A 144,179-nucleotide genomic window follows, 5' to 3' on the forward strand; every position below is an offset into this window, starting at 1 on the left:
TGTATCTCCCCCAGGCGGTGCCCCCCCGCCCATCCTCTCCCATACCAGCTCCCCCCTCTCCCCAGCAGCAGCAACCCAGTAATTCCCCCCTCCCCCACCCCCCCCCCCCCCCCCCCCCCCCGCTAGATCCCCCGCTAGCGTAATTACTCCCCCCATGTTGCTCCCAGAAGTCAGCAAACTCTGGCTGACCTCGGCTTCCCCCCGTGACCTCGGCTCGCACCGTGCGACGCCCCCTCCTTCCTGCTTCTCTATTCCCGCCATGATTATCATAGCGCGGGAACCAAGCCCGCGCTTCTCCCTTGGCCCCGCCCCCAATGGCCAACGCCCCATCTCCTCCACCTCCCCCCATCACCACCTGTGGGAGAGAGAAAAGTTACCACATCGCAGGATTAGTACATAAAACCCCTCTTTGCCCCCCACATTCGCCCCACCACTTTGTTCGAACGTTCTTTTTAATAACCCGCTCATTCCAGTTTTAAAAGTCCACGCTTCATCTGCCGTCTCAAAGTAGTGGTGCCTCCCTCGATATGTGACCCACAGTCTTGCCGGTTGCAGCATTCCAAATTTTATCTTCTTTTTATGAAGCACTGCCTTGGCCCGATTAAAGCTCGCCCTCCTTCTCGCCACCTCCGCACTCCAGTCTTGATAAACGCGGATCACCGCGTTCTCCCATTTACTGCTCCGAGTTTTCTTCGCCCATCTAAGGACCATTTCTCTATCCTTAAAACGGAGGAATCTCACCACTATGGCTCTGGGAATTTCTCCTGCTCTCGGTCCTCGCGCCATCACTCGGTATGCTCCCTCCACCTCCAACGGACCCGCCGGGGCCTCCGCTCCCATTAACGAGTGCAGCATCGTGCTCACATATGCCCCGACGTCCGCTCCCTCCACACCTTCAGGAAGACCAAGAATCCTCAGGTTGTTCCTCCTTGCGTTGTTTTCCAGTGCCTCCAACCTTTCCACACATCGTTTCTGATGTGCCTCCTGCGTCTCCGTCTTCACCACCAGGCCCTGTATATCGTCCTCATTCTCGGCTGCCTTTGCCTTCACGACCCGAAGCTCCCGCTCCTGGGTCTTTTGTTCCTCCTTTAGCCCTTCGATCGCCTGTAGTATCGGGGCCAACAGCTCTTTCTTCATTTCCTTTTTGATCTCTTCCACACAGCATTTCAAGAACTCTTGTTGTTCAGGGCCCCATGTTAAACTGCCACCTTCCGACGCCATCTTGGTTTTTGCTTGCCTTCCTTGCCGCTGTTCTAAAGGATCCACTGCAATCTGGCCACTCTCTCCTCCTTTTTCCATCCGTATCCAGGGGGGATTCCCTTCTGGTTTACCGCACAGTGTTTTTAGCCGTCAAAATTGCCGTTGGGGCTCCTATCAAGAGCCCAAAAGTCCGTTTCACCGGGAGCTGCCGAAACGTGCGACTCAGCTGGTCATCGCTAAGGGCAATTTTGGACACGAAGGGCAATTTATCATGGCCAATCCACCTAACCTGCACATCTTTGGACTGTGGGAGGAAACCGGAGCACCTGGAGGAAACCCACGCACACACGGGGAGGATGTGCAGACTCCGCACAGACAGTGACCCAAGCTGGAATCGAACCTGGGACCCTGGAGCTATGAAGCAATTGTGCTATCCACAATGCTACCGTCTGCCTGCCTGATTGAGGGTGGCGGCTAGGGCGACGTCCGATGCGTCGCTCTCTACTTGAAAGGGCAGTGTCTCGTCTACTGCCCTTTCGGCTCTGATACAGGCGAAGGCCTGCTGTGCTTCAGCCGTCAGGGGAAAATGGGTGGACTGAATGAGTGGGCGGGCCATGTCCGCATAGTTTGGGACCCACTGGGCGTAGTACGAGAAGAACCCCAGGCAGCATTTGAGGGCCTTGGGGCAGTGGGGGAGGGGAAGCTCCATGAGGGGGCACATGCGGTCGGGATCAGGCCCCAGAACTCCGTTCTGGACCACGTAGCTGAGTATGGCTAAGCGGGTCGTGCTAAACACGCACTTCTCCTTGTTGTAGGTGAGGTTGAGGAGAATGGCGTTGTGGAGGAATTTAGCAAGGTTGGCGTCGTGGTCCTGCTGGTCATGGCCGCAGATGGTGACATTGTCTAGGTACGGGAAGGTGGCTCTCAAACCGTACCGGTCGACCATTCGGTCCATCTCCCTTTGGAAGACCGAGACCCCGTTAGTGACGCCGAAGGGAACCTGAGGAAGTGATATAGATGACCGTCCGCCTCGAAAGCAGTGTATGGACGGTCTGATTTACGAATGGGGAGCTGGTGGTAGGCGGATTTGAGGTCTACCGTTGAGAAGACCCGGTACTGTGCAATCTGATTGACCATATCAGATATGCGTGGGGGGGGGGGGGGGGGTACGCGTCGAGCTGCGTGTACTGATTGATGGTCTGGCTGTAGTCCACGACCATTCTGTGTTTCTCCCCAGTTTTAACGACTACCACTTGGGCTCTCCAGGGGCTGTTGCTGGCCTCGATAATGCCCTCCCGAAGCAGCCGCTGGACCTCGGACCTAATGAAGGTCCTGTCCTGGGTGCTGAACCGTCTGCTCCTGGTGGCGACGGGTTTGAAATCAGGGTTAGATTGGCGAAGAGGGAAGGCGGATCAACCTTTAGGGTCACGAGGCCGCACACAGTGAGGGGTGGTAGGGGCCCGCCGAATTGGAGGGATAGGCTCTGGAGGTTACACTGGAGGTCCAGGCTGAGTAGTAGGGCAGCGCAGAGGTTAGGGAGGACGTAGAGACGGAAGCCGCTGAATTCTATGCCCTGGACCGAGAGAGTGAGTGTGCAGAACCCCCGGATCGCGACGGAATGGGATCCGGAGGCCAGGGAAATTCTTTGGTTGGTGGGGTGTACCGCGAGGGAGCAGCGCCTTACCGTATCTGGGTGTATGAAGTTTTCGGTGCTCCTAGAGTCCAGCAGGCAAGAGGTCACGTGGCCGTTGATTTCCAAACTGGTCGATGCGGTGGCCAGGTTGTGCGGACGAGACTGGTCGATCGTCACTGAGGCGAGTCGTGGTCGGTCGTCGCTGACGTCGGATGATGGGGAGCCTGGGGGGCCCAGTCCCTGGAATGCTGTCGGTGTCCATGTCCCGTGGGGGAGACAAGATGGCGGTGCCTGAAGATCCTGCGGGGGACAAAATGGGCCGCACGATGCGGGGGCTGGACAAGATGGTGGTACCCATGGGCCGCACGTGGACTGAGAGGAAGAAGATGGCGGCACCCACTGGCCGCGTGTGGCCCCGGGAGGTGAAGATGGCGGCACCCACTGGCCGCGTGTGGCCCCAGAAGGTGAAGATGGCGGCGCCCACTGGCCGCGCGTGGCCCCGGGAGGTGAAGATGGCGGCACCCACTGGCCGCGCGTGGCCCCGGGAGGTGAAGATGGCGGCACCCACTGGCCGCGCGTGGCCCCGGGAGGTGAAGATGGCGGCACCCACTGGCCGCGCGTGGCCCCGGGAGGTGAAGATGGCGGCACCCACTGGCCGCGCGTGGCCCCGGGAGGTGAAGATGGCGGCACCCACTGGCCGCGTGTGGCCCCGGGAGGTGAAGATGGCGGCACCCACTGGCCGCGTGTGGCCCCGGGAGGTGAAGATGGCGGCACCCACTGGCCGCTTGTGGCCCCGGGAGGTGAAGATGGCGGCGGCCACTGGCAGCGCGTGGTCCGGGGAGGCGAGGATGGCGGTGCCCATTGTGTGTAGGCTAGGAGGGTGGGGGGCGATAGCGGCGACTGAGCGGGCCTGGCACACCACGGCAAAGTGCCACTTTTTGTCGCAAGCCTTGCAAAGGGCAGCACGGGCCAGGCAGCGTTGGCGAGATTGCTTCTGCTGGCCACAGAAGTAACATCGGAGACCCCCGGGGTGCTCGGGCTGGCGTGTGGCGCAGGCGTACTGGCTGGGTAAGGCCCCCGCTGGGGAGGCCGTCTGTGGGGTCCACAAGGGGTAGGAGGTGTGGGCCGCGCGGCTGGTGGGGCAGGCCTGAATATTACGCGAGGCGACCGTCATGGAGAGTGCTAGCTTCTTTGTTTCAGCTAGGTCGAGCATGGCCCCTTCTAACAGTCTTTGGCGTATGAGGTCCGACCCAATCCCCGTTACGAACGCGTCCCGCATAAGAAGGTTGGAATGTTCGGTGGCCGTAACGGCCTGACAGTCACAGTCCCGGACGAGTGGGATTAGGGCCCGCCAGAAGTCTTCAATGGACTCACCAGGGAGTTGAGAGCGAGCGGCGAGTAGGTGCCTGGCAAAGAGCCTGTTCGTTTTCTGTGCGTAGTTTTCTTTGAGAAGCGCCATGGCGTTGACGTAGTTTGGGGCGTCCTGGATCAGCGAAAACACGTTGTAGCTCAACCTTGAGTACAGGATCTGTATCTTCTGAGCCTCCGGAACAGGGGTGGTCGCTGAGTTGATGTATGCCTCGAAGCAAGCTAGCCAGTGATTAAAGTCCTTTTTGGCGTCGCTTGATTGCGGATCCAGCTGCAGGCGACCTGGCTTGATACGGCAGTCCATCTTTTAGAAAATCTTAGAGCAATAAATTGAGGCATGATCAATTGAACAAAGACTAGAGTTGGATACAACTGAGACTTTATTGCTCTAAGATGTGTGGCCTCCCACAGCAGCTGGCGAAATGGCTGCTGAATGGAGGACACGCATATTTATACTGGGCGGAGCCAGCAGGCAGGGACTACCGGCAAACCTGTAGTACAGGTCCTACCTTACTTCACCTAATACAGGTGCAACAGTGGTTTACCACATTACACATCAGTAAAGTATGAAAAGACAAAACTACAATCCTTAGTAAATAAAAAATATTTCAGAAAATGCTCTGTCCAACATTAGTGCAGGTACATTTAAGATGTCCACTTCCTGTACATGACGCAGACCAAGCTTGCTGCTTCAGAGCTCAATTAACCCCAATTAAGGCACACTAAAGTCAATACAAAAACTATGCCTGCATCAAAAATGTATTTCACAGAATTGCATCGAACCTGCATCACAGAAGTAGGCCTTTGCTGGTGGAGCTCATACTCGACATAAGCCTTCTTTCATTGCACCCACAAGTAGAAAGACACGTACGCACACACACGTACGTACGTACACGCGCACACACACACACCCCCCTACCCTGCCAGACCCTCTTCATAATTTTGAAAACCTTCATCATGTTTGCTCTTAGTCAAAGAAAGACCCCCCGATCTGCTCAATCTTTCCTGGAGGTTGCATCCTCTCAATTCTGGTAACGTTCTTGAAAACCTTCCCAGTATTCTCTTGTGTTGCAATATCATAGAACATACAGTGCAGGAGGCCATTCGGCCCATCGAGTCTGCACCGACCCACTTAAGCCCTCACTTCCACCCTATCCTCCTAACCTAATAACCCCTCCTAACCTTTTTTGGACACTAAGGGGAATTTAGCATGCCCAATCCACCTAACCCGCACGTCTTTGGACTGTGGGAGGAAACCGGAGCACCCGGAGGAAACCCACGCAGACACGGGGAGAACGTGCAGACTCCGCACAGACAGTGACCCAGCAGGGAATCGAACCTGGGACCCTGGCGCTGTGAAGCCACAGTGCTAACCACTATGCTACCGTGCTGCCCACAATTTCTGTAGTATGGAAATCAGAGATGCGTAGACACTAATTGTGCTCTTAAGATTAGATATTAAATTTAACCTTACTTTCCCTGCTATTGTGCTCTATTTTTCTGGAAACGGACCCCTGTATTTTGTCTGCACTCTTTACAACTTAAGCAACTTTTGTTAAGGTTTTTGTCGGTCTGTATTCTCCAATCTCGTGAATCCCTCTACCCAATTTTGTTTCTGACATTCTAAGGAATAAGTGACCTCCTCATCGCCCCCAGCAACACAAACCCCGTCCATTTATTTCTCGTTTATTCATCCACTCTGCAGAGCTATATCCCGCAATTTGGTATCACCTGTAAATTCACCATGCCTTCAGTTCCCAAGTCCAAATTATGGGTATGGTGAATGTCAGTGGCCCCCCTGTGCATGGATCCCCTGTGGGACACCGCTTCACGCACTCTTTGTGACAAAAACGTACCTCCTCCTCCCCTGCTTTCTGTAACCAGATTTCAATCCATTCTGCTACCACAAAGCCTTTGACCTTTATCGAGATTCTCTTGTGCAGCAATTTATCAAAAATCAGAAAAGTCAACATACTGCTATGGTATGCACTGCATCGCTCTCGTCTATTCCTGGTTACCTTTTCAAAGAATGGAATAATGTTGGTTTAACAGGACGTTCCTTTCCAAGCTGTTTTTCCTCGAGATTAAGGTGTGCAGTCTGAAGTAAATCAAATACAAAGCAGTTTATTTTTTTAATTTATTTTTTTTACAAGGTTTGTTGAAGTCTGCAGCGAGTTTCGAAGCGGGTGCACTAAAATCTCAGAGAAAACAAGCAGCCTGCGACAGTCCAGGTTCTCGTTTATTTAGAAACATGGAAACTAGGAGCAGGAAGAGGCCATTTGGCCCTTCGTGCCTGCTCCACCATTCATTATCATCCAACTCAATAGCCTAATCGAGCTTTCCCCCATATCCTTTGATCTCCTTCGCTCAGAGCGCTATATCTAACTGCTTCTTGAAACCATACAATGTTCTGGCCTCAACTACTTCCTGTGGTAACGAATTCCACAGGCCGACCACTCTCTGGGTGAAGAGGTTTCTCCTCATCTCTGTCCAAAATGGTCTACCCCAGTCATTTCCAAACCCGGGTGTCAGGAGGGTTGTGGGGCCATGTGTTGCAGCATTCCCGATCGCGGGGCTTTTAAAAATGGCGGACACCATTGGCTTTCAGAATGACGGTCGTTCTGCACATCCGTGCCCCCTCAGCAGTGCGCAGGCCCGGAGCCCACGGGGGAGAACACCTCCTCTTGACGTCAGCGCACTGGAGGGGGCAGTGGAGTCGCTGGAGTCTATCTGCCTGGACAGTGGCAGAGAGCAGGTCACGTGTTTTGGGTGCGAGAGAGACTCCTCCATTTTGCAGCTGCCAGCAGTGCTGGTGTGAACTCCAGGGCCTCTGGAGAACTCAGCTGAAAACAAGAAGACAGCAGCATAAGGATGATTACTTTAGGTGTGGGTTTATTAATTGTGCCTCTGCAAATCAGGATTCAAAGTTCATGGGCGGGATTCTCCGTTAGCCGACGCCGAAATCGGGAAATGCAATTGGGCCGAGAATAGCTTCCGACGCCAAAATCGCGGCAGGCACCAATTTGACACCAAATCGCGATTCTCCGCTACCTCGAAAATGGCGTCACTGCATTTCACTCCACACGTACAGTAGGCGCCGTTTGTATATCATTAGTGGGCCCAACCTGCTACTCTCCAGGGCCTCCGCGATTCTCCCCCTCTGATGGGCCGAGTCCCTGACTTGTGCTTTTTTTAAATCGTGAAACCGGCATGTCTGTTGCTGAGGGGCAGGGGGTATTGGAAGGTGTCCAACATCGCCATAGGTTGCTGACAGCTGTGCCACAGGACAGGGGTCTTCTGCCAGGGCTGGGGGGGGGGGGGGGGGGGGGGGGGGGGTGGGTAGTGGGGGTTGGGCTGTGGGGTCGGGCATGGAGCACCATTCCCACAACCGGCAAGGCAGCCATGCAGCTGCGCACACCGCTAATAACCCACTTTGAACCTGGTGCCATGAGTCGTATTGGTGTCCCCCCAGGGCACCCCCCTGTGTGCCCTCTGGCCCCAGCCAACCCATCAGCTGTATGGGTGCGCTCCAGCACAACCAGCTCATGTATTTGCTTTGTTTGGCCTCATGTTCTGCACTGTAACCAGTCACTGTTTGTCGATGTACCATTTGTCAATGCTCTCTGTTGATTATTCTCTTTGTCTACTATGTACGTACTGTGTACGTTCCCTCGGCCGCAGAAAAATACTTTTCACTGCACTCCGGTACATGTAACAATAAATCAAATCAAATTAAATGAGTGCCATCTTTTTGGCTGGGATAAATTTGTGTAGGGAGTGTAATGCGTATGTGCGGCTGCAGCTGGTCAGCCTCCAAAGTGTCGATCACAGACCCAGCAAGTCCCGCACCGTTTTTCATTGGAAGCGATTGTGTGCCACCCGGCACTCGTGCTCGCCTCTTAAATGGTAGCAGAATCATTCCAGGTGCGGCGCCCGATTTTCTGTCGTAAAAATCCACGGGTTCGTCATTAGCATTAACACTTAGTCTCAGAATCCCGCCCCATACGTGTTACATGCATGGAAGCACTGGCAAATGAGTTTAAAACCCTCAAAACTTCAGAAGATGTTTGAAGACTAAAGCATGGTGAGTTCAAGGACAAACCTCTTGATGCAGTGAGATCTTAAATCATTGGCTGAAGTCATTATCAGAAATGTAACATTGAATAACAAAGCCAGTGATATTGTGAGGAACAAGCAGGCTCACCTATCACACTAAAGGCAAGTGAAAACGGCGGGTCGCGAAGGTTGGCCGGTGTGGGTCGCGAAGGTTGGCCGGTTGGTAAAAATGGGTTCCGGGCAAAAAAAGTTTGAAAACGGCCTAACCCCGTATCCTCATACTGTGACCCCTGGTTCTGTACACACCCACCATCAGGAACATACTTCCTGCATCTACCCTGTCTAGTGCTGTTAGAATTTTATACATTATATACAATTTTATATATTCAGTGGGAAGCACCATTGTACACAGGGTGTTCACACTTATATGTAGGATCCTCACACCTGTATGTAGGGTGTTAATGACTGTATGTGAGTTGTCGATGCTGTATGTTGGGTTTTAATACCTGTATGCAAGGTGTAATCATCTGTACGCAGAGTGTTAATATTTCCCCTTGGGAATTTATTGACAGCTGTATCCAATTAATTGTCCAGTGGGGGAAAATAATGTACAAGCTTGAATGTTGACCAGCCTATTGCTGTAGAACGGTCACAATACCAGAATATGTTTAATTGTAAAGCTCCAATGGCTATTGGCGTAAGAAGTCTTTACTTCTTCGAAACAGAGCTTCATTCCAACTCAACTCTCTCCCGATTATCACCCATTTCCCTTTTACATGCAGCCCATGATGTTAACTTAATTGCTAACTTAATCACTTGTTGACCATAAACTGATTACTTTTAAAGCTGAAAGTTCATTGTTTTATGCTTCAATTCCATCTGGAATTGATATAAATCTACAGTTCAATGTGCATAATATCACAATCACTGAACACAGTGATTCAGTTGAGGGGAGATCCAAAGTAAATGGTCTCTTATTTGAAATCTAAGCAACAGTAATTACTGATTTATTTAGCAGATTTACCTTTCCGCTGTGACCTCTATCCCCCACCCCTTCCCACTTTGGCTGCAAAGGGGTCCCTCAGTCATGTACACGCAGATGCAGGTGCATCCTCCACAGTCTGAATGCGAGTGAGTCATCATCCGTTAGGATTAATATAATATATTATTGATCAGTCTTCGATAAATATGGCGGCTTACTGTGCTCATTACTCTTCAGCAGACAATCATCATCCAACACAGGAAAACAATGATGATCTGCTCCCAACTGCCCATCGACACTGCTGCCAGCTGGGCGACAACTGAGCAGCTTCCTGCCGAAAGGGGAGGCAATGTTGTGCTTACATTTACCATGAAAACAATGTCACAATAGATAGTGTTGATGTGCAGATGGTGGGGGGGGGAAAAAGGAGCACGCTATATTTCAGTTGTCCTGCAAATACACACATCTCCTCCTGTGACATTCTAATGTGCAAACTTTAAAGCATTCTACAAGATCAAAACCAGGGTGGTCCTGGGATCATAAACTAGAATAAAGCAGTTAGCTGATCACGGCAAGGGGGCATGGCTATTGGCAAGTGGAATAAAGTCATCCATGATTTCTTTTCTCGAATAGCCTGCCAACTACGAAAGAAGACTCAAACATGAATCCACTCAAAGTGAGATGGGCGGGGGAAGGGACACCAGTAAACAGGAGGAAAGGATGGGAGTAGGTGAAGGGGAGAAAAGGTCAGGGCAAAAAGGTGGAAAGGAAAAAGAACAGAGGATTGGATCAAGGAGCGGCCAACATTGAAACTACCCAACACACTCAGCTACTGTTTTCTTGCAGTGCTGTATTTTGCCATTTTCGGATCTGGTTGTCTCTTAGAAGCGTGCGCACACACACACGCACACACTTTTTTTAATCATAGAATTTATAGTGTAGAAAGAGGCCATTCAGACCATCAGGTCTGCACCGGACCTTAGAAAGAGCATCCCACTTAAGCCCATTCCTCCACCCTATCCCCGTAACCCCACCTAACCCTTTGGACACCGAGGGTCAATTTACCTTGGCTAATCCACCCAACCTGCATATCATTGGACTGTGGGAGGAAACCGGAGCTCCCAGAGGAAACCTACGCGACACAGGGAGAAAGTGCAAACTCCACACTTACACTTTGTTTTGTAAATTAATTATTTTAATAACACTTAATCTCAAAAAACAACTTTACAGTCAGCAACCAGGGGTCTGTCCAGCAATTAACTTCACAGCTACAGGACATCAGTTCCCAACAATAAAACAATTAACTTTTAAGTTCAGCACACACTGGTTGCCGTGCGACGAAAGCACCCGTCATATGTTTCATGAATAAAAACTGCGAGATGACAGCTTTCTTATCCCACACTCCGCAATCTCATCTGTTACAGCCTCCCAAGATAAAGGAAGCTCATTGTAGTGGAAGAGTAGCAGCACCACTTAAGTACAGATCGTGGAGGATTATAATTGTAAGTATATTAAAATACTTAGAAACCAAGTAGAATTAAATAAGACATTCATGAAAAATTGAATATAATTCAATACAGCCATACAAATCGGGCTAAAATTTCATCCAGTAATGAATTCCAATAACGTATCAGAGAGGGTTGAATAATGCTATAAACCTCCCCACAACTACTCTCCCTCAACCCTAACCTTCTACATTTTTCTTCGGGCATAGATTCAAGAAGCCCCTGGGTAGGAGGCTCGTAACGACTCAAACGTTTAAGGTTCATGACCCAGCTTACCTGTGGTGTTTTAAAGCTATTTCTCACACTACTTCCAGTTTACCATGAAGAAGCAAACGGGACACTTTCTCACGTCTTCAAGAATCAGACCATCCACACATTGAAGGGTGTTAAGTGCAAAACAGTAATGCAAATTTTCATGGCTGTGCGCAGGAGTTCAATCATTGAAGTAGTAAACAGGATTTAACCGAATTTCCTGAAGAAAATTAGCTAACCTTATTCTAAGTAAACTGTTTAACTACTGAAAATTGTAGAAAACCAATAGTCTAATTGTCGGTCTTATGCTGACAGCATAGGCTTCTGGGAGACGGTATTCCCTGGTTTTCAAATTTTACACGTCAACTTGATGGATGAAGTCATTGTAAATATAAAGTCAGGTGACACAAGGCCAGGTGGCCTTTGCTATCTTTCACCGTTCTGACGTTTCTGCAGCATAGTGATAACACTATCAATATCTTCTTCAGGTACCTGGGGGGGGGGGGGGAAAGAGAGAAGAAAGAATAAAATAGTTGTTGACTAATCTGGCTAAATAAAAATAACACATTTTCAATGCTGTTATAAAGATACGCATCCCCAAGCAAAACCTCACATTGTGATTGTTCCTCACCTGTTGACCCACCTGGCTCAAACCAATGTGGGGGTATTCATTTTTTAAAAAGCTAATCAAAAATATATGGTTTTCCTCCATAGGAGGAGGAGAAATTTCTTCACCCAAAGAGTGGTCAGCCTGTGGAATTCGCTACCACAGAACGTAGTTGAGGTAAAAACATTTTATATTTTCAAGAAGCAGTTTGGTTCAACTCTTGGAGCTAAAGAGATAATAATAATAATAACCTTTCTTGTCACAAGTCAGCTTACATTAACACTGCAATGAAGTTACCGTGAAAAGCCCCCAGTCGCCACATTCCGGCGCCTGTTCGGGTACACCGAGGGAGAATTCAGAATTCTCAGCCGGTACGGGAATTGAACCCGTGCTGCTGGCCTTGTTCTGCATCACAAACCAGCTGTCTAGCCCACTGAGCTAAACCAGCCCCTGTTATCAAGAGCTTTGGAGGGAAGGCAGGATCAGGGTATTGAACTAGATGATCAGGCATGATCGCAATGGATGGCAGAGCTGGCACAAAGGGCCAAATGGCCTCCTCCAGCTCCTGTGTCAATGTATGTTCATACACTCCAGTATTGCTGCCTCAACTCCTCAAGGCTGGCTCCCTTGCAATGTTCTCAGTGCCAACGTCCGGTACGGCAAAGCTGGAACCTTCGCAGAGCTACTCCCTCGCACTTTTTCTCGCAAATCCTCCTGGCAGCTTTGCTCTGAACCTTGCACAGGGGATCTAGAAAGTGGTGTAGCTCACTTGGCTAGAGAGCTGGCTCGTGATGCGGAGCACGGCCAGAAGCGTGGGTTCAATTCCCGTACCAGCTGAGGTTTTTCATGAAAGCCCCGCCTTCTCAATCTTGCCCCTCACCCGAGGTGTGGTAATCCTCAGGTTAAATCGCCTCAAAAAGGGGAAAAGCAACCTATGGTCACCTTGACGATGGTGACATTACTTATTGCAAATATTAAAAACAAGTTACAAATTATATGATGGGAGGACAGTAGGGGAGGATATATTGAATAGTTAGGAGTTTAACCTCAGCATTCTGCTCAGCCTCTTCCCCCACACCCCAGTAAGATTGTTTTCCACCAGTTTGTGTGGATACATTCTTTCAGCAGCTGGTCACAGTCTCATCCTTCCACAATAACCCATCCCCCACATCATCCAATGGCTGGAACTTGTGTTTTTAGTTTTCGGAAAGAGAGACGGTGTCAAGCTTCCCTCAGACAAAGATTCCTTTACCACTGCCAGCAGCAAGTACACAGCCCACTGGAGAAAAAAAATCAGTGAAAGAAACTCTACAACTCGGATACTAAATAAATTCTTCACAAAAACATCTTCCAACTTCCTCTATCCATTGATATCCCATCACGTCTATTGTTTTTAAGCAAATTGGTAGCAGATATAACAGGCAATGTATAACCATATGCAGGAAAGAAAGACTTTTACCAGTGCATGGTCAAAATTAAAGGTGCTGATGTAGTAAGCGGAAATGTCAGCATTCGCGAGAGGCTCGGAGATCTGTGCAACAATCCCACATTCATCTGAGGAGACAGATTAAAAAGCATCAGCATTTGCAGATATACAAACATGGTTATATCAAAGAACTGACATCAGTATGCCACACCGCATTGACAACAATAATTATAATCATTGTATTAGACAAACATTCAGGTGGCACCTCCATTGAACTAAACCCTGGAAATGACCGGTGATCTCAACTTCAGTATTTGTTAAGAAATGATACACGGCACCATCACATGTCAATAAGTGACGGTCAGATAGTCAGACTAGAATCACTACAGTGCAGGAGGCCAATCAGCCCATCGGGTCTGCACCAACCCTCCAAAAGAGCACCCTACCTAGAGGGTAGAGGAAAGGACTGCAAAGATGATTCTGGATAGGAGCGAAAGCAACACGGTAGCTGTTATGGGGGACTTTAACTTTCCAAATATTGACTGGAAACGCTATAATTTGAGTACTTTAGATGGGTCCGTTTTTGTCCAATGTGTGCAGGAGGGTTTCCTGACACAGTATGTAGATAGGCCAACGAGAGGCGAGGCCATATTGGATTTGGTACTGGGTAATGAACCAGGACAGGTGTTAGATTTGGAGGTAGGTGAGCACTTTGGTGATAGTGACCACAATTCGATTACGTTTACTTTAGTGATGGAAAGGGATAGGTATATACCGCAGGGCAAGAGTTATATCTGAGGGAAAGGCAATTATGATGCGATGAGGCAAGACTTAGGATGCATCGGATGGAGAGGAAAACTACAGGGGATGGGCACAATGGAAATGTGGAGCTTGTTCAAGGAACAGCTACTGCGTGTCCTTAATAAGTATGTACCTGTCAGGCAGGGAGGAAGTGGTCAAGCAAGGGAACCGTGGTTTACTAAGGCAGTCGAAACACTTGTCAAGAGGAAGAAGGAGGCTTATGTAAAGATGAGACGTGAAGGTTCAGTTCGGGCATTCGAGAGTTACAAGTTAGCTAGGAAGGACCTAAAGAAAGAGAGAGCTAAGAAGAGCCAGGAGGGGACATGAGAAGTCTTTGGCAGGTAGGATCAAGGATAACTCTAAAGCTTTCTATCGATATGTCAGGAATAAAATAATTACTAGGGTAAGAGTAGGGCCAGTCAAGGACAGTAGTGGGAAGTTGTGCTTGGAGTCCGAGGAGATAGGAGTGGTGCTAAATATTTTTCGTCAGTATTCACACAGGAAAAAGACAATGTTGTCGAGGAGAATACTGAGATTCAGGCTACTAGACTAGAAGGGCTTGAGGTTCATAAGGAGGAGGTGTTAACAATTCTGGAAAAGGTGAAAATAGATAAGTCCCTGGGCCGGATGGGATTTATCCTAGGATTCTCTGGGAAGCTAGGGAGCAGATTGCTGAGCCTTTGGCTTTGATCTTTCAGTCATCTTTGCCAACAGGAATAGTGCCAGAAGACTGGAGGATAGCAAATGTTGTTCCCTTGTTCAAGAAGGGGAGTAGAGACAACCCCGGTAACTATTGACCAGTGAGCCTTACTTCTGTTGTGGACAAAATGTTGGAAAGGTTTATAAGAGATAGGATGTATAATCGTCTGGAAAGGAATAATTTGATTAGACATCGTCAACACGGTTTTGTGAAGGGTAGGTCGTGCCTCACAAACCTTATTGAGTTCTTTGAGAAGGTGACCAAACAGGTGGATGAGGGTAAAGCAGTTGATGTGGTGTATATGGATTTCAGTAAAGCATTTGATAAGGTTCCCCACGGTAGGCTATTGCAGAAAATACGGAAGCATGGGATTCAGGGAGATTTAGCAGTTTGGATCAGAAATTGGCTAGCTGGAAGAAGACAAAGGGTGGTGGTTGATGGGAAGTGTTCAGGCTGGAGTCCAGTTACTAGTGGTGTACCACAAGGATCTGTTTTGGGGCCACTGCTGTTTGTCATTTTTATAAATGACCTGGAGGAGGGCGTAGAAGGATGGGCGAGCAAATTTGCAGATGACACTAAAGTCGGCGGAGTTGTGGAAAGTGCCGAAGGATGTTACAAGTTACAGAGGGACATAGATAAGCTGCAGCGCTGGGCTGAGAGGTGGGAAATGGAGTTTAATGCAGAAAAGTGTGAGGTGATTCATTTTGGAAGGAATAACAGGAAGACAGAGTACTGGGCTAATGGTAAGATTCTTGGCAGTGTGGATGAGCAGAGGGATCTCGGTGTCCATGTACATAGATCCCTGAAAGTTGCCACTCGGATTGAGAGGGTTGTTAAGAAGGCGTACGGTGTGTTAGCTTTTATTGGTAGAGGGATTGAGTTTCGGAACCATGAGGTCATGTTGCAGCTGTACAAAACTCTGGTGCGGCCACATTTGGAGTATTGCGTGCAATTCTGGTCGCCTGATGTGGAAGCATTGGAAAGGGTGCAGAGGACATTTACCAGAATGTTGCCTGGTATGGAGGGAAGATCTTATGAGGAAAGGCTGAGGGACTTGAGGCTGTTTTCGTGAGAGAGAAGGTTAAGAGGTGACTTAATTGAGGCATACAAGATGATCAGAGGATTGGATAGGGTGGACAGTGAGAGCCTGTTTCCTCGGATGATGATGTCTAGCCCGAGGGGACAAAGCTAAGACAGATGTCAGAGGTAGGTTCTTTACTCCGAGCACAGTACGAAGTCTTACAACACCAGGTTAAAGTCCAACAGGTTTGTTTCAATGTCACTAGCTTTCGGAGCGCTTCCTCAGGTGAGGAAGGAGCAGCGCTCCGAAAGCTAGTGACATTGAAACAAACCTGTTGGACTTTAACCTGGTGTTGTAAGACTTCGTACTGTGCTCACCCCAGTCCAACACCGGCATCTCCACATCATCTTTACTCAGAGTAGTAAGGGCGTGGAATGCCCTGCCTGCAACAGTAGTGGACTCGCCAACACTAAGGGCATTGAAATGGCCATTGGATAGACATATGGACGATAAGGGAATAATGCAGATGGGCTTTAGAGTGGTTTCATAAGTCGGCGCAACATCGAGGGCCGAAGGGCCTGTACTGCGCTGTAATGTTCTATATTCCTAGGTCCCCACCCTATCCCCATAACCCCACCTAGCTGTTTTGGGGCACTAAAGAGGCAATTTATCATGGCCAATTCATCTTACCTGCACATCTTTTGGGACTGTAGGAGGAAACCCATGCAGACACGGGGAGAAAACGCAAACTCCACACAGTCACCCAATGCCAGAATTGAACCTGGATCCCTGGCGCTATGAGGCAGCAGTGCTAACCACTGGAGTTACCCTTGATATTTGAATTGAACAAACTACTAAACAGACAATTAAAAGGGTTTTGATTTTACATGTATAGATCTCAACCCCAACAGCAGCACAGGTTAGATTTGGGATTCATTCCCTATTCAAAAAGGTGAAGGATAGCTAATGGGCCAAAATGAAGCCTCAAATAGCTAAACCCAGCCTTCGGTGATCATCGAGATAGAAATTTCACAAAAATAAAAAGGAACATTTACTCACTCAGCTGTCCAGGTGCTTGGCATATAAACCTTTTGTAAGCAAATGCGACTGTAATGCCATTACTAGGCAGCGCTTACTACTATTAGTGCATATAAAAAGGCAAAGAATCACAATCCTCTGAACGTTTGTGAGCAAGGATATCCATTTTGATTTCTCTCCAAATTAAATGGACAAGAACCCATGCAAGCCCTATATGAGAAAAACAGCCACTTGTTGACTGCAACTATTGGTCAATCATTCTCTCAGGGATGCAGTGCTTCAATTGCATCTCCCCACATCACACACTATTTTCCTCTTCAGCATGCAGTGAATACAGAATTTGAATATCAACATTAAAACAAACCAGAATATTAAACAGACAGAAATGAAAACCAGGCTTTGGAGGTTTCCTGGCATTGAACAAATTTGAGACTTGACGACTCATCACCAGATCAGCTCAACCACATCAAGCAGTATTGGGCCTCACTCTCCTCCACCAACTACATCCACCACTCCACCCGAACCGGTAGCCCAGCCCGAGCCCGTAGCCCAGCCCGAGCCCGTAGCCCAGCCCGAGCCCGTAGCCCAGCCCGAGCCCGTAGCCCAGCCCGAGCCCGTAGCCCAGCCCGAGCCCGTAGCCCAGCCCGAGCCCGTAGCCCAGCCCGAGCCCGTAGCCCAGCCCGAGCCCGTAGCCCAGCCCGAGCCCGTAGCCCAGCCCGAGCCCGTAGCCCAGCCCGAGCCCGTAGCCCAGCCCGAGCCCGTAGCCCAGCCCGAGCCCGTAGCCCAGCCCGAGCCCGTAGCCCAGCCCGAGCCCGTAGCCCAGCCCGAGCCCGTAGCCCAGCCGAGCCCGTAGCCCAGCCCGAGCCCGTAGCCCAGCCCGAGCCCGTAGCCCAGCCCGAGCCCGTTAGCCCAGCCCGAGCCCGTAGCCAGCCCGAGCCCGTAGCCCAGCCCGAGCCCGTAGCCCAGCCCGAGCCCGTAGCCCAGCCCGAGCCCGTAGCCCAGCCCCGAGCCCCGTAACCCAGCCCGAGCCCGTAACCAGCCCGAACCCGTACCCAGCCCGAACCCGTAACCCAGCCCGAACCCGTACCCAGCCCGAACCCAGCCCGAACCCGTAACCCAGCCCGAACCCAGCCCGAACCCGTAACCCAGCCCGAACCCGTAACCCAGCCCGAACCGTAACCCAGCCCGAACCCGTAACCCAGCCCAAACCCGTACCCAGCCCGAACCCGTAACCCAGCCCGAACCCGTAACCCAGCCCGAACCGTAGCCCAGCCCGAACCCGTAACCCAGCCCGAACCCGTAGCCAGCCCGAACCCGTAGCCCAGCCCGAGCCCGTAACCCAGCCCGAACCCGTAACCAGCCCGAACCCGTAACCCAGCCCGAACCCGTAACCCAGCCGAACCGTAACCCAGCCCGAACCCGTAACCCAGCCGAGCCCCGTAGCCCAGCCCGAACCCGTAACCCAGCCGAACCCGTGTGTATCTCTGCTTTCTGTCACATCTCCCCTCATTTCCTTGGAATTCATGTTGTACACCATAATGTCCAGCTGCCTTGACCACTGCTTCCCCTAGGCCGCCTTTCCGGCTCGCCTCTCCCCCCGGGTCTCCTTTCCCGTTCCCTGCCCCACGCCCTTGTCTCCTTCCCGGTTTTCCCCACCCACCCAGCCTCCTTCCAGTTTTGCCCCCTCCCCCACCTACTTCCTTCCCCGTTTTTGTCCCTCACCCCAGCCTCTTCCACGTTATCGCTCTCCACAACCCCCCCCCCCCTCCCCCCCAAGCCTCCTTCCGGTTATCGCTCTCCAGCCTCCTTCCCAATTTTCCCCCTACCCCCAGCCTCCTTTCCTGCTCCCTCCCCCCCCCCAGCCTCCTTTCCTGCTCCCTCCCCCCCCCCCAGCCTCCTTTCCTGCTCCCTCCCCCCCCAGCCTCCTTTCCTGCTCCCTCCCCCCCCAGCCTCCTTTCCTGCTCCCTCCCCCCCCCACAAGCCTCCTTTCCTGCTCCCCCCTCCACCAGCCTCCTTTCCAGCTCCCTCTCCACCCTTCTTTCCTGTTCCCTCCCCCCCCCACCAGCCTCCTTACTTGCTCCCTCCCCCCCTACCAGCCTCCTTTCCTGTTCCCTCCCCCCCCACCAGCCTCCTTTGTTGCTCCCTTCCCCCCCACCAGCCTCCTTTCCTGTTTCCTCCCCCCCACCCCCCCGCCAGCCTCCTTTCTGCTCCCCCCCCCCCACCAACCTCCTTTCCTGCTCCCTCTCTCCCCCCCCCCCACCCCCACCAGCCTCCTTCCTGCTCCCTCCCCACCAGCCTCCTTTCCTGCTCCCTCCTCTCCCCAGCCTCCTTTGGCTGCTCCCCCCCCCACCAGCCTCCTTTCTTGCTCCCCCCACCCAGCCTCCTCTCCTGCACCACACCTTCCCCCACCCCTCCACCAGCCTCCTTTCCTCTCCCCCTCCCACCAGCCTCCTTTCCTCCCCCCCCACCCGTCTCCTTTCCTGCTCCCTCACCCCCCCCCCACCAGCCTCCTTTCCCGCTCCCCCCCACCAGCCTCCTTTCCTGCTCCCCCCCACCACCAGCCTCCTTTCTTGCTCCCTCCCCCCACCCCCCACCCCCACCAGCCTCCTTTCCTGCTCCCCCCACAGACTCCTTTCCTGCTCCCTCCCAACCACCCAGCAGCCTCCTTTCCTGCTCCCTCCCAACCACCCAGCAGCCTCCTTTCCTGCTCCCTCCCCACCACCCAGCAGCCTCCTTTCCTGCTCCTCCCCATCACCCAGCAGCCTCCTTTCCTGCTCCCTCCCCATCCACCACCAGCCTCCTTTCCTGCTCCCTCCCCATCTCCCTTTCCTGCTCCCTCCCCATCCCCCCAGCCTCCTTTCGTGCTCCCATCCCCACCACCCAGCAGCCTCCTTTCCTGCTCCCTCCCCCATCCACCACCAGCCTCCTTTCCTGCTCCCTCCCCATCTCCCTTTCCTGCTCCCTCCCCTCCCCCCAGCCTCCTTTCGTGCTCCCCCCCCACACCAGCCTCCTTTCCTGCTCCCTCCCCACCCCCCACCTGCCTCCTTTCCTGCTCCCCCCCACCAGCCTTCTTTCCTGCTCTTCCCCCCCCTCCCCCACCACCAGCCTCCTTCCTGCTCCTCCCCACCCCCCACCTGCCTCCTTTCCTGCTCCCTCCCCATCCCCCACCTGCCTCCTTTCCTGTTCCCGCCCCCACCCCCACCAGCCTCCTTTCCTGCTCCCTCCCCCTCCCCCAATCAGGCTTCCACACCACCACTGAGCCAATACAGACCAAGGAAAGTAACAAATGACAACTTCCATGATCCTCACCAAGGGGCATTATCCCTTTTCAATGTCTTCAACCTTTCTGCAGCCTTTGGCCATCAGAGGACTCCACCAGAGTTGTTCAATACATTCTACACGTGTTGTTAATAGAGAATCTAGAGTTGCCAAGTGAAGTTTTGCTTTAAAAAAGACCAACTATCTTTAGCCGCTGGCCCCCTTAAAGCTCTCCACCTCTTTATTTCACTCTACTCCTTTAATGCCCTTCGGAAAATCTACCCCTTTGGCAAGTCCACTTTTTCCTCCTCTGAAGAATTTGGCTTTGGCTCATTTTCTTTGCTAAGGAAGCAATATGAATGCAAGCAGTAGGGGATACTACAAAACTGGCAATTATACAATATCTTTCAGATTTGCAGGACATGCCATGCGTGTTATAGCCACAGAAACGGTATTACACGGATATACACAGCAAAGGTCACAAACAGTACAGAGATGAATGATAAGTTTAATAGCGTAAGTAAAGAGTACATATTGTCCAAAACTACCGGGAGAACTCTGCGCACTTCCTCAAACAGCAAGGTGGAAGTAGGGGGGGGGGGGGGGGGGGGATGATGGAGAATGCTTCCTTCAACATCACTGAAAGACAACACTTTCAATAATGTCTCAAGTCCTAGAGTAGGGCTTGATCCCACAACATTATGACCCAGAGCTGAGTGCTGCCACTGAAACTAGTTGACTTTGTTGGAGGATTTCCCCCATTTCAAAACTCCACACTGAATTTCTCATATCCATCTCCAAACTGAAGTATGATTTACTAAACTACCAAGAAAACAAAAAATAATTTTGTCCAATTAAAATTTGTCGGGGTGAAAAACAAAGCAGCTGTCATACTGCCGTACACTCTGCACCTAGAAACAGAAAATGACAAGACTAGGTCATTTGGTCCTTCGAGCCTGCTCAGTTACTCAATACGACCATGGCTGATCCTCACCGCCACAGTCCGTTCTCCCCTTCCCCTTACGCCGAGAAATCTATTTCCTTCAATGTTTTGGTCTCCACAGCGTGCTGCGGTTGAGAATTCCATGGGTTCACCACCCTTGAAGTGATGACACTTTTCCTCACCTCAGCCCTAAATGGCTGACCCAGTATCCTGAGACTGTGACCCCTTGTCCTAGATCCCTCCCCTCCCCAGCCATAACGTACCTGCACTCAGTCTGTCCAACCTTGTCAGAATTTTATACTTTTCAATGAGATCCCTCTTATTCTTCTAAAATCCAGTGAATACAGGATTTGACCCAATCTCTCCCCGTACGACAATCCTGCCATCTCACGAATTAGTCTGGTGAATTCTTTGCTGCATTCCCTCTTTGGTAAGTATATCCTTCCTTAGAAGCCCAAACTGCACACAATGGTCCAGGTGTGGTCTCACCAAGGCCTTGCACAGCTGCAGTAAGACATCCTTGCTGTACTGAAAACCTACTGCAGTGAAGGCCAACTGACCATGTGCATTCTTGACTGCTTGCTGGATGCTTTCAGTGATTGGTGTGCAAGGTCCATCACCATTTAAATAACATTCTGCTTCTCTGTCCGAAGTGTATATCATCACACATATCCACGTTATACTGCATCTGCCAGCGCACTGAACTTTCCTGAACCACCTAGAAGCCCCCTAACATCCTCCTCACCACTCACATTCCCACCCAAGTTTCATGCCGTCAGCAAAATTACTACATTTGGTTCTTTCATCCAAATCATTGATATAATTTTGTGAATAGCTGGGGCACAAGCACGCATCCTACAGGATCCAACTAGTAACCGCCAGCCACTCCAAAAAAGACCCATTTATTTCTACTCTTGGTTTCCTGTCTGTGAACCAATTCTAAATCCATGCCAATATCCAAAGCCATGTGCTTTAATTTTGCACACTAACCTCGTTTGCAGGACTTTATCTAAAGCTTTCTGAAAATCCAAATACACCACATCTACCGATTCCCCCTCAACTGTTCTGCAGTTACGTCCTCAAAAAACTCCAGTAGGTTTGTCAACCATGATTTATCTTTCAAAAATCCATGTTGAATTTGTCTAAGTGCTTGTTATAACATACTTGAAACAGACTCCAGCATTTTCCCTGCTACTGATGTTCAGCCAACCAGTCTGTATTACCCAGTTTTCTCTCTCTCTTTTGTTAAATCGTGGGGTACCTTTGCTACCCTCCAATTTGCGGGACTGTTGCAGAACCTACAGAACTTTGGAAGATGACAAATCAATGCATCCACTATTTCCATGGCCACCTTCTTCAGTACTCTGGGATGTAGATTATCAGGCCCTGGGGATTCATCGGCTTTCAGTCCAGGACTTTTTTTCTTAAATAAAAGATTTCCATCAATTCCTCCTTCTCATTAGACTCTTGGTTCCCTAGTATTTCCGGAAAGTTATTTGTGTCTTCCTCCGTGAAGGGAGAATTAAAGTAGCTGTATAATTGCTCTGATATTTTCTTGTTCCCCATTATAAATTCTCCCGTTTTTGGACTATGAGGGACTCACATTTGTCTTCACTAATCCTTTTCTTTTTACATACTTGCAGGTTTACTCTCACACTCTATTCAATCTTTTTGTCCTCCTTTGGTGAATTCTAAACTGCTCCCATTCCGCAGGCTTGCTACTTTATCTTTTTTTAAATTCATTGACGGCATGTGCGCATCACTGGTTAGACCAGAATTTATTTCCCATCCCTAGTTCCCCTTCAGAAGGTAGTGATAAGTTCCCTTCTTGAACCGCTGCAGTCGTTGAAGTGTAGGTGCTGTTAGGGAGGGAGTTCTAAGATGTTGCCCCAGCGACAGTGAAGGAAGGCGATATATTTCCAAGTCAGGGTGGTGAGTGACTTGGATGGGAACCTCCAAGTGATGGTGTTCCCAGGTATCTTCTGCTCGTGTCCTTCTAGATGGTAGTGGTCGTGGGTTTCGAAGGTGCTGTCTAAGGAACCTTGGTGAGTTACCGCAGTGCATCTTGTAGATGGTACACACGGCTGCCACTATTTGTCAGTCGTGGAGGGTTTGAATGTTTGTGGAAGGGGGAGCAATCAAGCAGGTTGCTTTGTCCTGAATGGTGTTGAGTTTCTTGTGTTGTTGGAGCTGCACTCATCCAGCCAAGTGGAGAGTATTCCATTACACTCCTGACTTGTGCCTTGTAGATGGTACGCAGACTTTGGGGGGGGGTGGGGGGGGGGGGGGGATTCAAGAGGTGAGTTACTAGGATTCCTAGCCTTTGATCTGCCTGGCAGCTACAGTATTAATATGGCTAGTCCAATTCAGTTTCTGATCAAACCTCGAGGATGTTGATTGTGGTGGATTCAGCGATGGTAATGTCATTGAATGTTAAGGGGCAGTGGTTAGATCCTCTCTTGCAGGAGATGGTCATTGCCAGGCATTACCAACTTTAGAAGACCCCTCTTTGGATCTCTAACTCTATCACTTAATTTTTTGTTCGCCATGGTTGGGCATTTTTCGTGTTGTGGGTTTTGCAACAGAAAGGAATGTATGATTGTTGCAATGTATATTCTTTCCTTAAATATTAGCCATTGCCTCTCCACCATCATGTCTTTTTAGATCAAACCTCTTCACTTTCCATCCTAACAAAAAATTCTATATTGTTATGGTCACTGTTCCCTAAAGGACCGTGCACAAAAGATTAATCAACCCCTGCTCACTGCACAATACCAAATCTAGGATAGCCTGTTCCATATATTTTTCGTCAATGCACTGGTCTTAAAAAAAAATAAAAAATCTCGTACACATGCCAGGAATTCAACTGGCACAGTATTACTGCTAATTTGGTTTGCCCAGCTTATATACAGATCAAGATGATCCAATATTACTGTTACTTGCATCTCTAATTTCCTGTTTAATGCCATCCCCTACCTTACCATTACTATGGACAACTCCCACTAATGTTTTCCGCCCCTTGTTGTTTCTTAGCTCCACCTAGACTGATTCTACACCTCGATCTTCTGAGCCAATATCCTCTCACTATTGCACTGATTTAATCCACAACGGATAACCCTACCCCACCCCCTTCCCCGTTTTTGCCTGTCCATTCTAAATATCGAGTACCCTTAGATATTCAGGTCCCAGCCTTTGTCACCTTGCAGTCATGTTTCCCTAATAAAAATCATATCGTACTCGCTTATATTCATTTGCACTGTTAATTAATCTGCCTTATTGCGAATGCTCCGTGCATTCAGGTAGTGTCTTAGATTTGCCTTTTTACGCTTGTTTTTGTATTATGGCCCCATTTGCTGCTAGCCCGGATTTCCTCCACTTCCTCTGAACCATTGGAAGCCTTGGAGACATTGATATAGGAACATAAAGCCGGTCAAGTCAAGTGACAATATTGCAAATCCAACCAATTACTTTGCTCCTCTTTTAATTTCAGTGTTGCTTAAGAAAAGACAACATTGCATTTTATAAATATGAATTTAGAGTAGCCAATTCCTTTTCTTTTCCAATTAAGGGGCAATTTAGCGTGGCCAATCCACCTCCCCTGCACATGTGTGTGTTTTGGGGGTAAGACCCACGCAGACACAGGGAGAATGTGCAAACTCCACGTGCACAGTGACCCAGGGCCGGAATTGAACTCAGGTCCTCAGCACAGTGGGCCAGCAGTGCTAACTACTGCGCCACTGTGACGCCCATTAGTTTTTTAATGAAGGTTTGGAATTCAAAGACTCCCACCTACATGCCGCTGAAAACAAAAACAGATCTGCCAAACCTGCCATTTTGCACTCTGCAGCAAGAGGGCAAACGTGTGCTGATTCCAGGAGCTGCAGCTTTGCTGGATTCCTCTACTCTTCGATAATGCCAGTGTAGTGCTTTTTACAAAACCTTCTATTGAGCTACAGGTGCTGTAACGTTCAGCGCAACTAACTTACACATTAAAAGGAAATCCACAAAGAACATGCATCAGGTCCAACAGATGCCAAAAAGGTGCTCATGAGTGCCTGCAAACATTTGGTCACCCATTGCTGTAGTTACCAGTTTTGTCTGCATTCTCCCTCAGCCTATTTTGTAAATATTCTCCTTTGTCTTCTGTATTCACTTCATCTCTAGACTTGATTCCTTAGAATAGCGTAAAATGGTTTATTGCAGTATGTCCAAACACAAGTTTACTAATCCGGTAATGCAATAGTTTTCACATTATTTTATCCAATTATATCTTGAATTGTTTTGCAAAGTTGCCAGTGAAGTGGCTCCTGTATATGTCACTGCATTATAGGCAATAGTTACAACAGTCACAATTTGTTAACTCTACCTCAACAGTGGCTGGTTTGTTCCATGTTAAGCCCATTGTATGGGGTCACAGATTTGGAGTTTTCACAGACTAATACAGTGCATTAGAGGCCCTATGGCCCATGGAGTCTGCACCAACATACGAAAAACACCTGGCCTACCCACCTAATCCCATGTGCCAGCACTTGGTCCATAGCCTTGAATGTTATGACATTCCAAGTGCTCATCCAGGTACTTTTTAAAGGATGGGCGGCCTCTGCCACCCTCCCAGGCAGTGCATTGCAGACTTCACCACCCTCTGGGTGAAAAGGATTTTCCTCACATTCCCCATATACCCCCTGCTCCTCACCTTGAACTCCTAAACCTCCTGCTCCTCACCTTGAACTCCTAAACCTCCTTCTCCTCACCTTGAACTTGGGTCTCCTAGTGACTGACCCTTCAACTAAGGGAACAACAGCTCCCTATCCACCCTGTCCATGCCCCTCATGGTCTTGTACACTTTTGGGCGAGAGATATTTGGCAGGGGTGGTTGGTGATGAGGGATCAGAGGAAGAAATTTATGCAGCAAGTGATAACGACCTGGAACATGCGGCCTACAAGTGAGGTGGTGGAAGCAGAGATGATTAGCGATTTCAAAGTGAATTAAATATGCAGGCCTACAGAGATAGAGTAGGCGGGACTGGCACAGTGGCGGTGGTTAGCATTGCTGCCTCTCAGCGCCGAGGACCCGGGCTCAGTCCCAGCCCCGGGTCACTGCCTGTGTGGAGTTTGTACATTTTCCCCATGTCTGCGTGGGTCTCACCCCCACAACCCAAAGATGTGTAGGGTAGGTGGGTTGGCCACGCTAAATTTCCTAATTGGGACAGAAATAATTGGGTACTCTAAATTTATATTTTTAATTTTTTTTTTTAAAGAGGAAGCAAATGGGACTGACTGAATTGCTCTACGAAGAGCACGTATGGATTCAATGGACCAAATGGCCTTCTTCTGAACCATTAAGACTCCATTATTCCAGTCAGAGCAAGTTTTTTAAAAAACCTGTTTTGCAGGATGTGGGCTTCGCTGGCTAGGCCAGCATTTACTGCCCATCCCTAGATGCCCTCGAGAAGGTTCTGGTGAGCTGCCTTCTTGAACCGCTATTGTCCATCTGGTGCAGGTACACCCACAATACAGTTAGGCAGGGAGTTCCAGGACTTAGCCAAAGTCGTACACTTTCATTAGTTTTAAAATATCACTTTATTTTTGGAAGCAGCCTAAACCAGGTTCCATCATCTGCCCTACATAAATCCACGGTCACTTAAAAGGCTGAGACGTTGCGATGTTCGAGCTGCTTTTCAGTTTGGTCAGTGCTCAACAAAAGTAAAAATTCTGGACAGTTTGCCTAGGCTCTATAGTTTATTTCTTAACTTTTAAATCCAGTTCTAAAACAAATACAGAGCACTTTAAAAGAAAAAGGGTGGCAACTACTGGGGATTGAAACATTCCTATTTATTAATTAATAGGATGTGGGTGGCGCTAGCCAGACCAGCTTTTATTGCCCTCATGAAGACGGTGATGGTGAGCTACCTTCTTGAAAAGTTGCAGTCAGTGTGATGTAGGTACACCCTCAGTGCTGTTAGGGAGGGTGTTATGCAGTGTGCCAGTCTCTGCAGCAATAACAATATTGGGAGGGCATGAGCTCAGCCCCTCGTCCTCACGGTGCATGCCGTGTGCCAAGACAGGGGTTTTGTTGTACCGCATCAAATTGTGTGACCAACACTGGCTTGCCGACATTCCTATGTATGTGTATCATAAAAAGTATCCCAAACATCGCCAGGGTTTGACATGGCTGCAACGTGAAATTGCGATGCAGAGATTATCACCACATAGAATATAAACTGAATCTGCAGAAAAACCTCCAATATTTTAAAGATTATTTAGTCTGTGAACATTCACAGGGGTCACATCGGTGAAAGGATAATTTACCTCTGGAGGCCAACATTAAAGTGAAACGTCTTTCCTCAGTGAAAGTGTCACCAAAGGAAACAAGATGGGCAGATGGTGGCATAACAATACTCTAGAGGCTCAGGCTCCTGCTCTGGGGCCATGGGCTCAAATCCCACCATGGAAGCAAGTGGGATTTTAAAATTCTTCGTTAAGTATGTCGAAGGCCGAGGTAGACAGATTTTTAAAAAATCAGTAAGGGAATCAAGGGGGGGGTGCGGTGATCCTCAGATTAAATCACTGCCAGTCAACTCTTCCCCTCAAAAGGGGAAAGCAGCCTATGGTCATCTGGGACTATGGCGATTAGAGAAATTAAAACCAGGATCATTAGCCCATTACATCTCAGCTTTTCCATTTCCTATCCAGCTGTTGATTAGAGACACATTCATAGTTACCAAATCCCAGGGGCTGTCCGCCTATCCGCACCATCCTCCAGAGCTCACTCGAAGCGCTTGTGAGCAGTAGGTTGCTGGGGAATCTGTTGAGAGGAAACAGATGGGTCAGGTAAAAACATGGAATGGCAAAGAGCACATTTGCCCTTGGGAAGGCCATCCTGGCACATGTGGACACGACCACAACCACACGAATCACCCAAGGGAAAGATCAGCATAAAAACAAAGACGTCATTTCCAAAGCTAAATCAAGCCAAGTATACAATTCTCATGCAGCCTTACAGCGGCATTACTTGGCCCTGGTTTGCTGTCCTCTTGACAATCGTCCATCCCAACCCTCGGCACAAGTGGTGATGCGGAAAGGCCATTCAGCCTCAAATCAATGCTGCTAGCATTGTCAATCCAACCCACTATCCAACAGGACAACCCTTTTGGATGTGTGAATGGAATAAAGCAACCAACAGCAATGAGCAACTTTAAGAAATCAATCACAGAGCAAATTTAAATGAACAAATATTATGGTATCTATAAACTAGCAGGATTTGGGGAGGGGGGGGTGGAGAAGAGGAGCAGAGGTGTACAGGAAATGAAATGAAATTATTCCAAATATAAACAAAACAAGAAAGGAGAGCATAGGAAAAATAATATGATGGCTTAGAAGGCCAGACAAGAAATAGAACTAAAGCAGGAATGTTAAACATGTGGTGCGAAATAAAGCATATGGAGAACTTCTATTAAAATGGAGTTAAACCTCTGAACAGCAAGGCACAGTGTCGGTAATTAAGCATGTGAACTGAAGGCAATAAGTCGTGAGAAACCAATCGTGGTAGGGGATACTGAGACATGACTGCAGAAAAACCAGGACTGGAAATTAAACATTAATTTCAGGGTATAATGTATTCAGGAAAGACAAAGGAGAAAAGGGAGATGAAGTAACTGCACTTGGAGAAAAACAGAAAGACGGTACAAAAATGTATCAGAAATAGAATCCATGTGGTTCGAGCTAAAAGAATAATAGAGGATCAAATCACACAAATTAGGGCGGTCTACACACCACCTAATAGTGGAAAGGAGGAAGTAATATAAAATGTAAAGGGAAATTAGTAATATAAAAGATGAATAATCATGGGAGAATTGCTGGCTTTTAAAGCAGACCAAGGCAGGCCAGCAGCACGGTTCAATTCCCGTACCAGCCTCCCGAACAGGCGGCAGAATGTGGCAACTAGGATCTTTTCACATTAACTTCATTGAAGCCTACTTGTGACAATAAACAATTTTAATTTCTTTTTCAACTGGTCAGGAGATGGGAAGATGGGCAAATGGAATAAGGAAACAAGTTCTGACAATAATCCACAAGGTTACTTTCCACCCCAATGTGCAAGATGCTGAACAATGGGGGGGGGGGGGGGGGGGGGGGGGGAGGGTTCATTATTGGGGATTAGCCTGGGTAGATAATAGAAGTAAACGTAGGCAATAGTGACCATAATCTTATATGTTTTAAGATGGCAATTGAGGACATGCAAAGGGAAATGGGTGATGTCAGTAAAATGTAAATTTTTCAGGGATGTGGTCAACGAAGAAGGGAATGAGAATAATTGGACAACTCTTTCAAAAGAGCCAGCACAAGCGAGATTAGCCCGATGGTCTTCTTCTGTAATATATGATTCAATGAATACAAAGAGAAAAAGTGAGCAACAGAAAACCAGCAGCATCTATGGGTATTTGAATGAGCACAATCGGAGTAATCGTTTGCTGCCATATTTACAAAACAGAATAAAGTTAACCCAAAGTTCAAAGCTCCCTCTATTTGGCTAATCCTTTGCATGGTTTGGAAAAACTGTACAAATAGCACAAGAGGACAAAACACGTGTTCAAAACACTTCAGAAAATCTCCAAAATTCTCTTTGAAAAAATTAAAAAATTGAAATTGAAAAATAAACCAACCTCTTCTGTGTCTGTGTGTCCACGACAATTGAAATGTAACCATCAATCAAGGAAAAGGAAAAGAAACGAATGTAGCCAAGATCCTGATCAGCGGAGCGAGCTTTTAAACTGTAACAGAAGGACAAACAAACCTCGCACAGCCATTCCTTCTGAGCAACAATTAAATTAATTTGAATCTTTTACATTCTATACAATCAAACAGGGATATGGTTTTACAACTATTCTCGCAGCATTGCATTCATTTGGCTATAGAAGGGATGACCCAAGCTCAGCAAAATCAGGACGTAGAAGCAGTTTCGGTAGAGGTGAGAAATAATAAACACAAGAAGTCACTTTAGGGGGGGGGGGCTATACTAGACCTGGTATTGTACAGCGAGATTGATGACCTCATAGTGAAGCCATTCATAGGTAGCAGTGATCATATTATGATTGAATTTAACTTTGTTTGAGGGAGAGAAGAGTGTGTCCAAGACTAAGATTTTAAACTTAGGAAGGGCAGCTGAGAAAGCAAACTGAACTGGCAAATTAGATTAAGGGATAGATTAATAGAAATGGCAGGCAGACATTTAAGGGGTATTTCAGAATAGATAAATTCCAAGGGGACGATCTACCATCCGTGGTTAAAAATGTTAAAGATGCATCAAATTTAAAGAAAAAGTATATCATTGCTCATGGACATTTGACAGGTCAGAATATTGGACAGGATATTTTAAAAAAGCAAGGGATGACTAAATAATTAGTAAGGAGGGAGAATTAGAGTATGAGGGAAAGCTAGTTGGAATATAAAAAGGCAGTCAGAGTTTATATAGGCATTTTAAAAAGAAATACTAACAAAGTGAGCATTGGTCCCATAGAACGCGAGTCAGGGGAATGAATAATGGAAAATAAGGAGCTGGCAAATGAATTGGACAGGTTTATTGTATCAATATTCACTACAAAAAATGTGAGTAACATCCGAGAAATAGCTGCAAATTAGGGAATGAAAGGGAGGGAGGAATTCATTACCAAAAAGTGGCACTAAACGAACTTTTTGATATGTAGGCTGACAGGACCTGATGGACATCATCCTAGGCTCTTAAAAGTGGCTAGTGAGATAGTGGATAGTTCAGGGAGGGTTCCATTAAATTGGAAAATAGCAAATGTAATTCCTTTGATCAAAAAGGGATGGAGACTGGAAGAAGGAAACCAAAGACTAGATGCTTAACATCTATCACAGGAAACATGTTGGAAGCCATTATTAAAGATGTTATACCAGGGCACTTGGATAAATTCATGGCAATCAGGTTTTGTGCAAGGAAAATCATGTTACCAATTTATTGGAGTTCTTTGAAGAAACACATGCTATGGATAAAGGGGGACCAGTGGATGTACTGTACTTAGCTTTCCAGAAGGAATTTCAGGTGCTACATAAAAGGATATTGATGAAAGTAAAAGCTCATGATGTAGCGAGATAGTATAAATGGAAGACTGGATAGCTAAAGAAAGAGTAGGCATAAATGGGTCATTTCTGGTTGGCAGGGTGTAATGAGTAATGTGCCACAGGGAGTAATGCTGAGCCCTCAATTGTATACAATTTATATAAATGGCTTGGATAAAGGGACCAAGGGTTGCTTGATTTGCTGATGATAAAAGATGGTTAGGAAAAATGTGAAATTGTCTATTTTGGTAGCACGAAAAAAAAACCATGCTATCTAAATGGTGAGGGATTGCAGAGATGTAGAGGGATCTGTGTATTCTAGTGCATGAACCGCGAAAGGTTAGTATGCAGGTACAGCATGTAATTATGAAAGTTAACAGAGTGTTATTGTTTATTGTGAGGGGAATAGAATACAAAAGTAGAAAGGTTATGCTTCAGTTATACAGCCATGATGTGGAGATGCCATGTTGGACTATGCTGGTCACAGTAAGAAGTCTTACAACACCAGGTTAAAGTCCAACAGGTTTGTTTCGAATCATTAGCTTTCGGAGAGCAGCTCCTTCATCAGGTGAGTCAGTTATACGGAGCATTGGTAAGACCATATCTGGAGTACTCTATACAGTATTGATCTCCTTATTTAAAGAAGGACATAAATGCATTGGAAGCAGTTCAACGGTGGTTTGCTCACTAATACCTGGAATGGACAGGCTGTTTTATAAGGAAAGGTTGGAGAGGCTAGGCTTGTACCCACTGGAGTTTAGAACAGTAAGAGGTGACTTGATTGAAACATACAAGATTCTGAGGTGTCTTGACATGATGGATCTGGAGGGGATATTTCCTTTCTCTAGAGAATCTAGACTAGGGGTCACTGTTTAAAAATAAGGAGTCGGGCTGGCATAGGGGCCGAGTAGTTAACACTGCTGCCTCACGGCGCCGAGGACCCGGGTTCGATCCCAGCCCCGGTTTGACCCCAGCCCTGGGTCTCGTGCAGTGTCTGCATTGGGTCTCACCCCCACAACTCAAAGATGTGCGGGGTAGGTGGACTGGCCACGCTAAATTGCCTCTTAATTAGAAACATTTTAAATAAAAATGTAAAGGGTCACCCATTTTTATACAGACGAGGAGAATTTTTTTTCTGAGGGTGGAGAGACTTTGGAACCCACTTCCTCAAAAGGCAGGGGGAGCAGAATCTTTGAATATTTTATGGCAGAGATAGATAGATCTTGATAAGCAAGAGGGTGAAAGGTTATTGAGGGTAGATGGGAATGTGGGGTTGAGGTTACAAGCAGATCAGCCATGATCTTGTTGAATAGTGGAGCAGGCTGGAGGGGCCAAGTAGCCTATACCTGCTCCTAATTCATATGTTCGCATGTCAGGCAATTGTCAGGAAGAAAAGGACTATACTGTAACTGAAGACTCACACATGAATTATTCCAGATCACGTGGTGAAATCTTGTGAGTAATGTAAAACGTTAGCAGAAGATTGAGCAAAAGCCATAGAATCTTAGAATTTACAACAGGCAGCTACTTGGTCCATCAAATTTAAGAATCAAGTACAGGGAGCTTTCTGTATTACAGTAGCAATAAATAAGCACCATATATCCAAAGACTTAAGAGATCCATACCTTGCAGAGTAGAACATTACATCCATGAGAATGGTGGCAATAGTGGGAAGAGTATCTGGGTCCAAGCTCATTACACAGAATTGGTTCTTGGGGCTTAACACTGGATGGACTGTGGGGCTGGCAGCTGTAACAAGGAAGAGATTCTGGTTTAAGAGTTCACTGCCAAGAATAAGTCATGAATCCTTTTTGTTTTCATTGGTCTTCATCATTAAAAATGGCTATTTTAGCTCTCTCTTCCAATGAAGCAAGGGTTAATTTTATTATTATTTTTTAAAAAAAAGAGATTTGGACATTTGTTCAGTCAACTCTTTTTTAAAAAAACATTTCATAAACAGGTTATTTTCCCTCCTAATAAGCTTCAGTTTGCAGTGGATTTCAATGGCCATTTAGTTCGAATTGCATTGCAGATGTCCCTGAGGGGGTACACCAAGTTTAGAATCAAGCCTAATTGTATGAAACAAAAGACTTGTTTAGCTGGCCGTGCCTCAAATACAAACAGTCCAGAAATTAAATGAAGCGATCGCTGATACCGACGCCTTCAGTAGAGATGAAACAGCCCACAAATCTACACACTCGATATTTTTACCATCAATTCTATATTTAATATTGGGCAAACATAATTCCAAGGACGAAGAATCAGCGTTAGGACTATCTGTCCAAACCTTTTATCTGATACAGTCTAAACAGAAAGCAAAGGGCTACTTGGTTTTAGAACAAAATCAATTTCTAAAACAGAAAAATGTATCAATCCTTATCTTGTCCATTGCAGTTCAGAGTAAAGGACCAAATTGTCAAACTCACACCAGTTCCGTCCAGCTACACAAGTCAGGTTCCAATCAAATTTCTATCATCCAGACACCGTTACCAAGGAAAGTAGGAATTCTAAGAACATTTCTGCACACATCTCAGAAAACAAGCCTAAAATGGTTTCAGCTTTAGTTTTAATGTCATTACTGAGCGTCACAAAGCACATGGAACAAACAAGATTTCACAAACACAACACAGGGCCGGCATCTCTTCAGCCTCAAGCAGCCCCAGCAGGACAGTTGGGTGATGTTGAGGCAAGTCAAGGGACCTCGAGGGTGCCTCAACATGGAGGTGACCTCCGAGGTATGCATAAAGGCTAAATTAGTGAGAGCCAAAGCTAGTTGGCCCCTCAGAGTGGAAGGAATATCTTCTTGAGGCCATGATGTGGAGATGCCGGCGTTGGACTGGGGTGAGCACAGTAAGAATCTTACAACACCAGGTTAAAGTCCAACAGGTTTGTTTCGATGTCACTAGCTTTCGGAGCGCTGCTCCTTCCTCAGGTGAATGAAGAGGTATGTTCCAGAAACACATAGAGACAAATTCAAAGATGTCAGGCAATGCTTGGAATGCGAGCATTAGCAGGTGATTAAATCTTTACAGATCCAGAGATGGGGTAACCCCAGGTTAAAGAGGTGTGAATTGTCTCAAGCCAGGACAGTTGGTAGGATTTCGCAGGCCAGATGGTGGGGGATGAATGTAATGCGACATGAATCCCAGGTCCCGGTTGAGGCCGCACTCATGTGTGCGGAACTTGGCTATAAGTTTCTGCTCGGCGATTCTACATTGTTGCGCGTCCTGAAGACCGCCTTGGAGAACACTTACCCGGAGATCAGAGGCTGAATGCCCTTGACTGCTGAAGTGTTCCCCGACTGGAAGGGAACATTCCTGCCTGGTGATTGTTGCGCGATGTCCGTTCATTCGTTGTCGCAGCGTCTGCATGGTCTCGCCAATGTACCACGCTTCGGGACATCCTTTCCTGCAGCGTATGAGGTAGACAACGTTGGCCGAGTCGCACGAGTATGTACCGCGTACCTGGTGGGTGGTATTCTCACGTGTCATAGTGGTATCCATGTGGTATCCATCCATCCAGGCCTCAACCAGTTACATTAACCGTGTGAATTAACCAGTAATTCTTATTAAAACCTCTGAAGTCTTTGGCCCTTGGCTGGCCAATAATTACAGTCACCAGGTTTGTGAATTAAGACCATAATACGACCATAAGACATAGGAGCAGAATTAGACCACTTGGCCCATCGAGTCTGCTCCGCCACTCAATAATGGCTGATATTTTCTCATCCCCATTCTCCTGCTTTCTCCCCATAACCCCTAACCCCCTTATTAATCAAGAACCTATCTATCTCGGTCTTAAAGACACTCCGTGAATTGGCCTCCACAGCCTTCTGCGGCAAAGAGTTCCACAGATTCACCACCCTCTGGCTGAAAAAGTTCCTCCTCATCTCTGATTTAAAGGATCGTCCCTTTAATCTGAGATGGTGTCCTCTGGTTCTAGTTTTTCCTACAAGTGGAAACATCCACTCCACGTCCACTCTATCCGGGCCTCGCAGTATCTTGCATGTTTCAATAAGATCCCCTCTCATCCTTCTAAACTCTAACTAGTACAGACGAAGAGTACTCAACCGTTCCTCATACGACAAGCCCTTCATTCCAGGGATCATTCTTGTGAACCTCCTCTGAACCCTTTCCAAGGCCAGCACATCCGTCCTTAGATATAGGGCCCAAAACGGCTCACAATACTCCAAATGGGGTCTGACCAGAGCCTTATACAGCCTCAGAAGTACATCCCTGGTCTTTCTTGACATGAATGCTAACATTGCATTTGCCTTCTTAACTGCCGACTGAACCTGCACATTAACCTTAAGAGAATCGTGAACAAGGACTCCCAAGTCCCTTTGTGCTTCTGCTTTCCGAAGCATTTCCCCATTTAGAAAATAGTCTATGCCTAGATTCCTCCTTCCAAAGTGCATAACCTCACACTTTTCCACATTGTATTTCATTTGCCACTTCATTGCCCGCTCTCCTAGCTTGTCCAAGTCCTTCTGCAGCCCCTTTGCTTCCTCAATATTACCTGTCCCTCTACAGATCTTTGTATCATCTGCAAACTTAGCAACAGTGCCTTCTTCCAGATCATTAATGTATATGAAACACAATTAGTTTATTTGTACCAAGAACTATCATGAAATATGCAGTAACCGCAACTGGATGACAAGCAATACCTACCATCCCCTTTTAACTGCCCCAAACTCTACACACAAACACCGGGGGGGGGGGGGGGGGGGGGAGGTAAAATAAGGATGAAAGTCAAAACGTACGGGTCTTTGCTTCAAATGGTGGTTCTTTGGCATGATTTGCTCACTGCATGCTGGTTGATCAGAGTGTCTGCTTTACAGCTAGTAATGGTCTGACTTGCACAGTCATTTATTCAGGGACCCCACAGGTTAGAAAATACAGTACTTACTGGCACCAGGCTTTCTGGAGACACTTTTATTTCTTATCAAGCTGAGTCTTCAGTTCAAGGTTTCCCTTCATGCCTACATCTTTCTGTAGCGACACTTTATTTCACATTAAACTCTGCTTTCAGCTCGTGGTTTGACTTCAGGCCTCTTCAGTCTCAAGAGAACGACACCCAGACTGGCTGGAGAGAGAGTGTCAGCCCCCACTGTAGCCTTCTGAAGAGGTTTAGTTAGATCTTTTTGGAGAAAGTTAGTTAGATCCCTTCATCCAGGCTGCAGAATGAAAAGTGAACCCAAAGTGGAACCTCGTGACTCTGTAAATATTCCAGTGGTATAATATCCAATCGCCACTTGTTACCAGGCAGGGTACAGTCTTTTGGGGCCATTCATTGGCCACCAGCCAAATCAATCAAACCGAGTCATCACTGACACCGGCCAGTCTGCAATCACTAGTCCAAAACAGAGCAGCCCTCTGGACTCTGCTGTTGGAATTAAAGGCACAGGTCACTGCTTCCTTCTGTTTGAATTAAAGATACAGGCTGCCTTAAAGACACATGTCCATTAACCATCCCTGAACCAAAAATGCAATGGCAAAAATAAAGATTCCTTTGCTCCTCTAACTTATTCGGACTCCTATTATTCAAGCAGTATGTGGTCCCTTAATCTTCCCATACAAACGAACCACTTCAAACGCAACTTATATTGAAATTCAGCTGCCAGTTGCAGGCTAAATCAGATTGTTTAATGAATCTATACAAACATAAGAAATGAGGAGGAGTAAGCCTCCTATTCAGCAAGAGCATGGTCGTTCAGATTGTGGCATTAACTCCACTTTCCTACCAGCCCCTGAAACCCTCAATTCTCTTTTATATCAAAATTTCTCCTAACTCAGCCTTGAATATATTCAATGATCCAGCCTCCACTGCTCTCAATGACCCTCTGAAGGAAGAAATTCCTCCTCATTACTCTTACCCCAGTTTGAAAGGAGAAATATCGGGTGCAAGGGAGAGCACAATGCGGCCGGAGAATCTTGGGAATTCCCTGCAGCGAGCCTCACAACAGCCTCCACGACTCATGAGATTCTCCTGAGTCCCGCAAGACACCGGAGTCGGAACCCCACTCCAAATGGGCGGGACAGAATGATGCTCACAAAAGTAGATCTTAAATCTACTTATGACCTACCTGTGCGGGGTCCACCGGCCGCCCCAAATCCTCCGGCCTCCCCAAGGATGTGGGTGCCGATCTGGTGTTGGTCCACACAAACGTGGACCAGGATGAATGGCACCTGTTGGTGTCTCCTGGTCCTTCAGAGACCTCTGGGGTGGTCAGGGGAAGTACAGGGTGGCCCCCTGACCCTCCCTCTGGAATGTGGGCACCTTGGCGCTGCCCAACTGGCATCTTGGCACTGCCATGGTGCTCAGATAGCACTGCCAAGCCAGCGGGAGCACTGTCTGTGTGCCAGTGCAAGGGTGCCCTCGGGGCACTCTTTCGAAATGGTGGCCCGATCTCGGAGTTCAGCTCCCCAGTGCAAAAAATAATTCCAAGTGTGGGCTGAGCCGATGAGAAACTTCCAGGAGCCCAAAAAAGTGACTAAGTGTCATTGAATAGTGGTGGGGAACTCGCTAGCAGAGCTGGCGAGAAACTCCCTGAAAAAACCACCACACAGGAACGCAAAAATGTTTTGGGAGAATCCCGTCCATCATCTCAGCATCCACCCTGTAAAGCCCCCTCAGAATCTTGTGTTTCAATAAGATCAACTCTCATACTTCCAAACTGAAATGATTGTAGGCCCAACCTGCTCTATATTTCCTCAAGACAAAGCCCTCAGTCCAGGAATCAATTTTCTGAACATTCTGTCACTACATCCAATACAAGTTTTCCCCTCCTAGTAAGGAGACCACAACTGTACATGGTATTCTAAGCAAAGTCTCACCAATGTCCAGACAGTTGCAGCAAGACTTCCCTTCTCTAACCTCTTTGCAATGACGACTGACATTTCATTGGCCTTCCTGATTATTTGCTGTACCTATATATTTTGTGTGCTTTATGTACGAGGACACGCAGATCCTACTGTACCACTGCATTCTGCAGACTCTCGTAATTTAAATAACATTCTCTTTCCTGCATTCTTCCTGGCAAAGTTGGCAACCACACATTTTCCACATTACACTTCATCTGCCAAAGTTTGGCCCACGCACTCAACTTATCTTTACCCCTTTGCATCCTCCTCACAACTTTGTCTCCTACAGTACCTTTGTATCAGCAAATTTGGCTATGATATACTTGGTCCTTTCATTCCAAGTCATTAATATAGATTGTACATAGTTGGAAGCCCAGCATGATCCCCATGGCACCCCACTAGTTACAGTTTACCAAACTGAAAATGACCTATTTATCCCAACTCTATTTCTCGTTTTGTTAGCCAAGCTAATATATTATTCACAACACTCTGATTGTGTAGAAACATTTATGTGGCACCTAAACCAATACGATTTGGAAATCCAAAGAGACTACATCTACTGGTCCCCCTTTATCCACCTTGCTTTCATCCGTCTCATTTTCTTTTAACTACATCAAACTTTGAGATATCTGTTCTAGTCATGTGAAAAATATGACAATTATGAACATTGTAAATCTGGCAATTTTACCTTACCAGTTTTGGGTTTAATAAAGCCGTTTGTGACATTGTTACTATCCACTGGAACCGATTCCCCATTCACCTCCTTGTAGATACTAAATTCTTCAGACAGGGTGTGAATGACCGCTGGTAAATCACTCTCCCGTACCTAGGCACATAAATTAAAGAGAACATTAAATGTTCAAACAGAGGACAATAGTGCAGACTCATTATGTGTGTTGGAGGTTCCAGATAAAATATATTTGCACACAGTCACATCCGAGACCTTACTAAGTGTTGACCCACAGCATAAAACCAGTGTTTCGTGTTTCACAGCAAGTCCTTCTTACTTATGCACACCTTAACAATAATCACTTGGTGCAAAAGTTGGAGGTCAATACACATTGTAGAGCAGTGGACTGGTTCTTTGCTCTGTATCTGTTCCACACTTTTAACTATGAACAGACCCAAATAATGCTTGGTGCCAACATTGGATGTGAAAAGTGAAATTGTGACAAATTCCAGAGCATAAACACAGTGAGCAAAGAAAGTTGTCTTTCCTCCGTGTTGTAATATGCAGTGTAGTGGCGTATAAAATGTGTGTCCTTTTGGAATTATATCAAAGCAAAATTCTCTAGTCAATTTTTTCACTCTGGGCCTGATCGCTAACTTGAATTCTGTTCAATTTCTCTTTGATTTTCTGCAAAGAGAGAATGAATATACTGCACATGTAAAAGTACCCAACTTAAAATCTGTAATACGAGTCACAGTGCAACCAATACTTAGGTTTATAGTACTGTTATTAGCTTGTCCACTGTTAATTTGTGCTACAGCAGATATTTAGATCACTCTTTAAAAAACAAAAAGGACATCATTTTTTTTTTTTTTTTTTTAAACACTTTAGGTTATGACAGAATGCTGGGAACACTGATTAAATGGACAGTAGCTTACATAGTCTCAACACCCAATGCATTCAGATAGGTTTGCAACCTAGTTCATGAGAAAATAATATAATATTTATTGAAATCCACATCGCCCATATCCAGAATATCTAAAGTATGCCCAAGGCTGCACCATCCCTGAATCACTGAGATTCAGGTCATGGTGGCCGATTAGAGAATCGAAATGCATAATCAGAAACCTTGCTACAATTACTGAAAGGACATCATACAAGATCATAAAATAGGTACAGATGAGGGAATCTATTAAACCCATCTAATTTAACCATTCTGAAAAAGGCCTACATCCAGCCATCAGATCACCAAACTGATTTCTGAATGAGTCTTTGCCTACATTACTCTACCAAGAAGTTCCTCCCAAGTTCTGATTATTCTTTGTCAGTAGTTGTCTTCTCTGGTATTTGTCTTAAATGATTCTTCTCCAAGAGTTTTCACCCATACTCCTGGTTTCTAAAGTAGGATTTCAGATTAACCTCATCCATGCTATTTAAGTGTCCTATTGAAGTGCTTTCCAGGCTAAAAAGAGCTCTAGTTTCTTCACAACTTTTTGATGCTAGAAATCACCCTACTGCCATTGGGCACGATCTACTTTGGCCACATCACGCCTAAATGGGAACGCGACCTGGGCATGGTCTACCCTGCCCGTGGCTGCCCGAAAGCAACCTGGGCACGATCTACCCTGTACCCTGGCTACCGCACACCCGAACGGGAACGGGACCTGGGCGCAATCTACCCTGGCCGTGCCCGCCCAAACGAGGGAGCGACCTGGGCAAGATCTACCCTGGCCACGTCGTGCCGAAATGGGAAAACGACCTGGGCACGGTCTACCCTAGCCGTGTCGTGCCCGAATGGGAAAGTGACCTGGCCAATAGATGTCATGAGAGGCCTCCTGGCCCCCAGTACACCCTGCGAGGTCTACCCGGATATCGTGAGGCAGTGCAATCAGGACCCCGCCCACAATGGGCATGACCAAGCGCCTAAGTCGATTTTAAACCCACCTCACCTGGGATCTTAACGGCCTCCCCAGAGAGTCTGCAGTCAGCCGCCGTTGAGTACTGCTGGCCTACACAAACGTGGACCAAATAGAATGGCACCCACGGTGTCACCCGGGCCATCGGAGGCCCCTAGCCCTCCACCTGGAACCCAGGTACCTTGCCCAGGTGGCACTGCAGCCAGTAGGAGTACTGCCAGGGTGCCAGTGGGTGGTTCTGCCAAGGCCAGGGCCCAGGAGAGCAATGCCCATGAAAGGAGGGTGGGGGTGTGGGAAGGCCCTCCAGTGACCCTATAGCAGGGGGGGGGGGGGTCCTCATTTGGTGGAAGGGGGTGGGGGGGTCCTCATTTGGTGGAAGGGGGGGGGGGGGTGTTGTGGAGGATCCACAAGCTCTGAGAGATCAGGTCACCCTTTCAAAATGGTAGCCAGATCTCAAGAGGAGCCATTCTGGCCAGCAAGTTCAACCCCAGTGATGAAAATAATTTCAGCTCCCCAGTGATGAAAATAATTCTAAGTGTGGGCTTGACCGAAAAGAAACTCCCAAGGGTGCAAAAGAGTGCCTACGTGTGGTTAGATAGCAGTGGGAACTCGCCGACAGAGCCGGCGGAAAACTCTCAGCAAAACCCACCACAAATGACACTTTCCGTTAGATCGTGCTCATTGTTTCAAGGAAGATCACTTGGCAACCCTCCAAGTTAAATAACACTGTGGGGTGCACAGTGGCACAGTGGTTAGCACTGCTGCCTCACGGCGCCAAGGTCCCAGGTTTGATCCCGGCTCTGGGCCACTGTCCATGTGGAGTTTGTACATTCTCCCAGTGTTTGCGTGGGTTTCGCCCCCACAACCCAAAAGATGTGCAGGGTAGGTGGATTGGCCACGTTAAATTGCCCCTCAATTGGAAAAAATGAATTGGGCATTCTAAACTGAAGTTAAATAATACTGTAGTGTCTTGTGTACCAGTGGGCTTTAGAGTGGTTTCACAGGTCGGCGCAACATCGAGGGCCGAAGGCCCTGTACTACGCAGTAATGTTCTATCACCATGATGCCAATCAAGAGATGTTGCAAAGCTATTTTATTTCTTGGCACTGTAAATAAATGGAACTTCCCAAAACACACATTTGCGTGAGACTACAATGATATCCAGTACCATTCCTTTACTCTTTTCAATTTATTTATTCAGAGGGTGTGGGTATCTGCTGGCTAGGCCAGCATTTATTGCAAATCTCGATTTGCCCTAGAGAAGACTGCTGGCGAGGTGCCCTCTTGAACTGCTGCAGTCCATGTGGTGTGCGAGAGTTGCAGGGTTTTGACTCAGTGACAATGGCACTGAACATGTTAGATCTATTCAAAATCATTTTCGGGGTGTCGGAAGATCCAGGAATCCAGGAGGAGAAAGAGGCAGACGTTCTGGCCTTTGCTTCCCTGGTAGCCCGGAGACGGATACTTTTAGCTTGGAGGGACTCAAAGCCCCTGAAGTCGGAGACCTGGCGATCGGATATGGCTAGCATTCTCTGTTTGGAGAAAATCAAGTTCGCCATGAGAGGGTCAATGTTAGGGTTCACCCGGAGGTGGCAACCGTTCGTCGACTTCTTCGCGGAAAATTAGCAGGGGGGGTTAATTTAGCTTAGAGTAGGGGGTTAATAAAGGTGGGACCTGAAAGGGAGGGAGACGGCTTTTGCACTATGTTTATAGTTTCATGTACATTGTTTATTGTGTTTTTGTTATAATACCAAAAAATACCTCAATAAAATGTTTTTTGTTTTTTTTTAAAAATCTGTTCAAAATCTATCCCATTTAGCAGTGGTAATGCCTCACAACACGATGGAGGGTGTCCTCAAATATGAAGATAGGACTTTGTCTCCACAATATTACGATCCCAGTTGATGTTATAACTGCACAAGATAATCCCAGAATGGAACCCTGGCTCAAAAGACCTTTACTCCCCCCTTAGCTTAACAAATACACACAGATTTAAGGATTAAAAATGGATTACAAAGTGTATCTTAAGCTACATTGGTCCCCTTAAAACAAAAAAGGCCCTTTGAAGCATAGATGACTGTGGTCAAATATACACACTCCACTCTGAACCCAAGTTAGTGTCTGTGGATTTCTCCTCAGAATCCCCCAGATGGAGAGTTTCCAAACTCCACTCCCAAAAACATACTTTAAAATCTTCTCATAATAATCTCTCCCATACCAGCCTCCCCGAACAGATGCCGGAACGTGGTGACTAGGGGCTTTTCACAGTAACTTCATTTGAAGCCTACTTGTGACAATAGGCGATTTTCATTTCATTTCATTAATGCTTACCCTTAGCGGTTTGCATTCCAAAATCCCATCCATGTTTTCCAAATGACGCTTTTAAACAGTGCCTCCACTCCATTTTTAACAGCGAATCCAGTCCAGGATTCTACAATAACCCCTCTAGGATTTATTTGTCTTAGCTGCAGTGCAAACTGTTTCCGATTGCTTTGACTCACAATTCCGAGACCGTATTAAAATGACATCAAACGTTTCATCTACCTGGATAGATATTCCAACTGGAGAGGGGGCTATACTGGACCTAGTATTAGGGAACGAGCCCAGCCAGGTCAACAAAGTTGCAGTGGGAGAACATGTGACAAACAGTGACCTCAATTCTGTAAGCTTTCGGATACTCATGGAAAAGGACGAGTGTTGTCCTAGGTTTAAGGTGCTAAATTGGGGGAAGGCAACCAGATTAGACAGGATTTGGAGGCTGTTGTTTGGGAGAGGCTGTTTGAGGGCAAATCCACATTTGGCATGTGGGAGCCTTTTAAGGAGCAGTTGATGGGAGTGCAGGGCAGGCATGTGCCAGTAAAAAGGAAAGGCAGGATTCAGGAACCATGGATGACCAGGGAAATTGCGAATCAAGTCAAAAAGCATACGTGAGGTACAGGCAACTAAAAACAGATGAAGCACTTGAAGAATACAAGGAAAGTAGAATAGAGCTCAAGCAGGGAATTGTTAGGAGGGCAAAAAGGGGTCACAAAATGTCCTTGGCAGACAGGATTAAGGCGAATCCCAAGGCATTTCCTACGTATATTAGGAACAAGAGGGCAGCTAGAGAAAGAGTTGGTCCACTCAAGGACAAAGGAGGGAAATGATGAGAACCAAAAGGAAGTGTGCAAGATCCTTAATGAGTATTTTGCATCAGTATTCACAAAGGTGGAACACGTTGATTTGTGGTGTCTCAGAGGGATGTGTAAACACTTTAGAACAGGTCGTTATTACAAGGGAGGAAGTGTTAGGTGTATTAAAAAACATTAGGGCAGACAAATCCCCAGGGCCAGATAACATCTATTCCAGATTATTGAGGGAGACAAGAGATGAAATCGCTGGGCCTCTAAAAGACATGTGTGTGTCCTCTTTGGCCACAGGTGAGATCCCAGAGGATTGGAGGATTGCCAATGTTGTACCGTTATTTAAGACGGATTGCAAAGATAACCCGGGTAATTATAGACCAGTAAGCTTGATGTCAGTGATAGTGAAATTGTTGAAAAGATTCTCAGAAATAAGATCTGTGCACATTTGGAAGCGAATGATCTGATTAGTGACAGACAGCATGGCTTTGTACCAGGGACGTCATGTCTTACTAATTTAATTGGGTTTTTTGAGGAGGTGACAAAAATGATTGATGAGGGATGGGCTGTGGATGTTGTCTACATGGACTTTAGTAAAGTATTTGATAAGGTCCCTCATGGCAGACTGGTGCAAAAGATTAAATCACATGGAGTCAGGGGTGGACTAGCTGGATGGATTCAGAAATGTCTTGGCCATAGAAGACAGAGGGTAGCAGTGGAAGGGTGCTTTTACGAATGGATGTTTGTAACTAGTGGTGTTCCGCAGGGATCAGTACTGGCACCTCTGCTGTTTGTAATATATATATATAAATAACTTTGAAGAAAACGTAGCGGGTCGGATTAGCAAGTTTGCGGATGATACTAAGATTGCAGGAGTTGCGGATAGTGATGAAGATTGTCAGAGAATACAACTGGATATAGATAGGCTGCAAAATTGGGCAGAGAAATGGCAGATGGAATTTAACCCGGACAAATGCGAGATGACACATTTTGGTAGATCCAATTCAGGTGGGAGCTATAAAATAAATGGCAGAACCATCAGGAGCATAGGCACAGAGATCTGGGCGTACAGGTCCACAGATCCTTAAAAGTGGCAGCACAGGTGGAAATGGTGGTAAAGAAAGCATATGGCATGCTTGCCTTCATAGGACGGGGTAGCGAGTATAAAAGCTTGAGAATTATGTTACCAGTTATATAGAATGTTGATTAGGCCACATTTGGAATACTGTTTCCAATTCTGGTCACCACACTACCAGAAGGACGTGGAGGCTTTGGAGAGAGTACAGAAAAGGTTGACCAGGATGTTGCCTGGTATGGAGGGTGTTAGCAATGAGGAGAGATTGAATAAACTGGAATTGTTCTCCCTAGAGAGACTGAGGCTGAGGGGCGACTTGATAGAAGTTTACAGAATTATTAGGGGTATAGATAGGGTGAACAGTTGGGAGGTTTTTTCCCAGGGTGGAAATGAAAATTACAAGAGAACACAAGTTCAAGGTGAGGGGGGGGGGGGGGAAATAGTTTCAGCAGAGATGTGCGGGGAAAGTTTTTTTTTTTTTTACACAAGAGGGTGGTGATGGCCTGGATGCAGTGCCAAATGAGGTGGTTGAGGCAGACACGATAGTGACCTTTAAAACTTATCTGGATAGGCACATGAACAGACGGGGTATAGAAGGATGCAGGCGGTTGGTCTAGATAGGACACGTGATCGGCGCAGTTGGAAGACCAAAGGGCCTGTTCCTGTGCTGTATTGTTCTTTGTTCTTATCTCTGAAGTCTGTTGTCCAACTTCAAATCTAGTTACTGCAGCTGTCTCTAACGCCGAACATTTTGTTTACTCTTCCTTGAATTCTTCTGAACAATACCTTGGTCTCTTAACTTCAGGTGTCCAAAATGATCTTTCTGTCCCAATTGCCTGGTAATCTGGAATGTATTGTGTTCCTTGGGAAACCTTTTTTTTTTAAAAAATAAAATAAGAGAGTACCCAGTTCTTTTTTCCCCCAATTAAGGGGCAATTTAGCGTGGCCAATCCACCTATCCTGCACATCTTTAGGTTATAGGTTGAGACCCACGCAAACACAGGGAGAACGTGCAAACTCCACACAGACCGTGGCCTGGGTCTGGGATCGAACCCGGATCCTCGGTGCCGTAAGACAGGAGTGCCAACCACTCCGCCACCATGGCGCCCTGTTCCTTAGGTTAGGAATCCTGCCTCTTTGCAACTCCTTGTCCGGACTTGTCCAGCTTCGCAGAGAGAGGTTCACGCCTCAGTGTCCAGTCTCCAACTGCCCAGAATTGCAGCTAAAACATAAACTCGGCCTTAGTTGCCGGGTAACACCCACATGCGTATGCATTTTATTAATTCTTCAGGCTGTAGCCGTCTCTTAACTTAGCCAACCCCGAAACATAAAAAGGTATCGAACTATAGGTTTTACCCTTCCAGACACAGAAATATTAAATTAAGTTATTAAAACCCTCCCTTATTTCTAATGTTTACCAATACAAATATAATCTTTTAAAACTACCTTTGTTTTCCTAACAACAAGGACTGTGGAGTGATCACTTCTACCAATCCTGACATGATCTATGGCAGATAGATTAGAGAGGACGAGGTCAAGTAGGTAGGTTGTTGGTTCCCTTACCACCTGCTGTAGATCCAATCTAGAAGCGATGTCCTTTACAGCTCAACCAGATCGGTCAGTCGTGGTGCTACCGAGTCACGTTTGGTGATAAGACATTGGAGTCCACCCAGAGTACATTCGGTGTCCTTTCCACGCTCAGTGCATCTTCCAATTGGCATTCAACATGGGAGTACCAGTTCATCAGCTGAGGTGGGGGATGCCATAGATGGTAAGTAGCAGGAGCTTTCCTTGCCCATGTTTGACCTGATGCCATGAGACTTGAGCCTTTGGAGTCAATGTTGAGACTCCCTGGGCAACTCGCACCCGACTGTAATACTCCTGCGCCTGTGGGACAGGACATACCCAGGGATGGTGATTTGTAAAGAGTATGACTATATCAGGCTATTATGCAACCTCGTCTGTGGGACAGATCTCCCAATATTGGCACACTACCAGATGTTGGGGGGGGGGGGGACGTTGCAGGGTTGACGGAACTGGGCTGGCCGTCATCATTTCCGGTGCCTAGGTCAGTGCCAGGTGATCCGGTCTGGTTTAATTAAGTTTTGCAGTCTTTGTACCAGTTGGGCTTCCTAATCTATTTCAGGAGGGCATTTACATACTGTTGAGAGTCTGGAGTCACATGTAGTTCAGACCAGGTAAGGATGGTAGATTTTCTTTCCCAAATGGACTCCAGTCTACCACATAAACGACATAGATGCATGGTCACTATTACCGAGACTAGTTTCTCAGCTGCAGATTTTATTAATAAAAAGCTGTCAAGGTGAGATTTGAATCTGTTCTATTAGCCTGGGCCTTACCTCTACACTATCAACCCCGCTACAGAATACTGCACAAAAAACAACCGAGAGATAGTGTACTCACCAGTATGAAGTCAGTCTGGTAGGTCGACAACATGAATACCGAAACATTATGTTGGGCTAAGGGAGCAATCACAGATTTTGCTATCTTTGTCACTCCAATTGTCTGAGAACAGGTTGAAGAATGACCATTGGACACGACATTCAGTGCCAGCCATGTTGCTTCTGCCACTTGTAGATAGTCTGTTTGAGGCAATTCTGAAACAAAGAAAGAGGGTGGGGGGGGAAAGAAAAGATATTTAGGCTTCTAACAACGGACCAGTTCGACCTTGCACTGTAATATGGAGGAAAAATTGGTCGTTCCAACCATAAACACTTTTCTTTCCATAGATTTGATACAAGGACCAACCCAAGGTAGGAAAAGAAACACAGGCAACATTTGCAATATCAATCCCAATAAAAGGCCAGAGACCTTTTAAATCTCTTCCAGTGAAATATTGAGGAAAAGCCAATCAGCACCCGGGAAGACTATCGGCATTTTAAGTAACTTTCCAGAGAGATGTTCAAACCTGCATGTGTCGGTCTACACAGGAAAAAGCAGCTGACGTTCTGAAGTCCATTTTGTAAAGGAACAATGCCCATATCCCATGTTGTTTTTTAGAAAAATAAAAGTAAAAAGGTGCCCATCTCCCTAGGAGCTTTATAAATATGCCATGATGTTTCCATTATATGAAAAAAAATCACAAATTTGGCATTGTAATGCCAAAGGTTGATAAACTGGGCACAGCAAAGTACACACGTGGATAGTAAGTTATCTTAATACTGAATATGTAACACAGAGGAACATAGGAAGTGTGTTTAAATCTATGACTTTGAACGCTCCCCCTTCCTCTAAACCAAATCTTACCTTGCAAACCTTTTCTCTGATTTTATGCCCTCTCATCTTGGTGCCCTTCTCCTTCCATCCCTTCACAGTTAGCATGCCTTTGGCTACAGAGGTCCCATGCTCAGGAATTTCCTTTATAAACCACTCCAACATCCTCATTAAAACATACACCTTTAGTCAAACTATTGGTGAAACCCCCCACCCCACTCTTTTTTTCTTGAATGGAGCATCCACTTTTCTCATGTCTCTGCAGTGTGGGAAGCTTTTGTATTAAGTTTGTGCAGGTATGTTCTCTAGTCGATGAAGTGCTAGATAAACACTGCAGACGCTGCAAGTCCAAATCCCACGCTGCAACGTTGTGAAACTAAATCTTAAAAAATGTTTTAATTTGTTGACAATAAATAATACAGACACCCACATCTCAAAGAACTACTGTGTGAATTGGACAAAATGATTGAGGTGGTGGAGGAGTAAAAAAAAAAAAGCAATTGAGAAATGCAATTTAAAAATGGTTTCAAAAAGATGGATGCCAGAACGTTTGGCTGGTTGGTGGGGAGGAGAAGGGAGGGAGAGAAAAAAAACAAGATTAAATAATATGTCAAAAGAAATCAAAAGTCTTTGAGTCATTGTCTGGATCACTGGGTGGATAGCTGAGGGGGGTGCAAGGCATACACATCCCATGACATAATGTTCAAATAGTCAACGCATGAAGATTGGCGTTTTATTTGCTTCAAACATCAAAAGTGGCTCACAAACATAATCAGCAGCAACTTTTACAAAGCCAGTTTTAATAAACTGCGTCTTAATAATTCATTGGCATATGGCATAGATTGCCATCTAGTGTTGCACAGAATGACTGGGTCAGTAATAAAAATTAGATCAAAATCTTTCATTTCAGTTTGGAGTGGAAAGCTATTGCTTTGTATGACAACGATCTTATCATTACTGCAAATTACTCTCCGATCTGAAATACTGTTTTACTTCCATTAACCACCTCGCACAATAAAAACATATCACACATAAAGTATTATTTCTCCTAACATTTTCTTGGCCTTGTCCAATAATTCTGAAATGAAGATCACGCTTAACCTTGTGCAGTCCATATAGTGGATTTATCTGTAACTATAGTTAGTCTGGAAAGTACAAACTAGAAGAGAGTTTAGAATAGGAGATACAGAACATCAAATTCCACATTTATTACTGTAGATCACCGGGTTACATGGTTCCTGCAGCAATACACTTGGATATTTTAGCTACTGCTGCAAAAAGTGCTTGCTGATGTTAGCATGCATTCAATTACCAAATGGTTTGGTGCTATTCAACATTTAATTCCCAAAGTCTCACTACAATCAATTGTCATTTGTGTTGCAGTGGATATGATACTTTGAAGCATATTTCGACAAGCAGGACATACTTCGAGAATGAATCCCCCACAAAAAAAAAAAAGAGCATAAACCTACCGACTACGAGTAGTTGGGGAGTATCACATGATGGAAACGTGACAACGGCTGCGTTTTCAGGAGCTCTGGTTCCACTCGTCTGATCTTTTATTTTATCCGAATGCACATACCTTAATTATCTATGTCTCTGAATGATACTGGCCGGAGTTTTCTGGTGAAGAGCAGAGTTGGACCAGAGAGAATCCTTGTTTGACTGAGGCAGTCAGAGGTGGCTGGGGCAGGGCCTAGCTAGTGAGCGGGACATGCCTCGTCAGTGCTGTATAAATCTGAATGATGACTGCCATTGCAGATGATGTGCGGGATGATGATCTTGGTTCGGTGGTGCAGGTTTTTGCTGCTCACTTTAATGATCCGTGAAGTATCCTTGAAGGTTTGACGGAGCAAATTATACCTGGTCTTCAAGCCTTGGGTCGGGTGGAGGCCACCACCATTGGTCTTATGCTGTCCTGTCCACGACGCTCATCGTGAAGGGTTGGAGGTGGCTGGCCATGTCGAGTCATATTTCCTTCCCCCACCCTGCCAGGGTTTCTGGTCACCTGGGCCTCTGTGCAACGGCGTGGTAGAGGTGAAGGCCACTTCATTCGATGGAACTGTGGTCCGGTCATGGCTTTGGCCTTTTCAAGTGACATAGGTGGTATTATTATCCTGCAGTTCATAAATAATCCTGGACTTTATTTCCTTGTTATTATGCTGTTGAATTCACGTCATCTTCTCTCCTGACAAGGATGCACAATGTTTGAGCAGGAAGGAGAGGGTCGTTTGATATTCGGAGTAAAAACCATATGGATATGTGGTTTGTGCACAGTCTTTATCTTTTTTCAAATGTGCTGTAATCCTTACATCCTTGAGAAGCGAATGCATTTTTGACACCACTATCCCGTTTATGGACAAGATAAGTGGGGTCATAGCAGGGCAGTGGGCCGATGTTCGGTGTGGGGGGGGGGGTTTAAGATTAGTCCCTACTTGGATTGAGGATTGCCCCATTTAGAGCTAATTGTCTCGGGTTTTTATTTTACATTTTGCTTTATGTCATTACTTAGAATTTTGAGAATCCGTTCTTGTCTCCTTGTAGAGGACTTGGTTCCTTCGGATTCCTTTGTGTGGTTGGTGTTTTTTAGGGCTATTGGGGCAGGGGGAAAACGAGTGGTAGCACATGCCTGGGTGTGGTTGGTTTGTCCCCGTTCGATTTGTTGAAATGAGAGGCTGCATGTTGTGTGTTGCCGGAGCCCTTCTTCAGTTTGGGGGCAGGCTTGATGGGGGGGGGGGGGGGGAAATTGGGTGCCTTTCTCCTGGTGGTTTTCGATATTGGTTCCCTGAATGCTCTCCTCATTGTGCTCGTCCCTACTGACACAGGCACTGCCCTGCCTCCTAATATCCATCTTACAAGGGCACTGAGTGCTTGCCTGTATCTAATGTTCTTAACCCAGGTGTTCCTCTCTCGAGTGTGTGGGGGGGGGGGGGGGGGGGGGGGGGGGGGGGGGGGGGCGGGTTCTTCACTTCATCGGAGTGAGCAACTTGCTGTAACAATCCCTGTTTTGGTCAGTGAGTTGGGGCACTGGCCTTGGTGGGGTTAGCGAGTTGCAGGACCGGCTGGGTCCTGATGTGTTCTGGGGGTCATTGACTTCTTTGACCCAGGTGTGTGTCAGGCATGGCCAAGTCCAGTGCTGTGATTAACATTCTGTTGCCCTCTTAATGCTTTGGACATCCCTTCTCAAAAGGCACTTATCAGGGACATCCTGAGAGGCTGAGTTTTTTTATGTGCTTTAATATCCTTGGTTTATTGACTCCTAGGTGCCTGAGGATGTGGGGTTCTGTACTATGGTTGACAACCTGTTGACCCTCCCTTATGATTGGAACATTCTCTTGTCTGAATGAACAACCTTTTCTCTTCTTCATCCTTGGGGGTGGGGGTGTGCCAGAGCAATGTGGACTTATTGTTGTATCTTCATCCTCTTTTACCCCGAGGACTTTTGCGCTTGGTAGCTCTCCTGTGGCAAGTGCAGACTACACGGACCATAATCCGAATATATAGCTGGTCCTCTCTGTATAAATGTGTGCAATGATGATTGTTCTGTACTGTGCTCAAGGCTGGGATCATGCAGCGTTGTGTGGTAGATGTAAAACCTCTTTCTAGAACTGAAGTTCTTGCGTATTCTCCCAATCCATGCTTGGCTCCTGCAGGGATACAGATGAGTCTGACACTAGAGGGTGGGGGTTACAGTATGCCATTGATGCCTCTGGTTATGCTGGAGTTGAGGGAGATATGTTCTGGTAAGCGTCCGAACATGCTGCAAAAGATTTATCCTGAACTCTCGTGGTCGCTGTGGACAATAGCCATGTGGGACAGTGTGCACCATTTTACCATGTTTCCACGGCCATATCCTTTTCTCCCTTGCTCGCTGGTGGTGGGTACAAAGACACAAATGATTTTTACAGTAACTTCATTGCAGTGTTAATGAAAGTCTATTTGTGACACAAATAATGATCATTAGTACTGAGCTGATTACATTGCTGTTCTCCTGCTCCCCTCTGTATCCAGGATGCTATAGATTCAGAAACAGTTCCTGCAGATTGGAGGATAGCTAATGTATCTCCTCTATTTAAAAAGGGAGGCAGAGAGAAAGCAGGGAATTATAGACCAGTAAGCCTAATATCGGTAGTCGGGAAAATACTAGAATCCATTATCAAATAATTTATAGCAGAGCCCCGAGAAAATAGTGGCAGGATTGGACAGAGTCAGCATGGATTTATGAAGGGAAATCATGCTGGACAAATCTACATGAATTCTTCGATAATGTAACTAGGAGAGGTGACAAGGGGAAGCCAGTGGATGTAGTACATTTGGACTTTTAGAAGGCTTTTGACAAAGTCTGGCATAAGAGATTAGTGGATTGGATTTGTTGATTGTCACGTGTACCGAGGTACAGTGAAAAGTATTTTTCTGCGAGCAGCTCAATTGATCATTAAGTACATGGGAAGAAAAGAAAATACATAATAGGGCAACACATGGTATACAATGTAACTACACAAGCACCGGCATCTGATGAAGCATACAGGGTGTAGTGTTAATGAGGTCAATCCATAAGAGGTCATTTAGGAGTCTGGTAACAGCGGGAAGAAGCTGTTTTTGAGTCTGTTCGTGTGTGTTCTCAGACTTCTGTATTTCCTGCCCGAAGTTGGAAGAGTGAGTAAGCCGGGTGGGAGGGGTCTTTGATTATGATGCCCGCTTTCCCCAGGCAGTGGGAGGTGTAAATGGAGTCAATGGATGGGGGGCAGGTTCGTGTGATGGACTGGGCGATGTTCACGTTTCTCTGAAGTTTCTTGCGGTCCTGGGCCGAGCAGTTGCCATACCAGGCTGTGATGCAGCCTGATAGGATGCTTTCTATGGTGCATCTGTAAAAGTTGGTAAGGGTCAATGTGGACTTGCCGAATTTCCTTAGTTTCCCGAGGAAGTATAGGCGCTGTTGTGCTTTCTTGGTGGTAGCGTCGACGTGGGTGGACCAGGACAGATTTTTGGAGATGTGCACCCCAGGAATTTGAAACTGCTAACCATCTCCACCTCGGCCCCTTTGATGCTGACAGGGGTGTGTACAGTACTTTGCTTCCTGAAGTCAATGACCAGCTCTTTAGTTTTGCTGGCATTGAGGGAGAGATTGTTGTCGCTGCACCAGTCCACTAGGTTCTCTATCTCCCTCCTGTATTCGGACTCATCTTTATTCGAGATCCGGCCCACTATGGTCGCATCGTCAGCAAACCTGTAGATGGAGTTGGAACCAAATTTTGCCACGCAGTCGTGTGTGTACGGGGAGTAGAGTAGGGGGCTAAGTACGCAGCCTTGCGGGGCCCTGGTATCGAGGACTATTGTGGAGGAGGTGTTGTTGTTCATTCTTACTGATTGTGGTCTGTTGGTCAGAAAATCGAGGATCCAGTTGCAGAGTGGGGAGCCAAGTCCTAGGTTTTGGAGCTTTGATATGAGCTTGGCTGGGATTATGGTGTTGAAGGCGGAGCTGTAGTCAATAAATAGGAGTCTGATGTAGGAATCCTAGTCGTCGCGATGCTCTAGGGATGAGTGTAGGGCCAGGGAAATGGCGTCTACTGTGGACCGGTTGCGATGGTATGCCAATTGCAGTGGGTCAAGGCGTTCTGGGAGTATAATGTGATGCGCTTCATGATCAACCTCTCGAAGCACTTCATTACGACTGAAGCCAGAGCCATTGGACGTTCTTCTTTGGTACCGGTATGATGGTGGTCTTCTTGAAGCAGGTGGGGACCTCGGAGTGGAGTAGGGACAGGTTAAAGATGTCCGCGAATACCTCCGCCAGCTGATCCGCGCAGGCTCTGAGTGCACGACCAGGGATCCCGTCCCTGTGTATAAAATTAGTGTATAAAGAGTATTAGTTTAGTGTATTAGTTAGTGTATAAAATTTAAGCGCATGGGATTAGGGACAGTGTATGGAGATGGTTAGAAAACTGGTTGGTTGGCAGGAAACAGAGGAAGAATTTAAAAAATAAATAAATTTAGAGTACCCAATTAATTTTTTCCAATTAAGGGGCAATTTAGCATGGCCAATCCACCTACCGTGCACGTGAAATTAAAAAATGAAAATCGCTTATTGTCACAAGTAGGCTTCAAATGAAGTTACTGTGAAAAGCCCCTAGTCGCCACAGTCCGGCGCCTGTCCAGGGAGGCTGGTACGGGAATTAAACCGTGCTGCTGGCCTGCCTTGGTCTGCTTTAAAAGCCAGCGATTTAGCCCTGTGCTATACCAGTCCCTGGTAGTGGATTGTGGGGGCAAAACCCATGCAAACATGGGGAGGATGTGCAAATTCCACACGGACTGTGACCCAGAGCCGGGAGAGAACCTGGGACCTCGGCGCCATGAGGCAGCAGTGCTAACCTCTGTGCCACCATGCTGCCCTACAAAGAGTAGGAATTAATGGGTCTTTATCAAATTGCAGGCAGTGACGAGTGGGGTACCACAGGGATCGGTGCTGGGACGCCAGCTATTCACAATATATATTAATGATTTAGATGAAGGAACAAAATGTAATATCTCCAAATTTACAAAGGACATCAGTTTGTGTGGGAGGGTGAGCTGTGAGGAGGATGCAGAGATCCTTCAGTATGCTTTGGACAAGTTGAGCAAGTGGGCAAATTAATGGCAGATGCAGTATAATTTGGATAAATGAGAGATTATCCACTTTGGTTGCACAAACAGGAAGGCAGACTCATTATCTGATTGGCCATAAATTAGGAGAGGGGAATTGCAACAAGACCTGGGTGTCCTGGTACACCAGTCACTGGAGGTAAGCATGCAGATACAGCAGGCAGTAAAGGAGGCAAATTGTATGTTGGCCTTCATAGAGAGAGGATTCGAGTACAGGAACAGGGATGTCTTGCTGCAGTTATACAGGCCCTTGGTGAGGCTACATCTGGAATAGTGTGTGCAGTTTTGGTCTCCTGATCAAAGGAAGGATGTTCTTGTTCCAGAGGGTGTGCAGCGAAGGTTTACCAAACTGACCCCTGGGATGGCAGGACTGACGTACGAGGAGAGATTGAATCAGTTAGGATTGTATTCAAGGTTGTATTGAGGTCCCAGGTTCGATCCCGGCTCTGGGTCTCTGTTCGTGTGGAGTTTGCACATTGATTTTTGATTTGATTTCTTATTGTCAGTGAAAAGTATTGTTTCTTGCATGCTATACAGACAACGGGAAGGAAGGAGAGACTGCAGAATGTAATGTTACAGTCATAGCTAGGGTGTAGAGAAAAGATCAACTTAATATAAGGTAGGTCCATTCAAAAGTCTGATGGCAGCAGGGAAGAAGCTGTTCTTGAGTTGGTTGGTACGTGACCTCAAACGTTTCTATCTTTTCCCTGACGGAAGAAGGTGGAAGAGAGTATGTCCGCGGTGCGTGGGGTCCTTAATTATGCTGGCTGCCCTTCCGAGGCCGTGGGAATTGTAGATCAATGGATGGGAGGCTGGTTTGTGCGATGGATTGGGCTACATTCACGACCTTTAGTAGGTTCCTGCAGTCTTGGGCAGAGCAGGATCCATACCAAGCTGTGCTACAACCAGAAAGAATGCTTTCTACGGGACATCTGTAAAAGTTGGTGAGTCTTGGCTGACATGCCAATTTTCCTTCATCTTCTGAGAAAGTAGAGCCATTGGTGGGCGTTCTTAACTATAGTGTCAGCATGGGGGAAACCAGGACAGGCTGTTGGTGGTCTGGACACCTAAAAATTTGAAGCTCTTGACCCTTCTACTTCGTTCCCATTGATGTAGACAGGGGCATGTTCTCCACTATGCTTCCTGAAGTCGATGACAATCTCCTTAGTTTTGTTGACATTGAGGGAGAGATTATGGTCATTGCACCAGTTCACCAGATTCTCTATCTCTTTCCTGTACTCTGTCTCATCATTTTTTGAGATCCGACCCACTATGGTGGTGTCAAATTTAAAAATGGAGTTGGTGGGGAATTTGGCCGCACAGTCATAGGTACACAAGGAGTATAGTAGGAGGCTGAGGACACAACCTTCTGGGGCACCTGAGTTGAGGACGATCGTGGAGGAGGTGTTGTTGCCTATCCTGACTGATTGTGGCCTGTGGGTTAGGAAGTTCAGGATCCAGCCGCAGAGGGAGGAGCCAAGGCCCAGGCCACAGAGTTTGGAGATGAGTTTCATAGGAATAATGGTGTTGAAGGCTGAGCTGTAGTCAATAAATATTTCTATACGGAGACTTTTTTTGGTGAAGCTGTATCGTTCCTGTAGTTTTGTTGCTTCATTTGCTAAAATGAAAAGCTTCACAACAAAAATACTTTTTTTTTTAATCTCGAAGTCCAGTGAGATACAACGGCTACACAATATATTTTTTCCCCATAGGGCTGCACTTCCACATGTTCTCCAAACAAATAAAAGGGTATTAGTGAGCTTGCAATTTAAAACAAAACTATTGCTGCAATACCCTTCCACCCCACAAGATGGTTTCTCTGCCCATCCCCTTTCCTTGCTCAAATGGACTGAACAGTAGCCTGTTGTAAAGCGTCTGCCTCGTCAACATGGCAGTGCCAGCCACAAGGAGGGATGTTCCTGCCAAATTAATGCTTTTGTCAAATGTGGCAGCCTGACGTCAGGAATTTGCTGCATTAGAAATCTACATTCCAAGCATGCTCAACTCCTGCACCGACGTGATCATCAGTAACAACATGACCCAATTTCAGGCAGTTTCCAGCCTCACTATTCTGGGTTTTCATTTGTGGGTCCCGATCCAGCCAGTGGGAGGAAAAGGTCAGGAACCCACATTGGGCGGCACCAGGACGCAGAGCGAGATTCAAAGAGATGGCCAATTAAGTCCAATTAACAATGGCAGGTGGGCTCCCACATCTGAAGGACAATAGAAGCCCCTCCAACACAAATCAGCAACACTGCCACGAGAGGTGGGTGAATAAATATGCATAACAAATGTTTAATATCAAAGAGACCACAGTTGCCGGCCAATGTCATGGAGGGGAAACCTCTACGCTGTTCAGCCAACAGCCGCAACGGTGGCCTGTCAGCCACGGCACGTGTGGGCGTTGGCTTGGATTTCCCCACTGGATGGAGCAATAGGCCCTTGGTCTGCCACTGGAAGGATGCCTCCATCCTTCACCGTGTTCCGACCTCAGAAGGGAGTGCTTACATGTGGACTAGAAAATTTTATTTGATGTGCACACTGGCCTTGATCTTCATTTTAAAAAAAATTTTGAGTACCCAATTTATTTTTTCCAATTAAGGGCCAATTTAGCGTGGCCAATCCACCTACCCTGCACAGCTTTGAGTTGTGGGAGCGAAACCCGCACAAACATGGGGTGAATGTGCAAACTCCACACTGACAGTGACCCAGAGCCGGGATCGAACCTGGGACCTCGGCGCCGTGAGGCAGCAATGCTAAGCACTACACCATCATGCTGCCCCTCAAGTGGCCTTGATGAGCCCTTTTTGGGTCCAATTAGCTAAGCCGCCACTTAGGGGTTGGTAGCAATCAACCACCACCCTGCCCACCCTCAGCACCACCTCCAAATTCTGCCTGGATTGAAACTGGCCGGAAACATGACAATGGTGGGAGACCAGCATGCTGACTGACAATAGGAAATTGTGGGTCTGTCCATCTCTGGAACCAAATGAAAATCCAACGTGTGCCTATGAGAGGGAGAAGGATGATTAATGTATTGGGACAGGTTAAATGGCCTGGGGCGAGTCTGACCAAATTGTTAGCATAGGGAATCCATTTTCTGAATTCAGCTAGACATCCAGTGTTTTTTCATGACAGTGTAGAAAGGAGAGACATTCTTGACTGCAGCAAACCAGTTAGAAATGGAAGATAAAGACTAAGCAAACGGAAGTAGAAGCAGATATGACAATCTGTGAGGTTAAATATGAGCCAGATTTTGCTGTGAAAGCAACAGTGAGCCTCATCATTTTCCAGCTGCAAATCAAGCAAGATATGTACAACAAAGTGTAGAAATCCAGCAGATGGTGTCCTTCCAGAAGCTGCCCAAAACCGGTTACTTGACTCCAAGATAATTTTGGAGTAGCAAGATGTTGCTGCCTTAGATAAAGTTTGTCTTGGAATGTTTTTTTTTTTTTAAATTTAGAATACCCAATTATTTTTTTTCCAATTAAAGGTGGCCAATCCACCTGCCCTGCACATCTTTGGGTTTTGGGGGCGAGACCCACGCAAACATGGGGAGAATGTGCAAACTCCACATGGACAATGACCCGGGGCCGGGATTGAACCCGGGTCCTCAGCGCCATGAGACAGCAGTGCTAACCACTGCACCACACTGCCGCCCTGAATTGGAATGTTATCACTAAGTTAGGGTTTGTCCATTCCAGGATAAGTACCCTTTCACATGTAAAATATTGGTTACTGCCAAACTACCCAGCACTAAAAGAAACCTGCCATTGAAAATTGTATTTACAAGTATAGAGTCCCAATCTTTCTTTCCCTCCTTTCATTTTGCTTTTCGTACCCAATTTAACATTGAATTCACTATTCTGACACTTATTCAGACCACCCCAGGGGCAATTCTCAATGTGATGGGTTAAGGAGACATAGTGGCTTTCCTTCTCCATACAGCCATGCTGTTCAGGCATCTATCGGACAGAAACTTACCATACAAAGGTTTGGGCAAATGAAGTCACTTCACGCACAGCGCAATGTAAACTGAATTTAGAACTAACGCAAACGAGCGAGAGAGAGATCCAATTTGAAGTTAGAGCAAGATTATAACAAAGCAACAATTGTGGCCAAGAGGGAATGTAAAATTACTGAGAAAACGAGCGAGTTCAGCTGAACAATGTAAGGAACATAAACCTCGAAAGGAACAGATAAGAGTTGAGGCCCTTAGTTCCCATGGGTCTGTGCCAAAAGTAGTCATGTGACACCTGCCGAGTCATTGAGGGACTGTTACAGACAAATCAACAGAAACAAGGAGGTACCTTTCCAGAAGATGTAATTAAAACCTGGGTTAGGTGAACTCAGCGTTTAGAAACCACCTCAACTGGTGATACTCCTAGCCATCGTTCCCCATCCCCAGGTAACATGTAGCTGTATTAACTTGTTGTATTGTTTGCGTGTGTTACTTGTGTGTTCACTAAAATCTGTCAAGGTGATCAAGTCTGGAGTCTTTATTCAGAGAGTACAGGTCACTCCAACAGGAAGGAGCAGACATGTTTTCCAGCACGGCTGCCTCTTAACATTGCATCTATCATTATATCCTGTACAAGATCTGCTGCAGCAACTCACCAAACTTTCTTTGATAGGAGCTTCCAAACCTGCGACCTCTACCACCGAGAAGGGCAAGGGCAGCAGACACATGGGAACACCAACCCATGTTCCCCGCCAAGCGACACACCATCCAGGCTTGGAAACATCACCGTTCCTTCACTACCACACGATCAAAAACCTGGACTCCCTCTCCAGCAGTTTTTTTTTAAATTCATTTACAGTATGCGGGCATCACTGAGTAGGCCAGTATTTATTGCCCATCCTTAGTTGCCCTTCAGAAGGTGGTGATGAGCTGTCTTCTTGAACCACCTGCAGTCCCAGAGGTGTAGGTACACCCACTGTGCTGTTAGGGAGAGAATTCCAGAATTTTGACTCAATAACAATGAAGGAACGGTGATATATTTCTAAGGCAGGGTGTTGAGTGACTTGGAGCGGAACCTCCAGGTGGTGGAGTTCCCAGGTATCTGCTGCTCTTGTCTTAGATGGTAGTGGTGATGGATTTGGAAGGAGCTGCCTAAGGAACCTTGGCGAATTACTGCAGTGCATCGTGTAGATGGTACACACGGCTGCCACTGTTAGTCTGTAGTGGAGGGATTGATTCACGCAACAATTTGATTAAGTGCAAAATTTTGTCTTGAAATGGATGTTACAAATATTTAACATTTGAATCGTATATACAGAATTAAATACAAATTATTGTAGGAGTGTTGGAAAGGAGGGTTGGGTGGGGGGGGGGGTGCAATTATGCGGAGAGTTGGCTACAAAAAATTAAATAGAACACTGTAAGGAAGGGTGTTGCTGGGGGTAGAATATATCTTCTCGTATTCAGCACCAGATTCAAATGCCGCTCGTCCCAAGAGGATGAAGTTTCCTCACCCCAGTGTCACAAGTGAAAGGAGTTTAACAAGTTTCAGCTCAGTTCCAGGGTGGCAAAAGTCCACAACAGTAAGGCTGCCAATTTACTAGCCAACAAAACAATGTGAAAGAGACCACAAAAGGCAGTCGAGCATTAAACAAAAAAGAGGAAACATTCACATTCAAATAAGCTCCGATGAAAAAGATCTTTCTACTGCTGTTAAACAATCCCCCCCCATTCACCCACACCCCAACAAACAATCCCCCCATTCACCCACACCCCAAGAAAGACTTGTTTATTGAAACAACCGGATCTGGATTGGCACAAAAATATTGGATGGAGATGGGGAGGGCAAAATGTTTGAATATGCATGGATGGTAATCGTTCTGAATTTCAACAACACATTTGAAAACTTTACAGAAAATCTACATGACAAAGAGAGTTCAAAAACACAGAGTAAATGTAAAACCGCAACATTTGTTTTCCCAGTTAAGAGGTAAATTAGCATGGCCAATCCAACTACCCGGCACATCTTTGGGTTGTGGAGGTGAGACCCACGCAGTCACGGGGAGAAAGTGCAAACTCCACACGGACAGTGACCCAGGTCCTCGGCGATGCTAGCCACTAAGCACAAAACATTATATAGGAGCAATAAAGATGATGCAGGCCAGGCTGTCTCTCTTACTTTTTGTAACCCAGAAGTGATAAGCAGCAGATAACCTACTGATTTACACAGAATGCATTGCTATAATAAAATGGCTTTTATCTTTACAATCAATAGGATTTACGACGTAATGATCTAATAATCAGGATTTATTGCACTGGCAGGTTTCCACTAGAACAGACAAATATACAGCATGGAATACGATATAGCTATCCAATTTACCTTCCGTACAGATCAACTCTCCATTAGATTGCAATCTTGCATCAAACGGACCTTGAACACCACATCTCTTCATTCGTCTGGTAAACCCTGACTTTGCCGTAGGGACAGCTCTCCCTCAGATTTTCCTTTGCTTATATATCTCCGTTTGAGGAGTGAGTGTAAGAAGTATGTGTCCAGAAGAGAAAGGCTTGGGTTGTCTTATGTATTGCATGTATATTCTATATGGAGCTGTGACCCTGTTGGCGGCACTCTCGTTTCGGAGTCACGGTTCCAGTACAAAAATCAAGGCTAACACGGTGTTATGTCCCGTTCTGGGCACCAGACTTTAGGTGGGATGTGAAAGTATCAGTCAGGGTGGAGGAAAGATACACAAGAATGGTAAGCCCCAGAGTTGAGAAACCCCGGGATGAGATTAGCAAAGCGGGGGCCATTCTCATTGGAGTAGGGAAAATCTGGAGGTGTCCAACATCATGAGGGGTCTGGGCAAACTAGGAAGACTGGAGAACCAGAGGATATTGATTTAAGGTGATGGGCAAAAGAATCAACGACAATACGACAAAAAGCCTGAGAATGTGGTGGAGGCAGATTCTTTTCTTTTTTTTTTTAAATTTAGAGTACCCAATTCATTTTTTCCAATGAAGGGGCAATTTAACGTAGCCAATCCACCTAGCCTGCACATTTTTGGGTTGTGGGGGCGAAACCCACGCAAACACGGGGAGAATGTGCAAACTCCACACGGACAGTGACCCAGAGCAGGGATCGAACCTGGGATCTCGGTGCCGTGAGGCAGCAGGGTCGGACCTCCGGTTGCGGCTATGCGGAACAAAGTCGCACATTCGGCGGCTCCCGCAAAAACAAACTTTTAGGCTCTTTTCAGGGCCCCCAACGGTACTTTCCTCGACGTTTCCCGGTGTGGGAAGGAGTCTATAACAGCTCCCCGTCAGTATATGGCTTCAACTAGGAGCGGGGCAACAAAAAAGGTGGTGGTGGAACGGAAGAAGGGAGGGAAGAAGGACAAAATGGCGGCGGGCGGAGACCAGGCAGCATGGATGCAGTGGGCGGAGGAGCAGCAGGAGGGTATCCAGCGCTGCGTCAGAGAGATTAAAACGGACCTGCTAGAGCCGACGAAGGCTTCTATTGATAAGCTGCTGGAGACACAGCCGGCCCAGGGGGTGGCAATCCGCGAGGCTCGACAAAAGATCTCTGACAATGAGGATGAGATCTTAGGCCTGGCGGTAAAGGTGGAGGTGCACGAGGCGCTCCACAAGAAATGGCAGGAGCGGTTCGAGGCGATGGAGAATCGGTCGAAGCGTAAGAATCTGCGGATTCTGGGCCTCCCGGAGGGGTTGGACGTGGGGGCCTATGTGGTCACCATGTTGAACTCGCTGATGGGAGCGGGGTCCTTCCAGGGGCCCCTGGAGCTGGAAGGGGCCCATAAAGTGCTGGTGAGGAGGCCCAAGGCTAATGAGCCTCCGCGGGCGGTGCTGGTTGAGGTTCCATCGGTTCGTCGATCGGGAGTGTGTGCTCAGGTGGGCCAAGAAGGAGAGGAGCAGCAGGTGGGAGAACGCAGAGGTTCGAATATACAAGGACTGGAGTGCGGACGTGGCGAAGAGGAGGGCCGGGTACAATCGAGCGAAGGTGGTGCTGCACAGGAAGGGGGTGAAGTTTGGCATGTTGCAGCCGGCGCGACTGTGGTTTACCTACAAGGACCGGCACCATTATTTTGAGTCTCTGGAGGAGGCGTGGGCCTTTGTTCAGGCCGAGAAGTTGGGACACAGATTGAGGGTCGGGATGGGCGATTGGGGACTGCGGTTGATATGTTATGTGTATTTATTTATTTTCTCGAGGGGGGGTATTACTCCGGGTTTCTTTTTCTGTGGGGTTTTTTTTCGGGTTGGTGAGGGTGGCTGGGGCGTGTTGGGCACTGTATTGGTTGGGTTGGTCGGGGGGGGGGGGGCAGGTAAACGGAACAGGGGTGAGTGGACGGCAGTGAGATGGGGTCCCGCGGGGGAGGGAGAGGCCCGAGTCGGGGGTGAGGGGACCGGGCCTGCAAAAGGAGCTGCGTCAGACGTGGCAGGGCCTGGTAGGTGGAAAGCGCGGGCTTTTTCCCCACGCTGAAGACTGGAGGGGGCGGGGAAGCGAGGGTTGTTTCCCGCGCTTAGAATGGAAGGGGGAGGGGGGAGAGCCTATGGATGGAGAACGGGAGAGGAGGGTGTGTCACACAATGGTAGGAGTCAAAGGAGAGGCGGGAGTGGCCGGGGTCAGCAGACTTGTGGAAGTGCAATGGGGGCAGTAAATCAGCTAGGATGGGTCCTAGCCGCGGGGAGCGGGATCGAGTTGCAGCTGGTATGGTCAAGGAGGAGCTGGAGCGAGTGGGGGGGGGGGGGGGTTCAAGCCAGGGGTATGCCGCTGTGGGGAACGGGCCGGGTGTGGGGTGCGGGCGCGTGGCTGGCCGAGGAGGGGTCATGGCTAGTCGGCGGGGTAGGGGGGCGGGTAGCCCCCTAATCCGGCTGATAACCTGGAATGTAAGGGGACTGAAGTGGGCCCGCTTAAACGGCTCAGTGTTCGTGCACCTGAAGGGGCTCAAGGCGGATGTGGTTATGCTCCAGGAGACACACCTGAAGGTGGCAGACCAGGTAAGATTGAGGAAAGGGTGGGTAGGTCAGATGTTTCACTCGGGTCTGGATGCCAAAAATCGAGGGGTGGCGATCTTGGTGGGAAAGAAGGTGTCGTTTGAGGTGTCGAGCATTGTGGCGGATAATGGCGGTAGGTACATAATGGTAAGTGGTAAGTTGCAGGGAGAGAGGGGGGTACTGGTCAATGTGTAGGCCCCGAACTGGGACGATGCGGGTTTTATGCAGCGTATGTTGGGTCGATTCCCAGACTTGGAAGTGGGGTACCTGATAATGGGGGGAGACTTTAACACAGTGCTGGATCCGGCACTGGACCGCTCCAGGTCTAGGACGGGTAGGAAGCCGGCAGCGGCTAGTGTGCTGAGGGGGTTTATGGACCAGATGGGAGGGGTGGACCCTTGGAGATTTGCAAGGCCGGGGGCTAGCGAATTTTCATTCTTCTCACATGTCCATAAGGCTTATTCGCGAATCGACTTTTTCATTTTGAGTAGGGTGCTGATAGCGAGAGTAGAGGATACTTAGTATTCGGCAATAGCCATTTCGGACCACGCCCCGCATTGGGTGGGCTTGGAGATGGGGGGGGGGGGGGGGGGGGGGGGGGGGAATCAGCGCCCGCTGTGGTGCTTGGAGGTGGGGCTGTTGGCGGACGAGGAGGTGAGCGAGCGGATCCGAGAAAGTATACAGAGGTACTTGGAAACCAACGACAACGGGGAGGTCCGAGTGGGGATGGGATGGGAGGCACTGAAGGCGGTGGTGAGGGGAGAGCTGATCTCCATTAGGGCCCACAAGGAGCGGAGGGGGAGGCTGGTGGGGGAGATGGTGAGGGTAGACAGGAGGAAAGCGGAGGAGCCCGAGGAAGGATTGTTGAGGAAGAGGCGTAGCCTCCAGGCCGAATTCGACCTGGTGACCACCAGGAAGGCGGAGGTGCAGTGGAGGAAGGCCCAGGGGGCGATTTACGAGTATGGGGAAAAGGCAAGCCGGATGCTGGCGCATCAGCTTCGGAAGCGGGACACTGCTAGGGAGATCGGGGGAGTTAAGAACAGGGGAGGGAGCGTGGTGCGGAGTGGGGTTGGCATCAATGGGGTCTTCAGGGACTTTTACGAGGAATTGTACCGATCCGAGCCCCCGTGGGAGGAGGGAGGGATGGGACGCTTCCTGGACCAATTGAGGTTTCCAAAGGTGGAAGAGGGACTGGTGGTGGGATTGGGGCCCCCGATTGGGCTGGAGGAGCTGATCAAAGGGATAGGAAGCATGCAGGCAGGGAAGGCACCGGGGCCGGACGGTTTCCCAGTCGAATTCTATAAAAAAATATATGGACCTGTTGGGCCCGCTGTTAGTCAGGACCTTTAATGAGGCAAGGGGGGGGGGGGTCCTTGCCCCCGACGATGTCCCGGGCACTGATCTCCTTGATCCTGAAGCGGGACAAGGATCCCCTGCAATGTGGGTCTTACAGACCAAATTCCTTGCTAAATGTAGATGCCAAGGTGCTGGCGAAGGTCTTAGCCACGAGGATTGAGGATTGTGTGCCGCAGATCATCCATGAAGACCAGACGGGTTTGTGAAGGGGAGACAGTTGAACGCGAATGTGCGGAGACTTTTGAACGTTATCATGATGCCGGCGAGGGAGGGGGAGGCGGAGATAGTAGTGGCGATGGACGCTGAGAAAGCCTTCGATAGGGTAGAGTGGGGGTACCTGTGGGAGGTGCTGAAGAGGTTCGGGTTTGGGGAGGGGCTTGTCAGGTGGGTTAGGCTGTTGTATGAGGTCTCGATGGCGAGTGTGACCACAAACAGGAGGAGGTCAGAGTACTTTCGGTTGCACCGAGGGACGAGACAGGGATGTCCCTTGTCCCCCCCCCCCTGATCTTCGCGCTTGCGATTGAACCCCCGGCTATGGCACTGAGGGAGTCAAGGAACTGGAGGGGGTTGGTGCAGGGTGGGGAGGAGCATAGAACATAAGGACATAAGAACAAGAAGCAGGAGTAGGCCATCTGGCCCCTCGAGCCTGCTCCACCATTCAATGAGATCATGGCTGATCTTTTGTGGACTCAGCTCCACTTTCCGGCCCGAACACCATTACCCTTAATCCCTTTATTCTTCAAAAACTATCTATCTTTATCTTAAAAACATTTAATGAAGGAGCCTCTACTGCTTCACTGGGCAAGCAATTCCATAGATTCACAACCCTTTGGGTGAAGAAGCTCCTCCTAAACTCAGTCCTAAATCTACTTCCCCTTATTTTGAGGCTATGCCCCCTAGTTCTGCTTTCACCCGCCAGTGGAAACAACCTGCCCGCATCTATCCTATCTATTCCCTTCATAATCTTATACGTTTCTATAAGATCCCCCCTCATCTTTCGAAATTCCAACGAGTACAGTCCCAGTCTACTCAACCTCTCCTCGTAATCCAACCCCTTCAGCTCTGGGATTAACCTAGTGAATCTCCTCTGCACACCCTCCAGTGCCAGTACGTCCTTTCTCAAGTAAGGAGACCAAAACTGAACACAATACTCCAGGTGTGGCCTCACTAACACCTTATACAATTGCAGCAGAACCTCCCTAGTCTTAAACTCCATCCCTCTAGCAATGAAGGACAAAATTCCATTTGCCTTCTTAATCACCTGTTGCACCTATAAACCAACTTTTTGCGACTCATGCACTAGCACACCCAGGTCTCTCTGCACAGCAGCATGTTTTAATATTTTATCATTTAAATAATAATCCCTTTTGCTGTTATTCCTACCAAAATGGATAACCTCACATTTGTCAACATTGTATTCCATCTGCCAGACCTTAGCCCATTCACTTAGCCTATCCAAATCCCTCTGCAGACTTCCAGTATTCTCTGCACGTTTTGCTTTACCACTTATCTTAGTGTCGTCTGCAAACTTGGACACATTGCCCTTGGTCCCCAACTCCCCAAATCATCTATGTAAATTGTGAACAGTTGTGGGCCCAACACTGATCCCTGAGGGACACCACTAGCTACTGATTGCCAACCAAAGAAACACCCATTAATTCCCACTCTTTGCTTTCTATTAATTAACCAATCCTCTATCCATGCAACTACTTTCCCCTTAATGTCATGCTTCTTTATCTTATGCAGCAACCTTTTGTGTGGCACCTTGTCAAAGGCTTTCTGGAAATCCAGATATACCACATCCATTGGCTCCCCGTTATCTACCACACTGGTAATGTCCTCAAAAAATTCCACTAAATTAGTTAGGCACGACCTGCCCTTTATGAACCCATGCTGCGTCTGCCCAGTGGGACAATTTCCATCCAGATGCCTAGCTATTTCTTCCTTGATGATAGATTCCAGCATCTTCCCTACTACTGAAGTTAAGCTCACTGGTCTATAATTACCCGCTTTCTGCCTACCTCCTTTTTTAAACAGTGGTGTCACGTTTGCTCATTTCCAATCCGCCGGGACCACCCCAGAGTCTAGTGAATTTTGGTAAATTATCACTAGTGCATTTGCAATTTCCCTAGCCATCTCTTTTAGCACTCTGGGATGCATTCCATCAGGGTGTCACTTTATGCGGACGACCTGCTGCTGTATATGACGGACCCGGTGGGAGGAATGCCGGAGGTAGTGAGAATTCTGAGGGAATTCGGGTACTTTCGGGGTACAAGCTCAACATGGGGAAGAGCGAGCTGTTCGTAGTTCATCCAGGGGACCAGGAGAGGGGGATTAGCGAGCTCCCACTAAAAAGGGCAGAGAGGAGCTTCAGGTATTTGGGGGTCCAAGTGGCCAGGAGCTGGGGGGCCCTGCATAGGCTTAACTTTACAAGGCTGGTGGAGCAAATGGAGGAGGAGTTCAAGAGGTGGGACGCGTTGCCGCTGTCCTTGGCGGGTAGCGTGCAGTCAATCAAAACGGCGGTGCTCCCAAGGTTTTTGTTTCTGTTCCAGTGCCTCCCAGTGTTTAACCCGAAGGCTTTTTTCAGGCGGGTTAACAGGAGTATAATGTGGTTTGTGTGGGCGCGAGGGACTCGGAGGGTGAGAAGGGTGTTCCTGGAGCGGAGTAGAGATAGGGGGGGGGACTGGTGCTGCCCAATCTCTGTGGGTACTACTGGGCCGCCAATGTGACAATGGTGCGCAAGTGGGTGATGGAGGGGGAGGGGGCTGCATGGAAGAGGCTGGAGGCGGTGTCTTGTGTGGATACGAGTCTGGGGGCGCTGGCAATGGCGCCGCTGCCGCTCCCTCCAAGGAGGTATACCACGAGCCCGGTGGTGGTGGCGGCCCTCAAAATCTGGGGGCAGTGGAGGCAGCATGGGGGGGGCGGGGGGGGTAAGTGGGAGCCTCGGCGGGGACCCCATTACGGGGGAAACCACCGGTTCGCCCCAGGAAGAACAGGTGGAGGGTTTGCAGGGTGGCACAGGGCAGGGATACGAAGGTTGGGGGACCGGTTTGTGGACGGGAAGTTTGCGAGCCTGGGTAAGCTGGAGGAGAAGTACGGGCTCCCCCCGGGGAACACCTTCAGGTACTTACAGGTAAGGGCATTTGCCAGGCGGCAGGTGGTGGAATTCCCGCGGCTACTGCCACACACAGTACAGGACAGGGTGCTCTCGGGGGGTGGATGGGAGTGGGGAAGATCTCGGAAACTTACCAGGTGATGCAGGAGGAGGAGGCGGCCTCGGTGGTGGAGGTAAAAGGTAAGTGGGAGGAGGAGTTGAGAAAGGAAATTGAGGAAGGGACGTGGGCAGATGCCCTAGGGAGGGTGCATTCTTCCTCTTCGTGCGCGAGGCTCAGCCTCATACAGTTTAAGGTGCTGCACAGGGCACACATGACCGGGACAAGGATGAGCCGGTTCTTTGAGGGTGAGGACAGGTGTGTTCGGTGCTCAGGGAGCCCAGCAAACCACACCCATATGTTCTGGGCATGCCCAGCGCTGGAGGAATTTTGGAAGGGCGTAGCGAGGGCGGTGTCGAGGGTGGTAGGATCCAGGGTCCAACCAGGCTGGGGGCTCGCAATATTTGGGGTGGCAGAGGAGCCGGAGTGCAGGAGGCGAAAGAGGCCGGAATTCTGGCCTTTGCGTCCCTGGTAGCCCGGCGAAGGATTCTCCTGCAGTGGAAAGATGCGAGGCCCCCAAGCGTGGAATCCTGGATCAGTGATACGGCAGGGTTCATTAAATTGGAGGGGGTGAAATTCGCCTTGAGAAATTAAATGAAATAAAATGAAAATCGCTTATTGTCACAAGTAGACTTCAAATGAAGTTTCTGTGAAAAGCCCCTAGTCGCCACATTCCGGCGCCTGTTCGGGGAGGCTGTTACAGGAATTGAACCATGCTACTGGCCTGCCTTGGTCTGCTTTCAAAGCCAGCAATTTAGCCGTGCTAGGGTCAGTACAAGGGTTCTTTAGGCGGTGGCAACCGTTCTTCGACTTCCTGGCAGAACGATAGACATTGGTCAATGGCAGCAGCAGCTCGGGGGGGGGGGGTTACTTTATTATGGTTTTGTTATTTACACTGAAGGGTCTGAGGGGGTGTATATACCTGTTGTGTTAAGTCGGGGTGTTGCTTTTTTAGATTGTATTTTGTACTTAACCCTATTGGGTTCTTTTTTAAAAAATTGTGTTATTGATATTTTATGAAAACGTTTTAATAAAAATTATTATTATTTTTTTTTTTAAAAAGGCAGCAGGGCTAGCCCACTGTGCCACCGTGCTGCCCCGTGGAGGCAGATTCAATAGAAAATTAGATCATTATATTAAGATAAATATTTTGCAGAGATAGGTAGAGGAGTGGGTCCAGGAGAGTTGCTCTTACAGAGAGCCAGCACAGATGTGACAGGCCAAGTGGCCTCCTGATTATAACCATTCCATGATCCATGTATTTTGAGTTTTCAATAAACTGGTTTAACTGAAATAATCAGTCTACGCAAGCAACACAAAGCCAACAGTCAAAAAGAAAATAGACTGGGGAGAAGATAAGGGAAGAAAAGGAAATACTTTTTTTATTCATTCATGGGATGTGGGCATATTGCCTATTCCTAATTTCCCTTGTGGTGGTGGTGAGCTGCCTTCTTGAACCACTGCAATCCATGTACCATATATAGCCTAGACCAAGGGCTGTATTGCTTCAGAACAATGAATGCAAGTAGTGGCACCTAGAAGCCAGAACGTTTGAGCTGGATTATTCCGCACCACCCACCGCAAGATCGCCACGGTTGAGATGCGGACAATGGAAATGTCCATTTTACCTCTGGCAGGATTCTCCAGTCATCGGGCGGGCACTGCCAGAGAATCGAGTCCCTTTATTTATATAGTAACTTTCATAAGCACAGGATGTCCTAATGTGCTTTCTAGCCAAGGACAAACTTTTGTAGTGTGGTCACTGTTGTAACAGGAAACATGGCAGCCAATTTGTGCACAGCCAGGTACGAAAAGCAATAAAATAAGTGGAAAGTTAATCTAATTTTAGATTCTCAGTTTGAGGGATAAAGCCAGGATTGCCTTGCTTTTCTTCAAATAGTGTCAGGCGCTCTGCCATGTTAACTTGAGACGACAGACATAGACTTGTTTTAATGACTCAAAAAGGAAGAATGGTTCAGCAATGCATCATTCTCCTCAGTGCGGCGGCATCCAGAGGTTATGCTTTGAAATCTCTGGAGTGGGACTTGAAACCACAAGATGAGAGTGTGACCACTGAGCTCTGGTTGACATCTAATGGGACACTTGGTCACACCGCTGCGAATGTGGAAAAGCAAGGTCCATACATTATTTCAATCAGGGATCTGTCCGATGAAACCGAGTTACAGGCAGGTGTATCATGCCAGTCGTCCAACTGACAGGTGCTATGAGGTCGACATGATTTTGGAGTCCTTGACTTCAGGTGCATGGGAAAAGAAAGTTGCAGGATGCCCAAGTGGATCATCTCAGCTGTCAGCAAGCCAAGTGTCGGGGGTGGTGGGGAGGTGGGGGGGGCGGGGGGGTGTCAGTGAGGAAAAAGTGGGCGGCAGAGTTAGAGGGAGAGTGCAAGCATGAACAAAAGAGAAAGAAAAACAAGATGGCATGATCACAATCACCAAGGACGGGGTGCATTCACCTAGATTGTCATGCAGCCTGAAGGAATACTCATGTTCCTCCATCCCCACAAATACAATTACAAACTTGCCTTTCCTGGGCCTTTTTCTATCACCCGTAAAACCGATTGCACGAGATCGCTCACTCCAATTAATTCTCTCCTAGAACGTATCCAAATGCTTCACAGGACCCCAATTTTCGCATTAAAAAGAATTATAATGTTTAAAACAGCCAAGTGTTATACCTGCAGCACCAAGCCCATCAACATCTGATTAACAGAACACTAAAGACATTCTTTTTAGGGTCCTTACTACTTTCCCCAATGTGATAATTGGCCTCCAGGAGAGAGAGAGAAAGAGAGAGAGAGTGAGACGGTGGGTCTCAATAGTCCACAGAAAAGGAAAAAAGTTCAGAAATTGTGCTGAGCACGAGCACAGTTGGGTACAAACAAATGCAATTAATCTTCTTCCCCTTCAACTAAAAAATTGCTCACAGTTTGCTCATGAATAACACTCCATACATGGTCATGCAAAGCATCAAACTTAAGCACCTTCTACAATCATCGCTCAAGTTAGAAACGTTCACATTTTATACTTCTCACCTTTCAAAAGTGCTACATTTTAAAGAAGTAAGTTTTATGCCCGAGAAGTGCTGAGAATAGATCGTAAATATTTGGTCAGCCTGAAGCTCAAAGAACTTGCAGTTTAAGTCTCTGTAACTACTTTATTTTCATACTAAACGCTTCTTGATAAAATAACCTACTTTAATTTCTAGCCAGTGCCAAGATGCAATAGATCATGGAAGAAACATAGAATCCCTCCAGTGCAGAAGGTCATTTAGATTTAGATTTGTCACGTGTACCAAGGTACAGTGAAAAGTATTGTTCTGCATACAGTCCAGGCAGATCACTCCATACATAAAAACATATGAGAACATGAGGATGCATAATGAAAATACATAAACATAGATAGCGGGTGAAGTATACGGTATATGGTGCTACAATTGCAGAGATGTGTAGAATCATAAGATCATAGAATTTCACAGTGCAGGAAGCTATTCGGCCCATCGAGTCTGCACTGGCTCTTGGCAAGAGCACCCCAGCCAAGCCCACGCCTCCACCCTATCCCCGTGACCCCACCTAATATTTTGGACACTAAGGAGCAATCCACCCAACTTGAACATCTTTGGAAAGATTAGTTCAGACCCTAAGAGGGTCATTCAGCAGTCTGGTAACAGCAAGGAAGGAGCAATTTTTGAATTTATCCCATCAAGTCTGCACCGACCCCAAGAGCACCCTACCTAAGCCCGCTGCCCCACCCTATCTCCGTAACCTCACCTAACCTTTGGACACCAAGGGGCAATTTAGCACAGCCAATCCACCTAACTTGCACATCTTTGGACTGTGGGAGGAAGCCAGAGCACCCAGAGGAAACCCACGCAGACACGGGGAGAAAGTGTAAACTCCACACAGACAAGTCACCCGAGACCCTGGTGTGGTGAGGCAGCAGAGCCAACCACTGTGCCACCTGTGTCAAAAAAGGAATCTAATTTCTCGCAGAGGGCCATGATCTCAGGTGTCTCACTCCTCCGCCACCCCTATGAAGCACACACTCATTGTTGGATGAAACCAGGCTGGCTCACAATCACACTGCTGCTGCTCGCTGTGACTGCATTAATCACAAAATTCAATACTAGACACACACTTCATCTCCCTCAACACCAACAGTAACAGTTCAAATCAGCATATCTTGACAGCCAGTTGAGGAGGCAGAGCCAGTGACATTCTGCTACAGTGTTAAAAGCTGGAAACATTACAGTAGCTTGGTAACTATTCAAAATAGAGATACATCAGTCCCCAGCCATAAACAGCAGTCTTTTCTAAATTGGTTTGCTTTCAAGGAACCTGCATCTAATTTGAATGTTTTGATCGCTAGAGAATCCACATTTCCTCCTCTGGTTAAAGGGTAGAATCAAATCTATGAAGCATGGCACAAGGGCAACTATTGCTGTATTCAACTCACGCACCAAAGCTAACTTTAAGAAAAACTATCTGCCTCTAAAACAAGGGAATTCCCATTTCTTCCACCTTAAGGTGGAGCAAAAAGCCATTTAAATTATATCAGAAATTCAGGTTGTAGCCACCTAGGTTCGCCACTTCCCGACTTTAAAATGGAGATCCGCTAAGAATGCAGGGAAATTCAGTCAAACGCAGGATAAACAAGCAGGCGCAAAGTTTCCTGTATATCAGAACTTGCAGGAATCCAGACAGCACTGAAACTAGCAACCATCGACATATTGATGAGCGATCCCCGGGAACAATTGGAAACAGTTAAGATAAACAAGGCCAAGCCAGACTCCTCGGCGCCAGCAGGAGCCAAGACAAAGGAAGGCCAACGGACACTTAGGAACCACCCAGCGATCAGGGAACAGCTCCAGTATTGGAGAAATCGATCCAAGCGATCAGAACTTAGTCCAATCACTTGGAACCAGGTACGGGGTCCGCCCAAAAGGGCGCGAAGCCTCTGGGGACTATAAAATAGAGTCCCCAAGTTCAATTTGTCCTTCTTGGCAGGGCCTCAGCAGCTCGAAACAACCTTTGACCGTGACCTGCCTAGCAGCTGCGCCAACCAAGTAAGTCTCCAGTCAACGCACACTACGAGTTAGGCACTCCTAGCTACCAGTCCATACCAACTTTTGAATCCTGCAGACTCAGAATCGAACGAAAGGCCATTTGTTCCCCTGACCTGGTGGGCCAGTTCCGAAGCTAAGTATAGGCCTTTTAGTGTTAGAGATAGTCTAGTAAGTAGAGTTTTATACATGAGTAGTGATTGACTGTGCATAATGTGTTTTGATTTGAAACTTACTAACTGGTGTATTGAGTTATTGATCAGCACTTGAACTTGAACCTCGTGGCGGTATCAAAGATACCTGGCGACTCTGGAGCAAAGGTTATAAAACAGAGCAAATTAAGTAAAGACACAACGAGCAACAAGGTTCAACTCCTCCTCCCCTTTCCAAACACACAAATCAACAACGAAAAATCAAAGTTCAAATATGCACATGAACTTAACAACAATGTGTTATGAACACACAGAATCCAAGCAAAGAAATTCTTGCAGAAATATGGTACCGAAAAAGATGCCCAGAAAGTTCAGATTTAATGAATGCCTCTCATCTGTTTCAAGTCACAATTCACTTGTCCGAAACACAACTTTTATGCAGTGGCACATTTACTTTTTACCACACGGCCAGCGTAAACATTAGTAATCCCCTCCAAACTCAGTGATGCAATGTATAGAAACTAGGTGAAATCTGTCAACTTTGTTTCAAAAAAGAAAATCTTTTACAATTTTCCCACAAAACGCAGTTTCTCAGTAACAGAAGCCAGTATTGTGTGCTGTTCACTAGTGTAGATTTCCCTTCATACAAAGATTTGCCAAAAGACTGTTTAGAAACAAAGTAATGACATAAAAAGTGAAACCCAACCACAAATCATTTTTATGTAGCATCATGAAGGCTGAAAGAGCGATAACGTACTATGGTCAGCTACTGTCTACGCAGAATGAGGACTGTCAAAATAGCACCGCTTAAATTTCTATTAATTCTGAAGAGTTTGTTCAACTAGCAATGTTATTCAGGCAACCGTACAAATGTCAAGCCATCTTGATGCATTAGTACGCCCAGAACACTTTAACAAAATAATAGCACGCAGGTTCACACATTGCAATATTCTCTACAGCGTTAGTTCGTGCAAACACCAAGAAAAAAAACAAGAAAAATAAATCAAAACGGGGAGAGGTATTATATTTGCAACTCAATATCACACTTGGCCACTGCATCAGTGACTAATGTAGAACCAGAGAAGAGAATTTTGCAGTGCAGCAGGAAGCCATTTGGTTCATGGAGTCTGGTTTAGCACAGGGCTAAATCGCTGGCTTTGAAAGCAGACCAAGCCAGGCCAGCAGCACGGTTCAATTCCCGTACCAGCCTCCCCAAACAGGCGCCAGAATGTGGCGAGTAGGGGCTTTTCACAGGAACTTCATTTGAAGCCTACTTTCATTTTCATTCATTTCTGCACAGATCCTCTGAAAAAGAGCATCCTACCTAGGTCTACTCCCCCACCCTAGTGGCAAGTGAAAACTTCTATACAAACATAAGATATGCTTTAACAAAAACTGTTGCTTAATAACATCTCGGTGCCAATGAAGTGAGAAGGAAATGTGAAAACTTATACTGTTGCAATTGACTACCACCATTACAAAACACAAGTTTGGTTCCTTCAAATTCCAGCATTCTAGAACAGTGGTGGGCAACATGCGGCCCATCTGGGTTCAGAGTGCGGCCCATGTGACATTTTGTTGACCATTTTCCACTCACAGGGTTGCCACATTCTGCTCATTTCTGTCTGCCTAGTTATTTTCCTAGTGGAATGACTGAAATAATACGCATGTAAAGCAAGGGCAATGAGGTGCATGCTGACTGCTCACAACATTGACTGCAAGAGCCATGCAACTCCCCAAAGTGTAAATATTTATTTTGTGTTTACCATTTGAAGTTAATAATTCTATTAGATAAATGATTAAGCATTTTCTGTAACTCATTATGAAATATTTAACATGTATTACGTGTATTGAATCTTATTCATGGGGTCATGGTTAGTGAACAAACCCTACTTAAGCAGCCCACTGAGATGAAGGAGGGCTACTCATGCAGCCCACTCACTCGCCTAGGTTGCCCCCTCACTGTTCGAGAGCTTACTTCCAACTTCAAGAACTTAAATGAAAATGAATGACTGGGAAAATTGTTTATAACCAAGGCCATTGCCCCAGGCTACTGAATACTTTAAATTCCTTTTCACTGCACAGGATTTCAGGACCTTTAATAAATCAGTATGTTTTACTGTGAAACCTGAAACCGAATGACCTACGGTATACATCATTGTCAATCATCCTCAATGGCATCGGTTTACATTAAGATAGTGTTTTTATGTGGGGGGGGGGGGGGAAATTGAAAATTAGGAACAGGCTCGGTCTTTAGTTATCAAACTTTCCTTTGAAGGCTAAACTTCCAGATGAGCAGGGTTAAAGAAGGGGACCAACAATTTATTTATTTAATTTTTTTGTTTTTAAGTATCAGTTATGACACAGGAAAACCCGTATGACGAGAACAGTCAAGTTAATGCTCCTACTTGAAAAAATGAAAAATCGAACTCCAATGTACTGATTTAGGGGATCCATGCCTGAAGGCATAGATACTTTGGTCTTTGCAGCATTTCCCTTCATGCAATGTCATAATAAATGTATTGGTTGAGAAATTGAGCGAGCTAAAGATTGATAAAACGGGAAGTATTTGAATGGTTGGTTGCAAGTTGAAGTCCAGATAGAATTATTCTGTGAATGGAGGGAAGTAAGGCTGCAAGATAAGGATGTACAGCCCATAATTTCCCAATCCATTTTCAATACAGGGGAATGGTGTTTCTCGTCAACACTTGGAGAAATCAGTGAAGAACAAGTTCTCAATCATCATTGTCACTTCAGTCTTTCCCAAATCTTTGTTCCGACCTGAACCCTGACACTAACAGGCCAGTCGGTGAATCCTCTCTTCGAAGCATCACTCATGTCAGCAATCCCAGTCAGTTCACTTCATTTACAAGAGGAACAGGAATTTCTGGATTATCTTGGCATCCCCAAATCCTTTTGCCCCAACACCAGCAATTGTGCCTCCAGCTGTCTGGGCTAGAATATCCAGAATTCCCTCCCTGAAGCTCTCCACCTTGAAGACAGTTTTTCAAACAACGGCTCTTTGACTAAGCTGTTGGGCACAGCCCCAATTGCTCCCTCTTGGGTTTGGTGACAATTGTTGATCGCTTACAAGCACACAAGACTGCAAGGTTAAGGTGCTATAAAGGGCAAGCTATAGTTGTAGTAACCAGGATGCAACATGATTATGTAAAAAGGTTAACACTTTCCAGGGGAGCTTGCCCTAAGAAGTGAACCACTATAATTTTACCTTTAAGATTTAGATTTCTGTCTTCAGGCTTCAATATGTTTTCACCAACATGGAGGAAGGAAAGGGCAGCAGGGTGGCGCAGTGGGTAGCAAGGCTGCCACACGGCGCCAAGGTCCCAGGTTCGACCCGGCTCTGGGTCACTGTCCGTGTGGAGTTTGCACATTCTCCCCATGTCTGCGTGGGTTTCATCCCCACAACCCAAAGATATGCAGGGTAGCTGGATTGACCACGTTAAATTGCCCCTTAATTGGAAAAAATGAATTGGGTATCAAATTTATTTTTAAAAACATGGAGGAAGGAATAGTGTATATAATCTATGTGGCTACTTGTCTATACAGTTCATAATTTGGGTTATTGTTGAAGTGTCAGCGTCTTAGGGAAGTTTGAATATCGATGCTTCAAGCCAACATGCATGTCCATAAGGAACATGCCTAGAAACAAACAGTGCTGAAACTACAGCTGTGGGAATGTGAACTCTTTCATCTGTAATACGGGAGGGTTTAAACTAGTATGGCAGTGGGGTGGGCACGGGAGCAATAGGTCAGAAGGTGAGAGCAGTGAGGGAGAACGAGGGAATAGGGACAGTGGGGCTCTGAGGCAGAGCAGACAGGGAGAAGTTGCTGAACACAGCGGGTCTGGTGGCCTGAAGTGCATATGTTTTAATGCAAGAAGTATTACGGGTAAGGCAGATGAACTTAGAGCTTGGAACTATGATGTTGTTGCCATTACAGAGACCTGGTTGAGGGAAGGGCAGGATTGGCAGCTAAACTTTCCAGGATTTAGATGTTTCAGGCGGGATAGAGGGGGATGGAAAAGGGGAGGCGGAGTTGCGCTACTGGTTCGGGAGAATATCACAGCTGTACTGCGAGAGGACACCTCAGAGGGCAGTGAGGCTATATGGGTAGAGATCAGGAATAAGAAGGGTGCAGTCACAATGTTGGAGGTTTACTACAGGCCTCCCAACAGCCAGCGGGAGATAGAGGAGCAGATAGGTAGACAGATTTTGGAAAAGAGTAAAAACAACAGGGTTGTGGTGATGGGAGACTTCAACTTCCCCAATATTGACTGGGACTCACTTAGTGCCAGGGGCTTAGATGGGGCGGAGTTTGTAAGGAGCATCCAGGAGGGCTTCTTAAAACAATATGTAGACAGTCCAACTAGGGAAGGGGCGGTACTGGACCTGGTATTGGGGAATGAGCCCGGCCAGGTGGTAGATGTTTCAGTAGGGGAGCATTTCGGTAACAGTGACCACAATTCAGTAAGTTTTAAAGTACTGGTGGACAAGGATAAGAGTGGTCCGAGGATGAATGTGGTAAATTGGGGGAAGGCTAATTATAACAATATTAGGCGGGAACTGAAGAACATAGATTGGGGGCGGATGTTTGAGGGCAAATCAACATCTGACATGTGGGAGGTTTTCAAGTGTCAGTTGAAAGGAATTCAGGACCGGCATGTTCCTGTGAGGAAGAAGAATAAATACGGCAATTTTCGGAACCTTGGATAACGAGAGATATTGTAGGCCTCGTCAAAAATAAAAAGGAGGCATTTGTCAGGGCTAAAAGGCTGGGAACAGACGAAGCCTGCGTGGAATATAAGGAAAGTAGGAAGGAACTTAAACAAGGAGTCAGGAGGGCTAGAAGGGGGTCACGAAAAGTCATTGGCAAATAGGGTTAAGGAAAATCCCAAGGCTTTTTACACGTACATAAAAAGCAAGAGGGTAGCCAGGGAAAGGGTTGGCCCACTGAAGGATAGGCAAGGGAATCTATGTGTGGAGCCAGAGGAAATGGGCGAGGTACTAAATGAATACTTTGCATCAGTATTCACCAAAGAGAAGAAATTGGTAGATGTTGAGTCTGGAGAAGGGTGTGTAGATAGCCTGGGTCACATTGAGATCCAAAAAGTCGAGGTGTTGGGTGTCTTAAAAAATATTAAGGTAGATAAGTCCCCAGGGCCTGATGGGATCTACCCCAGAATACTGAAGGAGGTTGGAGAGGAAATTGCTGAGGCCTTGACAGAAATCTTTGGATCCTCAAGGTCTTCAGGTGATGTCCCGGAGGACTGGAGAATAGCCAATGTTGTTCCTCTGTTTAAGAAGGGTAGCAAGGATAATCCAGGGAACTACAGGCCTGTGAACCTTACTTCAGTGGTAGGGAAATTACTGGAGAGAATTCTTCGAGACAGGATCTACTCCCATTTGGAAGCAAATGGACGTATTAGTGAGAGGCAGCATGGTTTTGTGAAGGGGAGGTCGTGTCTCACTAACTTGATAGAGTTTTTCGAGGAGGTCACTAAGCTGATTGATGCAGGTAGGGCAGTGGATGTTGTCTATTATGGACTTCAGTAAGGCCTTTGACAAGGTCCCTCATGGTAGACTAGTACAAAAGGTGAAGTCACACGGGATCAGGGGTGAGCTGGCAAGGTGGATACAGAACTGGCTAGGTCATAGAAGGCAGAGAGTAGCAATGGAAGGATGCTTTTCTAATTGGAGGGCTGTGACCAGTGGTGTTCCACAGGGATCAGTGCTGGGAACTTTGCTCTTTGTAGTATATATAAATGATTTGGAGGAAAATGTAACTGGTCTGATTAGTAAGTTTGCAGACGACACAAAGGTTGGTGGAATTGCGGATAGCGATGAGGACTGTCAGAGGATACAGCAGGATTTAGATTGTTTGGAGACTTGGGCGGAGAGATGGCAGATCGAGTTTAATCCGGACAAATGTGAGGTAATGCATTTTGGAAGGTCTAATGCAGGTAGGGAATATACAGTGAATGGTAGAACCCTCAAGAGTATTGAAAGTCAAAGAGATCTAGGAGTACAGGTCCACAGGTCATTGAAAGAGGCAACACAGGTGGAGAAGGTAGTCAAGAAGGCATACGGCATGCTTGCCTTCATTGGCCGGGGCATTGAGTATAAGAATTGGCAAGTCATGTTGCAGCTGTATAGAACCTTAGTTAGGCCACACTTGGAGTATAGTGTTCAATTCTGGTCGCCACACTACCAGAAGGATGTGGAGGCTTTAGAGAGGGTGCAGAAGAGATTTACCAGAATGTTGCCTGGTATGGAGGGCATTAGCTATGAGGAGCGGTTGAATAAACTCGGTTTGTTCTCACTGGAACGAAGGAGGTTGAGGGGAGACCTGATAGAGGTATACAAAATTATGAGGGGCATAGACAGAGTGGATAGTCAGAGGCTTTTCCCCAGGGTAGAGGGGTCAATTACTAGGGGGCATAGGTTTAAGGTGAGAGGGGCAAGGTTTAGAGTAGATGTACGAAGCAAGTTTTTTACGCAGAGGGTAGTGGGTGCCTGGAACTCGCTACCGGAGGTGGTGGTGGAAGCAGGGACGATAGTGACATTTAAGGGGCATCTTGACAAATACAGGAATAGGATGGGAATAGAGGCATACAGACCCAGGAAGTGTAGAAGATTGTAGTTTAGTCGGGCAGCATGGTCGGCACGGGCTTGGAGGGCCGAAGGGCCTGTTCCTGTGCTGTACATTTCTTTGTTCTTTGTTCGTAATTCAGCAAAACAAACGATGGACTAATCATTGTATCTGGACTTCATCCAGTGACATAGTTGCAACACAATATTTATTTGCTTCAGATACCCCTGTAGCCCACTGGACTCCCACCAAGTTTATAAATGACTGTCTAATAAAGAAACTGTGCCAAGAAATTAGATTTCTCATTTATCAATGTATTACCCTAATTGGCAATTAAAAAGAATCAGAATCTTGCTCGACAATAAACCACGGTTCAAATTTCTCCAATAAATCATTCAACAATATTAATAGCTGGGACCAAACAATTATTTACCCATTGGCTGCTAGCGTACTTGACCTCAAATCATTCACATAACACATTGATTCCACTTAAAAATACAATGCTAAGGCGGCACGATGGCGCAGTGATTAACACAGCTGCTTCAAGGCACAGAGGACCCGGGTTCAATCCCGGCCCCGGCCCCCTGTCCGTGTGGAGTTTGCACATTCTCCCTGTATCTGTGTGGGTCTCACTTCCCACAACCCAAAGGATGTGGAAGGTGGGTTGATTGGCCACACTAAAATGCCCCTTCATTGGAAAGAAATTGGGAAATTATTTTTAAAAATACAATGCTATCATCATCCTCTAAATTAGAGATTTTCAACGTACGCGGGTTTAGACCTGCAGGGGGTGTCAGAAGGATCGCGGAGCAATCGGCAGAGGTGCTCCCATGGTGATCCCAATTGTGGGAGAAGCACCCAACGGCCAATACGGGAATTTTTATTGAGAATGACGGCCGCTGCCATCTTTTAAATGAAACTGAAAGGAGGCAGTGTGCAGTCGCCCGGCCAGAAGCGGCAGCAGTGAGCAGGTCACACGCTCTGCACGTACACATGTGTTTTTGGCACTAAATCGCGGAGGAGAGTTTCTTCCATTTCTAGCTGCTGGCAAGCAAGGCAAGAGGACTGTGAAGAGGAATCATTTTCTTACAAGTAATAGATGGCCAGAGACACAAATGGGCAGTGTACCAACTGTCAGGATCTTACATCTGATGGAGAGAATTCATGGCAGGACAGAGCAGTGCCAGTGTTTAGCTCTGCACAAAGCTCCAGGGCCTCTAGTGAACAGCCTACAAAAAGAAGAAACTTAACTCAGGAATAAAGCAATATAAAGATGATTTCTTGAGGTATGGTTTTGTCAATTCTGCCAATGCAAATCCCGTGTGCGTTGTCTGCAAGTACTGCCAAATGAGAGGGAGGGTTTCAGATTTTGAAAGCGAAGTGGTGGGTAAAAAATTCCTTGTGTGGTTGAGACCGCAGGGTCAGTTATTAACTTGCATCGTACGTCAAACAGACTACACTGCTGTACCTTGCCTGTGACAGCACATTAAAAACATGCCAAAAGTCCATGAGGCTGTCAGCATTCTAGAATCTCCCAGGAGTATCCAGTGCTGAGCAAAACAAGCATTTTGTTGCTATTGCCCTTCACAATGACCTACATCTGAGAGGTTGGATTTTCCATTTTCATAAAGATGAAGGCGGCAGAAAGGAACTGTCTGATGTCTGCACTTGTATGCACATTGCCCTCTTCTCCTATGAACCTGATTGGAGTGAGATCACGAGGACCAAGCAGGCTCCCTTTTCACATTCGCCTCGAAGGTCAGCCAGTATGGGTCACAAAGGTCGGCCGGTGAGCAAAATTGGTGCCAGGAAAAAAAAGTTTAGAAAACACTGCTCTAAATCCCCCCATGACCAGACCGAAGCTAGTTGGCATGGATTTCAAGAGTAGTCATTACTTACAACAGAAAGGCATGTGGCTGCATTTTGACGGTAAAAATCCACTCACCCTTATTGAAGAGGAAATCAAACAGCAACTTGCAGAAACACAGAAATCAGGAAGCTGCTCCTCAGGTTGCCCAGCTCTTTCACAAGATTCACCATATTGGTCTCTCAGCAAGAGACTTGGAATTCAAATGCATGCAATATTAAAGTTGGGGTAATTACATGATGGGTACACACTACACTTACAAAAGATGGTTATGCATTTGTCCATTCAAGCGTGCATAACTTTATTAATTTTGAAATCTCAATTACTGACAATTTCTTCATCACTGAAAATGAAGTTTTACTAGTGTGGAGTCCCATTCTTTCAGAATTTAATTAGTCTTTTTTTTTTAAAAAAGGAGAGTCTCTTAATTTCATTGTTCCTTTGCATTTTGTACTTGATTAGATATAGCTTCAGGCTCTACACTGCTCACTGATTCTTCAAACCAATTGATTAAGGAGACACTGCTGTTGCCGGTTCACAGGTCCCGGATCCTCTCGATGCTGTACTGTTTTGGATTTCTAATTACAACAAAAAACAGTGGCAGAGTTGCCAAACTGTAGTACTGCATGCCAAATGTCTGTGCGGGGAGAGGGTTTACATGGGGGGGGGGGGGAAATCTAATGATGGAACCTCTCGCATGCCCTGCTACTCGCACACTTTCTTGCATGCTCCCTGTTCATAATAACCTGTACATGCTTGTACTAAATTAGCAGCTGTAGACCCTCAGCCGCAGGCATTGATGACAGTGGCCAGTTAGGTGAATTGGACATTCTGAATTCTCCCTCAATGTACCCGAACAGGCGCCGGAATGTGGTGACTAGGGGCTTTTCACAGTAACTTCATTGCAGGTTAATGTAAGCCTACTTGTGACAAATGAAGATTATTATTATTATTATTAAAGAAAAGGATCTTTAGAGATCACTGCCAGCATTTTATCTAGTTTAAACCTTTTTGGTAAACCGAGCTGCTGCTTGCTTTAAAAAAGGTAGTTTAAAAGTAAAAGGAAGATTTGAAAATCAGGAATATTAATAGGCCCACTACAAACAGGCATTTCAGGAAGTGGAGTATGGTCACAAATCTGCTGGAATAAATGTACCCGGTTAACATGATCAGTTTTTCAGGGCCACACGTGGCACAGTGGTTAGCATTGCGGCCTACAGCGCTGAGGACCCAGGTTCGAATCCCGGCTCTGGGTCACTATCTGTGCGGAGTTTGCACAGTCTCCCCGTGTTTGCGTGGGTTTCACCCCCCACAACCCAAAGATGTGCAGGGTAGGTAGATTGACCACACTAAATTGCCCTTTAATTGGAAAAAAAACTAATTGGGTACTCTAAATTTATTTTTTTAGAAAACAGGGTCTGTTTTTTTAACAAAAACAGAAACTGCATCTCATTGAACAAGGTCTTTTCCGTTCCGCGCCCTTGCTCCTTTCCTTCAAGTTTCTTGTTCCGATATTTAAAAATTATTTTTGGTAAGATTTCAAATTATTCTATGTTTGAAAGAATATGTGGACTTATATTTTTGCCAACTTCGCAGGCTGGCTGATCTGGTGTCTTTGTAAAAGTTGATGCTTTTTATTAAGTATGCACCAATCCCAATTTAAACTGAAACACTCAACTATGATAGACATCATCATTAAAATGGGAAATGTTTCAATCCAAAATGCTAACACTTTGAAAGCGACTACGTAAAGCAATCCTATTTTTAGGAGTGGTTCATGTCAAGTACAATTGGCTGCATTAAAAATAATGCTTCTGGAAAGAAAAAAAATTACTGTTTGCAGTAAATTCTGAAAATTCCATTTACTAAAGACTGGCATGGGGAGGATTGCTTCTGGAAAAATAAAATAAAATCTCAACATTCTTGAACTCCACTGTATCTAAAAATGTTTCTGGGAAAGGTCAAATAAGAAGGAATGATCAAAATTAAGAGTGGTGCCTTGATTATTAACAGCTGATTTAGGCCAAATTGACAGTTTTGTTATCCTAGATTTAAGAGAAACTGGCAGAAGTGGCCCATTCTGTGCCCAGAGAAGCGCAAACAGCTTTGTTCTCCAACCGCCGCAATTATTTTCCTGCATCACGCTGCCACAGTCTTGCCAATGAAAAAACGAAGACAAGAGAAGCTCCAGGAGACAGCAGACTCAGGTTCCAGCAAAAACAAGTCAGATGTGCTTTGGGTCCAAATGCAAGAAGAATGCGCCGAATTGTCATTCAGGGCTTTTCAGCTTTGGACACAGGAGTTTGCTACAATGCACCCGTGAGAACGTGGATTTTTATCACCTACTGGAATGAAAAGTATCGTCAGCGTCTTCAGAGGGAAAACAACTGATTCACCCCTGCACGAAAGTAATCATCAGTCACATTATTGGCAAGGAGTATTATTAAGCCAAGTATTTGCTATAAATCTGCATGTTAAAAATAAATTAAAATATTAAGCCGGTACACTGACAGGCGATACTATAGATAGTAGCATACAAGTCAACCCGAGTAGGTGACCCAATTTTTTCAGCTCTAAAAATCACCGTCTGCATATTCAACTTGCAAGTTGACCCCCGACCCCAGCTTTTCAGCTACAAAATGGTATACTTGCACAAGTAGTCTGCCTCGATTTTTTCACCTCAGAAATGAATATTGTCATTTATACTATAACTCAGCACATGGGATCAAGTAGACAATATGGGCAGTGATGTGAAGATGGTGCACAGGAGTTTAAGATACGCCCAAACAAAGCACATGACATGTATGACAGACAGAATTGCATCCTCCAGCTACAAAAAAAAAACAAAGTATGAAACTGCTTTCAAGACAAAAGTCATAACATTTGCTAACTCATCAGATAACTACTGCAGTGAAGTAATTTGGTGTTCGCGAAAAAGTGGTGCGAGAACAGAAAGAGAAATCCTCCCTGAAGCAGACAACCAACACTAAAATACATCTTGAGAACAGGAACCAGCCACTGGCCTGACCTGGAAAAGGGTCGGAATGTGTCCTCAGAAAAAGAAAAATATCACAGGAATACACTCTTAAAAGCCAAATCAATCGCTGAGCAAAGATTTCAGACTAGTGGTGCAGTGGTTAGCATTGTTGCCTCACGGCGCTGAGGACCTGGGTTCGATCCCGGCCCCAAGTCACTGTCCGTGTAGAGTATGCACATTCTCCAGTGTTTGCCTGGGTCTTACACCCATAACCCAAAAGGTGTGCAGGGTAGGTGGATTGACCACGCAAAATTGCCAAAAAAAAAAAAATAGTTCAGAGACTACAAAGTGACCTATAGTTTTTTTTCCAATGATTTATCATCAGATAGTGGAAAAAAACATACCGTTAAATCATTTGGCAACATGGATGAAACACCCATGAATTTGATATTCCCAGCAGCCCAACCACGTTTGTCAACAACAGTTCTAGTGAAAACCACAGGACATCATGAGAAGACTAAGATGCACAACTTGCACGGCCAACGGAACAAAATTAAAGCCTATGGTAATTTTCTGATGTAAAACCATGTCAAACAGTTCCCTGGGGACGTTTCTGTGCACATCTATGACGATGGTTAGATGGATGAAGGGGGAATTTGTGGATGGATAATGTGGAAATAGGCGTTCTGCTGGCAGACGTAAAAAAACACAGGTGATAAGGACATGTTCAGATCTCATAAAACCAATGAAACAAGAGGCTCCTGCGAAGAGATAACACCCACACTGCAGTTACACCAGGGGTCTAAAGTCCACAGACCAATCTTTGAATGTGTGCTCAATAAGCCATTATGCCGAATGGAATAGGTGAATGGCTGACAGAGAAAAACTTACCTTGAATGGAAATATGCATGATGCCCCACCTGATGTTTTGTGCGTTTCATTATCAAAACGCAGGACTGTGTACAAACTCTCATCAGACCATTCAAAATAATGCAAAATATCCAATTCAAATGAAGAAGAGGAAGATGATTTGTCGTGGAGGGATGAAAGCACCAAATCTGATCCAGACTGAAATGATGATTATGACAATGTCATAGCCAAGTGACTCTCAGGTGCCAAAGACAAGTCTTTCTTTTCAAATTTAGAGTACCCAATTCATTTTTTCCAATTAAGGGGCAATTTAGCATGGCCAATCCACCTAGTCTGCACATTTTTGGATTGTGGGGGCGAAACCCACGCAAACACGGGAGAATGTGCAAACTCCACACGGACAGTGACCCAGAGCCGGGATCGAACCTGGGACTTCGGTGCCGCAAGGCAGCAGGGCTAACCCACTGCGCCACCATGCTGCCCAAAGACAAGTCATTTGATGGTTTTAAAAGGCATCTTGGTAGAACTAATTGAATAAACTTGGTCACATTAATTTGGTGTGAATTACTGGGGTTTTTTTTCACATTTCAAAACGGCGACCACCCGCACGCCAGCACTTCACATGCAAGCCAACCTCACATTTTTGGAGGCTACAAATTATAAGCTGTAATCTATGGAAATAAAATGTGGGTACCTCTGTCCCCATAAAAAGTCTATGGGCAGATGCAATTAATGACATTCCTTAGCAGAATCGGAGCCATCCTGATTAATGCTAAAGACTTACTAAAATCTCTGTGCTCCGACCATGAAAAACTGCAGAAGGGGATTCCACGCATGCATTTTTCAGGAAGTATTGTGGTTTTTGGAAATTGGAAAATCTGAAGACTCTAGTTTTTGAAGAATAGACAATCTTCAAGAGATCGTTGCAGTATCAAGGAAATGGAAAAGGAAATGGTTTTGTAGACCCAGCTACTGCAAGCACTTTGAAAACAACCTGGCAAATCTGAAGCAAGCCAGTCACTATTTGATGTGGGCCTGACTGGGATGTTGTTATTTATTATTGCTTTGATGTCTCAACAGATTCTGACAAGTTACCAAAGAACATAGGAACAGCAGTAAGCCATTTAGCCCAAGAGCTCTGCCCTCTTCCACTATGTTCCTTCCACACAAAAACCTCCTCTATTAGTACCCTATCCATTCTTTTGGATTCATCAACTCTAGATAGCATCCCCCCAGCTCACAGAATCTCCGTTCTTGTGTCAACGTACTGGCTGAGCGATGTCCTGATCTCAGCCACACCCTTCAAAGTAAAAAGTTGACTGTTCATTGCTAACATCAGTTTCCCAATGCCCTTCTCTTTAATTTCTCACGAAGAACTTTTTAAAAAATTATTAGAAATCCCAAATCCAATTATTTGAAAACTGCTCCAATATTTGAAAATGCTTTTCCAGCAATTCTCACAACAGGATACAAGACAATAAACGATGGTAGAAAATTCCTCCATTACTGCTAGGCTGTATCTTTTTTCAGAAGGTCGCAACATACTGTAAAATTCAGGGCGATCTATTGTTGACACCAACAGTTCAAATTTCACCAACAATGTAAGAAACCTTACAAATTTCAGGGGCATTGAAGTCATTCCTATATTTTATTTATGACACACCGCATGCACAGAAAAACGACCAGCACAAAAGTTGTTTTTTAAAAATAGATATGCTCATTGTCTCTGAATCTTGATTTTACTGTGACATCATAAAAAGATATTCTCTTCTCATGGTGTAAAGATGCACTTTCACAGACTTCATTAATGAAAACCAAAAAAGGATTTATTTATAAAAATTGCACAGCAGTCTTGCAGCTGTAGCCAGCTCCCAAAATGTCTTTGCCTAGGAGCCTCTCTCACCAGGTGGTGATTCCACACTTTTGAATGGTTGCTCAGCTCATGAGACCCTTTACTCTGCTGTGTTGCCCTTTAAAAAAGACAATCACCACATCCCTCCCCTTTAAATCCTTTATAGAATCTTCAACAACTACTTAGTCCGAAATATTAACTATCAACATTATTTATAACTATCCAACTCGTATTGAGGGGGTTTTCTGTTCCTTGTAGAGCAGTGTAATTCGGTTGTCAGAGATGTTTCCACAGGAACTGCAATAACAGGTAATGGGGCTGTTTAGCACAGGGCTAAATCGCTGGCTTTGAAAGCAGACCAAGGCAGGCCAGCAGCACGGTTCGATTCCCGTAACAGCCTCCCCGAACAGGTGCCGGAATGTGGCGAATAGGGGCTTTTCACAGTAACTTCCTTTGAAGCCTACTTGTGACAATGAGCGATTTTCATTTCATTTTCATTCTTCTGGCACAGGTGATTCATCACTATTTACTTCCAAGAAGACATCAATTACATTGATGACAGGGATTTCAGTGCTTATGGGTTCTAAAACATTTCATCATCGACTACTGGAGCGTCTCTCTGCTCAAGTGGCCCACATGTTTATCAATCAGTCGCTCCATGTCCACTTGATGAAAAGTGTCCAGTCAATTCTGGAGATCCAGGTTTCTCATGTCGATGGTTTAATTTACCATAAATGATCGTGCTGTACTATGTGGAATCATGGCTTGCTTTCGGATTACTTGGGCTGGCTTCTACCCTCCCTGTCAAATTTGGAAAGCCAAGGTACAATCTCGTTCGGAGACTACATTTCACTAGCAGTTCTGCTGGTGGAACTCCCATTGCTGCATATGGTGTGGTACGGTAGCCAAGGAGGAATCATAACATTTTGGTCTCCAGTCTTGACAGCCAAACCTGAAGGTTTGACGGATCTCTTGGCTGGTGCATTTGATGTAGGGTGGTAAGGCGTAGTTAGAATGTGATTAATACGGTTGAAAGCAGAAGTTTTGAAACTCAGCAATTGTGAATATGGTCCCAATGTCCGATACCACGATTTCAGTGTGAGTTGAAAAGCTTTAATGTAATCTTTCAATTGTAGCATGTGATATAGATGACTTCACTTCCAAAAAAATGTCCATATATTTTGAGTGTGCATCAATCACAAACAAGAATATTGTGCCCAGGAATGGACCAATCTAATCGATATGGATTTGTATCCTTGGCTGGCGAGTCCATTCCAAAGGATATAGTGGAGCTGTAGCAGGCAACCTTTGGTGCAGATGGCACGGTTTGTCTAGCTTCACAATATCAGCATCAATACAGTCTAACACACAACTCCTGACAAACACCTTCATCTTAAATGATGCCAGGATGAGCCCTGTGAAATTTAGTTAGGAGCATCTCTCTGTCTGGTACAGGAATGACTGCTCTTTCTCCCCAGAGTATGATGCCAACCTGACAATTCCAAATTCTTTCTTGCGGGTAAAGAATGGTTTCAGTTCCTTGGAAACTGGCACGTTTATTTCTCCTACAAGTAATTTGTGAGGGGTGGCACGGTGGTTAGCACCGGTGCATCACAGCACCAAGCACTCGGGTTCGATTCCGGCCCCGGGTCATTGTACGTGTGGAGTTTACACATTCTCCCAGTGTCTGTGTGGGTCTCCTCCCACAACCCCAAAAATGTGCAGGGTTGGTGGATTGGCCATGCTAAAACTGCCCTTTTATTTGGAAAAGAATCGAGTACTGAAGTGGATCTGGATTGGTCCAGTTCCCGATCTACTTCGCCGAGACTGGCAATGTGTCTAAATAATTTAATGCCATGATGAATTCTTGCAGTACTGGAGTGTATGTGACATAATGCAAAAGTCATTTACCGCGTACAGGTCCCACCCTTATTGACCCCTCCTCTAATCTATACCCCCTCCGTCTGCTGACGATTAATTTCCCGCAAAGAAGTCGACGAACGTTGCCACCTCCGGGTGAACCCTAATAGTGACCCTCTCAAGGCGAACTTGACTTTCTCCAAACAGAGAAAGCTAGCCATGTCCGATAGCCAGGTCTCCGTCTTCGGGGGCTTTGAGTCCCTCCATGCTAATAGTATTAGTCTCTGGGCTACCAGGGAAGCAAAGGCAAGAGCATCTGCCTCTTTCTCCTCTTGGATTCCCGGGTCTTCTGACACCCCGGAAATCGCCACCTCTGGACTTAGTGCCACCCTTGTTTCTAACACCGTGGACATGACGTCCGCAAACCCCTGCCAAAATCCCCAAAGCTTTGGACATGTCCAAAACATGTGGATATGGTTCGCCGGTCCTCCCGCACATTTTGCACATCTGTCCTCCACCCCAAAGAATCTGCGCATCCGGGCCACTGTCATGTGAGTCCGGTGAACAACCTTGAATTGTATCAGGCCGAGCCTGGCACATGTTGCGGACGTGTTGACTCTACTCAACGCGTCTGCCCAGAGACCATCCTTCATCTCACCTCCCCCGCCCACCTGTGCTTCAGCTCCTCGGTCTACGTCTCTTCCGACCCCATAACCTCCTTATAAATGTCTGAGACGCTCCCTTCTCCTACCCACCCTCTGGAAACTACCCTGTCCTGAATCCCCCTTAGCGGTCGGAGCGGGAAGGGCGACACCTGTTTACGTTGGAAGTCCTGCACCTGCAGATGCCTGAATTTGTTTCCCCTCGCCAGCCCAAACTGTTCCTCCAGCGCCCTCATACTCGGAAAGCTCCCCTCTATGAACACATCCCCCATCCTCTCAATCCCCACTCTCCACCATAACCGGAACTCCCCGCCCATACTCCCCGGGGCAAACTGGTGATTATCGCAGATTGAGGCCCAGACCGATGCTCCCCCTGCTCCCACATGCTGCCTCCACTGGCCCCAAACTCTCAAGGCCGCCACCACCACTGGACTGGTGGAGTACCGTGCCGGTAGTGATGGCAGAGGCGGCGTTAACAACGCCCCCAAACTGGTGCCCTTACATGAAGCCTCCTCCATACGCACCCATGCCGACCCCTCCCCCACCACCCACTTCCTTATCATGGCTATATTAGCCACCCAGTAATAGGTGCTAAAATTTGGCAGCACCAGCCCACCCTCTCCCCGACTCTGCGAAAGCATTACATTCCTTACTCGCGGAGTCTTGCCCGCTTAGACGAAGCCCGTGATCACTCTGTTGACCTGCTTAAAAAAGGACCGCGGAATAAAGATGGGGAGACACTGAAATACAAATAGGAATCTCGGGAGGACCGTCATCTTCACCGTTTGCACCCTCCCAGCCAGAGACAACGGAAGCGCGTCCCATCTCCGAAAATAGTCCTTCATTTGATCCACCAGACGGGCCAGATTCAATTTTTGCAGCCGGTCCCATTCCCGCGCCACTTGGATGCCTAGATACCTAAAACTTCCTTTTACAAACCTGAACAGCAGCTCTCCCAGTTGCCTCTCCTGCCCCCTCGCCTGGACTGCAAACATCTCACCTTTTCTCCATATTTAGCTTATATCCCGAAAACCGGCCAAATTCCCCTAGAGTCCTCATGATTTCTTCCATCCCCTCTATTGGGACCAAAACGTACAGAAGCAGGTCATCTGCAGAGAGTGAAACCCTGTGCTCCACTCCCCGCAGACCAGTCAACTCCAGCCCCTCGAGGCTCTGAGCAATTGCCAATGGCTCTATAGCCAGCGCAAACAACAGTGGGGCGAGGGGGCATCCCTGTCTCGTCCCCCGGTGCAGTCTAAAATAGTCAGATGTTGTCCTATTCATCCGCACACTTGCCACAGGAGCCTGATACAGTAACCTGACCCAATCAATAAAGCCCCACCCAAATCCGAACCGCCCCAGTATCTCCCACAGATAGTCCCATTCGACCTGACCAAAAGCCTTTTCTGCCTCCATTGCAATCACTACCTCCACCTCCCTACCTTCCGGGGGCATCATGATCACATTTAACGGCCTTCTTACATTGTCCACCAACTGCCTGCCCTTAACAAACCCGGTCCGGTCCTCCCCAATAACTTCCGGAACACAATCATCGATCCTGGAGGACAAAATTTTGGCCAGCAACTTAGCATCTACATTCAACAGGGAGATGGGCCTGTAGGACCCACACAGCTCCAGGTCCTTGTCCCGCTTAAGAATCAGCGAAATCGTTGCCTGTGACATCGTCGGGGGCAACACCCCTCTTCCCCTTGCCTCGTTGAACATCTTCAACAACACCGGCCCCAATATCCCGGAGAACTTGTTATAAAACTCCACTGGGTACCCGTCAGGACCCGGGGCCTTACACGCCTGCATGGCCTTCAAGCTCGCCACTCTCTCCTCCAGCCCAATTGGGGCCCCCAGCCCTTCTACCCACTCCCCGTCCACCTTTGGGAAATTCAGCCCCTCCAAGAAGTGCCTCATCCCCTCCAATCCCGTAGGGTGTTCTGACCTGTACAGCCTGCTGTAGAAATCCCTAAATGCCTTATTCACCGCTACTGAATCACCAACCAGGTTCCCATCTCCGCCCTTCACTTTCCCTATCTCCCTAGCTGCCTCCCTCTTACTAAGCTGCTGTGCAAGCATTCTGCTGGCCTTCTCTCCATGTTCATAGATTGCCCCCCTTGCCTTTCTCAGCTGCTCCACCATCCTCCCTGTGGTCAACAAGCCAAACTCCGCCTGTAACCTCCGCCATTCTCTTAAATGCCCTGCCTCTGGTATCTCCGCATACCTCCTATCAATCTGTAGTAACTCCTTTACCAGTCGGTCCGTCTCCGCCCTGTCCACCTTCTCCCTCTGGGCCCGGATCGAGAGCAGCTCCCCCCTGACCACCACCTTCAGTGCTTCCCACACCACCGCAACTGAAATTTCCCCCGTGTCATTGACCTGCAGGTAGCTCTGAATGCATTTCCTCAGCCACTCGCACACCCCTTCATCCACCAAAAGTCCCACATCTAACCTCCATTGCGGGCGCTGGTTACTGTCTTTACGTAACTGCAGGTCAAGCCAGTGCGGAGCATGGTCTGAGATTGCGATCGCCGAGTACCCAGTGTCCACCACCCCAGCCAGCAAAGCCCTGCTCAAAATAAGGAAATCAATCTGGGAGTACACTTTATGCACGTGTGAGTAGAAGGAGAACTCCTTCACCCTCGGCCACCCAAATCTCCATGGATCCACTGCCCCACTATTATCTCCATAAACCCCCTTAGTTCCTTTGCCATTGCTGGCACCCTGCCCATTTTCCAGCTTGACCGGTCTAAGCCCGGGTCCATAACTGTATTAAAGTCCCCTCCCATGACCAACCTGTGCGAGTCCAGGTCCGGTATCTTCCCCAGCATCTTCTTTATAAACTCCACATCATCCCAATTTGGCGCATACACATTTACTAATACCACCTGCACCCCCTCTAGCTTCCCACCGTATATAATCTCCCACGTCAGAGACTATTCTACCCGCCTCAAACACCATCCGCTTATTGATCAGGATCGCGACCCCTCTGGTCCTTGAATCTAGTCCCGAGTGAAAGACCTGACTGACCCAGCCTTTCCTCAGTCTAACCTGGTCCGGTGCCTTAAGGTGCGTCTCCTGCAACATTACCACGTCCGCCTTTAATCCCCTAAGATGCGCGAACACACGTGCCCTTTTGACCGGCCCATTTAACCCTCGAACATTCCAGGTGATCAGCCTAGTTGGGGGGGGGCTCATTGCGTGCGCCCCCCCCCCCCCCTCCGCCGATCAGCCATCCCCTATTTTAGGCCCACCTCCAGCCCGTGCTCCGCGCCTCCACCGGTCCATCCCTAGGCAGCCCCCGCCCCCAACTTCCTCTCTGTCCCTCAGCCCAAATCCCTCCCTCATCAGCAGAACATTCATCCCCCACCCCACCCCCAGTCACCCTGTACCCAACCCCTTTACTAAACCAAACATATGCACACCCCCCACTGCGCTTCAGTGAGCTGGCTTGCCCAGCTAGCTTGGCACCAGATAATCAGTCTCCCACTTATTGTTCCCTCCGCCCCCCTATTGTTCCCTCCCCACCGCTCATACAAAAACTCCAACATTAAACAATCCCCACACAATTGCCCAACAACCTATTGTTCCCTCCCCCCCCCCCCCACTCCCACCTATTGTTCCCTCCCCACCCTCATCCCCCCCCCACTCCCACCTATTGTTCCCTCCCCACCCTCATCCCCCCCCCACTCCCACCTATTGTTCCCTCCCCACCCTCATCCCCCCCCCCACTCCCACCTATTGTTCCCTCCCCACCCTCATCCCCCCCCCACTCCCACCTATTGTTCCCTCCCCCCCGCTCATACAAACAAAAAAACACCAAGATCAAAACAAGCACCCCTCCATCCCCCAACAGTGAAAATGAAAACCTTAACTCACTCAGCTCTACCGCTGGTTCCAAATCAATGCAAACGGCATCACAAACATCTTCCATGAAACGCAAAAGGGGAAACTTTTTACAAAAACAGAAACAAAAACATGAACGTTGCAGCCAAGTTCAAAAGTTCTCAATCCATCACCAGCCCTTTCTTTTTCGCAAAGTCCAACGCTTCCTCAGGCGACTCGAAGTAGAAGTGCTGGTCCTCATGCATGACCCACAGACGGGCTGGGTATAACAGTCCAAACTTCATCTTTTTCTTAAAGGATCGACCTGGTCTGGTTGAAGCCTGCTCTCCTCCTGGCCACCTCTACACTCAGGTCCTGGTAAAGCCGCAGGATCCTATTGTCCCATTTACAGCTCTGTCTGTTTAGCCCACTGCAGAATACGCTCCTTATCAGAGAACCTGTGGAATCTCACCACAATGGGCCTTGGGGGTCTCCCATTTGCTGCTTCCTCGCGAGTGCTCTGTGAGCCTTATCCACCTCCAAGGGCCGGGAGAATGCCCCATCCCCCAGCAGCTTCTCAAACATGCCTGCGACGTATGCCCCAGCATCCGTTTCTTCGGACCCCTCCGGGAACCTGACATTTCTTAGGTTCTGCCGGCGGGACCTATTCGCTAAGTCCTCCACCTTCTCAGAAGCTTCTTTTGCTGGTCCCTCAGCACCCCCACCTCCAGCTCCAGCTCCACCGCGGTCTGATAATCCTCCTGCTCAGCCAGTGCCTTCTCCACCTTCTGGATCGCCCGATCCTGGGCATCCAATCTATGCTCCAACCGCTCAATCGACTCTTTTATCGGGTCCAAGCAGTCCCATTTCTGCGTAGCAAAGCCTTCCTGAATGACTTGCATCAGCTGCTCCATAGACTGCTGGGTGGACAAGCTAGAGGTCCGAACCTCCGCCATGCTGTCTTCTGTTGCAGCTACAGCCCAAGCCGTCTCTATTTTCTTGTTTCTGCCCTTACGAACACTTCTAGTCCTTCTCCCATGCACTGAAATGGGAATTCAGTAAACAACTGCCACTAACATCCGTTTTACAATTCAAGTCCGGTAGAACAACGGGGGAAAGGTCCAAAGGTCCGACCAGAGTGGGAGCCACCAAATGTGAGACTTACTCCTTCATGCCGCCACCGGATGTCGATGCCAAAGATTATTGATAATCTTTCCTTCTTGATTTGTGAGTAGCCTTTTTCAGCCTGGGAGCAGTCATCCATCACATGGGACAACACTGCACCAACACCATATGGAGAGGTGTCGAAGAACAACATCAGTTCTTCAGATGGGTTGAAGTGTACTGGAAGGTTTGAGGATTCAACAATTGTTTTACTCTGTTGAAAGCTTCCTCCTGGGCAGCCTTCTGAGGCCAACGATGGTGTTTTAGGGGCCAATACCAATACCAAGGGGGCCAATACCATCGAGCAGATTGGTTAATAGAAGAAAAAAACTGTTCATAGTAGTTTACCATCCACAAACACAAATTGCGTTCAGTTGTGTTTGTGGGGGCGGCACCTCCTTTATCGCCTTGACCTCGTCTTCCACAGGGTGTAATCCTTGTACATCTACACAGTGCCCCAGTAAGTCACCTCACCTCGGTGGCATGAAAGGTGTACTTCTCTTTCTCAAGGTGAACTCCAGCCTTGTGAAATCTCCTCCTCAACATTTCTTCTGAGTTTGCTACATGTTTGGGCTCTGTCAATCCAGTTATAAGGACATCATTAAGGTATACCAAAACCCACTGTAGCCCTTGTAGCAGACTCTCCATTATCCTTAGGAATATTGCACATGCCGAAGACACAACAAAAGGCAGAAGCGTGTATGGAATAGGTCGTTGTGTGTTTATTGTGACATATCCCCAGGAAGCATCATTTAATTCGACTTGCTGGTATGCGTGACTCATATCCAGTTGAGCAGGATTGACCTCCTACCAGCTTTACATAATAAAAGGTTTCCAATTCTCGGGATTGGATATTTATCCAACTTAGCGGCCTGATTAACTGTTAACGTATAATTACCACAAACGCGGAAGATCTTGTCCAGAGACTATAAAAGTCTGTCCATTCAGAGAAGTGAAGTGGCTGGATAATGCTTAATTCTTCCAACCTGTTTAATGGAGTATCCACTTTCTCTTGTAAGGCATACAGTACCGGTCTTGCCCTAAAGAAATCGGGGAGTCGCCTCAGGATCCACACAAATCTGCTTTCCATAGCTTACAGGTACCAATGTGGTGCTTTTTATTGCTTCTCCTGTATAAGTCGTCAACTTGGCAGAAATGCTCCTCCAAGTTCAATGGTTTTGACTCCCGCTCCAAGGTACTGAAATGTATGCTCGCCCATCACAGTGGCTGATGCCGCTGTGTCCACTTCCATCATAAGAGGCTTCCCATTCACCCAGAGCTTTACAGTAATAGGGTCTATCTTGCCTGTTTTTAGATCACTAGAATCTCAGGTGCGAGGCTCTTCCCATTGTATACTTGTAACACCTTGGTAACATCTTGGCTGATCGATTACTCAACGACCTTGACTTAGCTCTGCACTGCTTTTATTAACTTCTGAGACAATAAAAACCACTCAACCACCTTAAACCGACATGATTCAGGAGTGTGGTTACCCCCACATCGGTAACAATCCATTTTAAGCGTTACTGATTGATTGTCTTTTCTGAACCTTTTCGTTTTGTTGGTGGCTTATGGAACATGATGGATCTTGAGCTATTGCCACCTCAGAAAAAAGCCACCAATGAATAACATAGCATTTAAAAGTAGATAGGTACTCAAATTCTTCCTCAATTCATTTTAAGGGGCAGGGAAAAAGACTGCAGAACATTTCCCTGGGAGATTAAATGCATTTCAAAAATGACATGCAGTCTGCGGTGGGAATCAGCATGATTAAGTGGCCTTTCCTCATCTTAGAAGGTTTAAGAGAAAAACAGGATTTCACGAAGACAAAAACAGAATCATTACAGAAGGAAGCCATTTGGCCCATTCAGTCCGTAACAGATCTCTGTAGAGCAACCCAATCAGTCCCATTCCCCCCACACTGATTCCATAACCCTGCAAAGTTTATTTCCCAAGTAACAATCCAGAAGGGGCAGCATGGTGGCATAGTGGTTAGCACAGCTGCATACAGCGCTGAAGACCCAGGTTTGATGCCGGCCCTGGGTCACTGTCCGTGAGGAGTTTGCACATTCTCCCAGTGTTTGTGTGGGTCTCTCACCCCCACAACCAAAAAGGTGTGCAGGGTAGGTGAATTGGCCATGCTAAATTGCCCTTAATTGGAAAAAAGAATTGGGTACTCTAAATTTATGAAACAAAAGTAGCGATCCAGTATGTGAAAATAATTTCGCAACATTATGTTTCAGACTGACTTTTAAGATGGATGCATTTTGTAAAAATTGACTTTGCCACTATCGAGTTTAAAGTGAAACTTTAGCCGAGTGTAGCTAAGTTCAATTTTAGGATTCACGCAGATCATCTGGCTGGCACGTCAGGACGGTACTGTGCTGTGGACTGCTTCCTTGTTGGAGTTGCCACCTTTCTCGCAAGGCATTAAATCAAGAACTCTTCCAGCTATTCAAGTAAATATAAAATATCTCATAGTACCCTGAATAGGAGCAAGGGGTTCTCTCAAGATCCTCAATCAACATTCAAGCAGTTTAATTGGTCATTCATTACAGTGTTATCAGTGGAGCCATAGTGTCAGAAATTAATAGTTATACTGCTCAACAAAATGAAGCTGGACTACACTTCAAAAACAGTAACTAACCGACTATATGTTGCTGCGGTGCTATACAAATGCTTATTTAAACTTTGTTCGTTCTTGGGACTGGCCGTCATGTTAACATTCCTGTATTTTAAATATAATTGTTAATCCATGTAAACCATGTCAACAAATGAATTAAAACAGGAGCAGCACCTTAATCCAGGTCCTAAACGGGAAAATTAAATAGGTATTTAGGGTAGGTTAACAAGCTTGTTAAAGTAATGCATAGAGGAACTAAACTAACGAATACTAAATATTGCAACGGTAAATTAAATCCATTGTCGTTTAGGACAAGAGTTTAATTGCCACCTGTAATAAAATATCCTACGGCAGGTATGTGTAGCATTTTAAGTGAGGCAGTGAACAAAAGATCAACATTGTGGAGAGTGGTGCTTTTCTCACCCCCAAGCAAAATAACTTTGTACCTTTAAATCCCTCCTCATCTAATACCAGTGTGTAGTCATCAGGCATTTCAGTCAGGCTGAAAAACTTACACCTGCAGAAACAGAAGATAGGGTTATTAGCATAATGCAATGCATAATTCAGGGCACCTCCTTGCTGAATGGAGCGTGGAAAAAATAGGCAGTTGTTCATTCTAATTACCAAGAATTGTATTAACCCAGCCAGCACCGAGAGAGGTTAGGCAGAAGAAAACTTCCCCAGTCAACTTTTTTTTTTTTTTAAAGCTTTGTTTCTGCAATACAGGAACATTATCATTCTATAAATATAGAAACATAGAAAATAGGCACACGAGTAGGCCATTCAGCCCTTCGAGCCTGCACCACCATTCAATATGATCATAGCTAATCATGCAAATTCAGTATCCCACTTCCGCTTTCTCTCCATACCCCATGATCTCTTTAACCGCAAGGGCCACATCCAGACGTCCAGCTCCCTCTTGAATATATCCAATGAACTTGCCCCAACTTGCCTCTGTGGTAGAGAATTCCACAAATTCACAATTCTCTGAGAGGAGAAGTTCTTCCTCATCTCAGTCCTGAACGGTTTACCCCTTATTTTTAAGGTGGTTTACCCCTTATTTCTGAGGGTGTGACCCCTAGTTCTGGACGTCCCCAACATTGGGAACATTGTACCCGCATCTAGCCTGACCAGTCCCATCAGGATTTTATATGTTTCGGGCAGCACGGTGGATATGTTTCTATGAGATCCCCTCCCATTCTTCTAAACTCCAGCGAGTATAAGCCCAGTCAATCCAGTCTTTCTTCATATATCAATCCTGCAATCCAGGAATTAGCCTGCTGAACCTTCGCTGGAGACCGTCAATAGCAAGAATATCCTTCCTCAAACTAGGAGACCAAAACCGCACACAATACTCAAGGTGTGGCCTCACCAAGGCCCTGTATAACTGCAGCAAGACATCCCTACTCCTGTACTCAAATCCTCTCGCTATGAAGGCCAGCATGCCATTAACTTTCCTCACCGCCTGCTGTACCTGCATGTCAACATTCAGCGACTGTTCCACCATGACACCAGATCTCATTGCGCTTCCCATTTTCCTGAACTGCCACCATTCAGATAATAATCTGCCTTCCTGTTTTTACCACCAAAGTGGATAACCTCCCACTTACCCACATTATATTGCATTTGCCAAGTATTTGCCCACCCAGCCAGCCTGTCCAAGTCACCCTGCAGCCTCTTTGCATTCTCCTCACAGCAGACACTGTCACCCAGTTTAGTGTAATCTGCAAATTTAGAGATATTGCATGCAATTCCTTCGTCCAAATCATTAATGTATATTGTGAACAGCTGGGGTCCCAATACTGAACCCTGCAGTACCCCACTAGTCACTGCCTGCCACTCTGAAAATAACCCGTTTATTCCCACTCTCTGCTCCCTGTCTGCCAACCAGTTCTCTATCCACGTCAATACATTACCCCCAATACCATGAGCTTTAATTTTGATGATTCCCATTGTACTGTTACGATTGTGTGTTTAAGATCAACGGTATTATGCAGCATCTTATTCTTATAGGAGTTAATAAAAACACATTTAAAACACACTCTCATATCCCTCAAGTAAGCAATGATCCTGGAACCTGCACCAAAGGCACATCAGTAAAAATGTAGGGAGTTCATATTATCAACACAAAATTGAACGCAAAGAATACCTTGGTATTGGTGCTGCACCATTAACACGTATCAATCTTGCTAAGTGTCTGATTCCATTTCAAATGATTCCAGTTTAAATTCTTGTGACAATGTGTCTTAAGTTGCCTTTATAAAAGCCACGGTCAATTCCTATTTAGAAGTCATTAGTTTAGGAGGTAATGTAAAAGTCAGAGGTAATAGCACACTGCATTTAGTATTAACTGTGTTATCAGGGTATATTTGTAAATAACCCTTCGATTTAAATAGGCTTTTTTTTCTAAATGACAAATCTAACATTGCATAATTTACTTTAACACCCCTGTCACTTGTGCTGCCTCAACCTGCATGCTATTGTCATCTCCAACGCAATCATTCCAATGCTCTCCTTGCTGGTCTACCATCATTCGCTCTTCAAAAAGGGCGAGTTCACCCAAACTCGGTTGCCCATATCCTTTTACTGCAAAGTGTCGTTCATTCACTTCACATGTGCTCGCAAAGCTTGGCCTACCCAATATTTTGATTTTAAAAGTTACATCCTCATGTTCAAATCCTTCCATGGTTTTGCACCTCTCAATCTCAGCCAGGTTTCCCAGCTACTGATTAGCCAACTCCCAAGAATCTGTTGTCCTCCAACTTTGGCTTCTTATGCATCCTCCTCTTCCTTCCCCTCACTCTGGAATTGCTTCCCCAAATCTCCCAGTCCCCCATTAAAACACTTCATGTGAGTCACAGTCCTAATATCTCATCATTTAGCTCTTGGTCAATATGTTTCTGGTCATACTTGTGAAGTGCCTTGGGGTGTCTTACCATATTAAAAGGCGCTATATAAATGCATGTAGTTACTGTGGAAGCCCAATATAACAAATTGATTATATATCAAGTTAAAGTTTTGCTGCAGTAGACACTTTTAATTGCAGATTAAAATCTGAATTTAAAATGCTGGAAGAATTTAGGTCTGGCAGCACCCAAGGAGAGAAAACAGAGTTAACGGATATAAATTATCAGAACTGCTGTGAGTCATAACGGACTCAAAACATTAACTCAGGTTCTCTGTCCACAGGTGTTGCCAGACATGCTTACCCTGTGTGATGACAATCACTCTTGTTGGATCCAGTGATCCCCTTGCCTTGGCACCAGATTCAAAGTGGCATCAGGAAAAGAGGAAATCCACACACCACAGGGATTACTAGATCCTAGTGGGCAGCTTTCTTTGGGGACAGTGGGAAATGGGTTTCCTCCGGGTGCTCCGGTTTCCTCCCACAAATCCCGAAAGATGAGCTTGTTAGTTAATTGGACTCGGAATTCTCCCTCAGTGTACCCGAACAGATGACGGAGTATGGCGACTAGGGGCTTTCCACAGTAACTTCATTAAAGTGTTAATGTAATCCTACTTGTGATAATAATAAAGATTACTTCACTGCTGACCGTGAAATCGGGAGCAATACCTGCCACTGCAGGTATGTTAGCCGGTAAATGACCCTTTCAAACAAGAGCAACGGCACCATGTCTAACCAGGAACAACTAATGAAAAGTACTGCAACATTCCACTTATGGCAAATAGAACTTCGGCAGATGAATGATCACTCACCAACTAAATATTTTACCCAAATTCTGAAGTCACAGTGGAGTCTAGTGTTTCTACAGTTACCATTCTTTTACATTCTGATCTTAAAATTACTGTCAATATGCAAGTGTTATTCCATTACATTGGCAGGAACCATGCACTGAGGAATTTACATTAATACACAATAAAAACACTTTCAAGTATTATAAGTGGGCAAGCACTTCCTGTAGCTTTCAAGGAGGTGTGACTTGGCAGGTTTCTTATGTTGCTCTGGAATATATTTCAGCCAGCCACAGTATGGCTTGTTCCCAAGGTACAGAGTACACACTGATGTAATACTTAGCCTATCATATCCAGTGTTTCAAATGGCACGAGAACTAGGTAAAGGGAGGAGAATTATGGGGTTAGAGCTTATATATAAAAGTACAGCATCAATGCAAGTATTTTTGAGCCAACAACAAATACCTATAAATTGCCTTTAATATAATAATATCCCAAAGCGTTTCACAGGGCATTATAAAACATTAAAATGGATTAAATTGCTACAAGTGCTAATAAACTGATCACACTAAATCACCCCTCATCTTTCTCTCTATGATTACAAAGCAAAAACATTCAACAACATTTAACAGTGTCCATATATATTGCCCAGTACAGAACAAAAAGGCATTTGCCTGAAGTACCACATTCACAGCCTAAAATAGTCACGGTAATCTGGCCAGTTCTAAATCGATGCATGATGGTCTCTATTTTGTTTAGAGAATGGGTGATCAGCTGAGTGTGGACACAAACGTTATTTTAAAATCACCGAAGTAAATGATGCTTAAATTCCCTTCATTAAGTCACAAAATATAATGCACAGAACTAAATGAAGGCAAATCACACCTTAGTTGACAATAAGGCAGGCCTCACCTAGAACTAATGAATAAACTGTTCTCATCTGGCTCTTACAAAAGCAGGATAACACAGGTGCTGGAAATCTGCTCTAAAACATGCTGGAAACACTCAGCAGATCTGACAGACCTTAAAACTCGGTTTAGCTCTCCACAAATTCTGCCAGACTCACCGAGTGCTTCCAGCATTTTCTGTTTATGACCCATCAGGATAGTGGCTGAATTCTTACAGCTGGATTCACAAATTTAAATTACCTCGCACATTTCCTGCACCAAATGTCTCTGCAATAGTGTTTGTCACTGTAGAGTTCCTACTGATGTTGTCATACCTAACTCAAGGGCTGAAATATTCTTAACTTCCCTCCCTACTCAAACAATAATATTTCCTCCTGTATGTTAACACTTTCTCTGTCGTTTGTGCATTCTCAAACACTTGGATTGTTTCTGCATTCTCAACACATTAGTACATATAAATTTATTACTGCCATGTCTAAATTGATCATCAGCTACCAGAGGTCAGATAAAATATTTAATAAAACCAGATAGAAACGCTTTACTTGCCCTGTAGGACTTTTGACATGGCACTCACAAAAAGTGCAAGTTGTGGATCAATGTACACAGACACATAATAAGAAGAAATAACTTTTACCTCACCTTCCTTTAATATCGGTGGAATGCCTGACAGAAAATGAAGCAGATGATGCATTATTTTAAAGAAAGCAGAGGATGAAGATCAGGAAGACAACTTTTCCTCATTTTAGGGCTGGAGTCCTAAAACTGCTTTGCATATAACAATTTAAATAACACACCAAGAGTGAAAGAACTCTACAGCCAATGAATTCCAAGTGTAGGTGCTATTGAAAAGTAGAGAAAAAGAGCAGCAGCCAATTTGCACACAGCAAGGCTGTACAAACAGGGCAATGAGATAAATCATCAGGTGATGGGATCATTTACAACCTTGAAGGGCAGATGGGGCCTCAGTTTATCACAACAACAGAAACAAGGCAACTTTGGCAGTCCAGCACCCCCTCTGTACAACACAGAAGAACAATTTGTAAATTTTCCCTCGGCACATTTAGTTACACTCATTCAATGGTAACATTTGATAGCAGTTTCCTGATTTACTATACAGGTTTCTGACAAAACCGGTGCTCCTATGTTTGCCTGTGATAATGCTGCCATGAGTGTAACATATTGTGTATTCATACAAATAGGTCAAACAAACAGGATCCTCAAAAACCTAAATTACCCCATGGAGTGCAAATGCACGATTATGTGGCGTATGAGACGATGCTGATCGGCAGGTGTTAAAATAAAAACATATTAAAATAATTTGTACAGAGGGAGATTATGCTCAGGATTAAAATCTTTCATTAAAAAAAGTTACTTTTGCACAGAGGTATTGGCAGCTTTGGGCTTTGCAGTATTATTGTTGTAGAACATTATTTGGTCCATGTGTTTTTGGGAGTGGCCAGAAGTAAAAAGTATATTCAGCACTAAGTCTGGGAAACTCTATACAATTGCTCATTTATTTTTGTAACGATTGGCTTTATGAAATCAACTTTGGAAAACAATGACGTGCAACATTTATTTTACTTGCCTGCTGCTTCAGCAACCTATTGAACCTCCAATCCCAAACGTCAAACCAAAAGATCCAATTTCAATACCAGCCAGCCCTAATTTGGAGTTTTTCAAACAGGTATCTAGGAGCAGGAGAGACGGTAATCCATACTCTACAAACAAAAAGTCCATTTGCCAACAGATCAACCATGAAATTAGCAGAGCAGCTCCCTTCCAAGTGAATGATGGAAATTGTTAGGGTTCCGCAAGTTGCTGGCAGACAAAGTATGTGTAGTTCTCTGAATGGGTAGAATCATGAAAGGGAGCAAATCGCGTTCAAAATATTTCCCCGAAATAATGGACCCGTTTTAACATCACAATTTCAATCTCGATTTATCCACCACAGCAAGAATCTGGCATGTCTCTCACTCCTAGCCTCAATGAGGTAATACGAGGAACATTACTGATAAACAACTGGTTAGTCATATGCAAAGACCAGAAATGCTCACAAAAGGGCCCTTACTAGCATACAAAAATTAGAAAATATCAGTTGGTCTTCTCTAGTTTACTGGTGAGCATGGTTCACCCACTGAAGAGCAGAGGTCGTGTTGAAGGTCAGGGGTCCTCCACCATTGAAAGAAGTCTTAAAGACAGCATCTTTGACATTATTGTGGCATCATTTGCAGTTAACTCCCTTTCAAATGTAACTGCAAATAAAGGCTCTCCTCTGTATCTTCAGTTTTCAAAAAGGAGCACAGCTTCTCGCAATTTCTTGGGAGATGTTTATTACTGAAGTACAATTACATAAAAAAAAGGAACCGAGAAGAAACCGCTTTCCAGTGAACAGTGAGAATGTGGAACTTGCCACCACATTAAGTAGTCGAGGCAAAACGCATTTAAGGAAAAGCTGAATATCTACATGGCGGAGAAAGAAACAGAAGGCATTATGGAGAGAGTTAGGTAATGTGGGACATAAGCGTTGGCATAGAGTATGGGATGCGGGTGGACCATGCTCATTTTTAGACCGCTTTTCAGTAAACAAGAAGGCTAAATGATCTTTTCTAATTTTTGTATGCTGATGAGACCGCTTTTGTAATTTTGCAATTCTGGTCTTTACATACGACTAACAGGCTGTTTATCATGGTCAGCACAACATTGTGGGCTGAAGGGCCTGTACTGTGCTGTACTTTTCTATATTCTATTACCTCATTCAGGCAGCAGTGAGGGGCATTCCAGATTCTTACTATTTTGTTTGCTGGGGTGGATAAACCGTGATTGAAACTGCGATGTCAAGGGCGGCAGTGGTTAGCACTGCTGCCGACGGCGCTGAGGACCTGGTTCGATCCCAGCCCGGGTGGAGTTTGCACATTCTCCCTGTGTCTGCGTGGGTCTCGCTCCCACAACCCAAAGATGTGCTGATTAGGTGGATTGGCCACACTAAATTGCCCCTTAATTGGAAAAAAAATAATTGGGTACCCCAAATTTATTTTTAAAGAAATTGCAATGTTAAAGAGGTCCATTATCTTGCAAGAAATATTTTTGAATGGAATTGGCAGCTTCTGTGCTATAAATGCCACACAAATACAAAAAAGTAGTAGTGCCATATCTGGGAGTCTTCCATCATTAGAAAGAACATAGTCAAGGAGGGCTAGCCATCATCTTTGTTATTTTTTTCCTTTGCTGTTTGTGGAATCTTGCTGCACACCATTACCACACTTGCCTACATAATAAAGTGTCATTCAAAAGCAAGTTGCCGGGCAGTACGGTGGCACAGTGGTTACCACTGCTGCCTCACAGTACCGAGGTCCCAGGTTCGATCCTGGCTCTGGGTCACTGTCCGTGTCGAGTTTGCACATTCTCCCTGTGTTTGCGTGGGTTTCACCCCCACAACCCAAAGGTGTGCAGGTAGGCCACGCTAAATTGCCCCTTAATTGGAAAAAATTAATTGGAACTCTAATTTTTTTTTAAGCAAGTTGCTGAATGTGTTTTGGGACATCCTGTAGATGTAGAAGGTGCAAGTTCTTTGAAAACCCTCAATTTTGGCATGTGCAGGAATAAACACACCCACAGAGCGGATCACAGTTAGGCCCTCACTTATCTCAAGCCAAATGTCTTGATGCTTTTAGGCAATGATAAAGACCAGCACCCCAGGCCAGCAGCACCCCTCTTCCCTGTTCACAGAAATTAACTGGCAACACCCCCACAGCAATGTCCCAACCCAGACCATCCAACCAGTGTACAGGCTATGCAGTGGAACTAGGGCCTTGTGGAAGTGAGCAGAACTGCCAGAGTTTACCTCCCGGCGAAGTAAAAACAAACGCTGGGTGAAGCAGAGTCAAATAACAAGACTTGGGTTTCAACGTAGGGGGGGGATTGTAGAACTCGTTGCACAAGAGAGGAACATTTCTAGACGCACCCATCCTTCCCATGAATACATCCAGGACCTTTTAATCCCACCCAAAGTGGGTCTGTAGACTAATGTAAAATTAGGCTAAATATTTCACCTGAATATTGCTAACACCCCAATTGGGTGGTCTTTCTGTTTTCCTACTGAAGTTCAAGTAGCAGTACTTTCTGAACTTAAAGCTACAGTCCACAAAGCCAAAGCTGTAGGAACAAGAGTTTTCGATATGACCGACTTCACAGAGTAAATGTAGACAAAAAAAAATAGGTGAAAAATGTACCAGTTTCCGCCAAAAACACAACAACATGAAAATCGTACCTTTAACTAACTCAACATCCAAACTCTTTTCAGATTAGACTTTAATTCCCAATTTTTAAAAGCCAATAGCACAAGGGCGCCGGTGCCGGGCGGGGGTAAGGCGCTCCGTTACCTGCTCTTGTCCCGCAAGAAGACGAGCTTGATGAGCCCGTGGGTGTAACGCTCCAGCCCGGCTTTGCTGAGGCTCGTCACCCGGAGCCGGTGCTCCAGGATGTGAAGGTCCATTTCTCTCGCACACTCTGGAGTCGAATAAAATGTCCGGTCCGCCCGGGCAAATCGCATGGGTTTATTTGGAATGTGCTCTTAAAACAACACAAAAAAAAACGCGCGCACACCGAGTTGTTAAAGAGAGAGAGAGAGAAAGGTTGCGCCAGATGCGAGCGCTGTTACATCAGAAAAACCTGAATGCAACCCTCTGTTAAAGCTCTTGTTCCGGGGCTGCCCTCACGTTTAAATGGGCAATGCTTCACTTCCGAGCTCAGCCACGCTCCTCCTCCCCGCCCCCCCCCCCCCCCCCCAACTAACCTCGTCTGTTGCACAGAGAGTGCAGAATGAAGAAAGCCCACTTCGACGTGTTAAACCGGATTGGAAAGGACTTAAGTCCATCTGGAAATCTGCCCCTATGGTATTTTTCTCCCTGAAACCGGGCAGGGTTAATAAAAGCACTGTGGATGTTGGAAATCTGAAACAAAAGGAGAAAATGCTGGATAAAGCTGACGGGTCAGGCAGCAGCGGAGAAGAGAGAAACAGAGTTAACGTTTCGAGTCCCTGCGGTTCTTCTTCAGAGCCCAAGAGGGGTAGAAATGTGTCATCACGAGCATCAAACGTTAACTCTTGTTTCTCTCTCCACAGATGCTGCCAGACCTGCTGAGTCTATCCAGCATTTTCTGTTTGGACAGAGTTAATGTTAGGGTGCCAGGACAACATGCGTGGTGTCTGCTTCCTCCGATATTTCTGAGCACCTAGGTAATGATCCAATGGTGACAACAACTTTTTCAGATCCTGTTTACTCAGGGTCAAGAATTAAAGCCTTGAGTCAGACCCGAAACTAAGCATCCTATCTGGCTGCATCACAGCCTGGCCCAAGACCGCAAGAAACTTCGGAGAGTCGTGAACACCGTCCACTCCATCACACAAACCCGCATCCCATCCATTGACTATCTACACCTCCCGCTGCCTTGGGAAAGCGGGCAGCATAATCAAAGACCCCTCCCACCCGGCTTACTCACTCTTCCAACTTCTTCCATCGGGCAGGAGATACAGGCATGAACAGATTCAAAAACAGCTTCTTCCCCGCTGTTACGACTCCTAAATGACCCTCTTATGCACTGACCTGATTAATACTACACTCCTGTATGCTTTACCTATGCCGGAGGGTCTGGGTATTTACATTGTGTACCTTGTGTCGCCCTTTTATGTATTTTCTTTTCATTTCATGTACTAAATGATCTGTTTGAGCTGCACACAGAAAAATACTTTTCGCTCTACCTTGGTACACATGACAATAAACAAATCCAAATCCAAAGTAAAACCTGTTAAATGCTGTTGTGCTATGTACTCTGGGATAACACAGGCTGCAACTGGATGCAGCTATAACCAAAAGATACTCCAGACCTTGAAGTTAGTTCAATCTGATTTATTGAACCAGTAGCACAGTTCTCTATGAGTTCGACTCTCTGCCAACCGAAGTGTGGTTACTCTGTCTGACTGAACCAGACTAGCTCTTAGCCATGAACTGGAGGTGTGATACTGTACATACACCCTGACTCACTCTGTAGATGTTCACCAGTGGAAAGAGGCGGAGTGTAAGTGCATCGTGCCTTTTATAGTGAGATACCACCCCTGAGTATCCTGCCTGCTCATTGGTCATGTCATGTTCTCTGTGTGCATTAGCTGCCTGTCTGTGCCTATCTGTATATCATTTTCTGCATGTCTGCATATCATGACATCGCCCCTTTTTAAAAATGTTTTGTTGGCACATGGGAACGTACTTACATGTGGTGGCATATATTAACATATTTACAAGCGGTGGCATATGTGAACGTATTTACATGTGAAGACAGCTATCTAATCTGAGAAAACAGAACATACCAAACAAAACAAATGTTCTTAAGTCCAGTCTCTGGGGCTTGCGTCTGATCCTTGTCGACCGCCGGAGAGGTGGTGGTGGGGATGACGGTGCCTTGACAGGCGGGATGGAAGCCTGACTGGTGGCCTCATAGTTCGAGGTATCAGGAGGTGGCAAAACAACGGACGGAAACGGAGAACAAAGCGGTTGCGGGCAGGCAACTATGCGCAGTGCCCGTCTGTTTCATCGCACAGCAGAACCATCAGCCATACGTACAACATACGAGCAGGGTGCAGCCTACCGAACAATGACAGCTGGAGCAGATCAGCCACCATCCAGTATCTTGATCCTGACAGTGTCTGCCGGGGGTAACACAGGCAAATCGGTGGCATGAGCATCATAGCCCTGCTTTTGCTGGTTTCGGAGCTGCTGCACCTTCTGCAGCACCAGGAGGTTATCCAGGTTGGGCAAGTGTATGGCTGGAAGTGTCAGCCGCAGGTCCCTGTTCATCAGGAGTTGAGCCGGCGACATGCCAGTGGACAGTGGGGTCGCCCTGTACGCAAGGAGGGTGAGGTAGATGTCAGAAGCAGAATCCGCGGCCTTGCAGATGAGCTGTTTCACAATGTGCACCCCTTTTTCAACTTTCCCATTGGATTGCGGATAGTGTGGGCTGGAAGTGACATGTTTGAAATGGTATGACTTGGCAAACAGACCACTCGTGGCTGTTAAAGCACGGGCCATTGTCACTCATGACAGTGAGTGGGATACCATGCCTGGAGAACGTCTCCTTACAGGCCTCGATGACAGTCCGAGATGTGAGAGCTTCACGACTTCAGGGTAATTGGAGAAATAGTAAATAAACAACACGTAGTCACAACTATTCGCACAAAAGAGGTCGATGCCAACCTTGGACCACAGGGAGGCCTCAATTTCATGCTACTGGAGGGTCTCCTTACTCTGCGCTGGCTGGAAGCGTTGACAGGTCGCACAGCTGAGGACCATGTTCGAGATGTCCTGGCTAATACCGGGCCAGTAGACAGCCTGCCTAGCTCTGCGTCTGCACTTCTCGACGCCAAGGTGTCCCTCATGGATTTGGCAGGGCACCAAGCTCTGGAGACTGAGCAGAATGACAATCCGGTCCAGCTTGAGGAGGATAGCATCAATCACCGTCAGGTCGTCCTTTACATTGTAAAATTGAGGGCACTGCCCTTTCTGTCAGCCATTGGCGAGGTGGTGCATGACATGCTGCAAGAGGCGGTCTGGGGCTGTCTCCTCGCAGATACGAACCACCTTCTCACCAGACGCCAGGAGGGTGCTAGCACACAGCTGCACCTGTGATTCAATCTGGCGGATGATTTCCAGTAGTTCACTAGGCAATGTGATGGAGCGGGTCAATGCATCAGCGACGATGAGCTCCTTGCCAGGCGTGTACACTAAGTCAAAGTCGTACCTTCTGAGTTTGAGGAGGATGCGCTGCAACCGAGGCGTCATGTCGTTCAGGTCCTTGTGGATAATGTGGACCAGAGGCCTATGCTCCGTCTCGACAGTGAATGTCGGCAGGTCGTAGACATAGTCATGAAACTTGAGAATGGCAGTGAGAAGACCCACGCATTCCTTCTCTATTTGCGCATACCTTGTTTCGGTGAGCGTCATGGCCCTCGATGTGTAGGCAACCGGTGCCCAGGATGAAGTGTCATCACGTTGAAGCAGCACCGCACCAATGCCATCCTGGCTCACATCTGTCGAGATCTTCGTCTCCCTGTCTGGGTCGAAAAATGCCAAGACGGGTGCAGTGGTAAGCTTGGCTCTCAGCTCAAACCACTCTGCCTGATGTGCTGCCTTCCACTCAAAGGCAGTGGACATTTACACCAGGTTTCGTAGGGCCGTGGTGTGTGAGGCCATGTTTGGGATGAACTTGCCCAGAAAATTGACCATGCCCAGGAAGCGCAACACCGCCTTCTTGTCTTCAGGGACCTTCATGGCTTCGATGGCTGTGACCCTGTCTGTGTCTGGGAGCACACCCTGCTGAGAGATCTGGTCACCTAGGAACTTGAGTGTCGACATGCCAAAGCAACATTTGGACCTGTTCAGCTTCAGGCCATTGGCATGGACGCAGCGAAATACCTGCTGGAGACGGGAAACATGCTCTTCAGGGGTCGTGGACTAGATGATGGTGTCATCCACGTACACACGAACCCCTTCAATGCCCTCCATCATCTGCTCCATGATGCGATAGAAGATCTCCGATGCCGAGACAATGCCAAATGGCATGCGATTATAGCAGTATCTGCCAAACGGTGTGTTGAAGGTGCAGAGCCTTCTGCTGGACTCATCCAGCTGGATTTGCCAAAATCCATGTGACGCATCTAACTTGGTGAAAAAACGTGCGTGTGCCATCTCACTGGTGAGTTCCTCCCGCTTCGGGATGGGGTAGTGTTCATGCATTATATTCTTATTGAGATCCTTGGGATCAATGCAGATGCGCAGGTCTCCCGAAGGCTTTCTAACACATACCATCGAGCTGACCCAATCAGTCGGTTCGGTTACCTTGGAAATGATGCCCTGTTGCTGAAGATCCTTGAGCTGTGCCTTCAGGCGTTCCCTCAGTGGAGCCGGGGCCCGACGTGGTGCGTGGACCACTGGCTTGGCATCAGGTCATAGCAGAATCTTGTATCGATATGGCAGCATGCCATCCCGTCGAATACATTCGGATACTGAGCGAGGATGTCGTCAATGTCGGCCTGAAGATCCACATTGCACGAGGTTCAGCTGCTTGCAGGCATGCGCGCCAAGTAGGGATGCCCTGTCTGGCTTGGCAATTTCAAAACGTAACCGTGCATGGGTGCTCCGGTTGGAGACGAGTAGATGGCAGGATCCCAGTGCCGTGATGGCATTTCCGTTATAGTCCAGGAGCCTGCAGGCTGCTGGAAGGACCTTGGGGGGCTTCTTGATGCGTTTGAAATCTGCCTGTGAGAGGAGGTTGGCAGAAGCACCTGTGTCCAGCTTAAACTGGATGGAGCAGTGGTTGACCTGCATCACCGCACGCCATTCGTCCGCAGAATCCACAGCGAGGATGGACTGAATTTGTGATGAGTTGGATGTGGCACATTCACATTTGGTAATGATGCCCACACAGTAGGTGGAGGCATTCTTCCTCTGGATCCGTTGTGCTGCCAGGATCAGAATCCTGTAATCGCTGTTGCACACTCTGAACACGTCAGAATTTGGAGCACTGGCCCCTGACTGGTGGTGCTGACCTGCACAAGGCTGCATAGTGTCCAGGCTTCCCACAGTTTAAACATCGCCTGCCTCTTGCAGGACAGTGTTTCTTTAAGTGGGCGTTGCCGCAGGTCAAGCACATCATGACGTCGGCGTCCTGACGCTCCAAGCGTCGTCGCACATGCGCAGTGCGGGTGTCGGCCGCTTCGTTATCCCGTTCACATCGCGCATACGTGGGGCCCCGGGAAAAGCGCGTGAAATGGCCGCTTTCATCAATGCTGAGGCGCTGCATCCGTGAGATGGCCTGCCACGCTCTGCCACGTGGGAGGCAAGTTTCTCATTTTCAGCCGATTTGTACTGGGCATAGCAATTTTTGGCATGCGCATGCACTGTGCATGTTTCAATTGCGACTGGCAGGGTCACATGCTTGATTTTCAGTCGATGCTCTCTCAGATGTGTGGGCATCAAATGTGATCAGAGTGAACTCCAAAAACGATTTGGACTGATCATGGAGTCAGCAATATCACCAAAGTTGCATGACAGGGCTAGCAGGCGGAGGTTAGTTAAGAAGGAGTTGAAAGATTCATCTTTACCTTGTAGACGCTGTTTGAATATGTAGCGCTCGAAGATTTCATTGGTGTCCACTTCACAGTGACTGTCAAACTTGTCCAGGATGGTCTGAAACTTTGTCTTGTCCTGGCCTTCGGTGAAGTGAAAAGAGTTGAAGAGTTTGATGGCTTGATCACCCGCTGTTGAGAGGAGTAGCGCGATCTTCCTTGCATCAGACGCACCCACGAGGTCTGAAGCTTCGATGTACAGCAGAAACTTTTGCTTGAATATCCGCCAGTTGGCACTGAGATTGCCGGAGGTCCTGAGCTGGTGAGGAGCCTGAATCTTCTCCATGGTGCCGGGATACATTCGCTGGTCGTCACGGAACGGACTGAGGACCACCTAGATTAAGCAGTCTCCTGGTATCATGTTGTGTTATGTACTCTAGGATAACACTGGCTGCAACTGGATGCAGCTTTAACCAAAATATACTCCAGACCTTGAAGTTAGTTCAATCTGATTTATTGAACCAGTAGCACAGTTAGTACAGTTCTATATGAGTTCGACTCTCTGCTAACCTAAGTGTGGTTACTCTATCTGACTGAACCAGACTAGCACTTAGCCACGTGCTGGAGGTGTGATACTGTACATACACCCTGACTCACTCTGTAGATGTTCATCAGTGGAAGGAGGCGGAGTGTGAGTGCCTCATGCCTTTCATAGTGAGATACCACCCCTGTGTGTCCTGCATGCTCATTGGTCATATGCTGTTCTCTGTGTTCATTTGCTGCCTGTCTGTGCCTGTCTGTATATCATTATCTGCATGTCTGCCTATCATGATAAATGCTGCCCTCCTCCAATGGCTGACCTTGGCAGTGAGGTCAAATGCAAACAAATTGCTGGGCTAATTTGCAGAGTGCTGGCACCACTTGGGGTTGCCACACTCCAGGACTGCCCTGGGGTGTCTCCAGGAGATGCTGTTAGTAACCTATAAGAAAACAAATTGAACCATTTAAAATAATGCCTTTTCACATTTCCTTTGAACATTTCCTTTATTGGTTATTAAGATTTTGAAGATAATGGCAAAGGCTGACAGTCAAGAATCGTCTAATTGCAAAATGAAGACTCCCAAGTTTGCAAAGCTTAGACAGGCCTTGCAGTTTTGATATGGTTTCTGTCTTCCTCTTCATTGTTAGGCTTTTGAAAGCTAGCATTTATTTCTGTCTCCCTCCAACTTATGTGCATTACAAACACCTCAGCCAGTGCATAAACTGCCTCCCAGAATCAATGGCAACACCTAGCACTGTGATTTAACTAATTTTCAAGAAATTCACAGTGTGATATCTCTCCAAAAACATTATACCTGGAAGTCTGGCCCCCATATCTCGCAGTTCCAGAGCTCCAAAGTGTCATATTTATTGTGCTATAAAACGACGATTAGCACAAGTGACCATTTATCTGTTTAATCAAATATCCGATTGATTAATTGTTAATGAATTAATAAGTAGCAAATAGTACTGCCAAGAGAAATGAGTAGCTAACAGAAAACCCCAGCAATCAGATATCTCTGTTTATTTTCAACGGCACTGTTCACAAAACAGCATGTTCCTTAAAACTGACTGATCGAATCGCTCCGATAATTTACTTCACAATGCTTCATTCAAGCCAGTTGCATAAGTGAAATAACATTTACTTAGAAATTAAATCATTCTGAATAAACCAACATACTTGGTTATTTAATGTTAGAGATTTCTGCCTGTTTCTTTTGTCTCAGTCTGGGTTTCAACTTAAAGACATTGCATTCAGTCTTCCTGATATGTAGATGTCAGCTGCTGTGAACAAATTGTGAGTGCGCCTCTCTCATGGGCCGTCTCCAGGAGTGAGGCATTATCGGAATTGTAGTTTTCATCTTGTTCCTATTGTAACTACATTAACCAGAATGCACTGTCACCCAAACAAAACATAGTAATAATTTTTATTGTCACAAGTAGGCTTACATTAACACTGCAATAAACTTACTATGAAAAGCCCCCTTTTGATCAATTTTGATCAATCGCCTGTGAGGCACTATTGGTGGGACGAATCCAGCAAACTCCCAAACTATTTAATTTTGTTCCACACAGATTGAATCATTGCCAAAAGCTCTTCAGATAATGGTTTTTGCTCTCCTTCATGAGGGGCTCCCAGTATAGTTTTATACAGTTGCGGGTGAAACCATTGCTTCTACCTGTGTGAAGGGCAAGATAGAAACTTCCATCTCTAAAACCAGCTTTTCAAGCAAAGAAAATCAGATTGGATTCAGCCAACTGGTCAGATTTTTAGGCTAACAGTGGCGTGGAGAAGGTCGGAGGAGGGGGGGGGGGGGGGGGGGGGGGGGGCGAGGGGCTGATAAATGAAACTCTCCCATAGCACCTCCTTAAACCAACAGAGAAGTACCTGAATTTCACCATATTCCAACTCTTGTGTATTCTTTCTGTTTGCATTAGAATTCTGCTTGCGGCGCTGAGGACCCAGGTTCGATCCTGGCTCTGGATCACTGTCTGTGTGGAGTTTGCGCATTCTCCCCGTGTCTGCGTGGGTCTCACCCCCACAACCCAAAGATGTACAGGTTAGGTGGATTGGCCACACTAAATTGCCCCTTAATTGGAAAAAAAATAATGTCTTTATTTTCAAAAAAAGGATTAGAATTCCAAAGCTTTTTGTTTTAAAAAATTATAATTTAGAGTACCCAATTATTTTTTCCCAATTAAGGGGCAATTTAGCGTGGCCAATCACCTAGCCGGCACATCTTTGGGTTGTGGGTGTGAAACCCACACAGACATGAGGAGAATGTGCAAACTCCACACAGACAGTGACCCGGGGCTGGGACCTCAGTGCCGTAGGCAGCAGTGCTAACCACTGCGCCACCGTGCCGCCCCTAACAATGCTTTATTTTATAATCCATTGACAGGATGTGGGCATTGGCAGTAAGGCCAGCGCTTACTGCCATATCCTATCGCTCTTGAGAAGGTGATAGCGATTATTCTTTGGTGGACCATTTGAGGGCAGTTTAGGTGTTAACCACCCTGCCATGGGTTTGGATTGACAGGTAGACCAAACCAGAGAAAGACGGCAGATTTCCCGAAAGGACATTAGTGAACCAGGTGGGTTTTTGCAACAATCAATTATAGTTTCATGGTCACCATTAGTGCTAGCTTCTTAATTCCAGATTTATTTAAATAATTTATTAAATATCCCTGATCGCCCGCCGGACAGCTAAATCTAAGAGGACGGAAAGGTGAGCCACAGGGGGCGGGGGGGGGCAGGAGCGGGGAGAGGGGGGGTAGAGGGAAGAGACGGAACAATAGAGAGCCAGGGAGGGGGAGGGGGGAGGCAGGGAAATGTTAACAAACTTAATGTCCACAGGAACAGAGAAAACGGGGAAGACGGGAGGGCTGCAGAAGCGGAAGTGCGCAGAAGCGGAACAAGACGACAACGGCAGCAAACCCGGAGAAGCAAGGGATGACAACACCACGAACAGATGCCTACTTATGTGTGTAAATAATTTTGCCAAGTGTACAGAGCTGTTGAGCGGGGTCATAATACCATCCGATGGCTGCTCAGGGAAAATTAAAACGTCAGCAGCAGCAGCGACCCGTAGGGGAGTGGGGGTGAGTGCTCCGTTGGGAGGGTATGGGAAGACTGAGGCGCGTGGGGTCACGTCTAGTCAATTGCTATTGTATATTCTCTTTTTGCACTATGTTAATGTTCACTCTATTTTGCTGTGTTCGGATTATTACTATTTATTATGAAAAACTTTGCGAAACTTTAATTTAAAAAAAATATTTTTAAAATAATTGAAGTTAAATTTTCCAGCTGCAGTGATGGGATTTTAACTCATGTCTCTGGATCATGCTGCATTTTATTGCCCCTCTTCATTGTAGAACTTTACACGTGGTTTCAGCAAGTCGAAGACAGTGGATTTTGAAAGATCAGGTGCGAGGTCAGATTAGTATATTTTAGGTAGCTCATTGATTTGGCTCAGTAGTGTGTCTGGCCCCGATACGGCCACATGGCCCGGAAAACCAATCGGGACCTTGGGGGTTCACCCAAGCAAGCACGGGCTTTTGCCTCAGATCAATTCTGACCGGCAGCCATGAAGCTGCAAGACTCTATAAGATAGTATATTGTAATAAACGTTAGTTGTTTCATACCGAGCTGGTGAGCCATAGTTATCACACTGGCGACAAGGTTAAAGTAGAGGACATATGGTCTGAAGACTGTGAGCACAGAACCCATTGAAGGCAAAGTTAGTTTGCAAAACTGAAGTATGCTGCAGGAAAAATGCCTCTATTCAGTTGATTCGATCCCTTTCATGCCTTCATTGGGGATTGGACACAGTATGTAGAGCATCTACATTATTATTTTGTGCTCAATGTAATAAAGGTGGAGGGGAAGAAGAAGGCAATCTGTTTAAGTGCATGTCAGACCTAGGCCTACAGTCTAATCTGTAGCCTTATGTCTCCAAATGCCACCAATACTCGTTCATTCATGGAGATAGCGGATTTGGTGAAGGCACCTTATCATCCAAAGCCCTCAGCCATCCTGTAGTGTTTTTTTAAAAAATATTTTATTGAAAATTTTTGGCCAACCATCACAGTACATTGTGTATCCTTTACACAGTAATATAACAATATAAATAACAATGGCCAGTTTTATAAACAAGAAATAAATAATATATAAACAAAAACAAAACTAAATGGCAACTACCTTGTCCCAGATAAATATTCTCCAAAAATATGTTTTAACAGTCCAATATACAATTATCTATAACAACAACCTATACATATTATACTTATAAATTAACATCCCTGAGAATCCCTCTGGTTCCTCCCCCCCCCCCCCCCCCCTCCCCCGGGCTGCTGCTGCTGTCTTCTTCTTTTCCATTCCCTCTATCTTTCTGTGAGGTATTCGACGAACGGTTGCCACCGCCTGGTGAACCCTTGAGCCGATCCCCTTAGGACGAACTTAATCCGTTCCAGCTTTATAAACCTGCCATGTCATTTATCCAGGTCTCCACACCCGGGGGCTTGGCTTCCTTCCACATCAACAGTATCCTGCACCGGGCTACTAGGGACGCAAAGGCCAAAACATCAGCCTCTCTCGCCTCCTGCACTCCCGGCTCTTCTGCAACCTCAAATATAGCCAACACCCATCTTGGTTCGACCTGGACCCCCACTACCTTCGAAAGCACCTTTGTCACCCCCACCCAAAACCCCTGTAGTGCCGGACATGACCAGAACATGTGGGTGTGATTCGACTGGGCTTTTCGAGCATCTCGCACACCTATCCTCTACTCCAAAAAATTTGCTAAGCTGTGTTCCAGTCATACACCTTAAATTGTATCAGGCTTAGCCTGGCACACGAGGACGATGAGTTACCCTACTTAGGGCATCAGCCCACAGCCTCTCCTCAATCTCCTCCCCCAGCTCTTCTTCCCATTTCCCTTTCAGCTCGTCTACCATAATCTCCCCCTCGTCTCTCATCTCCCTATATATGTCTGACCCCTTACCGTCCCCCACCCATGTCTTTGAGATCACTCTGTCCTGCACCTCCTGCGTCGGGAGCTGCGGGAATTCCCTCACCTGTTGCCTCGTAAAAGCCCTCAGTTGCATATACCGGAATGCGTTCCCTTGGGGCAACCCATATTTCTCGGTCAGCGCTCCCAGACTTGCAAACGTCCCATCCACAAACAGATCTCTCAATTGTGTTACTCCTGCTCTTTGCCATGTTCCAAATCCCCCATCCATTCTCCCCGGAGCAAACCTATGATTATTTCTTATCGGGGACCACACCGAGGCTCCCGTCTTTCCCCTATGACGTCTCCATTGCCCCCAAATTTTCAGAGTAGCCACCACCACCGGGCTTGTGGTGTATTTCTTCGGTGAGAACGGCAACGGCGCTGTCACCATAGCTTGTAGGCAAGTCCCCCTACAGGACGCCTTCTCCAATCTCTTCCACGCCGCTCCCTCCTCTTCTCCCATCCACTTACATACCATTGAGATGTTGGCGGCCCAGTAGTACTCACTCGGGCTCGGTAGCGCCAGCCCCCCCCTATCCCTACTACGCTGCAAAAATCCCTTCCTCACTCTCTGGGTCTTCCCGGCCCACACAAAACTCATGATACTCTTCTCAATCCTTTTGAAAAAAGCCTTCGTGATCACCACCGGGAGGCACTGAAACACAAAGAGGAATCTCAGGAGGACCACCATTTTAACCGCTTGTACCCTCCCTGCCAGTGACAGGGATACCATGTCCCATCTCTTGAAGTCCTCCTCCATCTGTTCCACCAACCGCGTTAAGTTTAACCTATGCAATGTACCCCAATTCTTGGCTATCTGGATCCCCAAGTAGCGAAAGTCCCTTGTTATCTTCCTCAGCGGTAAGTCCTCTATTTCTCTGCTCTGCTCCCCTGGATGCACCACAAACAGCTCACTTTTCCCCATGTTCAGCTTATATCCTGAAAATTCTCCAAACTCCCCAAGTATCCGCATTATCTCTGGCATCCCCTCCGCCAGGTCCGCCACATACACCAATAAATCGTCCGCGTAAAGAGATACCCGGTGTTCCTCTCCTCCCCTGAGTACACCCCTCCACTTCCTGGAACCCCTCAATGCTATTGCCAGGGGCTCAATCACCAGTGCAAACAATAATGGGGACAGAGGACATCCCTGCCTCGTCCCTCTATGGAGCCGAAAATGCGCAGACCCCCGTCCATTCGTGACCACGCTCGCCATCGGGGCCCTATACAGCAGCTGTACCCATCTAATATACTCATCTCCAAAGCCAAATCTCCTCAACACCTCCCACAGATAATCCCACTCCACTCTATCAAATGCTTTCTCGGCATCCATCGCCACCACTATCTCCGCTTCCCCCTCTGGTGGGGGCATCATCATTACCCCTAGCAGCCTCCGTATATTCGTATTCAGCTGTCTCCCCTTCACAAACCCAGTTTGGTCCTCATGGACTACCCCCAGGACACAATCCTCTATCCTCATTGCCATTACCTTGGCCAGAATCTTAGCGTCTACATTTAGGAGGGAAATAGGTCTATAGGACCCGCATTGCAGCGGGTCTTTTTCCTTCTTTAGGAGAAGCGATATCGTTGCCTCCGACATAGTCGGGGGCAGCTGTCCCCTTTCCTTCGCCTCATTAAAGGTTCTCATCAGTATCGGGGCAAGCAATTCCACATATTTCCTATAAAATTCGACTGGAAATCCATCCGATCCCGGAGCCTTCCCCGCCTGCATACTCCTAATTCCTTTCACTACTTCCTCTGTCTCGATCTGTGCTCCCAGTCCCACCCTCTCCTGCTCCTCCACCTTAGGAAATTCCAGCCGGTCCAGGAAGCACATCATTCTCTCCTTCCCATCCGGGGGCCGAGCTTCGTATAATCTTTTATAGAATGCCTTGAACACTCCATTCACTCTCTCCGCTCCCCGCTCTATCTCACCTTCTTCATCCCTTACTCCCCCTATTTCCCTCGCTGCTCCCCTTTTCCTCAATTGATGGGCCAGCAACCTGCTCGCCTTCTCCCCATACTCATACTGTACACCCTGTGCCTTCCTCCACTGTGCTTCTGCAGTACCCGTTGTCAGCAAGTCAAATTCTACGTGTAACCTTTGCCTTTCCCTGTACAGTCCCTCCTCCGGTGCCTCTGCATATTGCCTGTCCACCCTCAGAAGTTCTTGCAGCAACCGCTCCCGTTCCCTACTCTCCTGCTTTCCTTTATGTGCCCTTATTGATATCAGCTCCCCTCTAACCACTGCCTTCAGCGCCTCCCAGACCACTCCCACCTGGACCTCCCCGTTATCATTGAGTTCCAAGTATTTTTCAATGCACCCCCTCACCCTTAGACACACCCTTTCATCTGCCATTAGTCCCATGTCCATTCTCCAGGGTGGACGCCCTTCTGTTTCCTCCCCTATCTCCAAGTCTACCCAATGTGGAGCGTGATCCGAAATGGCTATAGCCGTATACTCCGTCCCCCTCACCTTCGGGATCAACGCCCTTCCCAAAACAAAAAAGTCTATTCGCGAATAAACTTTGTGGACATAGGAGAAAAACGAAAACTCCTTACTCCTAGGTCTGCTAAATCTCCACGGGTCTACTCCTCCCATCTGCTCCATAAAATCTTTAAGCACCTTGGCTGCAGCCGGCCTCCTTCCAGTCCTGGATCTCGACCTGTCCAGCCCTGGTTCCAGCACCGTATTAAAATCTCCCCGCATTACCAACTTTCCCACCTCTAGGTCCGGGATGCGTCCTAGCATGCGCCTCATAAAATTGGCATCATCCCAGTTTGGGGCATATACGTTTACCAAGACCACCGCCTCCCCCTGTAATTTGCCACTCACCATCACGTATCTGCCCCCACTATTCGCCACTATGGTCTTTGCCTCAAACATAACCCGCTTCCCCACTAGTATAGCCACCCCCCTGTTTTTCGCATCTAGCCCCGAATGAAACACCTGCCCCACCCATCCTTTGCGTAGTCTAACCTGGTCTATAAGTTTCAAGTGCGTCTCTTGTAACATAACCACGTCTGCCATAAGTTTCTTAAGGTGTGCGAGTACTCGTGCCCTCTTTATCGGCCCGTTTAGCCCTCACATTCCACGTGATCAACCGGGTTGGGGGGCTTTTTACCCCCCCCCCCCTTGTCGATTAGCCATCCCCTTTTTCCAGCTCCTCACCCGGTTCCCACGCAGCTGTGTCCCCCCCAGGCGGTGCCCTCCCGCCCACCCCACCCCATTCCGGCTCCCCCCTCTCCCCAGCAGCAGCAACCCAGTAACTCCCCCCCCCCCCCCCTCCGCTAGATCCCTCACTAGCGTAGTTACACCCCCCATGTTGCTCCCAGAAGTCAGCAAACTCTGGCCGACCTCGGCTTCCCCCCGTGACCTCGGCTCGCACCGTGCAACGCCCCCTCCTTCCTGCTTCCCTATTCCCGTCATGATTATCATAGCGCGGGAACAAAGCCCGCGCTTCCCTTTTGGCCCCGCCCCCCATGGCCAACGCCCCATCTCCTCCACCTCCCTTCCTCCCTCCACCACCACCTGTGGAAGAGAGAAAAGTTACCGCATCGCAGGATTAATAACATAAAACTCATCCTTCCCCCCTTTTTCCCCCCTCTTCGCCCCCCATACTCGCCCCACCACTTTGTTTCAAACGTTCTTTTTTAATAACCCGCTTATTCCAGTTTTTCTTCCACAATAAAAGTCCACGCCTCATCCGCCGTCTCAAAGTAGTGGTGCCTCCCTTGATATGTGACCCACAGTCTTGCCGGTTGCAGCATTCCAAATTCTATCTTCTTTTTGTGAAGCACCACCTCGGCCCGACCAAAGCTCGCCCTCCCCCTCGCCACCTCCGCACTCCAGTCCCGACACACGCGGATCACCGCGCTCTCCCACCTACCGCTCCGAGTCCTCTTTGCCTATCTAAGGACCATCTCTTTGTCCTTAAAACGGAGGAATCTCACCACTATGGCTCTAGGAATTTCTCCTCCTCTCAGTCCTCGCGCCATCACTCGGTATGCTCCCTCCACCTCCAGCGGACCCGCCGGGGCCTCCGCTCCCATTAACGAGTGCAGCATCGTGCTCACATATGCCCCGACGTCTGCTCCTTCTGCACCTTCAGGAAGACCAAGAATCCTTAAATTATTCCTCCTCGCGTTATTCTCCAGCACCTCCAGTCTTTCCACACATCGTTTATGGTGTGCCTCGTGCATCTCCGTCTTCACCACCAGGCCCTGTATATCGTCCTCGTTCTCGGCAGCCTTTGCCTTCACGACCCAAAGCTCCCACTCCTGGGTCTTTTGCTCATCCTTTAGCCCTTCGGTCGCCTGTAATATCGGGGCCAACAGCTCCTTCTTCATTTCCTTTTTAAGTTCTTCCACGCAACATTTCAAAAACTCTTGTTGTTCAGGGCCCCATGTTAAACTGCCACCTTCCATCGCCATCTTGGTTCTTGCTTGCCCTCCTTGCCGCTGCTCCAAAGGATCCACCGCAATCTGGCCACTTCCCTCTCCTTTTTCCATCCGTTTCCAGGGGGGATTCCCTTCTGGTTTACCGCACAGTGCTTCTAGCCGTTAAAATTGCCGTTGGGGCTCTTATTAAGAGCCCAAAAGTCCGTTCCACCGGGAGCTGCCGAAACGTGCGACTTAGCTGGTCATCGCCGCACCCGGAAGTCCATCCTGTAGTGTTTTAAGTTTAATTGTACGGGGAGAGCCCCAGGAGAGAATAATGCAAGTTACATTACAAAGGGAAGGCAAACCGCAGAGCACTGTCACTTCGGAGCGACCCGGAATGATATGTTGAGAGATTGCTTAGTTTGTGGAATTAATAATGATGCTATTCAGAGAAAGCTGTAAGCGGACAGATATCAATTTTAAAAAGGTGCTGCAGATAGCTCTGAAAAGGGTGTACAGGAACTTCAGTGCGTGCGAAATTATGGTGCGGTTCATCAGTTTGGACATAAAGCTGCAGTCAGCAGTGACACCAAATGTGAAGATGCTAGTTTTAAATGGGAAACAAATATAACAGCAAGCAGAGTTAGAAGATTTTAAAAAACAAATTCAGAGTACCCAATCCTTTTTTTTCCCAATTAAGGGGCAATTTAGCATGGCCAATTCACCTACCCTGCACATCTTTATGGGTTGTGGGGATGAGTCCCACGCAGACATGGGGAGAATGCGCAAACTCCTCATGGACAGTGACCTGGGGCCGGGATCGAACCTAGGACCTCGGCGCCATGAGGCAACAGTGCTAACCATTATGCCACCGTGCTGCCCAGAGTTAGAAGATTTGGGAGAGTGAATGCAACACCAAGGATCAAAGCAGAGTGATCCGGTGTGGGGGTAATCACTCCCAGAAGCTTGCAGATTTAAGGAAGCAGAATGCTATTCATGCCACAGGAAAGGTCACTTGAGGCACCGGTGTAAGAGCAAACCCAGACTGCTCAGTGCTAAAGGCAGTAACACATCGCAAGTACGCAATGTGGAAGATTTCCCGACAAATGATTTGAGTGTTTATTCACTGACCAACATGAAAGTGGGCAAGGTAGCCCTCAGCACAGTGGTGCTTTTGGTTAATGGTGAACCTATAGAGATGGAAGTAGACATGGGCGCATCCCCTACCATAGTAGGGGAACACACCTACAGGTACTTGCGAGAAAAGGTTCAGCCTTGGTTTGAAAAATACATTCGCAAAATTGGTGATCGATACAGGAGAAGCCATCAAGATCATTTTTTTTTTAGATTTTAGATTTAGATTTATTGTCACGTGTACCAAGGCACAGTGAAAAGTATTGTTCTGCGTACAGCCCAGGCAGATCATTCCATACATGACAAAAATAGGGCAGACGATAAATACACAATGTAAATACATAGACATTGACATCGGATGAAGCACAGAGTGTAATGCTGCTCAGTACAAAAGATGTGTGGAGAGATCAGTTACGTCCATAAGAGGGTCATTCGGGTGTCTGGTAACAGCGAGGAAGAAGCTGTTTTTCAATAATAATCATCTTTATTAGTGTCACAGGTAGGCTTACATTAATACTGCAATGAAGTTAGTGTGAAAAGCCCCGAGTCGCCAGACTCCAGCGCCTGTTCGGGGACACAGGGAGAGTTCAGAATGTCCAATTCACCTAACAAGCACGTCTTTTGGGACTTGTGGAAGGAAACTGGAGCACCCAGCGGAAACCCATGCAGACCCACAGGGAGAACGTGCAGACTCCGCACAGACAATGGCCCAAGCTGAGAATCGAACCCAGGTCTCTGGTGCTGTGAAGCAACAGTGCTAACCACTGTGCTACCATGTCGCCCATAAACTGAAATGACCTCTGGCAATGGTGGGATTCAAACCCAGTTCCCCGGAGAGACTGGAGCCTAAATCCAGTTCCTTAGACTGCTCAGCCAAGCTTCTGCATATAAGCCAGATCAGGTAAGGATGGCCATATATTTGACTTTGCATGGAAAATTTAACAATTGAAGTCGAAGCCTTATTGAATTTTGAACAATCAGCACAAATCCGATTTATTCTGAATTTTAGAAAGGTATTCTCAGGATGAGGTTTCCATTCAAGGAAATGAGAATTTGAGTTTGCAAAACGATGTTGGCAGTTGTCTTCAGGATTAGGTTTACATAAAAATTGTATTGTTTAAATGAGACGTTTAAGATAACCTTTTACTGCGAGACCATTTTTCAGATCATCAGGAACTAGGCTATCTGTAACGTTCATTCCACCTGTCAGGAGTGGAGTTAAGAATATGCAATTTATGCAAGTGAATGGGATCCTGAGTGGATTAAGTGACATCAGATGAAGTAGGCTGAATTTAGTATCAATGTCTTGTAAAATCCTATTATAACCTGCCTACTTACCATTGGCTGGGGACTAATGACTATCCCACAATCCTGTGGGAGTATGAGCTTCCCCAATGAGAATAACTGGGGCTCTTTCTGGGGAAGGTGGGACCTCTACAGACAGGATGGTCTACATCTGAACCTGAGGGGCACAAATATCCTGGGGGGGAGATTTGTTAGTGCTCTTTGGGGGGGTTTAAACTAATGCAGCAGGGGCATGGGAACCTGGATTATAGTTTTAGGGTAAGGGAGAATGAGAGTATAGAGGTCAGGAGCACAGATTTGACGTTGCAGGAGGGGGCCAGTGTTCAGGTAGGTGGTTTGAAGTGTGTCTACTTCAATGCCAGGAGTATACGAAACAAGGTAGGGGAACTGGCAGCGTGGGTTGGTACCTGGGACTTCGATGTTGTGGCCATTTCGGAGACATGGATAGAGCAGGGACAGGAATGGATGTTGCAGGTTCCGGGGTTTAGGTGTTTTAGTAAGCTCAGAGAAGGAGGCAAAAGAGGGGGAGGTGTGGCGCTGCTAGTCAAGAGCAGTATTACGGTGGCGGAGAGGATGCTAGATGGGGACTCTTCTTCCGAGGTAGTATTGGCTGAAGTTAGAAACAGGAAAGGAGAGGTCACCCTGTTGGGAGTTTTTTATAGGCCTCCTAATAGTTCTAGGGATGTAGAGGAAAGGATGGCGAAGATGATTCTGGATATGAGCGAAAGTAACAGGGTAGTTATTATGGGAGACTTTAACTTTCCAAATATTGACTGGAAAAGATATAGTTCGAGTACAATAGATGGGTCGTTTTTTGTACAGTGTGTGCAGGAGGGTTTCCTGAAACAATATGTTGACAGGCCAACGAGAGGCGAGGCCACGTTGGATTTGGTTTTGGGTAATGAACCAGGCCAGGTGTTGGATTTGGAGGTAGGAGAGCACTTTGGGGACAGTGACCACAATTCGGTGACGTTTGCGTTAATGATGGAAAGGGATAAGTATACACCGCAGGGCAAGAGTTATAGCTGGGGGAAGGGCAATTATGATGCCATTAGACGTGACTTGGGGGGGATAAGGTGGAGAAGTAGGCTGCAAGTGTTGGGCACACTGGATAAGTGGGGCTTGTTCAAGGATCAGCTACTGCGTGTTCTTGATAAGTATGTACCGGTCAGACAGGGAGGAAGGCGTCGAGCGAGGGAACCGTGGTTTACCAGGGAAGTGGAATCTCTTGTTAAGAGGAAGAAGGAGGCCTATGTGAAGATGAAGTGTGAAGTTTCGGTTGGGGCGATGGATAGTTACAAGGTAGCGAGGAAGGATCTAAAGAGAGAGCTAAGACGAGCAAGGAGGGGACATGAGAAGTATTTGGCAGGAAGGATCAAGGAAAACCCAAAAGCTTTCTATAGGTATGTCAGGAATAAGCGAATGACTAGGGAAAGAGTAGGACCAGTCAAGGACAGGGATGGGAAATTGTGTGTGGAGTCTGAAGAGATAGGCGAGATACTAAATGAATATTTTTCGTCAGTATTCACTCAGGAAAAAGATAATGTTGTGGAGGAGAATGCTGAGTCCCAGGCTAATAGAATAGATGGCATTGAGGTACGTAGGGAAGAGGTGTTGGCAATTCTGGACAGGCTGAAAATAGATAAGTCCCCGGGACCTGATGGGATTTATCCTAGGATTCTATGGGAGGCCAGGGAAGAGATTGCTGGACCTTTGGCTTTGATTTTTATGTCATCATTGGCTACAGGAATAGTGCCAGAGGACTGGAGGACAGCAAATGTGGTCCCTTTGTTCAAAAAGGGGAGCAGAGACAACCCCGGCAACTATAGACCGGTGAGCCTCACGTCTGTAGTGGGTAAAGTCTTGGAGGGGATTATAAGGGACAAGATTTATAATCATCTAGATAGGAATGATATGATCAGGGATAGTCAGCATGGCTTTGTGAAGGGTAGGTCATGCCTCACAAACCTTATTGAGTTCTTTGAGAAGGTGACTGAACAGGTAGACGAGGGTAGAGCAGTTGATGTGGTGTATATGGATTTCAGCAAAGCGTTTGATAAGGTTCCCCACGGTAGGCTATTGCAAAAAATACGGAGGCTGGGGATTGAGGGTGATTTAGAGATGTGGATCAGAAATTGGCTAGCTGAAAGAAGACAGAGGGTGGTGGTTGATGGGAAATGTTCAGAATGGAGTACAGTCACAAGTGGCGTACCACAAGGATCTGTTCTGGGGCCGTTGCTGTTTGTCATTTTTATCAATGACCTAGAGGAAGGCACAGAAGGGTGGGTGAGTAAATTTGCAGATGATACTAAAGTCGGTGGTGTTGTCGATAGTGTGGAAGGATGTAGCAGGTTACAGAGGGATATAGATAAGCTGCAGAGCTGGGCTGAGAGGTGGCAAATGGAGTTTAATGTAGAGAAGTGTGAGGTGATTCACTTTGGAAGGAATAACAGGAATGCAGAATATTTGGCTAATGGTAAAGTTCTTGAAAGTGTGGCTGAGCAGAGGGATCTAGGTGTCCATGTACATAGATCCCTGAAAGTTGCCACCCAGGTTGATAGGGTTGTGAAGAAGGCCTATGGAGTGTTGGCCTTTATTGGTAGAGGGATTGAGTTCCGGAGTCGGGAGGTCATGTTGCAGCTGTACAGAACTCTGGTACGGCCGCATTTGGAGTATTGCGTACAGTTCTGGTCACCGCATTATAGGAAGGACGTGGAGGCTTTGGAGCGGGTGCAGAGGAGATTTACCAGGATGTTGCCTGGTATGGAGGGAAAATCTTATGAGGAAAGGCTGACGGACTTGAGGTTGTTTTCGTTGGAGAGAAGAAGGCTAAGAGGAGACTTAATAGAGGCATACAAAATGATCAGGGGGTTGGATAGGGTGGACAGTGAGAGCCTTCTCCCGCGGATGGATATGGCTGGCACGAGGGGACATAACTTTAAACTGAGGGGTAATAGATATAGGACAGAGGTCAGAGGTAGGTTCTTTACGCAAAGAGTAGTGAGGCCGTGGAATGCCCTACCTGCTACAGTAGTGAACTCGCCAACATTGAGGGCATTTAAAAGTTTTTTGGATAAACATATGGATGATAATGGCATAGTGTAGGTTAGATGGCTTTTGTTTCGGTGCAACATCGTGGGCCGAAGGGCCTGTACTGCGCTGTATTGTTCTATGTTCTATGTTCTAATGAGGGGGGCGGAGAAACCACTAGTAAACTCCTAGTATAAATAGGCTGGCCAGTTCAGGAACCAGGAGGAAGGAGTATGTAGCAAGGGAAGTTACTGCTACTGTTATGTATATATGTTATAGTAAATAAATGTTATTACTTTGTATCCTTAAAACTCGTGCTGGATTCTTCGTGGCCCTTACAAAAAAATCCCTAAGCTAGAACTTTGCACAGGGATCCAGCAAATTTAATTTAAATTAAATTAATAAATTTTGAATATAAAGTTTCAGTAATGGTGACCAGGTCAACTATCATCAATTGTTGTAAAACCCATTGGATTTACTGATGTTCTTTGTGGAGGGAGCAGCAGCAGGGAGAGAGGAGCATGTGGTAAACCAATACTATATTGTATTGTATTGTTACATGCCTGGGCTTGTCCCTGCTGGCTCCGCCTGTGGCTCCTCCCCTCAGGCTCATGGATAAAGGTGGCTGGTGTCCGCCTCTGATCCAGTTCGGGACCAGAGGCCAGGAGGCTTTCTGTTTAGTTTATTAAAGCCTCAGTTACGTTCACCACTCGTCGTGTGTTCATTGATGGCATATCAATTTAATACACAAACACCTAATATGAATTCATCGCTCAAGCCTGATCGCCTGGAGCTGGACCCACAGGCAGCCAACGCCACTGCAACTTTCGAGCACTGGCTAAGCTGCTTCGAAGCGTACCTCGGATCCTTCACCGAAGACTTCACAGACCTCCAAAAGAAGCAGATCCTCCATGCACGGGTGAGCCCGCAAGTCTTTCTTCTCATCAGGGACGCCCCCTTGTATACGGAGGCGATAATGCTGCTGAAGGGACACTATGACACGGGCAGTACGGTAGCATTGTGGATAGCACAATTGCTTCACAGCTCCAGGGTCCCAGGTTCGATTCCGGCTTAGGTCACTGTCTGTGCGGAGTCTGCACATTCTCCCCGTGTGTGCGTGGGTTTCCTCCGGGTGCTCCGGTTTCCTCCCACAGTCCAAAGATGTGCAGGTAAGGTGGATTGGCCATGATAAATTGCCATTAGTGTCCAAAATTGCCCTTAGTGTTGGGTGGGGTTACTGGGTAATGGGGCTAGGGTGGAGCTGTTGACCTTAGGTGGGGTGCTCTTTCCAAGAGCCGGTGCAGACTCGATGGGCCGAATGGCCTCCTTCTGCACTGTAAATTCTATGTTAAGTCTGTGAATGAGGTGTATGCTAGGCACCTTCTTGCCACGAGACGACAAAGCCCTAGGGAATCACTAGCAGAATTCCTGTGTGTTCATTGATGGTACAGCAGAGCAGCAGCAGGGTGAGGGGATCAGCAGCGGGGCGAGAGGAGCAGCAGCTGGGCGAGAGGAGCGGCAGCGGGGAGAAAGGAGCGGCAGCGGGGGGAGAGGAGCGGCAGCGGGGAGAGAGGAGCGGCATCGGGGAGAGAGGGGCAGCATTGGGGAGAGAGGGGCAGCATTGGGGAGAGAGGGGCGGCAGCGGAGAGAGAGAGGAGCGGCAGCGGGGTGAGAGGAGCGGCATCGGGGAGAGAGGGGCAGCATTGGGGAGAGAGGGGCAGCATTGGGGAGAGAGGGGCGGCAGCGGAGAGAGAGAGGGGCGGCAGCGGAGAGAGAGAGGAGCGGCATTGGGGAGAGAGGGGCGGCATTGGGGAGAGAGGGGCGGCAGCGGAGAGAGAGAGGGGCGGCAGCGGAGAGAGAGAGGAGCGGCAGCGGAGAGAGAGAGGAGCGGCAGCGGAGAGAGAGAGGAGCGGCAGCGGAGAGAGAGAGGAGCGGCAGCGGAGAGAGAGAGGAGCGGCAGCGGAGAGAGAGAGGAGAGCGGCAGCGGAGAGAGAGGAGAGCGGCAGCGGAGAGAGAGGAGAGCGGCAGCGGAGAGAGAGGAGAGCGGCAGCGGAGAGAGAGGAGAGTGGCAGCGGAGAGAGAGGAGAGCGGCAGCGGAGAGAGAGGAGAGCGGCAGCGGAGAGAGAGGAGAGTGGCAGCGGAGAGAGAGGAGAGCGGCAGCGGAGAGAGAGGAGAGCGGCAGCGGAGAGAGAGGAGAGCGGCAGCGGAGAGAGAGGAGAGCGGCAGCGGGGCGAGAAGAGCAGCAGCGGGGCGAGAAGAGCAGCAGCGGCCAGAATTAGAGGGACACAGGTCTCTGTTTATGCAGGGTGTAACATAGGAAGCAGGTCAGGAGGGGGTTGGGGTGGTCAAGCCCAAAGGTAACAAAATGGATGAAGATTTCAGCAGCAGATGTACAGAGGCAGCGGGGAGAGTTGGATGATGTTATGGAGGTGGAAGTACGTGCTTTTAATGATGGCATGGATGTGTGGTCAGCAGATTATTTTGGGGTCAAATATGACATAAAGGTTGTGAACAAGGAGTGTCATGATATTCAGATAAACATCGTGGTGCAAACATACATACACACTTATGGACAGATCAACGGACCAATCAATGCACACGCAACATCACAGCCAATCACAGGCAAGAGCATACACACTATAAAACAGGGAACACGACACTTCCCGCTCATTCCAGCAGTAGACAGCTCAGGGCACAGAGCTCACAGCAAGCCACTCAGCTGAGTGCTTCTCCAAGATAGTGTTAGGGCTGGGTCCACAGGTTAGAGGGTAACGAACGAACCGCAGTAACCAGTTTCCAGATGTTGTTATTGTGAGTAATAAAACTGAGTTGTACCATCCGCAACCGTGTTGGTTCGTCTGTGTAGCAGAGTACCCAACACGACAAGGAGTTCAGCCTTAGACAGTTACCAGGGAGAGAGACAGAGTTTGCGATGGGCGCTGACGATAATGGCTTAGGTCTTCCCAAAGCTTAATTGGAGTGAATTTCTGTTCATCCAATAAAGCCCAAACCCCTTTCAAGGGCGTGGCCCATCACACTGCAATGACACTTGATTGGGATTAGTCCTTTCCCTGAGATTCTGATACAGTTTCCAACCGGCAGATTGAAAACTCCTTCTGGAAAGCAACTCTATATTTAAAGTTACCAAGGCAGTTTGCCACACCCAGAGTGCTTTCAGTTCCCCGGAACAGCATTGGAATAAAACCGAGAAACTTCCTGCAGTTTAACACAATGCCTCTTCTTCTCTAGTCCAAACGAACAAACCGAAACTGAAACCCAAACACTAAACCCGCCCTCACCTGACAGCCACAGCTCCACCCACAAATGACATCATTGAAACTGTGCTGCAAGCCATATGGTAAAACAAAACCTTTTTTTAAAGGGACATGCACACGTCAACAGGCTGCCCGCACCAGATTTCCCGCTCCTCCTTTGAACCGGATTGTGAACCCATTCACATGAAAGGAAGGTGAATGTGGCCTGCGTCACAAAGGTCGGCCGGCGTGGCCGCGAAGATCGGCGGATGTCAGAAGTGGGTCCCATGAAAAAATTTTGAGAAACATTATTGTTGTAAAAAAACATTTTCCCAATTATGGGGAAATTTAGCGTGACCAATCCACCTAGCCTGCACATCTTTGGGTTGTGGGAATGAGACCCAAGCAGACACGGGGAGAATGTGCAAACTCCACGCAGACAGTGAGCTGGGGCTGAACCTGGGTCCTTAGTGCCATGAGGCAGCAGTGCTAACCACTGCGCCACCTTGCCACCCTTTGAAAAACACTATTAAACAATACACTGGGTGGAATGCCCAAAGATCCATTACACAAGACATAGTCTGATCTACATGCAGCAAGCTCTGTGCGTAACGGATTCTGAGATAACATATTCCAAGCGTTGATTTACAAATATGTAATAATTCCATTACATCTCCATGAATCTGACTCATACAAGCCCTGACTTTTGTCACCCTTCCTATTATCTTACAATCGGACTTTTCAAATCCAGCAGTATTGAACGCCCATTTTATATGAGGGGACAGGTGGTGGAGATCTGTACTGGTGTAAATGCTGGAAAATTGAATGGACAACCAAATTAAATAAAAGGAGCACAATTTTAGAGAAACAACTTTCAAACTACTGGGAGAAAACAAAAGCAAAATACTGTGGATCCTGGCAAATTGAAATAAAAACAGAAAGTGCTGGAAATACTCAGCAGGCCAGGCAACAGCTGTGGAGAGTGAAACATGAAGGCCATGAAAGCCAGTTTTGATTCACACTTGCTCAAACTCAAGAAGGGAAATAGGAGATTATGAAGGTGAACAAGTTAAAAAAAGAGAAATGGAAATCACACTGGAGATGTAAGGTGATAGTTCTGAAATCTTACTTCTGTTTTCTCTCAACTATCATGACAACGGATCATCGTCCTGAATTACTTGGGACATATCGAACTTGTAAGTGAGATGTGTTTTAAAAAAGGGACATGCAAGCAAACACTGGCCAAGACTGGAAAGTGACCATTTGCTGGAATTCCTGTGTGGATTACCCTTGACCAATTAGTCCAGGGAAAATGGAATGCCGCACCTAGAAAGTGTCTCGAGCTTCTTCCAACAGGGATTGAAAGGTAAATAGAGAAAATAAATGCATAAAACTTGATGTACCGTCAATTACCACAAGATGAGAATGGTGGAACAATCGAGGCTTTATTGAACAAGATGTTGTGCCTCCTGCAGCTGGAACCAGAATGGCTGCAGCACCGGCGAGCACACACTTTTATACGCCGCCTACTGGGCGGATCCAGCAGGCAGGGATTTACCCTTGTACCTCTAATATACAGGCAGTGCCGTAATACATATAATATACCACTAGTGGTTACTACCACATTCACCCCCTGTTTAAAAAAAAAAAGAGTCCGGCGGGGGTGGTGGAAACATTACAAGTTAAGTCTGTCGGGGGCCTTGACCCTCCTCTGCGATCGCCTCAGTCCTGGTGGTGATGTGGGTGCCGACTTGGTCACCTATGACTCCGGGAGCTTGTTGTCCTCTTCTTCGTCACCCCTGAGTGGAACCAGTGGGAGGACAGATCCTGCTGGGGTGGGGGCAGCGGTGAGGATCGCTGGAGGGAGGGTGAGTGACACAGAGGTGAATGAGGCAACCGGGGGGGGGGGGGCGGGGGGGCGGTGTCAGGTTGGGGGTAGTGGGTGGGGATCCAGCGGGTGCCAGATCCCGGAGGGAGACTGTGTCCTGGCGCCCGTCGGAGTGTGCCGCGTAGGCGTACTGCGGATTTGCATGTAGGAGGTGGACTTTTTCGACCAAGGGGTCCGACTTATGGCTCCGCACATGCTTCCGGAGGAGGACGGGTCCAGGAACTGTCAGCCATGTTGGGAGCGAGACCCCGGAGGTGGACTTCCTGGGGAAGGCAAACACATGTTCGTGAGGGGTCTCATTAGTCACGGTGCAGAGGAGCGAACGGATGGAGTGGAGCTCGTCGGGGAGAACCTCCTGCCTGCGGGAGACCGGGAGAATTTTATACAGCAGGGCCCAGCAGGACGGACTTCCAGACCGTCCCGTTCTCCCTCTCCACCTGACCGTTTCCCCGGTGGTTGTAGCTAGGCGTCCTGCTCGAGGCGATGCCCTTGCTGAGCAGGAACTGACGCAGCTCATCGCTCATGAAAGAGGATCCCCGATCGCTGTGGACATAGGTGGGGAAACCAAACAGAGTGAAGATGCTGTGCAGGGCTTTGATTACCGTGGCAGAAGTCATATCGGGGCATGGGATGGCAAAGGGGAACCTGGAGTACTCATCAATCACATTCAGGAAATACATGTTGCGGTCGGTGGAGGCGAGGACCCCTCTGAAGTCCACGCTGAGGTGTTCAAAGGGGCGGGAGGCCTTCACCAGGTGCGCTCTATCTGGCTGGTAGAAGTGCGGCTTGCACTCTGCGCAGACTTAGCAGTCTTTGGTGACTGTCCTGACCTCCTCAAATGGAGTAGGGCAGGTTGCGGGTCTTGACAAAATGGAAGAACCGGGTGACCCCCGGGTGTCAGAGGTCATAGTGCAGAGCCCGGAGTCGGTCCACTTGTGCGCTGGCACATGTACCGCGGGATAGGGCATCAGGGGGCTCGTTGAGCTTCCCCAGGCGATACAAGATCTCAATTATAGATGGAGAGCTCGATCCTCCACCTCAAGATCTTGTCATTTTTGATCTTGCCCCGCTGTGTATTATTAAACATAAATGCAACCGACTGTTGGTCAGTGAGGAGAGTGAATCTCCTGCAGGCCAGGTAATGCCTCCAATGTCGCACAGCTTCCACAATGGCTTGGGCCTCCTTTTCGACAGAGGAGTGTCGAATTTTGGAGGGATGGAGGGTGCGGGAAAAGAAGGCCATGGGCCTGCCCACCTGGTTGAGGGTGGCGGCCAGAGCTAAGTCCGATGCATCGCACTCCACCTGAAAGGGGAGGAACACGTCGACCGCATGTATCGTGGCCTTACCGATGTCCGCCTTGGTGCAGTTGAGGGCCTGGCGGGCCTCAGCCTTCAGGGGAAAAACTGTGGACTGAATGAGTGGGCGGGCCTTGTCCGCATAATTAGGGACCCACTGGGCGTAATAGGAGAAAAACCCTAGGCATCGTTTCAGGGCCTAGGGGCAGTGGGGGAGAGGGAGTTCGAGGAGGGCGCGCATACGGTCGGGGTCAGGCCCTAGGACTCAATTGTTCACTATGTAGCCAAGGATGGCTAAGCGGTTGGTGCGGAACACGCATTTCTCCTTATTGTAGGTGAGGTTAAGGAGTTTGGCGGTATGGAGGAATTTTTGGAGGTTTGCGTCGTGGCCCTGCTGATCGTGGCCGCAGATGGTGACGTTATCTAGGTACGGGAAGATGGCCCGCAGTCCGTACCGGTCAACCATTCGGTCCATCTCTTGCTGAAAGACCAAGACCCCATTAGTGACGCCGAAAGGAACCCTAAGGAAGTGATTGAGGCAGCCATCTGCTTCGAACGCAGTTTATTGGCGGTCCTCCGGGCGGATGGGGAGCTGGTGGTAGGCAGATTTCAAGTCCACTGTGGAAAAGACTCGATACTGCGCAATCTTTATCATAGAATTTACAGTGCAGTAGGAGGCCTTTCAGCCCATCGAGTCTGCACCGGCTCTTGGAAAGAGTACCCTACCCAAGGTCAACACCCCACCCTATCCCCATAACCCAGTAACCCCACCCAACACTAAGGGCAATTTTGGACACTAAGGGCAATTTATCATGGCCAATCCACCTAACCTGCACATCTTTGGACTGTGTGAGGAAACCGGAGCACCCGGAGGAAACCCATGCACACACGGGGAGGATGTGCAGACTCCACACAGACAGTGACCCAAGCCGAATCGAACCTGGGACCCTGGAGCTGTGAAGCAATTGTGCTAATCACTATGCTACCGTGCTGCCCGACCATGTCAGATATGCATGGTAGGTGGTTTGCGTCGAGCTGCGTGTACCGATTGATGGTCTGACTGTAGTCAATGACCATCCTGTGCTTCTCCCCAGTCTTCACTACCACTACTTGAGCTCTCCAGAGGCTGTTGCTGGCCTCAATGACCCCCTCCCGCAGAAGCCATTAGGCCTCCGACCTGATGAAGGTCCTGTCCTGGGCACTGTACCGTCTGCTCCTAGTGGTGATGGGTTTGCAGTCCGGGGTGAGGTTTGCAAACAGGGAAGGTGGATCGATCTTAAGGGTCGTGAAGCCGCAGACGGTGAGGGGGGTAGGGGTCCACCGAATTTTAAAGTCAGGCTTTGGAGATGGCACTGAAAATCCAGGCCGAGTAACAGGGCAGCGCAGAGGTGGGGGAGGACGTAGAGCCGGAAGTTGCTGAACTCTACGCCTTGGACGGTGAGGGTCACGATACAGTACCCCCGGATTTCCACGGAATGGAATCCGGAGGCCAGGGAGATTTTCTGGGTGAAGGGGAATACCGGAAGGGAGCAGCGCCTTACCGTAGTGGGGTGGATGAAGCTCTCTATGCTCCCGGAGTCAAAGAGGCAGATCGTCTCGTGCCCATTGATCTTCACCTGGAAACAGCGGCGACCGACCGGGCCTGGCAAACAGAAACAAAGTGTCCTTTCTTCCCACAGCCGTTGCAGGTCGCGCTCCGCGCCGGGCAGCGCTGCCTGGGGTGTTTGTTTTGTCCGCAAAAATAACACTTGGGCTCCCCAAAGTTGTCTGGCTGCCGCACGGCGCAGGCTTACGGTGAGCTGGTGTCGGCAGCTGGTGGGGCCCACAAGGTTGCCGCGCGGTCGGGGGCACAGGACTTAACGTTACGGGAGGCCACTTCTAACGAATTAGCGAGCTGCCTAGTCCCCGCAAGATCGAGCGTACCCCCTTCCAGCAGCCGCTGGCGGACGTAAGCAGACTTCACGCCCGTAACGTAAGCGTCTCTAACAGTTCAGTGTGCTGGACTGCCGAAACTGCCTGGCAGTCACAGTTCCTACCTAGGATCTGCAGGGCACACAAGAAATCATCCAGAGTCTCCCCGGGGAGTTGCTGTCTCGTGGCCAGGAGGTGCCTGGCGTACACTTGGTTCACCGGTCGAACGTAATGTCCCTTCAGGAGCGCCATCGCTTCAGAGTAGGTGGCTGCATCCCTGATGAGGGGAAAAATGTCAGGGCTCACCCGTGAATAGAGGACTTGGAGCTTCTGCGCGTCCGAGGGTTCGTCAGCGGCTGCTCTGCGGTAACCTTCGAAGCAGGCTAGCCAGTGGTCGAAGGTGGACGTGGCGTTGGCTGCTTGAGGGCTCAGCTGCAGGCAATCAGGCTTGATGCGGCGATCCATCGTTTTAAAAATCTTGTTCAATAAATTGATGCACCGTCAATTACCACAAGACGAGAATGGTGGAACAATCGAGGCTTTATTGAATAAGATGTTGTGCCTCCTGTCGCTGGAACCAGAATGGCTGCAGCACCGGCGAGCACACGCATTTATACGCCGCCTACTGGGCGGAGCCAGCAGGCAGGGATTTACCCTTGTACCTCTAATATACGGGCAGTGCCGTAATATATATAATATACTACTAGTGGTGACTACCACAAAACTAAACTCTAATCTCCTGTGGTTGAGGAAACACTGGAGGCCGGTTAACACCCCAGCACAGACCATGGTTGTGGATGTGATGTGAGTTCAAAGAAAGCAGTTTCAATGCCCCCCCCCCCCCCCCCCCCCCCGCCCCGACCCCCGCTGTCCAGGAATATACAAGAATAGGGGTTAAATGCCAACTGCCCCCCTGGTCCCTGTGAGCTAGTTTGATGTTCTAGTTCTACTGTGCTGGTGTGTGCTGAGAAGGCCACTGCTGAAGAACACCCACCAGGCATCGCTGTGCTTGCAGACAAAAGGTCTCTCTGATTGCTGGAAGCAAGTCGCAATTCAGCAAAGCCACAGTTGAAAAGGAAACAGGGCAACTCCTTTCAACTAACATGCATTTAATTTGATTTGATTTATTGTTACATGTACCGGAGTGCAGTGAAAAGTATTTTTCTGCGGCCGAGGGAACGTACACAGTACGTACATAGTAGACAAAGAGAATAATCAACAGAGAGCATTGACAAATGGTACATCGACAAACAGTGATTGGTTACAGTGCGGAACAAGGGGCCAAACAAAGCAAATACATGAGCAAGAGCAGCATAGGGCGTCGTGAATAGTGTTCTTCCAGGGAACAGATCAGTCGGAGGGGAAGTCGTTGAGGAGTCTTGTAGCTGTGGGGAAGAAGCTGTTCCTTTGTCTGGATGTGCGAGTCTTCAGACTTCTGTACCTTCTGCCTGATGGAAGGGTCTGGAAGAAGGCAATGCCTGGGTGGGAGGGGTCTCTGCTAATGCTGTCTGCCTTCCTGAGGCAGCGAGAGGTGTAGACAGAATCAATATGGGGTGGCAAGCTTGTGTGATGCATTGGGCTGAGTTCACCACACTCTGCAGTTTCTTGCGATCTTGGACCGAGCAGTTGCCATACCAGGCTGTGATGCAGCCGGATAGGATGCTCTCTGCCGCACATCTATAGAAGTTTGTGAGTCGATGCAGACATGCCAAATTTCTTTAGCTTCCGTAGGAAGTAGAGACGTTGTTGAGCTTTCTTGACTGTTGCATCAACGTGAGTGGACCAGGACAGACTATTGGTGACCCTCAGAAACTTAAAGTTACTGATCATCTCCACTTCAGAGCCATTGATGCAGATGGGAGTGTGTGTCGTGCTGCGCTTCCTGAAGTCGATGATCAGTTCCTTGGTCTTTCCAACATTTAGAGAGAGGTTGTTTTCGGTACACCGCAACCAAGTCATCTATCTCCCTCCTGTAGTCTGATTTGTCGTTGTTTGAGATACGGCCCATCACAGTCGTATCATCCGCAAACTTATAGATTGAGTTGGAGTTAAATCTTGCCACACAGTCGTGTGTGTATAGGGAGTACAGTAGAGGACTGAGCACAAAGCCTTGCGGGGCTCCGGTGTTTAGGACTAATGTGGAGGAGGTGCTGTTGCCTATCCTGACAGATTGCGGTCTGTTGGTGAGGAAGTCAAGGATCCATTTGCACAGGGAGGGGTCAAGTCCAAGATTACAGAGTTTGGTTATTAGTCTTGTGGTAAACCACTGTGTTCCTATATTAAGGGTTGTACGGTAGAACCTGCACTACAGGTTCACCTGGGCCCCTGCATGCTAGCTCCGCCCAGGAGCCGGGTTATAAATATGCGTGGCCTTCAGCTAGCAGCCATTTCGTCAGCTGCTGTAGGAGGCCACACTTCAGATACTAATAAATCCTCAGTTTGAATTCAACTTTGTCTCCAGCCAAATTGATCGTGCCTCAATTTATTAGTATCAGATTCAGAAGATGGACCTCCATATTAAACCAGATCGCCTGCAGCTGGATCCACACGCAAGCGACGCCAGAAAGAACTTTCAGCACTGGCTAGCTTGTTTTGAAGCGTATATCAACGAGGCGCCGACCCCTGTTCCAGAGGCTCAGAAGATTCAAATATTGTACTCCAGACTCAACTCTAAAATCTTCCCGCTGATCCAGGATGTGCCCAATTACGCTGACGTTATGACTCGACTCAAAGAGAGTTATGAGCAGAAGACGAACATGCTCTTCGCCAAACACGCGCTCGCAACACTTACTCAACTACCTGGTGAGTCAATCGAGGACTTCTGGAGGGCCTTGATCCCACTAGTTCGGGACTGTGACTGCCAGGACATTACAGCTAAGGAGCACTCAGATCACCTTATGAGAGACGCTTTTGTAACTGGGATTGGGTCCGATGTTATCAGGCAGCGGCTCCTAGAAAGGGCCATGCGCGACCTCGCAGAGATTAAAACACTTCAGGGCCCCACAGGCAGCCGCCCCAGTGGGGGCGCTACCCACACAGTACGCCTGCGCTACGCGCCAGCCGGTGGTCTCTGGGGGGCCCCAATGCTATTTTTGCAGCCAACAAAGACACCCCCGCCAACGCTGCCTGGCCCGCGCTGGCCTTTGTAAGGCCTGCAGGAAGAAAGGCGGTGTGCCAGGCCCGCTCAGCGGCAGCAGTCACACCCCCCCCCCCGGTCACGGACAATGGGTGCCGCTATCCTCCCCTCCTCCACAGGCCATGTGTGAGCATTGGGCACCGCCATCTTCTCCCCCGCACCAGGCCCGCTCAGCGGCAGCGGTCGCCCCCACCCCCCCCCGGTCACGGACAATGGGCGCCGCTATCCTCCCCTCCTCCCCAGGCCATGTGCGAGCAATGGGCGCCACCATCTTCTCCCCCGCACAACACGTGCGTTTCATTGGTGCCGCCATCTTGCTCCACCCCCGCAAGGTGCGTTCCATGGGCGCCGTCATTTTGTGACCCCCGGGACCTCCGGGCGCCGCCATCTTGTCCACCCCGCAGCACACGGAGACCAACGGCGCTTCAGGACCCTGACGCAGCGGCCGCCTCACTACCTGACGATCAACCAAGACTCGCATCCATGGTAATCGACCAGTCCAGACCACACTCTGACCAACGCATCCACCAGCGTGAAAGTCAACGGCCATGTGACCTCCTGCCCACTGGACTCCGGGAGCACCGAGAGCTTTGTACATCCAAATACGGTAACGCGTTGCTCCCTTAAGGTACACCCTACCAATCAAAGTATCTCTCTGGCCTCCGGATCACATCGCGTAATGATCCGGGGGTACTGCACGGTCGCGCTCACAGTCCAAGGTGTAGAGTTCCACGGTTTTCACCTCTACGTCCTCCCTAACCTCTGCGCTGCACTGATCCTTGGCCTGGATTTTCAGTGCAACCTCCAGAGCCTGATCCTTAAATTCGGCAGACCCTTACCACCCCTCACTGTGTGCGGCCTCGCGACCCTAAAGGTTGATCCTCCTTCCCTCTTTGCCACTCTAACTCCAGATTGGAAACCCATCGCCACCAGGAGCAGACAGTACAGCATCCAGGATAAGGCCTTCATTAGGTCCGAGGTCCAGCGGCTGTTTCAGGAGGGAGTCATCGAGGCCAGCAACAGCCCCTGGAGAGTTCAAGTGGTAGTGGTTAAGTCTGGGGAGAAAAATCAAATGGTCGTGGACTACAGCCAGACTATCAACAGGGACAGGCAGCTCGACGCGTACCCCCTCCCACGCATATCTGACATGGTTAACCAGATTTACAGTACTGGGCCTTCTCAACAGTGGATCTGAAATCCGCTAACCACCAGCTCCCCATCCGTAAATCGGACCGGCCATACACCGCCTTCGAGGCAGACGGCCGGCTATATCACTTCCTTAGGGTCCCCTTCGGCGTCACCAATGGGGTTTCGGTCTTCCAAAGGGTGATGGACCGAATGGTCGACCGGTACGGCTTGCGGGCCACGTTTCCGTACCTAGACAATGTTGACCATCTGCGGCCATGATCAGCAGGACCACGACGCCAACCTCGCTAAATTTCTCCGCACCGCCACTCTCCTCAACCTCACGTACAACAAGGAGAAGTGTGTGTTCTGTACAAACCGCTTAACCATCCTCGGCTACGTGGTCCAGAACGGAGTTCTGGGGCCTGATCCCGACCGCATGCGCCCCCTCATGGAGCTTCCCCCTCCCCCACTGCCCCAAGGCCCTCAAACGCTGCCTGGGGTTCTTCTCGTATTACGCTCAGTGGGTCCCAAACTATGCGGACAAGGCCCGCCCACTCATACAGTCCACTCGTTTTCCCCTGACGGCAGAGGCCCAACAGGCCTTCGCCCGGATCAGAGCTGATATTGCCAAGGCCACAATGCATGCTGTAGACGAAACACTTCTTTTCGAAGTAGAAAGCGACGCATCGGAAGTCGCCCTTGCCGCCACCCTCAACCAGGCAGGCAGGCCCGTGGCATTCTTTTCCCGCGCCCTCCATGCCTCCGAAATTCGGCACTCATCCGTCGAAAAGGAGGCCCAGGCTATCGTTGAGGCTGTGCGACATTGGAGGCATTACCTGGCCATCAGGAGATTCACTCTCCTCTCTGACCAACGGTCGGTAGCCTTCATGTTCAACAACACGCAGCGGGGCAAGATCAAAAATGACAAAATCGTGCGGTGGAGAATCGTGCTCTCCACCTATAAGTACGAGATTAAGTATCACCCTGGCAAACTCAACGAGCCCCCAGACGCCCTATCCCGAGGTACATGTGCCAGCGCACAGGTAGACCGACTCCGGACCCTGCACGACAGCCTTTGTTACCCAGGGATCACTCGGTTGTACCACTTCATTAAGGCACAAAATTTGCCCTACTCCGTCGAGGAAGTGAGGACGATCACCAAGGACTGCGAGGTCTGTGCGGAGTGCAAACCGCACTTCTACCGGCCGAACCGCGCGCACCTGGTGAAGGCCTCCCACCCCTTTGAACGCCTCAGCGTGGATTTCAAAGGCCCCCTCCCCTCCTCCGACTGACACACGTATTTCCTCAGTGATCGATGAATACTCCCGTTTTCCCTGCGCCATCCCATGCCCCGACATGACGTCTGCCACCGTCATTAAAGCCCTTAATTCTATCTTCACTCTGTTTGGCTTCCCCGCCTACATCCAGTGACAGGGATCCTCATTCATGAGCGATGAGCTACGCCAGTTCCTGCTCAGCAGGGGTATCGCCTCCAGCCGAACGACGAGCTACAACACCCGGGGAACCGGACAGGTAGAAAGGGAGAATGGGACGGTATGGAGGGCCGTCCAGCTGGCCCTGCAGTCCAGAAATCTCCCGGCCTCCCGCTGGCAAGAGGTCCTCCCTGATGCACTACATTCCATTCGCTCATTACTTTGCACTGCTACTAACAGTACACCGCAGGAACGCCTTTTTGCCTTCCCCAGGAAGTCCACATCCGGGGTATCACTCCCAACTTGGCTCACAGCTCCGGGAACAGTGCTTCTCCGGAAACATGTGCGGCTCCACAAGGCGGACCCATTGGTGGAAAGGGTGCACTGCTCCAAGCAAACCACAGTACGCCTACATGGCGTTCCCCGACGGCCGCCAGGATACCGTTTCCCTCAGGGACCTGGCACCAGCAGGTTCCGCCCCCACACCACCCCGGTTGCCCCCGGCGCCACCCTCCCCTCCCCCGCCGCCCCATCACCCCCCCTAGGACTGTCCGTCCTCCCCCTGCCCACCCCCGTTGATGAAAAGGATTTCGGCACGCTCCCGGAGTCAACTTCGACCACGACAGCACCAACATCGCCAGCTCCACTTCGTCGATCCCAGAGGACGATCAAGGCGCCGGACCGGCTGAACCTCTGACTGGCCCACCGGATGACCAGAGACATTTTTTTTTCACTGTTCTGTAAATATTAAAGATTGCGAATTGTATATAGTTATCCACCACCCCCGCCGGACTCAATTTTAACAGGGGGTGAATGTGGTAAACCACTGTGTTCCTATATTAAGGGTTGTACAGTAGAACCTGCACTACAGGTTCACCTGGGCCGCTGCATGCTAGCTCCGCCCAGGAGCAGGGTTATAAATATGCGTGGCCTTCAGCTAGCAGCCATTTCATCAGCTGCTGTAGGAGGCCACACTTCAGATACTAATAAAGCCTCAGTTTGAATTCAACTTCGTCTCCAGCCAAATTGATCGTGCCTCAAGTCTTGTCAGGATAATGGTGTTGAAGGCGGAGCTGTAGTCGATGAACAGCAGTCTTACTTAGATGTCCTTGTTGTCGAGGTGTTCAAGTGTTGATTGTAGAGCCAGGGAGATCGCATCTGCTGTGGACTGGTTGCGGTGTTAGGCAAACTGCAGTGGATTGAGACCGTCTGGGAGGCTGGCAGTGATCCGTCTCATGACTAGCCGCTCGAAGCATTTCATGATAACAGACGTCAGGACCACCGGTCGGTAATCGTTGAGTCAGGCTGCCTTGTTCTTCTTTGGTACTGGTATTATGGTGGTCTTCTTGAAGGAGGTGGGGACCTCAGAGCGGAGGAGTGAGGTGGTGAAGGTATCTGTGAATACACTCGCCAGCTGGTCTGCGCAGACTCTGAGTGCTCGCCCAGGGACTCAGTCAGGGCCTGTCGCTTTCCACAGGTTTACTTTCAAGAAGGCAGCTCTTACCTCTGAGGCTGTAATAGTGTAATAGTGGTTGTGGGTGTGTCCAAGGCTGTTGGGGCAGGTGGCACTCTTACAGAACCAAGAATCTCCAAACCAACTGCTCAACTGCTGAAGCCAGCGCTACCGGAATAACCCAACTTAACATTTCACCATCTACTCCTCAAGGACAAGTCAAAAACTGATTCATATATCTTGTTAACTTTTATTTTTGGATTCTCTTTTCATTTCTAATCTGTCCTAATGTGTGTTGCGTTTTAACATTTTTTTCTCACATTCTCTCAAATACACAACATAAGCTACATTCAAACTGTAATAAGTCCTCGGAGGCAGAAGTCCCATCACCAGAGTTCCTTTTATTTACAAACCCTGCAGCTGAACAACGAAGGGAACGGGCGCTGGAGCTGGATGAACTTCGGATCATTCGGGAGACAGAAGTGGTCATAGATAGAAGCTTCAGGGATGTAGTTACTTCGAAGAATAAAGATAGATGGGTGACGGTGAGAGGGGCTGGGAGGAAGCAGTCAGTACAGGGATTCCCTGTGGTCGTTCCCCTTAGTAACAAGTATACCGCTTTGGATACTGTTAGGGGGAACGACTTACCAGGGGTAAGCCATGGGGTACAGGTCTCTGGCACAGAGACTGTCCCTGTTGCCCAGAAGGGAAGGGGGGGGAGGAGTAGAGCATTAGTCATTGGAGACTCCATAGTTAGGGGGATAGATAGGAGATTCTGTGGGAACGAGAGACACTCGCGGTTGGTGTTGCCTCCCAGGTGCCAGGGTCCGTGATGTCTCGGATCGTGTTTCGGGATCGTTAAGGGGGAGGGGGAGCAGACCCAAGTCGTGGTCCACATAGGTACCAACGACATAGGTAGGAAAAGGGATAGGGATGTAAGGCGGGAATTCAGGGAGCTGGGGTGGAAACTTAGATCTAGGACAAACGGAGTTATTATCTCTGGGTTGTTAACCGTGCCACGTGCTAGCGAGACGCGGAATAGGGAGAGAGAGGAGTTGAACACGTGGCTACAGGGATGGTGCAGGAG

At 47.5% G+C, this 144,179-nt stretch overlaps 1 protein-coding gene across 2 annotated transcripts; it reads right to left on the reverse strand.

Annotated features, from left to right (window-relative positions):
* Positions 1-10,412: 10,412 nt before the first annotated feature.
* Positions 10,413-107,063, reverse strand: LOC140404176 (cytosolic arginine sensor for mTORC1 subunit 2-like). 2 transcript variants are annotated; one of them, XM_072492634.1, is made up of 9 exons: positions 106,871-107,063; positions 97,924-97,994; positions 46,941-47,134; positions 38,427-38,559; positions 32,496-32,619; positions 29,454-29,561; positions 27,513-27,595; positions 13,063-13,157; positions 10,413-11,488 (listed from the first exon to the last, which is right to left on the reverse strand). In XM_072492634.1, exons 2-9 carry the CDS (start codon positions 97,967-97,969, stop codon positions 11,423-11,425), a joined length of 849 nt encoding a protein of 282 aa, XP_072348735.1. In that variant the 5' UTR covers positions 97,970-97,994; positions 106,871-107,063; the 3' UTR covers positions 10,413-11,422. The 2 variants fall into 2 exon arrangements, with proteins under 2 accessions (XP_072348735.1, XP_072348683.1); XM_072492582.1 differs by lacking the exon at positions 106,871-107,063 and adding an exon at positions 106,458-106,802.
* Between the last annotated feature and the right edge of the window lie 37,116 nt (positions 107,064-144,179).

Source organism: Scyliorhinus torazame, chromosome 1 (assembly GCF_047496885.1).
Source record: "Scyliorhinus torazame isolate Kashiwa2021f chromosome 1, sScyTor2.1, whole genome shotgun sequence".
Taxonomy (NCBI): Eukaryota; Metazoa; Chordata; class Chondrichthyes; order Carcharhiniformes; family Scyliorhinidae; genus Scyliorhinus; species Scyliorhinus torazame.

What these genes read in the sequence shown, in the direction of transcription:
- LOC140404176 (XM_072492582.1), bottom strand. Translation starts at nt 106,627, where the DNA reads ATGCGATTTGCCCGGGCGGACCGGACATTTTATTCGACTCCAGAGTGT. An exon ending in GTAATGTTCTACTCTGCAAG is followed by an intron (nt 29,562 to 32,495) that starts GTATGGATCTCT and finishes CTTCTGTTACAG; the next exon opens with TTTAAAAGCTCGCTCCGCTG. An exon ending in TTAATTTTGACCATGCACTG is followed by an intron (nt 11,489 to 13,062) that starts GTAAAAGTCTTT and finishes CCCCCCCCCCAG; the next exon opens with GTACCTGAAGAAGATATTGA.